This window comes from Ruditapes philippinarum, unplaced genomic scaffold, assembly GCF_026571515.1.
Source record: "Ruditapes philippinarum isolate M1 unplaced genomic scaffold, ASM2657151v2 ctg2160_1_1_1_1, whole genome shotgun sequence".
In the NCBI taxonomy this organism is placed as follows: domain Eukaryota; kingdom Metazoa; phylum Mollusca; class Bivalvia; order Venerida; family Veneridae; genus Ruditapes; species Ruditapes philippinarum.
Window position 1 is genome coordinate 1 of NW_026864959.1, and position 133,240 is coordinate 133,240.

General features: G+C 31.8%; 2 protein-coding genes across 17 annotated transcripts; one reads left to right on the forward strand and one right to left on the reverse strand.

Annotated features, from left to right (window-relative positions):
• Positions 1-2,159: 2,159 nt before the first annotated feature.
• Positions 2,160-2,894, reverse strand: LOC132727412 (beta-microseminoprotein-like; the record flags this gene model as incomplete). The annotated part of the gene is given in 2 exon segments (XM_060712885.1): positions 2,160-2,283; positions 2,739-2,894. Coding segments are annotated over 2 exon segments (215 nt in total), but the record flags the coding sequence as incomplete, so codon positions are not given.
• An 18,394-nt stretch (positions 2,895-21,288) lies between these two features.
• Positions 21,289-82,786, forward strand: LOC132727413 (trithorax group protein osa-like). Of its 16 annotated transcripts, none has more exons than XM_060712887.1 (11): positions 21,289-21,833; positions 32,691-32,839; positions 33,720-35,280; positions 37,656-37,792; positions 38,919-39,167; positions 39,549-39,608; positions 40,613-40,926; positions 41,769-41,963; positions 42,332-42,463; positions 52,610-52,759; positions 80,671-82,786. In XM_060712887.1, the coding sequence occupies exons 1-11, from the start codon at positions 21,735-21,737 to the stop codon at positions 80,805-80,807; spliced, it is 3,183 nt and encodes a 1,060-aa protein (XP_060568870.1). In that variant the 5' UTR covers positions 21,289-21,734; the 3' UTR covers positions 80,808-82,786. The 16 variants fall into 16 exon arrangements, with proteins under 16 accessions (XP_060568870.1, XP_060568869.1, XP_060568872.1 ...); XM_060712886.1 differs by lacking the exon at positions 80,671-82,786 and adding an exon at positions 53,638-54,015 and having other exon boundaries at positions 21,290-21,833; XM_060712890.1 differs by lacking the exon at positions 80,671-82,786 and adding an exon at positions 53,638-54,015 and having other exon boundaries at positions 21,292-21,833; positions 40,613-40,686.
• The last annotated feature ends 50,454 nt before the right edge of the window (positions 82,787-133,240 follow it).

The window sequence follows — 133,240 nt, forward strand, 5'->3', positions numbered from 1 at the left end:
CGACGTCTGAGGTAACGGTGTATTATCTGCTACGGAGCGTAATGTTATTAAAGATACACTATGTTTTAACTATCTACCTTTAAAGAGCAATAGACTGCCAAGAAAAAGGTCACACATTATGTATTGCATAATAAGAGCATTATAATTATATATAAATATAATGTATATTGAAATAACCAAGAAGTATTTGATGATATAGTGCCAAAAAACACCTATTTGTATTTAATTCAACAAATTGTGTTAAAACAGTTGCTTATTATTCTAAGGAAAGCAAACGTTATTGAAATGCCAAATAGAGCAAGTTTTACTACATATACATTCATGTTTAAACAGAATTTAGAGGACATATAAAACAATAAGGAAATGAAATATCACTTCTGGCTTTGTTAACGGATGTTAACAGAGTTTACAAAAGATTTTAATCAATGCATTTTTATCTACGTTAAAAAATGAGACGTTACTGATACGAGTACCATCATCTTGGCGTGCATGAATTAGTTTATTCATTTATTAATTAGTGTTGATTATACGTTTGTAACATGTGTAACATTTGTAACTTGTTTTTAATGTTTGTGTTGAATTTCACGTTTTAAAATTGTATAATGGTTAGACACAGAGATACCTCGTAATTTCATTGTTTTTACGCTTTATTTTCAGTAATCAATTATATGGTCACCTACTAATGTAACAGCATTGTTGACATTTTGGTGAATGTTTGAAGACCATAACGGTTTTTGTTTTGTTTTGTTTTTTCAAAATGTTATTTCGATCACTCTCATCTGAGCTAGTAAGTATTTTTCTGAACATAGGCCGCCTACTTTGGTTTTGATTTGTTTTGATTTGGAAATTATATGATTAGAACCAGCAGACTTTAAAATGTGGATGTAGTTCATCCTGGTAACATTTATTTATTTTCTTATTCGTTTCGTTTTTAACAAACAATAATAATCATGTTATCATGCAAATATACTTAAGGACAATGAAAATGCACGGTCGGAATAATTGCATTTTAACAAGGAAAATATATTTCTTTTAAGTATTTTTTCACAGTTTCATAAAACCGAATGCATTCCGGTCATATAGATACCAAAGTTATGAAAAATGATTGCATTTTAATGAAGTTATTGCATGATAAAGACAGTACCCGAAAAATCAAAAGTAACACTTTTGGCTAATTGTGAGAAGTTCACAACAGAAAACAGATTTAATCAATTCATGGTTACTTTATGAAATGAAATGATTTATTTTTTAAACTGTTAATTATCAACTTGTTTTTCACACCTTTCTAGAAATGTTAGACACAAATGAGCAATTAAATTTTTTATAAAAATGAATATTAAACTATGCCAATGGTCAGTTTTACAAATCTTAAAAGCTCATAAAAATACACACTTTTCCTCTATATAAGGTGCTTAATTTCAAACACTACTGAAGACTTGCAAGCAAATTGTATGCAATGATTCTACAAAGTATTAACCGCTAGGTAGATTTAGGACAGATTCAGACTGGTCTATCTTACAAATTTTGTATTATCAAAGCGCCAACCGTTTTGGTGTCCATCGGTCTACAATTTCTCGGCTTCACTAGCGTTTTTGCACTACACTACAGGCTGAATGGCGTCAGATTCCACAGGCATCTATCCGCACCGTCAGGTCTATGAGGCGACGATATCAACTGTAAGGGACGCTGATGGAGGATATTGTCAATTCTAAAGATCCTGACGGTGACATTACGAATAGACATTTATTATGAGTGACTTTGTTTTGGATTTTCATTTTGGTTTTTGCCTTTGTTAAGTTTGCATTACTGTGATGAAAAAGTGTGATTTTGGGATTTTCACCTAAGGTTCTTCGATTTACTGGTGTACATTTGATTTTAAACATTTTGAATTATTTTCAGTTGTTAAGTTTGCGTTTTGTATTAAAGTTATGATATATATCTAATGGAGTCGTTAGTGTTTTGTTTTCATGTAATAAAATGCATATAGTGCGGGCGTGCGTTTTCATTGTCCTTAAGTATACAATACATGTACAAATCTATATAGCTTGTACTTTCTTGTTTCGCGTGTTTAACATTAATTCCATTGTACATGGGCGTTTCGTTTTAAGGTATAGTAGCTAAATATTCCGTAACAATATGTAAAAACATATTTCACTCACGTTGCACAGGACAAGCCAGTCTTTTTACACGTACATCTCGAACATGTATCATAATCTATGAAAGAAGATTTTGGTAGCATTCGGAGACCCTTATAAACACAGAACTTGACTGTTTTACCATAAACTGTAAAAATAATGAAAGTTTTATACATGAGATATATTCACCAATATATAGTTAAGCTACATTGAAAGGATATTTGGCAAATGTTTCGCTGTTTAATTATGAAAATCCTTTCCAAATGATAAGCATATATTTGAAAATATAAAAATATTAATACTTTTTAGAAATAAATTACCTCTTAACTTCTATATCTTATAAGTTAGATACTAATGGGTATGCGAGTCAAAATTACCAAATAACTTAATACCAGTAATTCTCGATTACTATCAAGTGTTCAACTTAATTTAATAATAAAATAGACAAAGACTAAATGAACGGAACCCACGCTATCACTTGACAGATAAAATGGTAATGCTTAAATCGCTTAAAACGACAAGAAATGTTTGCAATGTTGCAGGCTTGATTTGACATAGAATGTTCTATTAATTATATAAAATATTTTTTTAAAAATTGCTAACCTTTCTCTGTCTGTATTTCACCGAATGATGTTGCTCCATAGGTAACATAGACGGACACAATCACAAGAAACAAACAAAGTAAAATCTTCATGATGCTAGCTGATTTTACTGTCTGACCTTTTCAGAATGAATGAGAATATTGCCAGCTTTGTTACTTTTATAGTGTCTTTGTATTAACGGAGAGGCCCGTAATTTGTTCTGTGGCGGTAAATATTATTACCAGATTAATATCTAAAACTGGTATGTGTTATACGTAAAGTAAAGATTTAGTTTGTTCATATACATTGGATTCAATAATGTTAGTATCTATGTAAATTAGTCTCATTCGTCCTTATGTGACCGGGCGTTGTACTTTGTAATATGCATTTTTCCTATATTGTACATAACACAATGTCGCTGTAATTAAATGTACTTACTAGCTTGCGTATATCGATAAAAACAACAATAGAAGTGTATTTTTATACTCTTATAAAACATTTTTGAATAATGAAATCAACTCAGTTTAAACATGAAATTGTATTGTTTTATAAAGAAACACAACGTTTTGACTCAAAGGTCTTCATTGGGAAGTGATTTAGTTTAAACATTTATATGATGTAGCAGTTTATTATCTATAAAGATATATATCGGACCATGTATCTCACGCCCACAAGCAACATCCATATATAGTTCGAATTCGTCCTTGGTTTGTTGTCATGTATGGTGCAAAAAGTCATTAAAAGTTATTATTTATGGCCTTAGAGACCTTACATTACAGACCAATTCACTTTATTCATGGAATATTATTAGAAATGTATACAAACTTACCGGATATATCCTTATCACAAGCAATTTTACCAATTGAAACATCTTATTTAAGCCTTTAGAGTGCTATCTTTATTAACGCTTATCACAAGAGGCAACTGCGGTCAGAAATGTTTCTTAGTGTCCAGTTTTATTTGACATCCAATGAAAACGCTCTATTTCTTAAAAATTGTACGTGTTAATTTTAATAGGAGAACAAAAGTCGATACTATTTCGAATTCCATGAATTCCGTTCATAGTCGCCTTCTATTTTTCATAGTACTTCACAGAGCCGCGTAGTGACGTAATTAAGTGAAAAATAATGAGGCCAAATAAAGCTTGACACTAAGTATGTTAGTATTCATCCGTGCTGTTCTACAGAAATTAGAAAAAATCTCCTGTCGCTATCGCTCCCGTCGAAGTTTCTAATTTTTGTAGAACAGCACGGATGAACACTAACATATACATAGTATTGGCAATTTACTTTTAAAATCATTTTATCAAACGAGATGGATGACTAAACTTAAATTTCTTCACGTAAATAAAGCAAGTAAATAAATCTGAGCCTGTCTTAGGCACTCACCGCTTGCAGTAACGATAAATGTCGGCAAATACATTTTTTATTAATATAATATTGAAATGAGGTCATCAATGACGTCACACACCCTCGTAGCCTTTGTATTAAAGGTGCCTTCATTAATTTACAAGACGAACTTTTCAATACATCTGGTGAAGAAAATCTTTATATAATTATATACTCGTATATTTCCTCAATTTTCGACGAATAAAGATTTGAATCAATATAAATTTAGACATTAATATCATGGCGTTATTTCTACGGTACAACTTCCTTGGCCTCGTCTCTTTCAAACTTATCTTTATGCAAGCTGTTCACATCTTAAAGGAAAAAAAACGACCCTGTATTAATATATAATTAACCTATTGATAAAGAATTATCCACTTACATATAGCATTTACAAGCAGCTTTACGTAATCCCATTGCACTTAGATGCTTTTAAACGCTACTGGTTCCAACCAGTTCACACATAAAATCTAGGTAACTTTTCTTACTTTCATTTTTTGTATATTTAAAATCTGAAGAAAAAATTTGATAGTTTAAAGAGAAAAATAATATGCATATAAAATCTAGTTTGATATTTTTATTTACGTGTATATTTAATTATAACTGCATCAACTCATATGATGTGAGAGAAAAAAGCACAACATTGTCAGCTAGATGGGCATGTAGAACATAATGGAGGAGAGTTAATTTGCATATTATCATGAACAGTTATGTCGTATTTAACATGTAAAGACATGTATATGACCTCTCAATAACCATGAGTTCAGTTAATGCCCTCAAAATGTGCTACATGTAATCAGTAATGGCCCTTATATTGTTAAATCAGACATAGAAAAAGGTAATCGTGTTTAATCTTGCATAGATAAGCTTAAATAATTCTTAGGTAAATGTGTGCATACGAGTATAATATCATTTCAACTTTGATTATCGTTGTTAAACCATGAAGGCTTTCGGAGTATTAGCAATTTCTTTAATTTTCATTCAATTGGCATCTGGTGCGGCATTTTTCGATGCCATAAAGGAGGAAATTGGTAAAATTTATATCCTTAAATAATTTATTTTTAAATTAATGGCATAAAATGGATATTATTCAGGTTTATTATCCCTCACTTTTTTGTAATGTTAATTTTCCGTAAGCCAATGAGTGGTATTCTTACTGTTAAATCAAGTGAACCATGATACTAAAAACTTTGTACTATTTTTCACAGTAAAAATCTGAAAAATAAAAACCTAAAGGAAGAGTATCCCTAGAAGTATTTTTCGGGGTAATAAAATAAATAATACATATGTTTACTATCGCCTCTTGGTTCGAGATGCTATTTTACTGTTACTCGCAATCCTATGTGTTATTTATATATTTTAGTAGCACTCATGAAAAAACCTTGTCTTGAATAACTTTTCTTCATATTTGACTACAAATTTATAATATGTTTATTTAAACGATTTCGTTTCGTTTGATCAACAACTAACATATGCAGTCTTATTTCCAAAAGTTCGTATCAAAGCAAGACAATAAATAACTAACAATACTTATATTGACTGATTATTGTTTACGGGGGACCTTAGATTATGTTGGTAGAACTTTTTGTTCGATCCTTTTGTATGTAAATATCAATGTTAGGATATTACGTCATCGCACACCTGCAAAATGCTCCCAATGAGACTTTTTTATAAACATCCCGTCGACTCGATGGTAAAATATTCTAAGAAATATATAAATATATATATAAAACAAAAAAAAACAATTTCTTAAAATAAAAACATATTTAGACTTCCAGTCGACAAAAAGGAATTGTCTGATCGGGAGCATTTTGCAGGTGCGCGATGACGAGGTATATTGCCATTGAATATGCTCCTTATAATGATGATAATTTGTGTATTTGTGTTTGAATATCATGTACATATATATATTTTAAGTTATTATAAAACAAGAAAATAAATGAATAAATAAATAAATAGATAAATAAATAAATTTATAAAAATAAATAAATAAAAAAGATTATTATTGTTATTATTATTATGATGATGAAAATTGTAACCCCTTCATAAATTTTATGATATGTTTTGTTATTGCTCCGCGCGGAGCTATTTGTGTTTACTATTTTTTTGTCCATGGGCCCGGATTTGAGCAATAAATCCTTTCGATTAACAGCTAAAAGTAAATCCGCATTCAAGAACTCCTTTAGATTTCTAAATTGGTTTCCCCGTCGGTGATTCGCAACATGTCATATTAATGAATGAGAACCGGAAAGCAGTTCTGCTGTTACATAAATTCAAAAGCTATAAATAGCTAAAATGTTTTGATTTTTGACACTTAGGTTATAAATTTGTTATTTCCCTTTTTAGTAGTACATGAAATTATAATTTGTTACATTTTGAAATACATTTACACACAGCATATCAAGTATACTATTAGTGATTGAATTTGTCAATATAAAAAAGATTTCAGGCAAAAGATTTTAACAATTTTGCTTTTGATAATTATTTTTAATTTATATTTATGAAATTAAATGTTTAATAATAACATGTTGATATATTGGTTGTTTTGAAATAATTAAACTTAAGTATATAATATTATATTTCATTAATGGTACGACTGGTGGCATTTTGTAGCCTTACGAGCGGATCGACCCTCATTAAGGTGATCCGCTTTGTCAGCCAAGTTTGTTTTCACAAAGTCTGTGCAAAGTGAGCCAAAAGTCAAATAACAACAAAGCTCACATTGTTATATGATGAGCCATTTGCAAGTATACTTCCATATCTATGTTTTAAAGACTATTTTAAACAAAAATAAAAATGATAACAATAAGAAATTTACCTTGAATGGGCTACATTTCTGAAGACCAAAAACATTCTGTTGCAAAGTTTAATGCACATTTCATGAATGGCAAAATCCTTTTAAAAGTCTGTTTTAGTGCCAACAAAAGCTATTTTTTTGCAGTAAATACAAAAATCTTTCAAAACTTAACTCCAAATAAATCAGTATCTCATGTCCTTCTAAGCACATGGCCACCATTATTTTTTGTAAATAATTATTTTTGTTTATAATTGTCCTTAAAATATAAACCTGGAAGTGTATTTTCAAATGGTTCATCATTTTACAATAAGAGCTTTGTTGTTATATGAATTTTGGCCTACTTTCACTTTGGACAGACTTTAGTTAAAACAAACATGGCTGACAAAGCGGAATCACCTTAAGCATAGGCTATAGATAGATATCATGACAACAACAGAAACTTTGATCTGCAGTTTGAACATGAAGTGTAATGTTTTTTATGAATGGTTTTAAAGCAATTCAACAAAAATATATATATTGATATCCCTAAAAATTAATTAACAATAGTTTTTTTATATATATTACCAATGTCAAATAGCTTTCATATCTTTATCTCGCACGAATATGATATTAGTGAATTTCCTCATACCTACCTAAAATTTAGGTAACAGTCTTCTATTATATTGATAAATACTGTTTCACCATGTAACGCGTGTATAACAATCAAACAAAATCCTGAATTTGGTCTTTTGGAAATTCATCCCATTTTTCATTCCAGAGTGTGTTCTACTTCAGTATTGAAAGAAACCATTTTTTTTAATTTGACATGAAAAATATGCATGTAATATTACTATATTATAATATTAGTCCCTTTTGTTACTATTTGTATATTTGTTACAATTATAACAGACTTTGATATTTCTATCATCTATCTTCTGTTACTGAAACAGAACACAGTACAGTCATGTCACATAACATTTACAACTCTTGTAAGTCTTGTTTGTATTCAATGGAATTACTTTCCTTAATAGGTAGGCATCAGTGAAAGCATTTTTATATTAAATATTTTCCCCCTCTTTTTAATTATGGACAGTGCATAAGATAAGTATAATTGTGCAAAAAATGGTTTACAAAACATTCGGAAAAAATCTACAATAGTACTTAATCTGAATGTAACATGACCTGTGCGTAGGAATAATTTGGTAAGGTATCTGTAATGAGCACATTTTTTTGCGCGGAGCTTCTCAATTGCTGCATTGCAGCAACATTTGTACTTGTATCTTTATTATTTCAGTTTTTGGAAAGACCGTGAAGTACTGCGAGTATAAAGGTCTGAGGCTTCTCCCACGGTCGACCATTAAAGACTATGACACTTGTGCCATGTGCACGTGCAAGAAAGATGGTCTTGCTTGCTTTACGTAAGTAGTATGTCATTTCCTTAGAACAGGTCTTATGGCATAAATTTAAGTACATGTAATGCACCTTCTATTCTGAAAAGCGTTTAAGTTATATCTTAGTTGTCACTGACATTGGCGGAATAATTGCTTAAATAACAATAAAATCATAAAAATTACTTATTAAAATTACATATTTGATAAATTGAAAGAAGAATGTTTGTAACTTTCCGGGAATTTAGGCAGCTAAAACACGGATTAACCGTTGAATTAAATTACAATAGTTTTGAAATACTTTACTTTGAGATTGTAATATTCTGTTTTTAAATATCAAATATTCTCATATTCAACTCGTGTGTTGACATATTTCTCTACCATAAATTACTGTTGACCAACTTAATCGTACATGTCACATTTTGAACCTCCCTTTTGGATCAAAACAAAAACAAAATAGTTCAAAGAACTTGATAAAAATAAAATTCTAATATTTATCCAAATGTGACAGAGTCATCGACTAGGTGCTCTTAGTCAGTCTGGTTAAGTTATTTGTTATTTTATGCACGCTGCACATGTAAAGGCAACGTTTATCATAGTTTGGGGAAGTTTCTGTTGAAAATGTTTCAGAGATAATTCGTAAACTTACTTATACATGCACAGTGCGTTAACTAGAGTGCAGGTATAAGTTACCCGCACTCCAGAGCATGGCCATTGATTGGCTCATTTTTGCTAGCGGCAGAGAAAGGGAAAGCGATAGAAATATCATACTAAGTTGCTCGTTCATTGGTTACTTTTTTCTGGAGTTTCATATTGTGACAACAGGGAATGTGTTTTTATGTGTGACTATGATACAATAGAGACACTCGGCAATCTGATTAATAATTTGGGTCTACGCCCCCTCGTACAAATCAGATAGCCTCGTGTTTCGATGCTCTTTCTACAAAGAGTTCACCTCTGAAGAATAACACAGGCTTGCAAATACATGCTTAATGTTAATTTGTTGTTCTTTTCAAAAGGCTTTTTTATATTTTGAGCTATTCCAACTACGTATGCATTTTATAATTATTAAAAGTATTTATTTCAGAATGTATGGACTAATTGCAGAACCAACGGATTCCCCCTGCACTTACATTATAGTAAACTGTAAAGTGAAATGGGTGCTTAGGAGCGACAAAAACAAACGGTGTCCAAGAAAATTGATCCCAGGAAATTCGCAGGCATAAGTTCCAAGAAATACGGCATTGAACAGAACAGAACATATCGTTTATTAGTTTTGAGATTTAAACATTTAAGCATTGCATTGAATAAAGATCATGCCAAATAAATAATAGAATTAATATGAATATAAGTATAAATATCATTCACCTAACTGAGGATATATGTTGAAAAACACATTAAAACATTAAACAATCGACAAATACATATAGAGTGTATGATTAGTCATTTTTAAAATTTGTCGTAGCATATTTTCTCGAATTTTAATAGCACATTTGATAAACACACCAAATTTGGCATTGTTTTTTTATTCACAGATCTTGGCAGTTGAATAAGCTCGACGTATAATATTCACTTATATACCGTTTTCTAATTGCTCTTATTTAAACACGACATTTAGCATCAAACTTAATTGAGTATATCACAATCACTATTATAACGGTCGAATTTACGTCATCAAACAAATTATAAGAAGGACAATTTTTCAGAAAAAATGTTACCATATCAAAAAAGTAATTGTCTTTTAAGGTGCAAAATGATATTTTATTTATTTACAAAATACTCTATTTAAATCGAGTAAGATTAGAATGGAATTAAAATTCAATAAAATTATATACATGCATACCTTTGAATACGCATTATCAGTGAATATTCATTATTGTTATATTGATATTTCAAGTTGTACACAGATAATTACTCTGGTTTGCTTGCGTATTCTTAGTTGTTTTAGAGTTGTCTCCCTTTTTTATCATGATCACAAACATCGACTTGCATACATATTCAGTATCATTCAGATAATTACTGAATTCAAAATTTCTGGCTAATAGCATTTAAGGACATAAATGGTGACATGACCAGGGTCCGTACTCTCAGTGCCTGAAAGGGCGTATGGACACTCATTAAGCCTAGAATACATATACATACATAGCTATCGCTTTAACTTAACATTTGTAATTATCATACAGTGTATAGACACTTTATATCTCATTTCAGATAAAGTAATTGAGAATAATCCAACTTGTAACAACACATTTGTAAATTGATCTTAGTCTAAGTTGATAAACTATTGAATGAATTATTACAACAAGCGGCCTATTGTTATGCTTGTTACAATGTAACACTACAGTAATAGGAAATAAACACTTTGATTGCTATTATACTGGTTATGTGAGTACGATTTGTAAAAAAGACGTTCAATTTAATAAATAACGAATAGTTATATAATAGATAATGAGACATTTTTCACATCTAAACAGAAAGTTAAGTTAAACGACATAAAAGAAAGGTAACATTGCCAGTCCTATTGAACTGTTGAACATTCAACATTACAAAGTGGCTACTTCAAATGTCAACTGTTCGAAAACCGTACACAAATTATAACCACGTATTGACGTAAAGATAACTCTAACCATCGTGTTTTCACGGTAAAGATAACTCATAAAAATGAAAGCAAACGGGATAACTAACGTGACCTTATTGTCATATACTGTCAGGGGAACTAATCTAATGGTTTTTGGGGGTTGTATTACGCATTATTGGGGGAAGAAATTTTAAAAACAAAGGGAGGCAAAATTTTCGTAATCAAAAAACCCCCTTTTCTTGGGGGAGTGCTTCTGTATTAATTTTTTTTCCCGGGAAAAAAGCTAAAACCCCACCTTTATTTTTTTGACGGGAAAATTTTTTTTTACGGGGGGGAACGTAAATATTTTTATGGGTAAATTTTTTCCCTTAAACATATGTACAATAGATAAAAATTTAGCCTTTTTGAAGGGGGGGGCCCAAATTTATTATTTAAAACCCGCAAACTTTCCCAGCCCGGCATCCCCATTGTTTGCTCTTTTTTTTCGGGTTTTACTTATTTTGACGACAGAGAAAGGGAAAGTGATAGAAATAATATAATATCCAGATGCTCGTTCATTGGTTACTTTTTTTCTGAGGTTTCATTTTGTGACAACAGGGAACGTGTTTTTTTGTCTATGATACAAAAACGAGAAGGAAAAAAACATCAATACACGCGGCAAACTGATTTATACTCGGGCGCCACGCCCCTACCCCCTCGTACAAATCAGATAGTCTCGTGTTTCGATGCTTTTTCTATTACTTGTTAGTCGTGTTGCCCTCCGGTTTTTTACCCTTGTCCATTACAAGGGCTTATCTAATTTAAGTCATGCCTCAGTGGTACAGATACCTGTTATGTCAATATTGGGGTTTATTATTAAGCAGCATTGAACCGGAGGGTATATGATTAGAAGCCTGACCAATGATGTTGCGGCGGATATTTGATTATAATCCTAGTGATTTATCGGCAGGTACTGAAGCAGAAAAAATAAGTAGTTTGATAATTAGCATCAACAAGGTTGTGTTACAAAGACAAGTCACTCGGCAGATCTATCAAACATCTATAAAAATTATATTTAACAACACCGAATTTTTAAATTTAATACTACCTTCATAATTAAAACACATTAATTGTTTTGCTATTATTTATTTTAGTAACCAAGAATTTAAGAAACACAAAACTCATCCGAAAGTAGATACGTTTTCGTGTACGTAAATCTAGCTGATCATTAATGCATAGTGTATGTGTGTAAGTAGTTTTTAATATGGTTTATCCGTTCCCTTCACTAAAAACAAAACGATATTTGATTTTTTTTCCTACCGGTAATATACATTTTTTTAAAGGAAACCTGACCTTCCTCGCGTTAAGTTATGAGAGAATTTGAAAAACAATAACTATAAATAAAGACAATAACTAACAATATAATTATGTTGATGAATATATAAATTGAAAATGCGTGTCTGTAGAAAATTGGAAATGTGAATTATTTGCAATAAATGGATTCATTTCATCAAAGATATCGAAATTATAATACAAAATTAAATCGGGAGTTAATTCTTTATAAACATCCAGACAAACAATGATATTACTTTGAAAATCATATCATTTCTTACAGTAGAATATCGTTTTAAAAGATGCCGCCACATGTCGCTGTATTATTTAGATACGAATTGTTTATATTATCCGAACACGTCAAGTATTTTTGTAAAACTTTTTAAAGTTTATCCGCTCGTCGACCCCGGGACCACTTCAGAAGATAATAGCGGCACGCATCATCACGGCGAGTAATATCCTAATACAAATCTGAAATCTTCCAAATCCTCCACACAATATAAACTTATTTAAACTAAATTTGTATGACAATTTTAAAACGATAAATGCGTGTAAAATGATGGTAATTTTACGCTTTCGAGTTTTAGTTAACGCGGCAACGTTTTTAAAGAATGCGGATACACATATATGACCTAAATGGTCAATTTAAACTGTGTAAGGATTAAATTTCACAACATTAAGTGCAATTTTTGTCTTCTTCTTGAGAAAACATTGAAACGTGCATAACGATAAACAGAGGAACGTTAACTGTGAGAAAATAGGGGAGTTATAAACGTCGGACGCAGCAAATGTGGACATTACTACAGTATAGGAAGTTATAAACATGTATATCGAACTAATAGGCACGCCCAAGGTGAGCACGTGTTTTTATTTAATTATTTACAATAAGCGGTAGAAAAGAAATATTTTTTTATGTAACTATATTTATAAAAATAAATAACATATTATCATCATCTTCATCATCATCAACATGAACATCAATATACATGTAACAACAACATTTTTCTTCAGACTTTGACTTTAAACTATTATAAAAAAAAGATACAAACCCATTGTCGTTTAATTGATTTTCTTTAAAATTATTCAAAGAATTTCTTTTAATTTTAATCATTGTTTTTCGATAAAAAGCGGGTTACATTTTTGTGTTTTTATGTTCCTTATGGAGTTTTAGCGGTAGTTATCTAAGATTTAGCACGATTTACAGGCGTAATCATCACATCAACTTCAGTTTTTGACATTTAGTTTGATTAGGTTACGCTATATCATGACTCAGTTGACATTGACCTAACTGAAATACACAGTTCAATTACACTAAATGGCGTGCCCGTTAGAAACGTTTGAAGGATTTTCTTCACCACCTTGTACCATCGTAACTCATGCATAGGTTCCAATGCCTTTAATGTTAAATAACTTAGACGTTATGAGTATCAGCTGATATTTTACGGTCATAATCGTTTGATTTAGTGTCAAGTTTAAAAAGGCATCATAAATGTTTTACTAAATTACAAAATATTGTTTTGAACTTCTGGTGTGAATACGATATAGAAACAATGATGTAGTATCTATTCTACAGCGTGATATACAGTCTTTGCGTTTATTACAGATTACTTATTTTTTATAATCTTTAATTATATCTACAATAGCAAATAGATTTTGTTTTCTGTACAGAAATTCCAACCCCTCTTAAACACGTCTCTATATTAAAGTTAGAATGCACATTAAAATATTATATTTCAACAATAAACGAATTGTTAAATTCAGAATAAATTAGTCCATATACGTGCAACCTCGATTTAAATCAAAATTAATTGAGACTGTACTATACAATTTAATTATAGTGACAGCTTTTTGTCATTTATGATCTTATCTAAAATTAATAAACATATTTATTATTAAATTAATTCACTTGAAGTTAGAATGTTCAATCGACCTTCAATTCAAATCAAATACAAAGGTTGTTACATAAATAAATACTTTTTTACATTGAACTGAAGAGAGACAGTGTCTAAAATAATACTAATAATAAACCCCAACAAAAACAGTTGGCTGAAAGCTACTATCAATAAAATTAATATATATTTTTTTTATCTTTACTAAGAATGTCATGGCTATTTATTTGTTATCCATTGTAACATATTTAAACACTATATATACCACATACATGTTCACCATGCAGCAGCGTTTAAGGTCACTAGATATGCATAGTTACATACCAGACACTATCCCCATATGGCTGACGTGTTGAAGCCATCGTATATCCCTGCGTGATCGTAAGAAGCGACTAAATAGATTCAAATAACTAGAGTCTATGCATCTCTAAGCTCCAGCGGATGAGGTGGTTTTGACACCTGTGTTGCTTAAAGTTTCTTACACCTGAGGTAAGCCAAATCATCTTTATGACATAAGTTGTGTTGCTGCGGCGTAAAAACAAAAAACACAAAACTAAACAATACTAAACTACACTATACTATAACGTTCACGGCCACTAGTTTGGTTTAAAACATACCAATATACTATGACGTTCAGGGCCACTAGTTGGTTACATACCTTGACACTATTCTATAACGTTTAAGGCCACAAGTTGGTTACATACATAGATACTGTACTATAACGTTTAAGGCCACTAGTTGGTTACATACATAGAGACTATACTGTTACGTTTAAGGCCATAAGTTGGTTACATACATAAACACTATACTTCAGCGTTCAAGGCCACAAGTTGGTTACATACATAAACACTGTACTATAACGTTTAAGGTAGCTCGCTACTTTCCGACTGAAATTTGACAACATCTCAGATCTTGATGATTTTTTGTATGCAAACATATAGATATGTGAGCTTTACTTCTGCAGTATTATTTTATAAATAAACAGCGTTACTATGACGTCAAAGCGCCCTCTATCGGTGGCGGCGAAATTGCGTCTTTTTCTCAGTAAACCAATCTGTCCTTATCAATTTTCATCCGATTTCCTTCGTTTTAATTTTATAGTGTTCAGTAAATGTATGTCTTTGTAATGATATCTTTCTTTAACATTTGCTTAATAGTCTGCGATTCTACGTCATTTTTCTCTACATTCTGACGTCCATATCTGATGCAAATACCGCGCGATATCGCAATAAAGATTGTGAAACAAAAAAAAATCAACACGGTGAACTTTGCTATAATTTTTCGAGCGTGTAGTGAGAAAATGAAGGAAAATATTTATGCAATAAAAATATAGGGTCAACGCGTAAGATATTTTGCTATTACTGTTTTAAAATAAAATAAAGGGAACGTAACGTAATGGTTTTGGTGGCGTTAATAAACGTTGGAGTTCAAAGAATAATACCAAATCACAGTTTTCTTACGTCAAACATTACGATTGTAAGTATAAACAACACATGAACTTGATGAAATGTATATTTTTTAAATTGTTGATTATTTTCTCATTGAAAGCATGCGCTAGATCAGCAAATTTACAATGTTTAATCTTAAATACGTTTCTAATTTGCAGGACGCAGTCTCATACATCTTTTAATTTTAATTTTATATTTTGATGTTTGTAATGAAAGAATGAAAAGTGTTATATTATTATATGAATTAACTAGTTTCAGCGCAAAAAAATAAGATTCACATATTGCTGTATGAATGAAGTAAGAATATTAGGTCGCTTAGCTTATACCCGTTAGAATATTTATTTTACGTTACATTCAGCTTTTAATCACTTTCATAAAATCAAATACAGGCAGACGAGCCTCGGTGTCAAAACACAACGTAAAAATGCAATTAAAATAGATATGCATACAAATGTGAAATAAGTGATAAAATAAATTCAGAAATAATATTCAAATATGTTAAGAATATTTAAAAACAAACTGTACAAGAAACAAAAACATTTATTTTTGCTTACCAATTTTAAGTATGTGCAATACATAGATTATATAATTATAATCTAATTAAAATGTCATAATTAGAAAATGACAAACTATAAAACTTTTTGGAACTCGGATTTACGTATACCTACTTACCGCTTTTTCATTACAGTATAACAAAGCGGCCCTCAAAATATTATTTATTTCTAAAGGGCTCCACTACATTTTACCTCTTTAAAGCAACCGCTCTAGGCAACAAAGGGCATTCTACTGTATATTTTAATTAAATACAAAATATAATTATTAAATACCTTGTGCAACTTTTGTTACCACTGAATACGAATAATGTATTATGTTGACGTTATCGTGTTCATTTTTAATACAATACAGTTTGCTTTAAAACAAAAATAGAAAAATAAAAACAAAACAAAACAAAACGAAAACACACACCAAAAACACGTGTTTATGATGTAAACAATAAAGTGGACTTCTGCCTTATTAAGGGAGATCATAATCAGGTTTTTAACTTTGAATATTCTGTAATCGGTAAAGTGGTCTTACGCTGAATTCGGAGGGCATGAATTCGAGACACGATTGCGTATTGTACTAATAGATAATCCTTTAGAATTGTTTACTGTGTATGAAATGTTTCAAGGTCCACCTCGGACTCCTGTCATTTATTTCCGTAGAGAAGTTGATACTGTGAGAAACACTGGTTTCGTTAAATTCCCTCAGCTATAATTGAAATACTGTTGAAAGCGGCGTTAAACCCAATATTAAAAAATAAGAAGATATAAAACATAAAATGCATAGTTCATTATTTTCATAGGCTCTACATAGCACTGTATTATGTGTAGACGAAAACGAGCTTCTCCGAAAACCATATTCACACAAATTGAGCATCCTACATGATCGTCTTCAATACAAGGGAATCTGTATTAATTTTAATATGCAAAATTATCCGCTTATGAACATACAAAATAATCAACGGATCTTTCGCCTCGAATCGAGAAATGATCGCGGCTTCAGGTCGCCTCAAAGATGCGCTAGTAAACGCATACCGCGAGTCAGCGAGTTTTAAATAAATAAGAATATCTGTAATTAAGTGAAATGCGTGAGAAATTCAAGCCATAGCATGAGAATGTGATTCCTCCTTTAAATCTGAGTCTCACGCTTAGTGCAGGGACATTATTTACTAGTATTTAGCTGCGAGAGAAAATAGAATACTGATGGCTGTTAATAAATGAGCCGTGTCACGACAAAACCAACATAATGGGTTTGCGACCAGCATGGATCCAGACCAGCCTGCGCATCCGCGCCGTCTGATCAGGATCCATACTGTTCGCTTTTAAACATTTTAACAAGTAGAGAACAGAATGGATCCTGATCAGACTGCGCGGATGCGCAGGCTGGTCTCGATCCATGCTGGTCGCAAACGCACTATGTTGGTTTTGTCGTGACGCGGCTCAAATAAATTTTTATACGAGTAGAAAAGTTTTAAAATAAATGTCTGCTAGATTTATATAATTAAGACTACCAGTGAATCATGACTTACGTACAAATCGTTGTTACTTAATTCGAGTTGATCTTACATTTTTAAAACGTAAATTTGATTCATTTCCTATACTAACTGATATATACAATTCGAAATTGTTACATACGTATGATAACATGGAAGTTTATGTAGTACAGAGATACACATAACACGATGACACCGCGACTGCACCTGCCTTTTCATTCTTTTTTTTTTGACATTCTTTGCAAAATTTATGTTTGTATTATTTCCACTTAGGTGGCCTTTTAATTATATCTTTCAATATTCTTAATTGTCTTTCAGTCCTCGAGGTATTTATAACCATTCGTTGTAGTTTTTTAGAGATTGATACAAACTTTTGCAGACAGTCATACCCTGATTTGTTGTACATGTATATAATTGAAGTTGTTCATCGAAATACAGGCACCTGACATGACTTTTAAAAGAACATTTTACGGAACATGTCTAAATACAATTGTTGTTGATGGTTTTCACACATTTTAATTCCAGTCAGTATACTATTCATCGGAAAAGTCGTGACAATTTCCTTGAGAAAAATATTTTACGTCACCAAAATCATTACGTTTTACTCATCCTTTATCTTATATTAAAATAGTAATAGCAAAATATCTTACGCGTTGACCCTATATTTTTATTGCATAAATATTTTCCTTCATGACTTCACTACATGTTAAAAAAATTATAGCAAAATTCACCGTGTTGATTTTTTGTTATTTTACAATCTTTATTGCGATATCGCGCGATATTTGTATCATAAATGAACGTCAGAACGTGGTTTAAATAACGTAGAATCGCAGAGTATTAAGCAAATGTTAAAGAAAGACATTGTTTCAAAGACATACATTTACTGAACATTATAAAATTAAAACGAAGGAAATCGGATGAAAATTAATAAGAACAGACCGGTTTATTGATAAAAAGACGCAATTTCGCCACCTCCGATAGAGGGCGCTTTGACGTCATAGTAACGCTGTTTATTTGTAAAATAATGCTGCAGAAGTAAAGCTTACATATCTACATGTCTGTATACCAAAAATCATCAAGATCTGAGATATTGTCAAATTTCGGTCGGAAAGTAGCGAGCTACCTTAAGGCCACTGGTTGGTTACATACATAGACACTATACTACAGCGTTCAAGACTACTAGTTGATAACATACGTAAACACTATTCTATAGCGTTAAATACCAGTTGTTGGTTACATACATAAACACTATACTGTAAAGTTTAAGGCCATAAGTTGGTTACATACAAAGACACTATACTACAGCGTTCAAGGCCACAAGTTGCTTACATACATAAACGCTGTACTATAACGTTTAAGGCCACTAGTTGGTTACATACATAGACACTATACTATAACGTTGAAGGCAACTAGTTGATTACATACATAGACACTATACTATAACGTTTAAGGCCACTAGTTGGTTACATACATAGACACCGTACTATAACGTTTAAGGCCAATAGTCGGTTACATACATAGACACTGTACTATAACGTTTAAGGCCACTAGTTGGTTACATACATAAACACTGTACTATAACGTTTAAGGCCACTAGTTGGTAACATACATAGACACCGTACTATAACGTTTAAGGCCACTAGTTGGCTACTTACATAAACACTGTACTATAACGTTTAAGGCCACTAGTTGGTTACATACATAGACACCGTACTATAACGTTTAAGGCCACTAGTTGGTAACATACATATACACCGTACTATAACGTTTAAGGCCACTTGTCGGTTACATACATAAACACTGTACTATAACGTTTAAGGCCACAAGTTGGTTACATACATAGACACCGTACTATAACGTTTAAGGCCACTAGTTGGTAACATACATAGACACTATACTATAACGTTTAAGGCCACTAGTTGGCTACTTACATAAACACTGTACTATAACGTTTAAGGCCACTAGTTGGTTACATACATAGACACTATAATGTAACGTTTAAGACCACGAGTAACACTGTTCTATAGCGTTGAAGGCCACTTGTTGGTTACATACATTAACACTGTTCTTAAGCGTTCGAGGCCACTAGTTTGGTGTTAAACATAGACACTATACTTTAACGTTCAGGGCCACTACTTGGTAACATACATAAATAGTATTCTTTAACAGTAAAGGCCAGTAGTTGGTTACATACAAAAATACTATACTTTTACATTTAAGGCTCATACATATACACTCTTGTTTAACATTTAAGGCTACAAGTCGTTTATATAAAACTATACCAAACCCTTCAATATACCAATTAACATTAATCACTATTGTGCACATTTATACAATACTTTCAAATGCCACTATTAGATCATGCACTTTAATACTGTTTTGCTTAATTTATCGTGAACAAAACAGTTAATTATAAAATACAACCCAAACTTTGGTTTAAACACGGCTTTGTTGTTTTTGTTGTATTTTATTCCCATCAATTTAATAGTGTTTTATCTGTACTTTTCGAAGAATAATCGCCGTTTCCAGACTTGCCGTTTAGGTAACACAATGCTTTGATCTGAGTTTAATTTATACTTTTACTGACTGATAGCCAGATAAATGCTGGTTAAGGTTCTATCCAACTACCACTAAAATACTTACTTGAAATTAAATACCACCATATCTTCAGTGTCGTTATTGTAAGTCTACTAAAAAACCCATAAGATTTATTCCAACATGAAATTCTTATGGAAAATCATGGTTAAGATTTTCATTTTAAATTGCCTATACATATTCTTTGAAACTTTGCAAACATGTCAGTGTTATTACGAACTGCGGGTAATTAAATCATTTTTACTGCATGACATCAATTAGTTAACTAAGAAAGTGTCTGGTTATGGTATATCGTGTTAGAGTTAACCTACAAAGTCATTAAAGGTAATCACACTTATATTATCTCACTGACCTTCTTGCATTTACTTTTTTCAGAGTTACTTCCCTTTATCTGAACTTTCTGTTTTCACAATGGTCGAGTGTGTAGCTTCTGTACCATGTCTTGTTAAATTCATGTGGCAGTCTTGGGGAACATGACATTAGATTGAAATCCATCTGCATTACAAATGCATAGATCATGTCATTTAGAATGTATGATTTACAGTATTTATTCACACATCAAAGCATCATTGAATTATTTAAAGAAACCAGTTCCTGATAAATGTGATGATTATTCTAAAACAATTTAGACCAATTAAATATGTCTTATTGTGTTTTGTACTTCAGTCTTAATTTATATGTCACATACGCCAGACACGGCAATTATCATATGTACAAAATAGACTATTTCAATATTGAATTACATTTTAGGCGCAGTGAAGAAAAGTACAACGTTTGAGTGCGTTATTACACAAAATATTATTCAAGTGTCACAATTGTTTTCTAGGAATGTAATAATAAGTTAATCCCTTGCATAATGATGCAATTTGTCAAAAATGGATAATTTCTTGTAAATTTGCTTGTGACTCCACATTTTCCGAGTAGGTGGGATATATGCACTTACTTCTTTATAATTATATTTGATATCAAGAATCATGGTCTAAATAATACTCTTTCCCACTGCAGTTTAATATCACTTATTTAAAGATGTTACGTTTGTAAAGTTCATTACACTTAATACAGGAAATTACTAAAATTCTTTGCTACTGAACTTTCCGCTTTTCCCGTCACGAAATCACTTGTATAAAATAAATAAAGAAAACTTTGTGGTAGCGTTACAACAATCAGATAAAGCTAGAAGTGTTACGAACAAATCCGTGATATGTCTGAGCTATTTGCGATGAATTTCTGTCTTAACATTTACTGATTCTGCTGGAAGTATTCTGACAGGTTCCGCGCGCTGCAGAAGTCATTCTCACCTCCATTTTTACCTGGATACCTGTTCTACCTGGAATCTTATTATCAGCAACATTTGGATTACTCTGAACTTACCGTTTATATTTTACCTAAGTGGAATCGTCCATTCAGAAGCACGAGCCAAGATCTCTATGGGAATGCAGACGGCATGTTCATTGCTTGTTGCTATAGTTACTATCCGGCCTAAAATAAGATTTGGCAGATAGTACTTCATTTATCATCGTGTGGAAAGTTTGGGAGTTTACCTATATAGAACATACCTTGTTTCTTTTTGTTTTAAGTCTCCGGTCCCGTTTGAAGGGTATCAGGTGACCATGGAGACGATATGGCTACAGCGACCCAGTGGGGATATACCCTGGGGATTTCGGTTACAAGGGGGCCGGGAATTCGCCGAACCACTTTCTGTTCAAAGGGTATGTACCGTTTCTTCTTAATTGCTATGCGATATTGTTTTTCTATTACGGAGTATGTAAAAGTTTATACGAGTATCATATACATATAACAATACTTTACATTCAATTATTAAATTGTTAAAATTGGCATGTAAGAAAGAAAGTCATGGTGATTTATAGTCAAACTTTATCTATGGTCATGAATCCTTTTATAATAAAAGCAAAATTTAAAAAAAAAACGGGCAAGTAGTTAACGTGAGCAATAAACTACTCTAAAGAAGTTGAAATAATTCAGAAGTGATAAAAATAAAGTTTTTGTCTCGGATCATGTAATTAGAAGTAATTAATCGTTCTTATTCTCTCATTCTAGAGATGTCTATGACGTCATTACATATACCACCTACACATATATTCTCCCATTAAACTGCCTATCATAATAAAAGTTTTTCTCATTTAATTATCAATAGGTTTTTAGTTCTTGGTAGACATAAATATGTTAAGAATTTCAAGATCTTAAATATTTTCAAGAGCAACTCTGTATATAAACATGTATTAAAAGTTTTACTTTTGTTTGATGCCTTTAGTTTTCTTTCCTTAATTATGCATTACGTAATCAATGAATATATGTGTAACATGTGGAAAATGGATGCTAATCTGTACAAATAATAACCAATTAAAGTAAAAAAGTTAGATCACAATGGGTTTTCGCTATATGTCACTGTATATGTACATGTTTCTAACCTGGGTATGTTTAACGTCAGAAAATGATTTAACAATTCTCAAATGTCAGACTGGTTAAGGAGCAATGCTTTTAAAGGGTGGTAAAATACAAACAAGCAGGGTGGTAAAAAAAAACGAACAAACCAAACGATTCTTAACGTCGTTTTTAAATTGACGTCAAAAGACGCTTTCGTTGACGTTATAAATACAAAATCTGATTATCCATCGGGGTGTTGAAGATAAGTATAAATAGGTTAGCTGATTTCATAGCCTTTTTATTAGGTCAAGAGCTTAAAATTTAAAAACCTAAGTAAAAAAGTAAATAGGTCAATTCAATAAAAGAATAAATGACGTTAATGGTTGTTTTCTCATGCTGGATAAATTAATGGAGAAGAAAAAATGTACATAATTTCTTTTGTTATGCAAATTATTCTGTCATGATTTGATGACGTAATTAAGAAGAGAACTTAACGAAAAGCGACAAAAATCAGTAAAATGATTTTAAAGAATTTGTCTGACTTTCAGCTAAGATCAAATTATACTATATACTATTAGAAATATTGCACCTGGTGTTTTGACCTGATAAATCTCATATGTAAAACAAACAAAATTAATACTGTTGATATTGACTCACAACTTCCATTGGAACTGTGATAATTTTGTATTTTGATTTCCACATGCTGCTTTGATAAAGTAATAAATACTTACTGATAAGAGAAACAAAAACTAATTCTAAGTATTGAACACATATTTCAAATTTGAATATGCTAGTTTTCCATGCAATTTGTAGATTTTTTGTCTCATTTAGAAACTATGAAAATTGTTTATAGAATGTAGAGGTTAGAAATAAGTGGGCGTTAAAACTTATAAACACCAGCAAATACTCTTGATTATTGTTATAACATTTTCGCTAAAGGTACTTTTCCTCTAGGAATTATGTAGACAGTATAAGCGGTGCGAATCGAACATCTTGGAATATAATTACCGAAAATAATAAAACGTATTATCTGTATGTAAATAACAGAATATACCTGTACATGATGATATCCGAGTGTTTCCGTATACGTTATATATTAAGATGAAATGATAGCAGCCGACGATATCTATCTATTACACCATATGTTGTCATGATAACTTATGATTTTTTGTACATTTTACATAACGCTAGATTCTTCTGTAAAGTGTTAGATTCGAAAGAATATTATCGTATGTATCAGTTAATATGTACATGTTCAGTTTATATGTACATGTAATAAAGCGTTGATAAGGTGACTCATCGCATAATATTATATTGAAAGTTGTTCAGAGATTAATGATTTATTAGCTCATACTAGTTGGCCACTTATTTTTTCTCATAGTTTTTGAAGCTCATTCTGTTTGGCCACTTACTTTTCTCATAGATTTATAAGCTCATTCTGTTTGACCACTTACTTTTCTCATAGATTTATAAGCTAATTTTGTTTGACCACTTATTTTTTACATAGATTTATAAGCTCATTCTTTTGGCCACTTACTTTTCTCATAGATTTATAAGCTCATACTATTTCTCCGCGTTCTTTTCTCAGTTCATTTTATTTGGCACTTTCTTTTCTCAATGATTTCTAAGTTTATTCTATACAGCCACTTACATTTCTCATAGTTTCTAAGGCTCATTCTACTTGTCTCATGTGATGTTGATAACAAAAAATAGCAAAAAATTTAAGCATTGTCTGAAAGTAAAGAAAGCTGTTCAAATTACATACTTATCAATTATTACTTCGATTTTAAAAGTTGAAAATTTCTTATAAAGTGACGGAGGCAAAAACATTGTAACGAGAGGTATTTTTATTCAGTATTATAATATTATTTCTAATCATATGGGTACATTCTCACGAACCTAAAGGCATGTGTGCTTTTATGCCGATGTTGTTGTTGTTTGTACTGCTTCTCGTCTGCCACTTGCAGACGACAAAGTGCGGTTAAACTAGGAAACAGTTTTATATTATTAGTTTATCAGACGATCGGTGGGTTTTCAAGATGAGCGTTACCTGCATCTGCATTTACATGATAAGCCTTGTGATACAACGCGAAATATACGTGCACTAAAAATGACTCATATCGTAGGATTTTGTAAAAGATGTGAAATTTATCTGATTGAGGTATACAGTATTACTTCTAAAAGAAGATCACAGTAAGAAAGATTATATTTTTGCATAACTCCACTTATCTTTCGTACATAGTGAATTACAGCGGTGTGTTTTGAAACTACACGGAATATAAAACATATGTGTAATGGCCTGACCATAATCAACAAAAATATGTAGATAATTATTTACCAACGGAAGACGGACAAAACCCCACCAGTTAAAACCCCACCACTCAAAATTTTATAGAGTGGACAAAACCCCACCACTAAATTTTATAGAGTGGACAAAACCCCACCACTAAATTTTACAGAGTGGACAAAACCCCACCACTTACCAATTATTGGGCAAGATTTGATGAATTAAAATATATATAATATACAGTACACATTTTCACATTTTATTTTTTAATTTCAATATAACATTTGTGTAATATAAGAGATCATACAAATAATTTACAAACTGTTAAATCAACATCAAAGAGTAGTCATTTATTTGAGACTGTGCCACATTTATGACCTTGAATTATCCATTATTTTTAGTTTCTTCAAATTCATTTCTTCAATTAATTTATATAAAAAATAAACTACTTACTATTAATCAAGAATGTAGCACATTTTCATCAATTAATGATTAAAAAATAGCACATTTTTATAGCACATTTCTAGTTTATTCAGTTCAGTCAATTTTCCTTCATTGTACTTCATTGTACTTAGTTTAAGTGGATACTGTGGCTGATAGCCTGAAGAAACTCGGGTACAGTCTTCTCCTTATTGATGAGTTGTTCACACATTCTTTTGAGTTCCTACTGATGCACAATTGTTTGTTTTTTAACATGTTTACAAGAAAGTTTTGTCCACTCTATAAAACTGAAGTGGTGGGGTTTTGTCCACTCTGTAAAATTAAGTGGTGGGGTTTTGTCCACTCTATAAAATTTAGTGGTGGGGTTTTGTCCACTCTATAAAATTTTGAGTGGTGGGGTTTTAACTGGTGGGGTTTTGTCCTACATTCATTTACCAACATTAGTATTATTGGTCTACAGTTCATTTAAGAATAAAAATATACAAAATGACTATTCTTCAGCAATGTTATAATATACAATACTTGTCAGTCAAATGCCATTTTTTTCCAGACGGTTTTAAACACAGACGTTGTAGTGGTTCTCACGTTATCAATTGCCACTTACAGCCGAATTTTTGAGATAACAGCCATATCAATTCCCTATTTTCTATAAATACACTAAATTATTACAAGGAGGCATTAAAGTATGCATCATATAAACCGTTAGGCGTAATGAGGTGGAAAAACATCATCGAAGAAGTCTGGCCGTCTGTTTTCTTTCATAATTTAATGATCCCCTAAGGCCAGAAACCAGAAACCCTGCTAGAGTTCTGTGTATTTGTTAAGGTGTCATTTGTTGGTTAGGTTCATTCATTGACGCGTCAAAAGAATTGAAGATGACATGTCTAAAGATATTTGTATGTGTACATGCAGTGGCCATTTAACTAAACTTTATTTTAAATAGCGCAAAGTCAAGCACTGAAAAGGACTATCTAGATTCTTACTCGTTTAGTGTTTTATTCTCATAAATAAATATAAGAATGGTAATGAATCTTAAACTCATACGTTTGAAGTTATATTATCTTCAGATAGATAAAACTGCTACCGTAAAACTACACGCATTTCAGCATACGAGACACTTGTATCACCTTGTGTATATTAATTATCGAGCATATATTAATGTTCTAATTATATTGTATATGTATCCATCCGCCGAAATTTGTTTCGTCTGGTGACCTTAGTGACCGAGTCGTTAGTTTATACCACAAGCCAAAACACATCATGTTTGTTTATATAATTAGTAGGTAATCGCACACAGCACGTGCTAATTTCTCGTCTGATACTAAATCATAACCATCATGTACCATAATAAAAATAAGCATAACCATTTACCTATTGAGGGGTTTCCAAACTGTACTCAGTAGAACTTCATCAAACTAGTGTCTAAGAAAGAAAGACGACGTTATATGTCCTAAATGATTGGAAAACGCACAATAACTATTTTATATTACCGCGAAAAGGTTTATAAAAACTTTAAAGTAATAATATAGATGCAGTTCAAGACATGAATAAAATAATCAAGCAATGAAGTTTGCCAACGTCCATGTTTTCTAGGGTTAGCGACCTGAAGTATAATGTCCCACAATGCAACATAGTACTGGTATCATTTAAGTTGGTGTTCTTGTCAGAAGACGTTAGTTCAGAAGTCTTTGATAGTAAACAACTTATTTACTGTCACACATCAAGTTTTACAGATTTTCGAGTAACAAACATTAATAAATGAAGTTTCACTGATTTTCGAGTAACAAACATTAATAAATCAAGTTTTACTGATTTAAGAGTAACAAACATTAATATATCAAGTTTTACTGATTGTCGGCAACAAACATATCACTGATTGTCGGGAAAAAAAACATTCATACACCAAGTTTCACCGGTCGTAGAGCAAATCATGTATCACAGGTTGTCGGGATACAAGCATTCTTAAATCAAATTTAACTGATTTTCGGATAACAAACATTCTTAAAACAATAGCAACAGCACTTTGGTGCTTTCTTTTTAGTTATTATTGGCTTTATATATAAGTGCTTCGGAAATTGCATTTCAAAGGCCTTAACACCTTTATTAGGACGTGCTGCTTAGTTCATATTCATCTTAAAATAAATAAAACTGTTGTTAAAGAATTGATAATTAAATGGTTATCACTGATGCTAAGCTGAAGGTCGTGTGTCATGTATCAAATATATCAGATATCATGTATACAATACAGGTTTTTATGTTACAATAAGGAACCGATATTACAATTATTTCTACCCCCGGTACGTACTTACTGCAGGATCGAGTTATGAACAGAGCTCACTGAGTGCATGTTTATCTAGATGTATGTAAGAGTTATGACTTTCTTAATTGGAACAATAAGCGCGTGTGATCTTCATTGTCTAATTAATAATCGCGCAAAGGTTAAAGGGTTGTTCATAACGTTGCTCGTATCAGGCAAATGAGTTTTTAAATCTTTTCTTGTTCTTTTTCTTTCAGAATCTTTTCTTTCAGAATCTAAATCCAAAATCTTATGTTGTTATACTAAAAAAATACATCTTGATAATGCATGCATGCATGTAAGTACAATTCATTTTCTATGATGATATGAACTTTTGTATGTGTGTTTTTTTTTCTAACAAAACGTAGGAGTGGTATAATAACTGATAATATGCATTGACTTAGCGTGTTGCAAACTGAACAATAAAATAATGTTGGTTTTTGTTATTGAAATGATGTTTATCATAAACTTGGTTGAGTTTCCCCACTGCTACATTTTGTTGAGAGATAGACAGTCAAAACTGCTAGTCAATATGTTTATTATATTAATATGTGCGAACAGATTTTTGAAAATTTTTCAGTAAGTTTATACTTTTTCATCTTTTTACGATGAGAGATTCTTGATCGTGTACCTTTATCTCAAAGTTAGAAGAAATACAAACTTGCTGAATTAAACTGGTATCTACATCAAGCCAGTAGTTCTAACTTATTATAAAGAAATAACCGACTCTTATCTTATTTTAGATGTTAAACATAGTTAAACAATACAGACTTTGATAGGTGCTATATTTTATGATGTAAACTATATAAAACTGCCACCTGTCAAACAGTTTTGAACTTTATTCTTTCTTTGAATATATAGAATGATCAAACGATTCGTTATCATTTCCACAGAGATAAACATATCGTTAGCGCTCATTTTACGTCACAATTTACTGAAAAGCAATATACATCTGTGGAGGATGTATCAAAATAATTGGCAGTCTTAAAGTTTTAACGCAAGAAGAATTTGATCTGGTAGCATCGTCAGGCAAAAGATATTCAAAATATTCAATGCTTATAAAGCTTTATAAAGATTATGTAATAGAATAATGTTCTATGAAACGTTATAATGATTTTAATGATCAAAATCAATATGATAAACATCTGTGTTTATAAATATATTTTAAGTTGATCTTGTTTCAGTATCTACATTATAATTACATCAATATTTGTCGACTAGCCGCATTATTTAGTGTAATCAAAATATTAGACAATAACAATCAATGTATGCCATATAATAATGAGTTTACTTTTTTTATATGCTTAACTCAAGACTTCAGCGAGGTTTCATTGAGAGGGCTTTTTTTGTTTTAATTTTTCAAGTAAAATTACGAGACGGTCGTCAATTTGCACATTAATTTGTTTTCATCTATTTGAGTTTATTTATCTCTATATTTCTACGAAACGAATGTAACATATATCAGTTAAGTTAATTAACTCCTATCTTAAGACATACTAACATATCAACACAGATAAACATAGATACATGATGTTCCACACACTCTGCTCTACATGTAACAAATTCCCTTTTCACCACGAGATCCACCGCGTGAAAAACGTGCTCAGTTTTTTTTTTTTTTTTTTTTTTTTTTGCATTCGTATCATTGCAGAAGTCAGAATATATATACCTGATAATAATCAATGTCAATAGGAAAATGAAAAGAAACGTCTAACCAAGATTTGAATCTTGCCAGTGTTTCAGATAAAACGGTAAAATGTGAGTAAGGGATTATCAGACCGTAATGCGAAGGTTATCTATAATTATCTCCCTTTATCTATGTCATCGCTTTCCAGCTGCACCACCAACGGAGCGCATCTGTTAGTTCTTTTTACTTTTCTGAAAGGTCATACGGGCGGTATAAGAAAAGAAATACCGCTTTTATATTTAGGAAAAAAATGTAATCTTATAATTTATTTTATTGAAAATACTGTGAATTACCTACGTTTAATTTTGAGTGTTTACGAGTGTTTACCTTGTGAAAATGTTTATGGTTTCACAGCACGTTTAATGTGCATCTTAATCAAATGCCCACCCATTTATACATTTATATAATAATCACCAAATAATTTTTTAGCGGAAAAAATACAATCAGATTTTGGATTTTAATTAAATGATGGTATTATGTTATATAAAATGACCAGTAACTTTAATTAGTATTGAATATTTAGCAAGTAAAAATGAATGCATGAGAAGGAACGTAAGAGTTGCAATATGTTACGTCAACAGATCAGGATATTGTTCCTTAATAAATATGCTACATCATAACACAACATATGTTATTTTTACCTTGAAAAATTAAAATATCAGAAACGTATAATAAATAACTTATTTATAAATATTTTAATACACCTACATATTTTTTATCTTTACCGATCATACGAGGTTTCCATTTTACCTTGGTAATTAAACGCGTTCCTACAGGTAAACCACTTTCAGTGTTGAGAATTGGTAGATGCAAACATATGAAATTCGAAACAAAGTGCTTCATAACAGAAGTTTAAAAACTCCTCTCAAAACAAAATAATTACCTAACACTGTTCTGTGAAAATTAAATTGTTATCAGATTTGAAGAAATTACTTTCCCAGATTCCAAGATGCGATCAGAAACTTCGTGAATTTGAAAACAGACTTGAAATTGTTCCAGTAGCTATAAATAGAACATAACATATTTTGAGAAGTAGATTTTAGTGATATGGATGTTTCTTTTTCCGGAATTATCTGTATCGTTTTCATGTACCGGTAGAAATTTATATGTTTGTTTAATGCTATCTGTAATAGAAAGATATAATTCTAAGAGAAAACCTGCCGAGATTGCTCACAGATTCTGTATTTTCAGTCACTAAATATCTTCTGCTAAAGAACTACAAATGCTACCTAAAACAGAAAACATGTATTAAAAATTATGGATGACCCACCCTGCCAAAGGTCAAATTCGTGGTTTTTCAATTCTTGTTAAATAGTCAAAACAGTAACATAAAAAGAACATAACTTAAGTCAAGAATTAAGGAACTATAAAAAATAATTATTAATCACTTATTAATAATAATTTTAATAATCTATATAGAATTATATGAGTTTTTGCCCAGCAAAACTTTAATACAAATCATTATTTCAATCACATTTCATAGTAATTAAGGTTCGGATAGGTGATAAAGCTTTTATAATAAAACTGTAGTAAAGGAAGGTGTATATGGACTTGTATAATGACAAATACACATCATCTATCTATGCATCTTACTCAGACCGATACGCATAAGAAATATATCAACCATAAGCCTGCCGAATTTCTGTAATGAATTTGCCCTGTTTCTAAAAAAACAAAAAAAACAACAACAACAACAACTAACCAACAGTACAGAGTCTGGTCAAATTGCGCGGAGGTCAGGCTCTATTTTGGTTGCAAGTTGTCGGTTAGATCAGGGGAAAAGTTATCATTGGGATTGTTAGATAAATATTTCTTATGATACTTGTATCAATTCAATAGAAGCACCGTAGGTAGGTATGTAAGTACACATATTGTATGAGTCATAGGGTAATATAGAAAGTTATCTGGCGACAGCTGCAACAATAACATTGTTAACATTCTTGTTTTGTATGATATTGGCTGCTTGTACCATTGTATATTATTTTGCGTTTAAATCCCAATAAATTATGGTGTTTTATTAACATGTAACAGATTATGCTTAATCTGCCGATTTATAACAAATCCGAGACAACATCAACTAAATAAAAACAACAATAAACAACAACAAGTATAGGACCATATCACAAGCAATTGTGTCACGCTATATATATTTGACGGAAAGTTTACTTTAATGAAAAAAATAATAATAGAAAAAATAAACGAAAATAAACAAAAATCAACACAATGAACATAAAAAGGTGATAACTTTTTACGTTTTTTTTTTTCTTTTCTAAAAATCAATATTGTTATTTTGCTTAACATTTTAAGAAAGTATTCATAAAGTTATCAGGGTCATTATAAGTTCAGTTACAACACTAGTGTATTGTTAGCCCCCTTAAGCCTCCCACATCCGATAACAAAGTACATTTATAATAAAAAAAGGATACTCAGTATTGGTCATTCTTAACAATTACTAATCACGATAAGCAACATTTTTTTACTATAACTTAACCTAAATATTTTATCAATGAGAAAATTCTTTTGACAGATTAAACAAGTTAAGCGTCAACTATTTAAACAAGATAAAAGGAGTAAAATATTTCACTCTGTTGACTTCAGTACACCGTAATTTGATACCGCTTCATCTCGCGTGCACCTACTTGACACGCTCAATGGCCGAAAATGTACTACCCGAAAAAACACCTTTGTAATGACCGTGGATAGGAAACCGTCGTATACGTAAACAATAAACCCATTTTCGTTCAGTTTTTCAATTCACTGAAACAAATTGCATGTACAAATCAAATCGTAAGTGTATCAGTTACCGTCTAATTTATAAAGTAAATTTTATACGTCAGTTACATTAGAGGCGAGTCATTGTTCAATTCATCTGACAGCCTGAGTCATTATATACTGATAAATAAAGCACACTTTTCATGAAAATTAAATAAAATCTCATTAAAACCAGATAAGAAATGGTTTTCTGACAATGGAAAGTAGAATGTCACTTCAGCTGGTAGGCTTACATTCATTTTTATTGTAATTTGTTATTATAAATGTATATATTATTTACTTTCTATACATGGAAGAAAATTGTCAATATCGCGTGCGTAGTCCGATTGAAAACAGTGTAATCAATGGAATGTAGATAGATATGTTCACAGATGCTATAATACATGGAAGAAAAATGTGTAAAATTGTTATAGCTTATAACGGTAAATATGGGATTTAATAAGGAGAAACCCTGATAATTGTTGTATTTTGTGTATAATAATGGAATATTTTATCATAACGGTTGTTTTGTATAATCTATAATAGTACACTGTATTGATATATTGATATTTGATTTCGTTTTCCTGCTATAAAAGAAACATGTGAGTATATTCATTTTATTAGGATCCGTATTCACTGCCTCTGGCAGAATGCTTCATGCACACTTATAACAAATGTTTTAAATATAAGTTATTTAAATCAAAGTATTTTTGTTTCAGGTAACTCCCGGAACAGTCGCAGCCGGTAATTTATCACCGGGGGATCTCATTCTAAAAATAGGCAACGTGAACGCTACAAATATTACCCATAACGAGGCTCAAGAAGTTATTACTGGCGCAACTAATATTTTACAGCTTACGATTAAAAAGTAAGAACTCTTTTATTACGTAATAATAACATTTTATGTTTGTTATTAGTCCAAGTCTGAAGAATTTTACCTGGAATGTAATATTCATTACATGAGATCAAATAGTATTGGACTTAAAATATTTTGAAGTCTTAAATCACCACGAGTACAATGCCAGATATATTCTTTCATAAGAACATACTTTATCTTGAAATTTTGAAGTTATGCTTTTTATAGTATAGATTACCTGTCTTTTATATTATGCTAATGAGAAAAAAATCTGTTTTTTTTTCGTACACGATAACTATGCACGTCTGTATATTATATTTATTTGTTTTTTTGGTAAGCGAAAATAAATACAGCTTCCTTAAAATCTCACCATTAAATATCCAAAAGAATTGCCCTCAGTATATGTGTAATGTGTTTCCGTCTTGACAGATGAAATGGGAGGACAGTGACGGTGAATTCAATACATCCCTCCGCGTTTTAAATTAACATATTTAATACCCGGTATCCTTTTCTGACAATATCACTTTTTATTGGACATTTAGAAATAGATACTAACATGCTGTTTTAAAAATGTAGTTGACATTTTATATCTGGGTGGTTCAAAGCTTTTTTTGTAGCATAAAAATTTAACGAGTGTTTGGTTTATGTGTACAGCGAATTTTTGTTGTATTGCTGATTTTTTTTTAAATATAGTGTATATATTTTAAATATTACAATGGATTTTGATGAACTTGTCAGTTTTATTAATTATTTGGATAAACATACCGCTATCATAGATGTATACAGGTAATTAATGTTAGAATTATGTTTGCACATGTCTTATATCGTAACAAGACATTGAATTGTTTGTAATAAAAGAATAGATATAATATCATATCGTTTTATGTTTCAGGAGCGGGCTCACTAGTGCCCCCTTGTCGCCAACATCGGCTGCTCCACAATACTCTAGTCCACAGCAAATTCAAAATCAGTACTCGTCTCCTCAAGATCAATCCCCATTTCCGGATTATAGAGTAGGAAGTGGTTATCAAGGATACAATGTGAACAATTCTGACGGATATAATTACGCGCAAGAAAATAGTGCCAGGGATCCTTACGATATGCGCCAGTTTGAGCAAACGCCACCTATCAGTGGCTATAGCACACTACCTGCTAGGGGTGGTAACAGACAAAATAGTGAAAGTTTTAGACCTGTTCAGCAACAAAATCAAAATAAATATCCATATAAATCTACCACTGGTATTCAGTTGCAAATCAATCCACAGTCACATAATGAACCACGTGACGATTATCAGCGTTCGTATAATGACAGTGCTAATTATAGCCAGAGTCAACCTATGTCACCCGTCAACTATATGAATGGGGATTCTAATTATCAAAGACAAACGTCGGTAGGTACAAACAGATCTGATACTAACAATGGTTATCCATCAAGTTACTTTAAAAAGCCTACCCCTTTCTCTTCATCATATAACAATCAAAACGGAAGTTCGACTCCACCGCCACGGCTTCAGCGTCAAACTAGTCACGGAAGCGTGCACGATTCAACTATATCACAAGGATTTAGACCACCAACTATCGATGACGCTCCGCCACCGCCGCCTCCACCGACGAATTACCAACCGGAGCAATACCGACGTGCTTCATATGACCAGGACGTTGGCAGACCACAATATCAAAGACAGACTTCAAACCCAAGCTACAACTCTAGTCCTTATGACCAACGGTCAAATGATTACAACCAGTACCAGAACCAGTCTCAACAGTATGAACATCAAGGGTCAAGGCCGTTTGAGCATGATTCGACTCCTCCTCATTACCAGCGACAGACTAGCAATCCACAGTACTATGGTGAAAGAAACGAGCCGTCTTTTCAAAGGCAGGCCTCTTACGGCTCCCAGCAACAACAACAACCACCACCACCACCACAAGGTTATGGCTCACCATACACACCGCCACAATCCTACGGAGGTCAACAGGCACCACAGCAGTTTAATCGCCAGTCATCACGTGATCAGCAACAACAAGCGTACAACAGACAGAATTCACGTGATCAACATATAGATCAGCTTCAATATCCTACATCACCACCTGGAAGCACAATAAACAGTTTTGACGACATTTTGTCGCCTTTCGAGAACTTTCAAAACTCAAACTATTGTGACAAACTTTTTGCACGAGATAATCGTGGTGATGGAGATAGTGGCGTTGTATCTGATTTAAATTCGGACACGCCACGTTCGAATATGTCATCTAACTACTCAAGCTACAGTCCACCACAACAATATCCGGGCGGGTACAATAGCAGAGGGGAGGTACAACAACCACAGACACTCCTACGCCCTGCTCCTCAAGCCCCGCCTCCACCTCCCGTGACTCCTCCTCCTCCACCTCCTCCACCACCTCCCAGTGATTGGGCGCCTACTCCTAAAAGAAAAGTACCGGCATTGCAGGTAAACAATGTATGTTAATGTATAAGTATTTGGAGTAGTTTCATACATATGCTTTCATTTCATCTTTTTGATAATTTTCATTTCACTTCAAAGACTTTCGAAAATTACTTATTTTTTATGGTACATGTACATTGTATCCATGTTCGTAAAATTGACTTTTTTCAAACACATATAAGGTGATATCTTTATTGCCTTTTTTTCTTTTCTTTTGCTCAATTGCCTGATTTTATAACATTTTTATTTCAACATAACCAGACCTACTTAGTAAAAATGCATTCTATGCATTTAGTTATACTGCAGTAAAGAATTGTAAGTAAAATAAGTCTTCTGTCTTGCAAGTTATGTTTTACAATGTTTAAAATATGAATTAAACATTCCAGAAAATTAAAAAAATATATATAAGCCGCGTCACGACCAATCCAACATAGTGAGTTTGCGACCAGCATGGATCCAGACCAGCCTGCGCATCCGCGCAGTCTTATCAGGATCCATGCTGTTCGCCTACCAACTCTATTACAAGTGGAGAAACTGACAGCGAACAGCATGGATCTTGATCAGACTGCGCGGATACGCAAGCTGGTCTGGATCCATGCTGGTCGCAAACCCACTATATGTTGGTTTTGTCGTGACGCGGCTCAAATATATTGAATGAAGCCATAACATTCCTCTCAATGTTCTGATTCATTTATTCCTTATATTCAAATCAGTTTCGTTTTATCATTAATATGTCCTTTGTATTTTGTTAAAATATGACATCCTTGGTCCATACCTACTTATTATTTGTATTTAGTGCTTCCAATTTTCATCCTCTACAAATATTTCTACTTGGATCCTCTCTTGGACAAAAAATTTTGCTACAAGTTAAAAAGACGAACAACTCATAAAAATAGGCTATATTGGTGCAAAATGATTCTTGATTCCTAATTATTTTGTAGATAAACTATAACTCTATTTGTAATTAAATGTGTGTGGTAATTGAATTACAATATATCTTCTATATGCCTGAAGCTTATTGATAGATTTTTAACCATGTAATTTTCTGAATTTTAACAAAATATTAAGTATATAACGTGATGTCGTCTTTAATATTGATATAAATATATAACCATCTTTAAATTTGTTATCAGATATTTCTAAATGATGTTAGAATAATTTTTTGGACGTATCATTGAACATTACAATTCCTTATATATGTCATGATTGTTTTAATTACTTAGTATCATATCGTGTTATTTAAGTAGATTCTAATGCCTCGATTTACTTCATTAATTCAAAATTTTATTAGTTTTTTCTATTATACAGTATCTCTTTAAGTTCCAAAGCACGGGTTTTATGTTAAGCGTCTAATTATCAATTTTTAAATAAGGTATGAATTATTAGATGGGCGTGTTCACATTTGTATAGGTATTTAACTTCATGTTAGCTCACTTGTTAACTCTCTGACTACTTTAAAATACCAAATGCTATCAGTACAGAGTAATGCCGATACTCCGGACCCTAATGTGTCAGCTGCTTTATTTTCGAATGTTGATTTTTTTTAAAAATGGCCTTGATATCGCAGGATAAAGGTTCATTGACATCTGGGACATAAATGTCACTTGAAATACAAAACTTACACTGTTCTGCCAAACATGTTGGCCGGTAGGTGGACGCATATTCGTAAAATATACGATTAAATTTCCAATTGAAACATTTCTTGTGTCAAATATATGTCAGATATATGTGTAACATTATCGGCATCATTATCATTTAAAAATAGATCACAGAGCTATCAGTATATCGTGTTTTATTGGTTGTCACATTAAAGTGCGTTTTAATGTCGGACATTTATTTAAAGCATAAAATACGTTATGAGCAAAGCGTTTTGTATGAAAGTATATTGTAACATTTATATGGCCCTCAAAATGTCGTAAACGCTTTGTGCAACTGCTGCAAAATGTGGGTATGCAACTTTATATTTATTTTATGGCCATCGATTAACTTTAAATGTCGTCTGCCTTGACTTGTTAGGTTCATACGGTTAACAACGTTTCCAATATAAATACTGAAATCGATATTTTGTTATTGATGTGTATTATGTAAGAGGAATGGATCTTGTTTAAAAAGTACTAATTGTAAATATACTAATATATCTTATACATTAGTATTATGAAAAAATTAGACGGAAACCGCTCTTTTCAGTATTACGGGTAATAATTAAAAAAATATGATAAAACAACATTAAGTGATATTTAAAGGACTTTGCTAGCTCTATTTACTTAATATATAAATTGTAGGTGAGGACAACTTTACAAGAAATAATCAGATTTCTGTATGGCTTTTAGTATCCGTCGCAATGTTATTATATATTATGTTTTTTATGTATTACATTTAAGGATCAACAAGGTGGTGGAGAGGCTCAAATGCCAGACAAAGTTCTAAACACAATGCTTAAGAACAAAGGAACACAGAAACCTTTCGCTTACGTTCCGACGGGAACAGATTTAAAGGAATTCAAGGAAAGAGCTAGAGCGTGAGTAACATTTTCTTGTCAAAATGCTATAAGTGTGTACTATTCTATAGTATAAGAATGTTACACCGGCTGCCGGTACAGACCGGAATATCTAGCTCGAGGGTAACTGTTTACGGCGGAAACGAGGCTCTGTCGAGCTTCCGCTAAACAGTTACTCGAGAGCTAGATATTCCCGTCTGTGACGACAGCCGGTGTTTGATTCTTTTCTTTGCATATTACAAATTAATGATATTACAAACTAATATTTTTCTTATATTAGCGTCTGAATTTACAACTTCATTCATAACAGCACAATGACGTCATCCTAAGAACGCAATTCATTCTTGAAAGGCGCGTGGGAATGAAATCATTTAAAACACGCGACTTGTCTTACATTGGGGGGTGTAAGACAGGTTTTAAAAAGTTAAAATAACAAACCTATGCTTAAGTTATGTAATTTAATCATACCTCTACCGGTCTCACACTATCATCAGGAGGATTATGAAAATATTAATATGGAAATGACGACAATGAAGTCAAAGGGAATAAATACAAAGGACGCCACTCTTAGTGACGTCAAAACAGTTATGACGTCACTTAGATTGGCGTCCCATGTATTTATCAATCTTCACGCAGTGATCTCCCCTTAATTCTTTACAATTCTGTCAAGGGAGTTAATCACTGTGAGGAGTTTGTGTATTTATATGATTTAACATTAACGTTGTTTCCATATCAAGATTTTCATTATCCTCCTAATAATATTGTGAAACTAGTAGCGGTATAATTTAATTACATAAATTTAGCATAGGTTTGTCATTCTAACTTTTACTGTTTTATTTTCTTTCCCGAAGTGTGTGACATTTGTCCGCACATTTATTTATGTTACTTATATTTAAAATAAAGGGTAATAAATGTAATCCTAAATAGTATAAATAGATAAATATATGTCTTTGTGACACGTTTGTCTCCCATAGTTCAGAGTTCATTTTAGAAAGTTTAACGTAAAATAATGTGTTAACGGTAAGGAAACAACTTGCTTTTTGAAGGAGACAGGTACAGACCCATCAGAACGTCGAAGAATACGTGTGTATAATAGATAGACAATGGTACGGCAGTGTTTTATTATATGCTTTTTGTTTTATTCCAGACGCCGGCAACCTCGGCCAGTCATGCCTCGGGGTTATGTTGGACCTGCATTAGATGACGATTCTGCAGCTGAGCCACAGCAGCCGCAAACGTCTAAATCTAAACCGGGAGCAATGCCAAATCCGGACAGCGGTGTGTATAAACATGCGCAGTACAACTCTCCACTTAGAATGTACTCTTCTGATAGTGCCAAAGAGCAGTTCAACATCCAGAGCGGAGGCAACGTAGATGTAACTGGTGTTAACCAAAGGTAACATAGGCTTACCTCCGTCAATACTATAGCTGTTAAATGAAAAACGTTTTTCTTCAGTACCAATTCATCAAAGATGCTGAAAGAAAAACTAGCCATTTATTTATTCGTCATTTCCCGTGTAGATTTAAACTTTATGTTAGATCAGTTTACACGTATTTTGAAAGGATTGGAGATAAGTAAGACCCGTTGATGGTTAGATTTATTTTACATTAAGTAATATGCTCAACAGTTATTAGAAATAACATCTGATTTTTAATGAATAAACTATCTACATATATTAACACTGTTTGAAATATCACTTAAAATTGTTTTGTTTTTTCAAGCATACTAGAGAAGTTTATTGTCTTGTTAAAAAGGCTCAACATAAATTGTTTTCAGTAATAACTATCAGCCCAAAATACCTCCGCACTTTATAATGGTGCCACAGAAGACCGTTCGGTAAAAAATGATATTATTATTGCAAGCCGTTTGCGGAAATATGGCATAAATATACACTATAAACAAACTGTATGACATACGTAGTTATCCCTAGACAAAATATACGTATATTTGTAAGGTGTATGATAAACAATAGAGGAAATATGGCACTGACATGATTACATATATCACTTGAAATAAACACAAGAGATTGTAATAGAAGAATGAAATAGCTATAATATGATATATGAAATAAGCAAAGTGACTATAACAATGGAATGAAAATAGATTTAATACTACGTGGGATGACTTGTAGGAAATAAAAGCAAAGATTGAGCATGTCCAAATACTTGCTATATATAAGGAGAATGAACTAGAATTACAGGAGTCTAAAGTGCACCAGTAAATATACAGTGCTTTTGCAAAATAAAGCTTCTTAGTGAAAGGTCATATGGTGCATGCCGCTCATCCCTGAAAGCTAAATATAGTATAGTTATATCTTATATAAAAGTATGTTGTAATTATTAGAAAGAGCACATAGTAGTAAATGTGGAAGCATGAACACGAACAACTAATATTCGATTTACAAAATTAAAATAAAACGTAGTTAGAAGCATATCCGTATCTGAAAAAAACAACAACAAAAAACAAAAACAAAACAAAAACAACAAAAGACGCTTTGACACACATATAAGTAAATATAACATGCATGTTTAAATACTAGTCACAATTTCATTAAAATTGCACAGTACAGAGTACTAGTAATAATTATCTTTGTTTCAATACTTACAGATCTGTTGCATGTACTATTGTTGAGTAAAATCTTATTTTAGTTCATTTTCTTTTTAAAATGATATTTATTTAAAAGAGTTTTAGAACATTCTTGAATAATAAAAAACAATTACGTGATTTTAACGAAATTTGATAAGCTGGAAACTATTTACGTAAATGTACGCGATTTAAGAACAAATATATCGTATATGTATATTTTTCAATACATGTTATGTTTCTTTTTAACAAAACAGTACACCAGAGAAACCACCATCTGATATTAAAGAATCCGAGGTCTACAAAATGTGTCAAGCAGCGGACGCTAAAGGTAAGGAAACTAACGTGTCTGACTTCACTCAAAGTGAGGCCGAAGTGTCACGTGACCCTGTCTCATGTGATCCTGTATCACGTGTTGACAGAGTAAGTGTCCCGCTTGATCAACGACGTGAATCACAAGAAAGAGTATTTTCGCCGCCACCAGGAGCACCTAGAGGTCAAGGGTTATCATTCCGCGTGTTACAATGGTTAACTGATACAGCCGACGATGACCAAATCGAAGGTCAAGAAAGTAGGTCAAAGCACAAAATTAATCTGGAGAGATGTAACCACTCCTGGAACTCATTTCTTAACACAACTATAACCTGTTTCCTAATGTATTTTCTATTTCCTACTTATATCTATAACGCTTGGGGAAAGTGCTTCTTTCACCGATTCAATTTTCACTATTGACTTTCATTCAATAAAACCTTTCATAGAATTACTTTCGATATTGACCTTTACATAATTCTATTAAGCTGATCTAACGAAGTCCTTTCAAATCTTCTACAAATAATTCATTATGCTTCACACAAATACTTATCCTCCTTTCACCTTATGTATGACGTCATATCACAGTTGTCTTGCACAATGTATTTTGCTAACATTTTTGCTTGTTGGTGACGGTTCTTGTTCTTACCTTTTTTCTATGGATTGCTTCAATGTGAGATAAAACATGGTGATGGATTTTGCTTTTAGAAATAATGGTAATCTATAGAATAAAGGTGCTGTACTACATGCATACTTTCTGAACTCCGCGGAGATTGGATTTTTCCCCTTTTCCCGTCTTCCTTCATTTTCGTACTGTTGATTACGATTTTGCATTTTTGATAAAACATTTTATATTAATATATGCATAAAAAGATTTAATTTCGATTCAACAGTTTAAATATAGTTTGTTTAAATCTAAGTAGATAAATGTAAATTTCATTACTGTTTAATGGTATAATTAAATGTCATGTTTCTGAATGGAGTGTTTTAACTGAATTGTCGAGTTGATGTTAATTTTTATAAGCATTTTAATGAGTCTGACTTGTGGTTGTTTTGCGCATGATGAATTACTGTTAACGTGAGCTCTCATTTCCCTCATTAAAGGCTACAAACCAAAGAAACCACGTGATCCATTATTACGTCATAACTCAGAAGATGACGAAATGAGGTTTTCAGGCCTTCATACAAAAGCCGATTTACCATCAAAAGCTTTTCACAGGCTTAATAAAATGGTTGGTTCAGACAATCTGAATACCGGTTCAAACCAGACAAACAATCGAGGAAACGACGAGAATAATGGTAAGAACTCATCGGATGAAGTATATATCATATATAAACGTATATCAAATATAATTATATCAAATGATAATCTTCTATATCTTACGATAATCTATCTTTGGATTCTTTGTCGAAGTCGTGTAGTTGATAAGGTAAGTGTTGCAAAACTTTTGTGGCAATGCAGTGCTTTTTTCTTCTGTGATGCTTGAGATCTGAAGTTTTTTCCCTCTTTGTTGCTTTTTTGTAAATTTATCCTTACTGCACACTGCTGATCCTAAATAATACTAAAAGTCAGCCGTGAACCTCATTCCAAATGAATGTGATAGTAAAATGTGTGGTGAGTATTTCATCACAACAACATCATTATCATTATAAAAAACCTATTACAGAGGAGCCTGAAAGAATAGGAAATTATAATGAAGCGTCTATAAGATACAGAGGTAATCATATTCCATCACCATCTTTCCGACTACTCCAGACGCTTGCAAAGGAAGACGATTTGAGGAAGCAGTCGGGTTCTCGTAAGTATAATGTTATCCTATTTGCTTAAGCCAAGTTCATAACTCTGTTCAATTTATCGTTTTTAGTTATATATCCAATCCTTTTTGAATTGTTGGCATTTCTTATGTTATTGTAATCAGCATGGGCTTAAATGGTATTCATGTGATACATTGTCATAAATATGAAGCAGGAATATATGTTTTATGTTAAAGATACGCCTCTTCTTTTACGAATGCATATTCTTCTCCACAGTCTATTGCATCTATATTTATCATTTAAAATAAACTTTATAATCTCTTTTAGAATGCAAATCAATAAAAACGGCAATTGCAAAATCTTATGTGGCATCTGTTTGGAGTCTTAGATTTTATTCGACTTTGTTGTTATTTACGATTTGTTTATTTTTGTGAAAATGTTTATAACTTGAGTAAACAAATCAAAGAAGGTTGCATACATTTTCATTTATAAACAATGCAAATGACCAGACTGTTTTTTTAATATGGACATGTTTTAATCATAAACGGCCAAATTAACTGAAATATCTAGCTTATAGCTAAAATTCTTGAAATTCTAGAATATCATTAATTTTGAGGTCAAGGACCTTATTAACGTATCTTATTTCATTACATTTTTAGCAAGTTTGCTTTATTCTATACTTGTTATGGATGGAACGCCGGTTGTTAGAATACATACAGACATATGAAGCTGTATTGACAATCATATAAATTGCATCATACTTTTAAAAGAATTAGAGTGATATGGTTTATAACCATTGGCTAGTATATCAAAGCGAGCGGTCTTGTGTAAAATTAGATGTTTTACAGTGTGTGGGTGTCCATTAGTTATCCGTTTTAAATGATCACGCACTGCAGAATGAGAATTGTTCTTGAGTCTTTAGGGACTAATTTCTGTGACAGGAAAATTACATTGACTGTCAAGCTGTCCAGTTCTATTGTAATACATTCATGGTATTATTTAACATCGAATGTATTCAGACTGATGTCTAATTTGACAATATAGCAATTAATATCGACCTCTACTTTGTGGAGACAAAAACATTACTAGTGTATTTCAGTTTAATGTGTTTTATTGCATATTTTTAATCTCATAGAAGAGCTATTTGGTGACATGCTCATATTCATTTTAAAAAACTTATTATTGTTCCGTTTACTTTAAAAGAAATGCTTATAGATGTGTTACCTACCTGGCAGAAATATAGCAAAGCATTATGTATATTTGTACTCATTTCAAAGAGTAATTTATGTAACAATACGTTTGAATCAAATATTGTATAAACAAAAATTAGTGCGGTGAAATAATACTGTTAGCATTCTTAGCATTAAATTTTCATACAAAGTTTTTTGAACAAACCAGTTTGTAAAAAAAAATTTCTATAATTTGAGTTATATGTTTATTTGTTAAACATCAGAAATTCTAAATTTTTAATACTTTTTTTTCTTAATATCATTATCATAACTTTTTTGACTTGTATGTGCTACTTTTATGTTTGTTTTTTTTAAACCCCTGATTTTAAATTTTTTACCCCCTACCTGAAGCTTCAATCGTAAAATTAGTGTGACAAGATGGGTATCCCCTGATGACTTAACGGGGAAAGACGGGTTGAAAAAAGGGTACACTGGTGCTCATATACCATCCAAGTCTTTCAAGGCACTCCAAATGTACATGGATGACGATAAAACTGGTATGTCTTGACCAACTTGTCTGATTTTCATAATTGTGATTTAGAAATAAATCAAGACTTCCGAGATCAAAATGTATTGATATAGATTCGCAAATTGTTCTATTCTTTTATCTTTTTGTGTTTCGATGCTTTATGCTTTGCTGCAATGTTATAGGAAGTATTTGTGTGTAAGATAATGAAATTATATTAATTTTTAGTATATGGTTAGTTTTTCGTGGACAAATGACCTCAAGTATTGGTGAAATGGAATGTATTTTTGAAAATGTATTATTAGTATAACTCAGTCATTTTTTTTTGGGGGGGGGGGGGGGGGGTATTCATTGTTTCATGAAATCATTAATTCGGCAAATCATAAAATCTTTGTCACAACTACATCATTTTATTTCGATATTTATTTGATAACATATTTCCATATGAATAATTAAGAACAATCAACATGACAGCAAGAACTCGACAGAATAAATATTACAACTGCACAAAAGGTTGCATAGTTTTAATAATAATAATATTAATTATCATGCTTCTATGAGAGAGGGAGTACAAAATATGAAAAAATGGGAGATAAGAACAAACTTTTTTCCAATTGACAAAATGTTCTTAGCTAAAGGTCTTTGATCTTTACAATTCATCAATTGTCAAATTTATTAGATGATAATTATAGTATTAATTTAACAATTTAGTTCTAATCTCTTAATATGAGTATGTACCACATTCAAGTATTTTTGTTGTACTATAGATCTTTTCAGATCTGCATTGGATGCAGAATTTGCAATAAAGTTAGATGTTTTACTATATGACCATTTTTATAGTAAATGGAAAAGAACTGTTCCACCGTCTCATAATAATAAATAGAATCATCCTCAAGAGACTGGACCTTTGCACTTGTCAATGTGATATAATTATGAACGTAATATTAAAGAATATTGTATATATTTACATTATATATTTTATATATTTAGGAAGCGAAGGGGATACAGGCGGCCCGAAAATAAAAGTAATCAGCCGAGCCAAGTCACCTAAGGTTGCTCCAAAGCCCGACAGACCAGTTAACAGTCCAGTTCCTCAGCCAAAAGAAGCCCCGAGCACTGACTTCTAAATTCACTTGCGAAAAAACATATAAATATATAGCTATATGAATAAAGCGAGTAAAATAATGACAAACAAATGCATATATGCGACATATTAACCACTTGAGAATGATAAATTCTTACAGGAAGGTGTCAAAAAGAAATCTTTGCTTTATAAAGTAGACAAACTGGTGATCAACAACTATTATAATATTTTGGATACTAAGATAATTAGATTTTTGCCGTGCAGTGTATGCCGTGGATAAAACAGTCATATGAACAACGACTTTATAAGTATTGTCGGATACTAATAATTGTATGAGATAAATGATATTGTATTAATGAAACGTATATTTTTCAAATAATGAATTTGAATTTTACGATGTTTTTAATGTTACAGTTAAATTTGATGAATGCAATTTTTCATGTTTATCTCTGGTCAGAATGATTGCACATCATCACTTAAATAAAAGTATGTATATATGTTGTTACGATATAATTTCAACGAACTCTAAAGTTATTTAAACTTTAGAAAATAGATGGTTTGAATGGTCAGAACATCTCATAGTATTAATTAAAGTCTTAGGTGTAATGTGTACTAAACTTGTATGTTTTCAACTTCAGATTTCTAGGCATATCTATTTCTGTCCATGCAAACATGTGTACATAAACAGTAGTTTATCACATAGACCATACCTGTATATCTAATAAACCTCCCAAGTGTGACGTTTTCATCATTTTTGTATTATAAATATTTTCCAAGAGATAGATTTAAATTTCAGTAATAATGTAATATTTTATGCCGTGTATTGAATGTCTATAGAACGAAAAAAGAATCGAAAGTGGTGTGTTTGATATCATTGTACAAGTTGATATAGTTTTTCTATAAACCTTGTTAATCGTACATTAAGAATGTTGGTATGAGAGCAAATATGATTAGATTTAGTTGAGTTCAGCTTACATTGTAGGTAAATATGTTCTGCGCATGTGTTTTAGAAAAAAGATTTGTGAAATGAATGATTAGAAAGGTCTAAGTTGGACTTAATTGAATGTCAAGAAGGAAAATTTCTTTTGTCATTGATACTTATTTTGAATGTATAATTTGCAATATTTATTATTAATATATATATATACTATAAATGTAAATAGATAATCATATTTGCTTACACACATATATATGTACATTAGCAGTGCTACGAAATGTTGAATATTATAAACATTTATTGAATTTGATTTAGACATATAGGCTTTCTTTCCATAAATAAATCTTCAGTTGACCTTTGGCACTAATTAACGACAAAGAAGAATTGATTTTCAGATAGTTTGGCATAGCCTTTCTTATACTAAGGATGCCAAGAAAACCTAGCAATACTATACAGACCCAAAATGTCGCTATCAGTAATGCCATAATATTTTCAAGCATTGACTTCAGTTTCATTTCTTTTACCTTCGTAAAGTTAATTTTTATCTTAACTATTTAACCTGTTGTTAATAGAAATTTCACTGTTTCATTTCTTTTTTCTTTTTTAAACTTTGTCAGATATTTGTAGACTTTATGATTTTACGTAAATCTAGAGCGACCTCTTCTTGATAACTTATAAAACTTAACAACATATTGATCCCCATGACTGATAATGTTGATTTTTGTCATTTAAACACATTTGATTAGCGTGGTGATGTGTTCTACTAACGTTGCCATTTTTTGACATTAGATATGAACAAAGATACAATTTTACATAGTTATAAACTTTTTTTATAATTTTTGGATGATATTATGTTATCACTGCATATTCAACTATTATATTTAAGACTCAATATTTAAATGAATGTAATCGATTAACGAAAAGCTAGCTTTAAATAATATTACCATTATATTTATATATATCTTTATCAAGAAATAGTTTAAATATATCTGTATTTGAAATGATAGTATCAGAGTAAGAACGTTTGCTTTCACTGTTTATTTAGATAGATAATGTTAAATCTTAAAACATTTATTTATTTCTACCTTGTGTAATTATACTGACATTGGGATGTTAACAATGTCACGCAGTTGAAGTGTTATTAAATCGTCTTTCTGTGATTTGTGTTGTCTTTTCTATATACTCTACCATTGGAGAATATAAAAACAAGTTTTCTTTGCAATTTTAACAACAACAGCATCATTAAAACAACAGCGATAGGACCAACACAGTCGTAGATTTAATGGATAAAATCATCTCATCATCAGTTAATGACATTTATCTTTCCCCAGGAGCACAGGTGGTGTTGTTTGCATAACAACGCATTGCACGGAGACTAATATTGCTGTCTCCATTTGCTTTCAATAGCGATTACAAAATTCTTGATATTCTTATTGCTTGAGAATCAAACAATTTTATTCGTCTTTAAAAAGCAAAGCTGGATAAAATTTTGCTTTGACATTATCCTGGACCATTTATGATTCGTGTTTATAATCTAAATAATCATAAATAGGCATTCCGGCATGTGTTAATAAAACGAATAGCTACAAGTATAAATATATGTGACAGTGACATACAGTTCCAACTCTAAATATTTTGAAATACTTTTAACATTATCATTTGGATATGATTTGATTTTACGTTATCTCAAATGCTTTATATATTTAGATAAGCTAAAGTGACATAATTGCTAGTTACATTCGACAAGATAAATGGAAATATTACCTAGAGAAAACTATTGAACGTGATAGAAATATAAAACCGCAATAAATGCCATAGCAGCATTGGTCATTTTATAATTTTGTTTACAGCTTGAGAAATCAATCATTTTACTGGTCGAAACGATATCACGCTTTAAATTCTACATATACTGTCATTGGTACCTTTTTTAATGCGTTTAAGGTCGCCGCCGGAAAGCCCATATGGGCGACCATACACTCAAGTCGGGCCATCCTAGAGGGTCCGCCGAGATTTTTTCGCCGATTTTTTTCCCAGCTCTTATTGGTGGAGGAAGACCCCAGGTGCCCCTCCGGGCATTATTTTAGGCACGAGCGGGCACCTGGGTAGAACCACCGACCTTCCGTAAGCCAGCTGGATGGCTTCCTCACATGAAAGGTTTCGACCCGAGTGAGGATCGAACCTACAGCGGTGAGGGACCTGTGTCATTGGTACTGTTGCTATGTTATACAATATAATGCTGAAGAACAAAAGGGTAGACATATCAGGGTTTTGGGTTTTTGCTTATACACTTATATTGTTTCAGACATATGATATATACGGTAAAAATTAATTTCAGCCGATCAATATAGACTGCACAAAATCGCATCGTAAGGTATTATAAATATATTGACTATATGTATGAAATGAAATCTTTAATATAGTATACTACTAACACACAAGAAACCGCATATTATAGATGTTAATTATTATCATTTACAAAGTAAAGCTTCTCAGTGAAAGGTCATATGGTGCATGCTCATCCCGAAAAGCTAAATATAGTATAGTAATGTCTGTCGTATATTAAAGTATGACGTAATTATTAGAAAGAGCATATAATAGTAAATGTGGAAGCTGGAACACGAACAACTTATATTCGATTCACAAAATTAAAAGAAAACGTAGTTAGAAGCATATCCGTAAAAGAAAAGAAAAGAAAAAAAAACGCTGTTAGATTAACACACATAAGTAAATATAACATGCATGTTTAAATACCGGTCAAATTTTCATTAAAATTGCAAAGTACAGACTAATATTAGCTTTGTTTCAATACTTACATAATTATCTGCTGCATGTACTATTGTTGTGTAAAAACTTATTTTAGTTCATTATCTTATTATTAATAAATGATATTTACTTAAAAGAGTTATAGATCAATCTTGAATAATACAATTAATTACGTGATTTCTTTATCGAGAATTGATTAGTAGGTAGCTATTTACGTAATAAGTAAGCGATTTAAGAACAAATCCATCGTATATGTATATGTTTCAATGAATGTTATGTTTTTTAAAAACAGTACACCAGAGAAACCACCGTCTGATATCAAAGAATCCGAGGTTTACAAAATGTGTCAAGCAGCGGACGCTAAAGGTAAGGAAACTAACGTGTCTGACTTCACTCAAAGTGAGGCCGAAGTGTCACGTGACCCTGTTCTATGTGATCCTGTATCACGTGGTGACAGAGTAAGTGTCCCGCTTGACCAACGACGTGAATCACAAGAAAGAGTATTTTCGCCGCCACCAGGAGCACCTAGAGGTCAAGGGTTATCATTCCGCGTGTTACAATGGTTAACTGATACAGCCGACGATGACCAAATCGAAGGTCAAGAAAGTAGGTCAAAGCACAAAATTAATCTGGAGAAATGTAACCACTCCTGGAACTCATTTCTTAACACAACTATAACCTGTTTCCTAATGTATTTTCTATTTCCTACTTATATCTATACAGTAACGCTTGGGGAAAGTGCTTCTTTCACCGATTCAATTTTCACTATTGACTTTCATTCAATAAAACCTTTCATAGAATTACTTACGATATTGACCTTTACATAATTCTATTGAGCTGATCTAACGAAGTCCTTTCAAATCTACAAATAATTCATTATTCTTCACACAAATACTTATCCTCCTTTCACCATTATGTATGACCTTATATCACAGTTGTCTTGCACAATGTATTTTGCTAACATTTTTGCTTGTTGGTGACGGTTCTTGTTCTTACCTTTTTTCTATGGATTGCTTCAATGTGACATAAAACATGGTGATGGATTTTGCTTTTAGAAATAATGGTAATCTATAGAATAAAGGTGCTGTACTACATGCATACTTTCTGAACTCCGCGGAGATTGGATTTTTCCCCTTTTCCCGTCTTCCTTCATTTTCGTACTGTTGATTACGATTTTGCATTTTTGATAAAACATTTTATATTAATATATGCATAAAAAGATTTAATTTCGATTCAACAGTTTAAATATAGTTTGTTTAAATCTAAGTAGGTAAATGAAAATTTCATTACTGTTTAATGGTATAATTAAATGTCATGTTTCTGAATGAAGTGTTTTAACTGAATTGTCGAGTTGATGTTAATTTTTATAAGCAATTTAATGAGTCTGACTTGTGGTTGTTTTGCGCATGATCAATTACTGTTAACGTGAGCTCTCATTTCCCTCATTAAAGGCTACAAACCAAAGAAACCACGTGATCCATTATTACGTCATAACTCAGAAGATGACGAAATGAGGTTTTCAGGCCTTCATACAAAAGCCGATTTACCATCAAAAGCTTTTCACAGGCTAAATAAAATGGTTGGTTCAGACAATCTGAATACCGGTTCAAACCAGACAAACAATCGAGGAAACGACGAGAATAATGGTAAGAACTCATGGGATGAAGTATATATCATATATAAACGTATATCAAATATAATTATATCAAATGATAATCTTCTATATCTTACGATAATCTATCTTTGGATTCTTTGTCGAAGTCGTGTAGTTGCTAAGGTAAGTGTTGCAAACCTTTGTGGCAATGCAGTGCTTTTTTCTTCTGTGATGCTTGAGATCTGAAGTTTTTTCCCTCTTTGTTGCTTTTTTGTAAATTTATCCTTACTGCACACTGCTGATCCTAAATAATACTAAAAGTCAGCCGTGAACCTCATTCCAAATGAATGTGATAGTAAAATGTGTGGTGAGTATTTCATCACAACAACATCATTATCATTATAAAAACATATTACAGAGGAGCCCGAAAGAATAGGAAATTATAATGAAGCGTCTATAAGATACAGAGGTAATCATATTCCATCACCATCTTTCCGACTACTCCAGACGCTTGCAAAGGAAGACGATTTGAGGAAGCAGTCTGGTTCTCGTAAGTATAATGTTATCCATTTTGCTTAAGCCAAGTTCATAACTCTGTTCAATTTATCGTTTTTAGTTAAATACCCAATCCTTTTTGAATTGTTGGCATTTCTTATGTTATTGTAATCAGCATGGGCTTAAATGGTATTCATGTGATACATTGTCATAAATATGAAGCAGGAATATATGTTTTATGTTAAAGATACGCCTCTTCTTTTACGAATGCATATTCTTCTCCACAGTCTATTGCATCTATATTTATCAAATTATATATAAACTTTATGATCTCTTTTAGAATGCAAATCAATAAAAACGGCAATTGCAAAATCTTATGTGGCATCTGTTTGGAGTCTTAGATTTTATTCGACTTTGTTGTTATTTACGATTTGTTTATTTTTGTGAAAATGTTTATAACTTGAAGAAGGTTGCATACATTTTCATTTATAAACAACGCAAATGACCAAAATGTTTTTTTTAATATAGACATGTTTTTAATCATAAATGCAATTCACGAAATTCCAACGGCCAAATTAACTGAAATATCTAGCGAATAGCTAAAATTCTTGAAATTCTAGAATATCATTAATTTTGAGGTCAAGGACCTTATTAACTTATCTTATTTCATTACATTTTTAGCAAGTTTGTTTTATCCTATACTCGTTATGGATGGAACGCCTGTTGTGAGAATACAGACATATGAAGCAGTATTGACAATCATATAAATTACATAATACTTCTAAAAGAATTAGAGTGATATGGTTTATAACCATTGGCTAGTATATCAAAGCGAGCGGTCTTGTGTAAAATTCGATGTTTTACAGTGTGTGGGTGTCCATTAGTTATCCGTTTTAAATGATCACGCACTGCAGAATAAGTATTGTTCTCGAGTCTTTAGGGACTAATTTCTGTGACAGGAAAATTACATCGACTGCCAAGCTGTCCAGTTCTATTGTAATACATTCATGGTATTATTTAACATCGAACGTATTCAGATTGATGTATAATTTGACAATATAGCAATTAATATCAACCTCTATTTTGTGGAGACAAAAAGATTACTGCTGTAATTTATTGATTTCTTTCAGTTAAGTATGTTTTATTGCATATTTTTAATCTCATAGAAGAGCTATTTGGTGACATGCTTATATTCACTACAAAAAACTTATGATTGTTCCGTTTACTTTAAAAAAAATGTTTATAGATGAATTACCTATAACTGGCAGAAATATAGCAAAGCATTATGCACATTTGTACTCATTTAAAAGAGTAATTTATGTAACAATAAGTTTGAATCAAATATTGTATTAACAAAAATACTGTGGTGAATTAATACTGTTAGCATTCTTAGCATTAAATTTTCATACAGAGTATTTGAACAAACTCAGTTTGTATTAAAAAAACTTCTGATAATTTAGAGTTATATGCTTATTTGTGTAACTATCAGTAATTCTAAAGTTCTTATACGTTTCTTTTCTTATATATCATTATCATACACATTTGTTGACATTGTGATGTCGCCACGTTTATGTGTTGTATATTTTAACCTGATGTTGAATGTTTACCCCCTACCTGTATAGCTTCAAGTCGTACAATTAGTGATGACGAAGATGACGGTATGCCTGATAGACTTAACGAGGAAGACATGGTTGATAAAAGGTACACTGGTGCTCATATACCATCCAAGTCTTTCAAGGCACTCCAAATGTACATGGATGACGATAAAACTGGTATGTCTTGACCAACTTGTCTGATTTTCATAATTGTGATTTAGGAATAAATGAAGACTTCCGAGATCAAAATGTATTGATATAGATTCGCAAATTGTTTTATTTTTTTTTATCTTTTTGTGTTTCGATATCTTATGCTTTGCTGCAATGTTATATGAAGTATTTGTGTGTAAGATAATGAAATTATATTAATTTTTAGTATATGGTTAGTTTTTCGTGGACAAATGACCTCAAGTATTGGTGAAATGGAATGTATTTTTGAAAATGTATTTTAGTATATTAACTGAACCATTTTATGTTTCTTGGGGAAATTTTCTTTGCTACATGAAAGCATTATTTCGGCAAATCATAAAAACCTTTGCCACAACTCCATCAAAAACTGATCATTATTTCATTTCGATATTTATTTGATAACATATTTCCATATGAATAATTATGAAAAATCAACCAATATGAAAGAATGGGAGATGAGAACAAACCTTTTTTTCAATTGACAAAATGTTCTTAGCAAAAGGTATTTGATCTTTATAATTCATCAATTCGTCAAATTTATCAGGTGATAATTATAGTATTTCTTTAACAATGTAGTTTTAATCTCTTAATTTGAGTATGTACCACATTCAAGTATTTTATTTTTGTTGTACTATAGATCTTTTCAGATATTATATTAGCATTGGATGCAGAATTTGCAATAAACTTAGATGTTTTACTCTATGACCATTTTTATAGTAAATGGAAAAAACTTTTCCACCGTCTGATAGTAATAAATAGAATCATCCTCAAGAGACTGGACCGTTGCACTTGTCAATGCGATATAATTATGAACGTAATATTAAAGAATATTCTATATATTTGAATAATATTTTTTATATATAAAGGAAGTGAAGGGGATACAGGCGGTCCGAAGATAAAAGTAATCAGCCGAGCCAAGTCACCTAAGATTGCTCCAAAGCCCGACAGACCAGTAAACAGTCCAGTTCCTCAGCCAAAAGAAGCACCGAGCACAGACTTCTAAATTCTCTTGCTAAAATACATATAAATGAATATAAATTCAGCTATATGAATATAGCAAGTGAAATAATAACACTTTTTTCATATGTGCGGCATGAAAACCATTTGAGAATAATAGATTCTTACTGGAAGGTGTCAAAAAAGAAATTTTTATTCTATGAAGTTCAAAAACTGGCGATCAACAACATAAAAGTCGTTTTGATACTAACATAATTATTTGTCTTCTTTCGTGCAGTGCATGCCGTAAATAATAAGAGGATATTTTTTCGTTTGAGTGAAATATGGAATATATTTTCACGAAACATGATAAAATGCCACATATTTTCACGAGCCGGGACGGCGAGTGAAAATATGCGGCATTTTATCAAGTTGAGTGAAAATATATACCATAATTCACGAAAAACGAAAAAATAACCTTTTTATTTAATTTCCTTATCAAAGAAAATGGTTACGAACCCCATTGCTTGCTACGCAACTGCAACTGTACAGCGCGCAGTAATATATTATTGCGTTTTGTTTTACACGCGATATTTGGCGCTACATTGTGACGTCACGTAAACAACTCTTTAAACGTCTGTAAAGCGTTTATAACTGAATTAAAGATATTGGTGTTCGGATTTATTTTCTTAGTTAGACCATTTTCTATCATTCTAGATAGTTTTCAAAACAAAATTCAACAAAAAGTTGTTTTGTATTTCTCAGATTTTCAAACAAAATGGCGAAAGAAGTCCCTTAAAATAAATATGAGTTTCGACTCCGCCCACTTTCATATTTATATTTCATATTTATTTTTAAGAAATATGAAATATATATGACGGATATAGCACCATATTTCATGGGTAAAATTAAATAAAACAGTCATATGAACAACGATTTTATAAGTATTGTCAGATAGTAATAATTGTTTGAGATAAATGATAATTTTTTAATGAAACGTATATTTTGTATATTTTTCAAATAATTAGTTTGAAATTTACCATGTTTTTAATGTTACAGTTAAATTTGATGAATGCCACATTTCACGTTTTTATATCTGATCAGAATGAATGCACATCATCAATGAAAAGTACAAGTGTGTATATATGTTGTTACGATATAATTTCAACAAACTCTAAAGTTACTTAAACTTTAGAAAATAAATGGTTTTAATGGTCAGCCCATCTCATAGTATTGATCAAATTTTTAAATGTAATATGTACTTAACTTGTATGTTTTCAGCTTCAGATTTCTAGGCATATATATTTCTGTCCATGCAAACATGTGTATATAAACATTTGTATATCACATAGACTATACCTTAATATCTAATTAACCTCCCAAGTGTGACGTTTTCATCATTTTTTGTATTATAAAATATTTTCCAACAGATAGGTTTAAATTTGAGTAATAATGTAATATTTTATGCGTGTATTGAACGAAAAAAGAATCGAAAGTGGTGTGTTTGATATCATTGTACAAGTTGATATAGTTGTTTAAATTATTTCTATAAACCTTGTTAATCGTACATATGAGAGAATATATGATTAGATTTAGTTGAGTTCAGCTTACATTTTAGGTAAATATGTTCTGCGCATGTGTTTTAGAAAAAGGATTTGTGAAATGAATGATTAGAAAGGTCTAAGTTTGACTTAATTGAATGTCAAGAAGGAAAGAATTTCTTTTGTCATTGATACTTATTTTGAATGTATAATGTGCAATATTTATTATTAATATATATATATACTATAAATGTAAATAGATAATCATATTTGCTTACACACATATATATGTACATTAGCAGTGCTACGAAATGTTGAATATTATAAACGTTTATTGAATTTGATTTAGACTTATAGGCTTTCTTTCCATTAATGAATCAATAGTTGACCTTTTTTCAAACAAACAACAATTGATTTTCAGAGAAAATGGACATAGCCTTTATAATAAGGATACCAATAAAAAACCTTGCAATACTATAAAGCACCAAAATTTCGCTATCAGTAATGCCATAATATTTTCAAGCATTTACTTCAGTTTCATTTCTTTTACCTTCGTAAAGTTAATTTTTATCTTAACAATTTAACCGGTTGTTAATAGAAATTTCACTGTTTCATCTCTTTTTTTTAAAACTTTGTCAAATATTTGTAGACTTTATGATTTTACATAAATCTAGAGCGACCTCTTCTTGATAACTTATAAAACTAAACAACATATTGATCCCCATGACTTATAATGTTGATTTTTGTCATTTAATTAAACACATTTGATTACCGTGGTGATGTGTTCTACTTACGTTGCCATTTCTTGACATTAGATATGAACAAAGATACAATTTTACATAGCTATAAACTTTTGTTATAATTTTTGGATGATATTATGTTATCACTGCATATTCAATTATTATATTTAAGACTCAATATTTAAATGAATGTAATCGATTAACGAAAAGCTAGCTTTAAGTAATATCACTATTATATTTATATATATCTTTATCAAGAAATAGTTTAAATGTATCTGTATTTGAAATGATAGTATCAGAGTAAGAACGTTTGCTTTCACTGTTTATTTAGATAGATAATGTTAAATCTTAAACATTTATTTATTTCTACCTTGTGTAATTATATTGACATTGGGATGTTAACAATGTCACGCAGTTGAAGTGTTATTAAATCGTCTTTCTGTGATATGTGTTGTCTTTTCTATATACTCTACTATTGGAGAATATAAAAACAAGTTTTCTTTGCAATTTTAACAACAACAGCATCATTAAAACAACAGCGATAGGACCAACACAATCGTAGATTTAATGGATAAAATCATCTCATCATCAGTTAATGACATTTATCTTTCCCCAGGAGCACAGGTGGTGTTGTTTGCATAACAACGCATTGCACGGAGACTAATATTGCTGTCCCCATTTGCTTTCAAATAGCGATTACAAAATTCTTGATATTCTTATTGCTTGAAAATCAAACAATTTTATTCGTCTTTAAAAAGCAAAGCTGGATAAAATTTGGCTTTGACATATCCTGGACCATTTATGATTCGTGTTTATAATCTAAATAATCATTAATAGGCATTCCGGCATGTGTTAATAAAACGAATAGCTACAAGTATAAATATATGTGACAGTGACATACAGTTCCAACTCTAAATATTTTGAAATACTTTAAACATTATCATTTGGATATGATTTGATTTTACGTTATCTCAAATGCTTTATATATTTAGATAAGCTAAAGTGACATAATTGCTAGTTACATTCGGCAAGATAAATGGAAATATTACCTAGAGAAAACTATTGAATGTGATAGAAATATAAAACCGCAATAAATGCCATAGCAGCATTGGTGATTTTATAATTTTGTTTACAGCTTAAGAAATCAATCATTTTACTGGTCGAAACGATATCACGCCTTAAATTCTACATAATTATACTGTCATTGGTACTGTTGCTATGTTATACAATATAATGTTGAAGAACAAAAGAGAAGACATATCAGGGTTTTGGGGTTTTGCTTATACTCTTATATTGTTTCAGAAATATGATATATACTGGTAAAAAATTGATTCAGCCGATCAATATAGATTGCAAAAAAGCGCATCGTAAGGAATTATAGATAATTATATTGACTATATGTATGGGATGAAATATTTAATACTACTAACACACAAGAACCCGCATATTATTAATTATTTAATTATTATCATTTATCGTAAATTTGAATCTACATGCATCCTTTAAGTGACTAACAGTATCAGTATGGATACTGATATTACCATTAATTGTTAAAGGATTTTTGTTCAAAGATAAGGAATTCCAGGATGTACTTTATAGTACTGAAAAATGATAATTCATTCATATGACAGAATGAAAGAGGACGACAGGACTGATGCGTTTTTAACCATGCACATGAAATATTGAGCACACAGAAATAAAAGCAATGAATAGGTGAAAAACAGGCATGTTTTGATTGAGTCTGTCGTTTTTTTTCTGAGATACAAAATGTATAATGTTAAATCCAATGACCCAAGCACGGATTAAATCAGTATTCAATCCTGAACACTTAACGAGTATTTATAAGATCTAGAAGAATCAGACAAATATAATCACACTTATGTTCAAATTTAGAGCAATTATTAATAGTTTTGTTTTCATATTGTAAAAATACATGTACATAGATGCCAATACCTTTACTATTTTTTATTTAAGATAGATGTTTTGATTATTGGTTCGATATAAAATTATTCATGTCAACAATAGCTTTCTTACAATTAAATTGAATAATTGCCTTTATATTTGTATCCAATATTCAAAACCAGTATTTCATTTCACGGACTACATATTTAGCAAACGAAAGTTATAACGAGTTATCTTTCGTTGATCTATGGTGGCTGATTTGTGCCATTCGTGTTTTCGCCCCGCGACCCCGCCAAGCGAAAAGTCGAAAATTAACAAGTTAAAATGGCGGGGGCGCGCAGCGAAAACAGTTTTATTTATTAAACTTCGCCCCGCGACCCCGCAAATTAGCGTGTTTTCGTCCCGCGACCCCGCCGTTTTATTTCTTTAATCTCGTTCCGCGGCCCTGCGGGGCGTAGTTTTATTTATTTAACTTCGGCCCGCTAATTAGCGTGTTTTCGCTGCGCGCCCCCGCCATTTTAACTTGTTAATTTTCGACTTTTCGCATGGCGGGGTCGCGGGGCGAAAACACGAATGGCACAAATCAGCCACCATATGAAATAGATATTTAAAGAATGTCAAAATTTTCTAAAACAGAATTCAGGCAACTTGAAAATCGTATCTTGTATGACTATTTTAGACACAGTGAGTTTGCATTTAAAATATCAGCTTTATATTATTGACTTTATATAAATGACTGTATATAAATGACTTTTAATTAATAGAATTGATTTTATGTTATTGACTTTAAGATGCGATCATTGAACGCCGCCCTTCCTTGTAGATCTTGTTTTTAATATTTTATATCATTTACTTCATATTACTGACTGTATATACGTAACAATGCAATTGACTTGAATGTATATTACTGACTTTATATATCATTGACTTTATATAATTGATTTTATATAAATTTATAGTTTTTACATCTTTGTCAATATATCATTGATATTATGTTATTGACTTTATATCTTTAACATTGTATTATTGACTTTATATTATTGATATTATCTCAATATATACATCACTTAAATGAGCGAAATAAATTCAGCCAAATATATGTACATAACTACAAAAAAAACATTTTGATACAGCTCAACAGTTTTATAAAAGGGATACATTGAAGCCATTATAGATCGATTCTTGTGAAACAATTAAAGAAATATGATTCCAAGAGAGCCTGATTCTACAAACTAAACAGACCATAATGGCATAAATTAGATGTAAATTTACGAAACGGGAACTCTGAAAACTATTAACACTTTATAAATAAGTTTGTAAATATTTCAAAATGGACAGAGCCAAGTATTGTTGTTAAATCTTAGGGGACACATTCCTGTGGACAGAAGAAATTTACATTTAATTGTCCAAAGCGTCTATATGATTTGTTTAAATGGTAGAAATCCAGACCATTGTATTGTATCTATATATTGATATTATTGTCAGAAATGACAAGTTAATAACAAAAATCACAGCATGCAAGTCAACATATAGATGACATATCTGAATTAAGCTATATTACCCTGAGACTCGCCAAGAATTAAAGTGCAACGATTCATTTCACCTAGCAAAATAGGGCAAAATGTATAATATTACAAACCAGTTTTCATTTTATATTTCAAAGGCCCATTAAGTCTACGAAAGTCTATCATTCTTATTTCTCAAAAACTTCTATCTTTTGGATTCGTAGCTTTTCAATGGCAATATGCCTAAGGATAAACTATCTTTTGCTCGTTGACAATTGTTATAACTATAGTGATTGTAAATAAGTATTTTGCAAGGAAGTCAAACTACTTCTTTGATTTTATGATGCAGCTGCTATGGTACCTGCCAGATAACACTTGCCTGATAATTATTTTTGATATCAGGTCAGTAACCTGATATCAAAAATAAGCCCCGCCCATTTTAACGGACTTTTTTTTTTTTAACTACTTATATTCTCATTTTTATCAGCATGTGAACAATTTTATCTCATATCCTTACATGTATTGAATCTATTTATTTATTATTTCTATTTCGATTTCAATTACGAATAAATTAGATACAGTAGCGAAAAGTTAAGCACCAACTTAATGAAGTGACGTCATAATTTATATTACAAATGACATCATCGATGTCCACGTCATTTTATTATACATGTTAACAAAACAAACAGGCTGGACGATTTTCTTTGAGAACTTGTAATATAATGTTTACTTTATTTCGCCGGATTATCTTTTAATAAGTGAACAAATTGTTTCGTTCAAAACATAAGCCGCATGTTTGTGTAGCTTGTGTTTGATTACCGATTTTACTTTTCTTTGATTGAAACAATCGTGAACTTTTGAATTTGACAATTCAAGGAAAAAAGTGCAGTACTGTAAAGGTTTATGTGATTCTTAGGGATTTTTTTAAAGATCGATGTTTAGAGGTAAGAATCTTATCGTGTTACATTATGTTGTATCTTTTATCACAGGAAATAATCTCGAGTCGAAAGAAAAAATGGCCGGAATTTACAAATTCTAAGTTTCAGGGGCGGAGGAATTTGTTTTCAAGAATTATTTCTTTGAGCAAAAATGCCGTTTCTACGAAATTTGCTATTTAATAGTAGATTATTTTGTAATTTTGACAATTTTTATGTGTTACATGATAAATAGAAAAACATGCTACTGTCTTTTGATATCAATTTTATCAGGCGAGGCTGATATGGGCAGATATAGCTTTCTAGCCCATATCACGGTGCATATCCATATCGGTACCCTCTTTGCGAAATCTGCTGAAACGGTACCCTCTCTGAACATGCACAGGTCATTCTCTGCTAAAAACAAACCAGCGATGGATACCAATCCAGTAAAATTTCATTGTAATAAGGAAAGGAGGTATGTCACGTAGAAAAGATGTATACCACGGAACACTAGGATGTTTTATTTATGTACTGATTTGTCATGTGCCCGATTTTCATGATCTGCAACTTCACAATAAGCTACAAAAAATCGACATGTCTTGCTTCGCCCATCACCTCGACATATTTTTTCGGCTGAAATGAACCTGTGGCTTGATTATATATGCATCATACATATTTAATATGTTCATATACATATCATCTTCGGACAAATGGCAGTATATTGTCAAAAATAAATGTAAAATTTATAAAAACACCCTACTTTCGGTTTTGCAGCGGCACGGGCTACCTCTCTTCATTTGAATTTTTATATCACAGGTACCCTCTCATTATTGAACACATAGGTACCCTGAAAGCACGACATATGCTTTTATTTGCGTTAATCGTTAAGTGTGTATGTAATACTTTTTACTTTTATGTAAATATTACATACTTAACGATTAACGCAAATAAAAGCATATGTCGTGCTTTGAGGGTACCTATGTGTTTAAAATGAGAGGGTACCTGTGATATAAAAATTCAAATGAAGAGAGGTAGCCCGTGCCGCTGCAAAACCGAAAGTAGGGTGTTTTTATGAATTTTAGATTTATTTTTGACAATATACTGCCATTTGTCCGAAGATATGTATATGAACATATTAAATATGTATGATGCATATATAATCAAGCCACAGGTTCATTTCAGCCCGAAAAATATATCGAGGTGATGGGCGAAGCAAGACATGTCGATTTTTTGTAGCTTATTGTGAAGTTGCAGTAAATGAAAATCGGGCACATGACAAATCAGTACATAAATAAAACATCCTAGTGTTCCGTAGTATACATCTTTTCTACGTGACATACCTCCTTTCCTTATTACAATGAAATTTTACTGGATTGGTATCCATCGCTGGTTTGTTTTTAGCAGAGAACAGTACCTGTGCATGTTCAGAGAGGGTACCGTTTCAGCAGATTTCGCAAAGAGGGTACCGATATGGATATGCACCGTGCATATCATCCCCGCCTGATAAATTGATATCAAAAGACACTAGCATTCTCTATACATCTTTCCCTCTTTACGATAATTTTTGTACGTTCAGTGCTACTTTCTTTATTTGTTTAACATGGTAAGAAATTACATAGCTTTATATAATGGGAGTAAAAAGGATCTGAATATGACAAATTATTTATAAGAAATATGTTGTCAGACCAAGATGATTATTATGGTTAAAACTGCATAAAAGCAACAAAACGCATTATTTATCATAAAGAATATTTGCTCAGCAGTTATTTGTAAGAAAGGATATAAAAACTTCTAAAATATACAATTATTCTTTGAAAGTTATTTGTTTGATACAATAATACTGATCGTTTTCTTAAGGCCTTATTCCATCTGACATTGCACAATCGATCCATGATAAATGTTTTGTTCAATTCTTACCGAATACAATAAATACAGTATATATACGTAATTTTGTTGTTTTTGTTTGTATGTTAATTTTGATATTGAGATATGGAAAAAAAACACATTTTACTGCATTCACTTCATAAATGTAATAGCGAGCTCGACGAGCTGGCCCGAAGGGCCTGCTCGCAAAGCGAGCTTTACGGTAACGCGAGTACCTGCTAAGTGATGGTTTTGAAAACTTTCGTCCAAAGTACCGAATTGGACACATCGCAACCTTTCGAATTTAAAGATAACGATAAAAACTGAGGAATTCTGACTGAAAACGGATGTGTAGACTGGTCACCCGCGCACGTCTATGGGAACCATAATTGGACTGGGAACCAGAATAACGGAAGCTGTGTATAAAATATCGAATGAAAGGAAAATCGAAGGCGCCATTTTGTTTGAAATCTGATAAATAAAAACAATTTTTTTGACGAATTTTGTTGTGAAAACTATCTAGAATGAAAGAAAATGGTCTAACTAAGAAAATTAATCCGAACACCAATATCTTTTATTCAGTCGTTAACGCTGTACAGACGTTTAAAGTATTGTTTACGTGACGTAACAATGTAGCGCCAAACAGCACGTGCAAAACAAACAAATCAAGTACGCTATTTTAATGTCGCAAACGTTTTAAGTTTTACATTTATTTCACTTTAAATAATCTTTATTTCGCTTGAAAAAATATAGAGTTAAATAAAATAAACAAAGTTTTATCAATGTTTTCAAAACTCGTTATTCATTTCACGACAGGGGCGGAGCCATATTTAACACAGTACGTGTGACGTCACACGCACTCGTTACTGCATTTGAAAAAAAAATGAGCGATCATTTCATACATACTATTTAGTACATCGAGCTCGCTTTGAGGCTTTGCCTTTTTCATATTAGTAAATAAGAAGTGTAAATGCAGGGTTAAAGTGAAGATATAATTCAAATTCTAACACTATCGGAAATTTTCCTATATAGACAATGAAGGCCGGAAGCGTGCACTATTCTACAACAATGCACTCGCCGTTCTTATTATCTTCCTGTGTATTTTCACATTGAGGGCGCCATTTTGTTTAAAAAATCTGATAAAATAAAAACAATTTTTGTCGAATTTTGTTGTGAAAACTATCTAGAATGAAAGAAAATGGTCTATCTAAGAAAATTAATCCGAACACCAATATCTTTAATTCAGTCGTTAACGTTGTACGGGCGTTTAAACTGTTGTTTACGTGACGTCACAATGTAGCGCCAAACAGCACGTGCAAAATAATCAAATCAAGTACGCTATTTTAATGTCGCAAACGAGTTAAGTTTTACATTTATTTCACTTTTAATAATTTTTATTTCGCTTGAAAAATTATAGAGTGAAATAAAAAAAACAAACAAAGTTTTATCAACGTTTTCAAAATTCGTTATTCTCAAAATGTTTCTACACACGGTAGATTTAACGACAGTTTTTTCAACCCACTGGAACATCCTTTAAAGAACGTTTCTATTGGAAACTCTGAGACGAAAACAAATTAAACCACCAAACATAAAGTCCAACTTTAAAATAATAATTCTATTTTTTCTTGACGTGTTAAATGGAAATAGATATTAATTCTTCGTGCATTATTGTATAATAATGCACGGTTTTCGTTCAAATGCTTTGTAATTAATCACTCAGGCCTATCGGCCTTCGTGATTATATTACTACGCATTTGAACTCAAACCGTGCATTATTCTACAACAATGCACTCAGAATAGATATCTATTTCCTAAATAGCACCCTTATATTATCTGTCCACATTACAATAATTTGTAAACAAATCTATATTGGCTCCGATTTCAGTCAAACTGCTGTAATTACATTTTACCAAGAAAGATATATATTTGAAAGCCTTTTATAATTTTCGGTTCCGTAATCTCAAAACACATTTGATTACGTTAATAAATACAAGGGACGCCACTCTAAGTGACGTCAAAACAGTTATAACGTCACATAGAGTGGCGTCCCTTGTATCTATTGGATAAAACGTTGACGTCATTGACGTCGTTTCCATATCAAGATTTTCCTTATCCTCCTGATAATATTGTGAAACTGGTAGAGGTATAAATAAATTACATAAATTAAGCAAAGGTTTGTTATTTCAACTTTTATTGTTTTATTTTCTTTCCCGTCTATATGTGGGACATTTGTCCGCACATTTATTTAAGTTACTTACATTTAAAATAAAGAGTAATACATGTAATCCTAAATAGTATAAATAGATACATATATATTTTTATGATATGTTTGTCTCCTATAGTTTAGAGTACATTTTTAGAAAGTTTAACATAAAATAATGTGTCTTCTTGAAGGAGACGGGTCCGAACCCCATAGATCGTCGATGGATATGTGTGTATAATAGATAGACAAACACTCAATATCTGGTACGACAGTGTTTTATCATATACTCTTTGTTTTATTCAAGACGCCGGCAACCTCGGCCAGTCATGCCTCGAGGTTATGCTAGACCTGCATTAGATGACGATTCTGCAGCTGGACCCCAGCAGCCGCAAACGTTTAAAAATAAACCGGGAGCAATGCCAAATCTGGACAGCGGTGTGTATAAACATGCGCAGTACAACTCTCCAATTAGACTGTACTCTTCTGAGTGTGCGAAAGAGCAGTTCATCATCCAGAGCGGAGGCAAAGTAGATGTAACTGGTGTTAACCAAAGGTAATACCGGTATAGGCTTTCCTCTGTCAATACTACAGCTGGTTAATAAAAAAAGCTTTTCTTCAGTACAATTTCATAAGAGGTTTGAGAAAAAAAAAACTTTGCCATTTATTTACCCTTCATTTTCCGTGTAGATTTACACTTAGAATTCTATATTAGGTATGTTAAATCAATTTACAAGAATTTTGAAAGGATTGGATATTAGTAAGGCCCTTGGATAGTTAAGATTTATTTAATGTTAAGTAATATTCTCTGCATATTATACTTCATCTTATTGTACATCAGCAGTTGTTTGAAATAACATTTGATTGTTAAGGAATAAACTACCTATATACATTAACACTCTTTGAATTATCACTTAAAATTGTTTTGGTTTTTCAAGCCAACTAGAAAAGTTTATTGCCTTGTTAAAAAGGCTCAATAAAAATTGTTTGCAGTAATAACTATCATCCCAAAATACCTCCGCACTTTGTAAACAGAAGACCGTTCGGTAATTGCAAGGCGTTTGCGGAAATATGGCATAAATATATACACTGTAAACAAACTGTATGAAGGTCGTAATTATCCCTAGACAAAATATACGTATATTTGTAAGGTGTATGATAAACAATAGAGGAAATATGGCACTGACATGATTACATATATCACTTGAAATAAACAAAAGAAATTGAAATAGAAGAATGAAATAGCTAAAATATGATATATATGAAATGAGCAACAAGAATATAATTACAGTTTAATGAAAATAGATTTAATACCACGTCATGGGGTGACTTGTAGGAATAAAAAAGAAAAGATTGAGCATGTCCAAATACTTGCTATATATAAAGAGAATGACACTAGAATTAGACCAGTCAAAATGCACCAATGAATATGTAGTGCATTTGCAAAGTAAAGCTTCTCAGTGAAAGGTCAAATGGTGCATGCTCATCTATAGAATAGTAATGTCGTATATTAAAGTATGACATAATTATTAGAAAGAGCACATAATAGTAAATGTGGAAGCATGAACACGAACAACTAATATTCGATTCACAAAATTAAAAGAAAACGTAGTTAGAAGCATATCCGTATCTGAAAAAACAAATAACCTGTTAGACATCATCATCATCATCATCTCAAGTGATTGCATCACTCCGCAAGGAGTATACTCGCAATTGTAGATTAACACACATAAAAGTAAATATAACATGCATGTTAAAATACCGGTCAAAATTTCATTAAAATATAATAATATTGTTGAGTAAAAACTTATTTTAGTTTATTATTTTTAAAATGATATTTAGTTAAAGGGTTATAATCTTGAATAGTAAAAATAGTTACGTGATTTCTTTCACAAAACTTGATAAGTAGGAAATTATTTACGGAATATGTAAGCGATTTAAGAACAAATACATCGTATATGTATATTTTAACAAATGTTATGTTTCTTTTTAACAAAACAGTACACCAGAGAATATCAAAGAATCCGAGGTCTACAAAATGTGTCAAGCAGCGGACGCTAAAGGTAAAGTATAGGTGTGTTTCATTAAATGCAGATGCCAGAGCATATACTAGTGTTTATTTTGAGATTTCTTCCATTAGAATCTTTACTTGTCAGTGTTTCACTAACATGTAATAGACTCCACAACCTCATATAAAATTTTTGCCTTTTATGTGAAATTTTCTTTTCCATTTAAAGCATCAACAATATTTCCAACATGCTCGTGGGCTTAAACTATTTTTAATTCCAGAAATATTCATCCTGTTCAACATTTATACTTTACAGTTGGTTTTAGTTAGCTCAGTCACTGTACATCAACATATTAGTTAGATATAATTATTTCAAACAGTCCATATAGTGTAATAATAGAATTAAGCGCGTCTTTAGACTGTGATTACTTAACGTAAATTGCGTCACGTCAAATTATATGCACGGCTGTGCAATACCATTTTTACGGAGTCGCAAAATCGGCATGGGTACGTTAAGTCAATAATTTTGCGCTATATATATAAACATAGCGTTCAAGAGCGCTAATGTTAGCGTTACACTATAGGAGCGACAATGAATAATTACTCTTATTAACAGTTTTCTTATTTTGTTTATGTGAGAAATAGAATATTATATTCATGTAGATTCAATACAAAATTTCTTAAACTCGTTCGTTTATAATTTCTCTCACCAGTGTGAATTCGAACTTTCAGATTACTATAACGAGGAAAGAACTTATCACATATATCACACCTATAGATTTTTCTCACCAGTGTGAATTTTCATGTGTAGTGTAAGTTGACTTACGAAAGAAAATACTTTATAGCATATTTCATATCTATATTTCCCTCCTTCGTAATGACTAGTCATTTTGCACTGATACTGCCTCCCGGAGAAAAGCAACCTTTTAATCCAAGTATTCCCTCAACTTCTTTGTTGCTCTGCTTCTTTACACATGTGGGGCATTAACCTGATTTCAAATATAGAATATATTGATTAATTTTATTAATTTTAGGATATTGATTTCCACTTACAATTTAATGGAATGGAACTAGACTGTAATTAACATATTATTTTTATCATTTATCTTCTTACATATAAACCCAATTTCATTTGTTCTATTATGTACAACAGTTACATAATTACTAAAGTTTAACATGTTTTCCTTTGTCATATATTTTTATCCTTAGTTAAGGTAATCTTACTGTAATGTTTTCCCGCCAAAAATTCTAACATCGGCCAATATCGAAGCAAATCGGTTATTTCCGAAACGTTATTTTTTCAAAATCTTGGGCATAACATTAATTACAATCACTCATTCTTTATCGCCATTCGGAACTGCCTCTGCTATTATCTATACTAACCTCGGAAACAATACGGATTGAAAGTACTAGTAGTTCTACCATGTGGTTTACAGATGTAAACAGAAACAGAGATAATGTAAAACGAATGTATATATTTGACATCTAATGTCTGTTCCGGTACTCTTCTGCTTGAAAATATGTCTGACAACAATTTGTAATTTAAATATGCCCACTGAGGTTCAATTTTAAACAAATCCGACTAAACATCAACAGGTTGGTTTTTTGTACTTTCGGTTTCTACAGCCATATTAGTAAATATATAAATAATGTATTGTTTGCTTTTGTACCTATGAATTCACGTAATGTTCGTGAAGTTGACAGCCTAGCAGCCTAGCAGCCTGAAGTTGGCAGCCTAGCAGCCTAGCAGCCTGAAGTTGGCAGCCTAGCAGCCTAGCAGCCTAACAGCCTGGCAGCCTAACAGCCTAAAGAAAACTAAGAATAGTACATACATGAAAACCGTCTGAAATACATTAGTAGCACTTCTTTAGATCATTCCACGCCTTTTTCAATATCGTGATCTTTATTTTTTAAGATGTTGAACTTTATCGTAACATATTTTTTTCATTCTGACGCTTCGAAATTTGAAGTTAGCAGCCTAGCAGCCTGGCAGCCTAGCAACCTAGCAGCCTAACAGCCTAAAGAAAAGTACGGATAATTCAAACATGAAAACCGACGGAAATGAGTCGGTAGCACATACTTAGACTATTCCACGTCTTTTTTCAGTATCGCCAACTTATCTTTTTTAAATATTGAACTTTGCTTTTTTTCTTTACTCTTCGACATTTGTGAAGCTATCAGCCTAACAACCTGGCAGCCTAGCAGCCTGGCAGCCTAGCAGCCTGGCAGCCTAGCAGCCTAGTAGCCTGGCAGCCTAGCAGCCTGGCAGCCTAAAGAAAACTACGGATAATACAAACATGAAAACCGACGGAAATGAGTCGGTAGCACATACTTAGACTATTCCACGTCTTTTTTCAGTATCGCCAACTTAATTTTTTTAAATATTGAACTTTGCTTTTTTTTTTTATTTTACTCTTCGAAATTTGAGCAGCCTAGCAGCCTAGCAGCCTGGCAGCCTAAATAAAACTAAGAATAGTACAAACATGAAAACCGTCGGAAATACATTAGCAGCACTTCTTTAGATCATTCCACGCCTTTTCAATATCGTGATCTTTATTTTTTAAGATGTTGAACTTTATCGTAACATATTTTTTTCATTCTGACGCTTCGAAATTTGAAGTTAGCAGCCTAGCAGCCTAGCAGCCTGGCAGCCTAGCAGCCTGGCAGCCTAACAGCCTAAAGAAAAGTACGGATAATTCAAACATGAAAACCGACGGAAATGAGTCGGTAGCACATACTTAGACTATTCCACGTCTTTTTTCAGTATCGCGAACTTAATTTTTTTAAATATTGAACTTTGCTTTTTTTTTTTTTTTTTCCTCTTCGAAATTTGAGCAGCCTAGCAGCCTAGGCTGCCTGGCAGCCTAAATAAAACTAAGAATAGTACAAACATGAAAACCGTCGGAAATACATTAGCAGCACTTCTTTAGATCATTCCACGCCTTTTCAATATCGTGATCTTTATTTTTTAAGATGTTGAACTTTATCGTAACATATTTTTTTCATTCTGACGCTTCGAAATTTGAAGTTAGCAGCCTAGCAGCCTGGCAGCCTAGCAGCCTAGCAGCCTAGCAGCCTGGCAGCCTAACAGCCTAAAGAAAAGTACGGATAATTCAAACATGAAAACCGACGGAAATGAGTCTGCCAGGCTGCCAGGCTGCTAGGCTGCTCAAATTTCGAAGAGTAAATAAAAAAAAAAGCAAAGTTCAATATTTAAAAAAATTAAGTTGGAGATACTGAAAAAAGACGTGGAATAGTCTAAGTATGTGCTACCGACTCATTTCCGTCGGTTTTCATATTTGTATTATCCGTAGTTTTCTTTAGGCTGTTAGGCTGCCAGGCTGCCAGGCTGCTAGGCTGCTAACTTCAAATTTCGAAGCGTCAGAATGAAAAAAATATGTTACGACGAAGTTCAACATCTTAAAAAATAAAGATCACGATATTGAAAAAGGCGTGGAATGATCTAAAGAAGTGCTATTAATGTATTTCCGACGGTTTTCATGTTTGTACTATTCTTAGTTTTATTTAGGCTGCCAGGCTGCTAGGCTGTAGGCTGCTCAAATTTCGAAGAGTAAATAAAAAAAAAGCAAAGTTCAATATTTAAAAAATTAAGTTGGCGATACTGAAAAAAGACGTGGAATAGTCTAAGTATGTGCTACCGACTCATTTCCGTCGGTTTTCATGTTTGTATTATCCGTAGTTTTCTTTAGGCTGCCAGGCTGCTAGGCTGCTAGGCTGCCAGGCTGCTAGGCTGCTAGGCTGCCAGGCTGCTAGGCTGCCAGGCTGTTAGGCTGATAGCTTCACAAATTTCGAAGAGTAAAGAAAAAAAGCAAAGTTCAATATTTAAAAAAATTAAGTTGGCGATACTGAAAAAAGACGTGGAATAGTCTAAGTATGTGCTACCGACTCATTTCCGTCGGTTTTCATGTTTGAATTATCCGTACTTTTCTTTAGGCTGTTAGGCTGCCAGGCTGCTAGGCTGCCAGGCTGCTAGGCTGCTAACTTCAAATTTCGAAGCGTCAGAATGAAAAAAATATGTTACGATAAAGTTCAACATCTTAAAAAATAAAGATCACGATATTGAAAAGGCGTGGAATGATCTAAAGAAGTGCTGCTAATGTATTTCCGACGGTTTTCATGTTTGTACTATTCTTAGTTTTATTTAGGCTGCCAGGCTGCTTGGCTGCTCAAATTTCGAAGAGTAAAATAAAAAAAAAGCAAAGTTCAATATTTAAAAAAATTAAGTTGGCGATACTGAAAAAAGACGTGGAATAGTCTAAGTATGTGCTACCGACTCATTTCCGTCGGTTTTCATGTTTGTATTATCCGTAGTTTTCTTTAGACTGCCAGGCTGCTAGGCTGCCAGGCTGCTAGGCTGCTAGGCTGCCAGGCTGCTAGGCTGCCAGGCTGCTAGGCTGCCAGGTTGTTAGGCTGATAGCTTCACAAATTTCGAAGAGTAAAGAAAAAAAGCAAAGTTCAATATTTAAAAAAGATAAGTTGGCGATACTGAAAAAAGACGTGGAATAGTCTAAGTATGAGCTACCGACTCATTTCCGTCGGTTTTCATGTTTGAATTATCCGTACTTTTCTTTAGGCTGTTAGGCTGCCAGGCTGCTAGGCTGCCAGGCTGCTAGGCTGCTAACTTCAAATTTCGAAGCGTCAGAATGAAAAAAATATGTTACGATAAAGTTCAACATCTTAAAAAATATATATCACGATATTGAAAAAGGCGTGGAATGATCTAAAGAAGTGCTGCTAATGTATTTCCGACGGTTTTCATGTTTGTCCTATTCTTAGTTTTATTTAGGCTGCCAGGCAGCCTAGGCTGCTAGGCTGCTCAAATTTCGAAGAGGAAAAAAAAAAAAAAGCAAAGTTCAATATTTAAAAAAATTAAGTTCGCGATACTGAAAAAAGACGTGGAATAGTCTAAGTATGTGCTACCGACTCATTTCCGTCGGTTTTTCATGTTTGTATTATCCGTAGTTTTCTTTAGGCTGTTAGGCTGCCAGGCTGCTAGGCTGCTAGGCTGCTAACTTCAAATTTCGAAGCGTCACAATGATAAAAATATGTTACGATAAAGTTCAACATCTTAAAAAATAAAGATCACGATATTGAAAAAGGCTTGGAATGATCTAAAGAAGTGCTACTAATGTATTTCCGACGGTTTTCATGTTTGTACTATTCTTAGTTTTCTTAAGGCTGCTAGGCTGCTAGGCTGCCAGGCTGCTAGGCTGCTAGGCTGCCAGGCTGCTAGGCTGCCAGGCTGTTAGGCTGATAGCTTCACAAATTTCGAAGAGTAAAGAAAAAAAGCAAAGTTCAATATTTAAAAAAAATAAGTTGGCGATACTGAAAAAAGACGTGGAATAGTCTAAGTATGTGCTACCGACTCATTTCCGTCGGTTTTCATGTTTGAATTATCCGTACTTTTCTTTAGGCTGTTAGGCTGCCAGGCTGCTAGGCTGCTAGGCTGCCAGGCTGCTAGGCTGCTAGGCTGCTAACTTCAAATTTCGAAGCGTCAGAATGAAAAAAATATGTTACGATAAAGTTCAACATCTTAAAAAATAAAGATCACGATATTGAAAAGGCGTGGAATGATCTAAAGAAGTGCTGCTAATGTATTTCCGACGGTTTTCATGTTTGTACTATTCTTAGTTTTATTTAGGCTGCCAGGCTGCTAGGCTGCTAGGCTGCTCAAATTTCGAAGAGTAAAATAAAAAAAAAGCAAAGTTCAATATTTAAAAAAATTAAGTTGGCGATACTGAAAAAAGACGTGGAATAGTCTAAGTATGTGCTACCGACTCATTTCCGTCGGTTTTCATGTTTGTATTATCCGTAGTTTTCTTTAGGCTGCTAGGCTGCCAGGCTGCTAGGCTGCCAGGTTGTTAGGCTGATAGCTTCACAAATTTCGAAGAGTAAAGAAAAAAAGCAAAGTTCAATATTTAAAAAAGATAAGTTGGCGATACTAAAAAAGACGTGGAATAGTCTAAGTATGTGCTACCGACTCATTTCCGTCGGTTTTCATGTTTGAATTATCCGTACTTTTCTTTAGGCTGTTAGGCTGCCAGGCTGCTAGGCTGCTAGGCTGCCAGGCTGCTAGGCTGCTAACTTCAAATTTCGAAGCGTCAGAATGAAAAAAATATGTTACGATAAAGTTCAACATCTTAAAAAATAAAGATCACGATATTGAAAAAGGCGTGGAATGATCTAAAGAAGTGCTGCTAATGTATTTCCGACGGTTTTCATGTTTGTACTATTCTTAGTTTTATTTAGGCTGCCAGGCAGCCTAGGCTGCTAGGCTGCTCAAATTTCGAAGAGGAAATTAAAAAAAAAGCAAAGTTCAATATTTAAAAAAATAAAGTTCGTGATACTGAAAAAAGACGTGGAATAGTCTAAGTATGTGCTACCGACTCATTTCCGTCGGTTTTCATGTTTGTATTATCCGTAGTTTTCTTTAGGCTGTTAGGCTGCCAGGCTGTTAGGCTGCCAGGCTGCTAGGCTGCTAGGCTGCTAACTTCAAATTTCGAAGCGTCAGAATGAAAAAAATATGTTACGATAAAGTTCAACATCTTAAAAAATAAAGATCACGATATTGAAAAAGGCGTGGAATGATCTAAAGAAGTGCTTCTAATGTATTTCAGACGGTTTTCATGTATGTACTATTCTTAGTTTTCTTTAGGCTGCTAGGCTGCCAGGCTGCTAGGCTGCCAACTTCAGGCTGCCAGGCTGCTAGGCTGCCAACTTCAGGCTGCTAGGCTGCTAGGCTGCCAACTTCACGAACATTTATTTTAGGTGGACTTCAACTACATGTATTGGAAATAAACTTGTCAACAACTCCCAGCATTAAATAACTATTTGTTTACATGTTTAGTTTCTTAGCGTAGGTTAGACCGGAATACCGCATCCGTTCTGTGTATTCATACTATTGTGTTCGCGGTCCTTATCCGAAGACTGACGGAAAGGGCCGAGTAGTTGTGATTGTCTTTATCGCTATGTACTAAATTCCGGTTATAAACGACTAAAAATTATTGAATACCGAAGATTGTGAAAAATAACGTTCCGGAAATGACCGATTTATTACGATATTGACCGATGTTAGAAATGTTTTGGCGTAAAGGAAATACAGGAAGACAACCTTAAGAATGCCAATTGCCGGAATTTACCAAAATTAATAATGAATTTTGTATAATTCTCATAAATAATTAAATACAGCAATAATAGCTGCATTTATTTTGTCAAATTGTTTACAAAAAGATTAAAGGCCGTTATGGCTCAGAAATGCTTATTTATATTTCTCGAAAGCTTTTATTGTATACTTTAATAGGCTCCAAAAAGTTACTGATTGGCTAATTACCTGAACCATTTTTTCATCTGCAGCACTTTTGCAGAAAACTGTTGGTACCGTTCAAGTGATTTAGTATTTTGTATGGAAGTCAAAATACTACTTTGTTCATATTTTTCTACCTTTGTGACACATTATTTTGCATTTGTCGCTTGTTTCTTAAGGTTACAAGCATCTTACTTGCTCAAAAATCATTTTTTAAATGTTAAACATATCAAATTTATATATACATGTATCCAGTTGCATTTATGTTGATTTTCTTTAAAGGTACATTGTGCCTCAGAACTGTTTCCGGTTTAAATTTTTACTTCTTAAGAAAGAGCAAACATGAATTTTATAACATTTAAATAATGATTTCTGAGCAAGTAATATGCTTGTTACCTAAAGAAATAAGCGACAAATGCAAAATAATGTGTCAGAAAAGTAGTAAAATGTAAACAAAGTAATATTTTAACTTCCATACAAAATACCTAATCACTATAACTAAACAAACTGCAAAAAAGCAGGAGATGAAAAAAAAATGATTTAGGTAATTAGCCAATGGACAACTGTTTGGAGCCTATAAAAGTATACCAAAAATTAAAAAGCTTTTGAGAAATATAAATAAGAACATTTCTGAGCCGTAATGGGCCTTTTATCTTTTGCAACTTATTTGGCAAAATAAATGTTGTATTTAATTAGTCCCCTACCGGTTTACCGGAGGGGACTTTAGGTTTACCCTCCGTCCGTCTGTCCTTCTGTCCGTCCGTCTGTCTGTCTGTCCGTCCGTCTGTCTGTCAGTCCGTCAGTTCGTCCGTCCACAAAACTGGATCCCGCGATAACTTGAAAAGTACTGAAAATATGTTTATGAAACTTGGTATATAGATAGATGGCAGTATGGAGATTATGCACGTTTTTTTCTTTTCTTCCTATGTTGAAAGTTCTGGTTGCTATGGCAACAAATAGGCTGAAAATATGGCAAATTTTACACATAAACTGGATCCAGTGATAACGCAAAAAGTACTGGAAATATTTTTATGAAACTTGACATATGGGTAGATGGCAGTCTTGGGATTATGCACGTCTTTTTCTTTTCTTCCTATGTTGAAAATTCTGGTTGCTATGGCAACAAATAGGCTGAAAATATGGCAAATTTTACACATAAACTGGATCCAGTGATAAAGCAAAAAGTACTGGAAATATTTTTATGAAACTTGACATATGGGTAGATGGCAGTCTTGAGATTATGCACGTCTTTTTCTTTTCTTCCTATGTTGAAAATTCTGGTTGCTATGGCAACAAATAGGCTGAAAATATGGCAAATTTTACACATAAAATGGATCCAGTGATAAAGCAAAAAGTACTGGAAATATTTTTATGAAACTTGACATATGGGTAGATGGCAGTCTTGGGATTATGCACGTCTTTTTCTTTTCTTCCTATGTTGAAAATTCTGGTTGCTATGGCAACAAATAGGCTGAAAATATGGCAAATTTTACACATAAACTGGATCCAGTGATAAAGCAAAAAGTACTGGAAATATTTTTATGAAACTTGACATATGGGTAGATAGCAGTCTTGAGATTATGCATGTCTTATCTGTTCTTCCTATTTTGAAAAAATATCAGTTGCCTTGGCAACAAATAGGCTTAAAACATGGCAAATATAACAATATTTGTGATTAGTCAAAAAGAGCTGAAAATTTTTATGAAATTGCATCTTTAATTCAAGAGTTATCTCCTCTTTAAGAATTTTGCTTTTAAAATGTTATATTTTGGTAACAGGGATGTTTCAAATATTAACTTTAGAGTGTCCTTCAGTCCGTCTGTCTGTCTGTTCATAAAAACTGTTTCCTGTGATCACTTTTAAAGAACTTTTCCAACAAGTTTACTTAAAATAGAGAAAATTGAAACATTAGTGAATGGCCAATGGCCCTTCAGAATGTTGATGGGGTTCTTACCGGTAGGGGACTTATGGATTGCTTGCAATACTATGATAATTGCTTGTTATTTATGAAAATAATACAAAATTCATAATTAAGTTTGCTACATTTTCCGGCTATTACCATTCTTATAATGCTTTCTCGCCAAAACTTTTCTAATATCGGCCAATAGCGTAACAAATCGGTAATTTCCGGAGCGTTATTTTTCATTATCTTCGGTATTCAATAATTTTAAGCCGTTTATAACGGTATTTACTACATAGCGATAAAGGATGAGTGATTTTAAATAATCCCATGGCCAAGATTTTGAAAAAATAACGTTCCGGAAATAACCGGTTTACGATATTGGCCGATGTTAGAATTTTTTGGCGGGAAATCATTACAGACTTAGGATAAATATATATCCCCGTACTGCCACTTTCCGATCAGCTAACAGATTTTTTCTACAATAACTGACAGTTAAAATATAAAAAAAATCTCTTACAATTCTGCAAATATTTCAGGTAGTAAATGCAACAACTTTTTTAAATTTCACCTGAATTATTATTATGTATCGAAGACAAACCATTACTGACCCATTTTCCTCTATTTCAAATTTTCACTGCCATTTTTTAATCAGTTAACAAAATATATACTGTATCACAAAAAATGTCATACAATGTTATAATATAAATAATATATAATTAATATCGATTTCTGCAGGCTGACAAAAAAAAACTGAGTCTGTAAACCAAATATTTTTAGAAAATTATTGCGATTTGTAACTGGATAAGTGGAAAATGTTTATTTTACATATTTTGAACTGAAATACTGGTATTTTGTTTTTTATCGCCATAATTGACATTGTTGCTGATAAATGTAGTCAAGGTAAACAGAAGATGTGCTTACAGTCCGGTCACAAGACAAATAAGATCAAAAGCAAAGAATTTCTAGAGGTGATTGAAAAAGTAGTTGTGATTGAAAACTGGTAGTATGTGGATATGACAAAGGAAGTCATGTTAAACATTAGTAATTATGTAATTGTTGTACAGAAGAGAACAATCGAAATAGAGTTTATATGTAAGAAGTTAAAATTATGTATGACCTCATAAGTTGCCTTGCACATTGTATTTTGCTAACATTTTTGCTTGTTGGTGACGGTTCTTGCTCTAACCTTTTTCTATGGATTGCTACACATGGTGACGGCTTTTTGCTTTTAGAAATGATGGTAATCCATAAAATTAAGGTGCTGTACTACATGCATACTTTCTGAATTCATCAGGGATTGGATTTTCCCCTTTTCCCGTCTTCCTTCATTTGTGTAAATTTTCCGTACTGTTGATTACGATTTTGCATTTTTGATAAAACATTTTATATAAGTATATGTATAAAAAGATTTAATTTCGATTAAACAGTTTAAATATAGTTTGTTTAAATCTAAGTAGATAAATATAAATTTCATTACTGTTTACTGGTATAATTAAATGTCATGTTTCTGAATGAAGTGTTTTAACTGAATTGTCGAGTTGAAGTTGATTTTCTTAAGCATTTTAATGAGTCTGACTTGTGGGTGCTTTGCGCATGATGAATTACTGTTAACGTGAGCTCTCATTTCCCTCATTAAAGGCTACAAACCAAAGAAACCACGTGATCCATTATTACGTCATAACTCAGAAGATGACGAAATGAGATTTTCAGGCCTTCGTACAAAAGCCGATTTACCATCAAAAGCTTTTCACAGGCTTAATAAAATGGTTTGTTCAGACAATCTGAATACCGGTTCAAACCAGACAATCAATCGAGGAAGCGACGAGAATAATGGTAAGAACTCAACGGATGATTTTAAAGTATATATCACATATAAACGTATATCAAATATAGTTATATCAAATTATAGTCTTCTATATCTTACGATTATATATCTATCTTTGGATTCTTTGTCGAAGTCGTGTAGTTTATAAGGTAAGTGTTGCAAATCTTTGTGGCAATGCAGTGCTTTTTTATTCTGTGATGCTTGATATTTGAATTTTTTCCCTCTTTGTTGCTTTTTTGTAAATTTATCCTTACTGCACACTGCTGATCCTATATAATACTAAAAGTCAGTCGAATACCTCATTCCAAATGAATGTGATAGTATAATAGGTGGTGAGTATGTCATCACAGCAATATCATTATCATTATAAAAAAACCTATTACAGAGGAGCCCGAAATAATAGGAAATTATAATGAATCAGAATGGTCTATAAGATTCAGATGTTATCATATTCCATCACCATCTTTCCCACTTCTCCAGACGCTTGCAAAGGAAGACGATTTGAGGAAGCAGTCGGGTTCTCGTAAGTATAATGTTATCCTATTTGCTTAAGCCAAGTTCATAACTCTGTTCAATTTATCGTTTTTAGTTATATATCCAATCCTTTTTGAATTGTTGGCATTTCTTATGTTATTGTAATCAGCATGGCCTTAGATGGTACATGTATTCATGTGATACATTGTTATAAATATGAAGCTTGAAGATACATTTTATGATAAAGATGCGCCTCTTCTTTTACGAATGCATATTCTTTTCCACAGTCTATTGTATCTATATTTATCATTTAAAATAAACTTAATGATCTCTTTTAGAATGCAAATCAATAAAAAACGGCAATTGCAAGAGCTTATAATTATGGCATCTGTTTGAATTGACTGTCTTAGATTTCATTCGATGTTGATGTTATTTACGATTAAGTTTATTTCTATAAAAATGTATATTACTTGAGTAAAATCAAAGAGATTTGTACACATTTTCATTTATAGACAACAATAATGTCCAAGTAAAGTCTCGTTTTCTTTTAATATGGACACGTTTTTTAATCATAAATCATGATAAATGCAATTTATGTGATGCCAACGGCGAAATCATTGATAAAATGTTAACTGAAATATCTAGTTAACAGATAAAACTCTTGAAATTTTAGACGTATGAAATTCCTGTGATTCTTACGGCCAAATCTTTAATAAAAAGTTAACTAGTGAACCGCTAAAATTCTTGAAATTTTAGAATATCATTTCAGGTCAAGAACCTATTCCATTACATTTTTTAGCAAGTTTGTTTTATTCTATACTCGTTATGGATGGAACGCCTGTTGATAGAATACAGACATATGAAGCAGCATTGACAATCATATAAATTACATCATACTTCTAAAAGAATTAGAGTGATATGGTTTATAACCATTGGCTAGTATATCAAAGCGAGGGGTCTTGTGTAAAATTAGATGTTTTACAGTGTGTGGGTGTCCATTAGTTATCCGTTTTAAATGATCACGCACTGCAGAATAAGTATTGTTCTCGAGTCTTTAGGGACTAATTTCTGTGACAGGAAAATTACATTGACTGTCAAGCTGTCCAGTTCTATTGTATTACATTCATGGTATTATTTAACATCGAATGTATTCAGATTGATGTCTGATTTGACAATATAGCAATTAGAGATTGATATCTGATTTGACAATATAGCAATTAATATCAACCTCTATTTTGTGTCCTTATTACTCTAGTGTATTATATTGATTCTTTTCAGTACAATGTGTTTTACTGCTTATTTTTAATCTCATAAAAGAGCTATATTCATTTAAAAAAACAACTTATCATTGTTTCGTTTACTTTAAAAGTAATGTTTATAGATGAATTACCTATAACTGGCATTATGCATATTTGTACTCATTTAAAAGAGTAATTTATGTAACAATACGTTTGAATCAAATATTGTATTAACAAAAATTACTGTGATGAAATAATATTATTAGCATTCTTAGCATTAAATTTTCATACAGAGTATTTGAATAAACTCAGTTTATATTTAATAAAGCTTCTGATAATTGAGACTTGTAATTATCAGTTATTCTAAAATTCTTATACGTTTCTTTTCTAATATATCATTATCATACACATTTGTTGACTTTGTGATGTCGCCACGTTTATGTGTTGTATATTTTAACCTGATGTTGAATGTTTACCCCCTACCTGTATAGCTTCAAGTCGTACAATTAGTGATGACGAAGATGACGGTATGCCTGATAGACTTAACGAGGAAGACATGGTTGATAAAAGGTATACTGGTGCTCATATACCATCCAAGTCTTTCAAGGCACTCCAAATGTACAAGGATGATGATAAAACTGGTATGTCTTGACCCAGAGTTTGTCTGATTTTCATATTTAAGGATTAAATGATGACTTTCTAGATCAAAATGTATAAAGATTCGCAAATTGCTTTTGAAAATCTTTTTGTGTTTCAATGTTTTATGCTTTGTTGCAATGTTATAAGAAGTATTTGTGTGTAAGATAATGAAATTATATTTATTTTCTAGTTGATAATAGTTATTATTTCCTGGTAAGTTGACCTGAAACGGCATTAATGTAAGGAATGTAATTTTGAAAATGTATTTGAAATATTCTTTGCTACATGAAATCATTATTCGACAAATAATAAAAACCTTTGCCACAACTCCATCAAAAACTGATCATTTCATTTCGTTATTTATTTGAAAACATATTTTCATATGAATATGATTTATCAACGTGACAGCAAGAGACAAATATATATTATAAGATACATATTACAACTGCACAAAAGGTTGCATAATTTCAATATTTATCAATTATCATGCTTTCGTGAGAGCAAAGAATGGGAAATAAGAACAAACCAAATTTAACAACAGACAAAATATGCTTAGCAAAACTTATTTTATTGATTACAATTCACCAGTTCCTCGAATTTGTGTGTAGATATTGATATATTATTTCTCTATCATTTTAGTTTTAATCTCTTACAAATATCCCATTCAAGCATTTTTGTTACACTATAGACCTTTTAAGATACAGTATTAAATAAACATGGGATGCAATATATATTTTTACAATGAAATCATTAATCATAATGTGAGGACAACTGTTCCACCGACGCATATTTTCCACAAAATACTGAACCTTTGCACTAGTCATTTCGATATAATGCTGGACGTACTAGTAACAATATTTTACACATTTATATTATACAAATAGGAAGCGAAGGGGATACAGGCGGTCCGAAGATAAAAGTAATCAGCCCAACCAAGTCACCAAAGGTTTCTCCAAAGCCCGACAGACCAGTTAACAGTCCAGTTCCTCAGCCAAAAGAAGCCCCATACACTGACTTCTAAATTCACTTGCTTGTTAAAATAATATGAATTTTGCTATATGAATATAGCAAGTGAAATAATGACAAATATTTTCATATGTGCAACGTGAAAACCACTTGAAAACCACTTACAGGAAGGTGTCAAAAAGAAATCTTTGCTTTATAATGTAGACAAACTGGTGATCAACAACTATTGTACTAAGATAATGAGATTTTTTTTCGTGCAGTGCATGCCGTGAATAAAACAGTTATATGAACAACGATTTAACAAGTATTGTCAGAAACTAATAATTTTTTGAGATAATGATAATGTTTTAATGAAATTTACATTTTGTATATTCTTTTTTAAATAATGAATTTGAAATTTACAATGTTTTAAATGTTACAATTAAATTTGTCGAATGTCATTTTTCATGTTTATATCTGGTCAGAATGATTGCACATCATCAATTAAGATAAAAGTATGTATATATGTTGTTATGATATATTTTCAACGAACTCTAAAGTTATTTAAACTTTAGAAAATAAATGGTTTGAATGGTCAGAACATCTCATAGTATTGAAGTATTGATTAAATTGTACTAAACTTGTATGATTTGGATTTCAGATTTCTAGGTTTATCTATTTCTGTCCATGCAAACATGTGTACTTTAACAGTAGTTTATCATATAGACCGTACCTGTATATCTAATTAACCTCCCAAGTGTGACATTTTCATCGTTTTTGTATTATGAATATTTTCCAAAACATAGGTTTAAATTTGAGTAATTATGTAATATTTTATGCGTGTATTGTGAACAGAGAATCGAAAGAGGTGTGTTTGATATCATTGTACAAGTTTATATAGTTGTTTTAATTAATTATATAAACCTTGTTAATCGTACATTAAGAATGTTGGTATGAGAGAAAATATGATTAAATTTAGTTGAGTGCAGCTTACTTTTCAGGTAAATATGTTCTGCGCATGTATTTAAGAAAAAGCGATTTGTGAAATGAATGATTAGAAAGGTCTAAGTTGGACTTAATTGAATGAAATATGTCAAATAGGAAAGGATTTCTTTTGTCATTGATACTTATTTTGAATGTATAATGTGCAATATTTATTACTAATATATAAATATACTATAAATGTAAATAGATAATCATATTTGCTTACACACATATATATGTACATTAGCACTGCTACGAAATGTTGAATATTATAAACATTTATTGAATTCGTTTTAAAGAGCTAATTTTCAAACAAACAAGAATTGATTTTCAGAGAAAATTGGCATATCCTTTCTTGGAATAAGGATACAAAGAAAACCTAGCAATACCTAGCAATATTATAACGAACCACAATGTCGCTATCAGTAATGCCATAATTGTTTTCAAACATTTACTTTTCACATTGGTACTTAACTAGTTAACCTGTTGTGAATAGAAATTTCACTGTTTCTTTTCTTCTTCTTTTTAAACTTTGTCAGATATTTGCATACTTCATGATCTTACGTAATCTAGAACGACCTCTTCTTGAAAACTTACATTATGAAATAAAACAACATATCCCTACTGTGATTCCCATGACGATCATGTTGATTTTTATCATTTAAACATGTTTGATTAGCTTGTGCCATTTCTTGACATTGAATATGAACAAAGATACAATTTTTACATAGCTACATGTATAATGTTTACTATTATTTTTGGATGATTTTATGTTATCACTGCATATTCAATTATTTATTTAAGACTCAATATTTAAATGAATGTATTCGATTAACGAAAAGCTAGCTTTAAATAATATTACCATTATATATATCTTTATCAAGAAATAGTTTAAATGTATCTGTATTTGAAATGATAGTATCAGAGTAAGAACGTTTGCTTTCACTGTTTATTTAGATAGATAATGTTAAATCTTAAAACATTTATTTATTTCTACCTTGTTTATTATACTGACATTGGTATGTTAACAATGTCACGCAGTGGAAGTGTTATTAAATCGTCTTTCTGTGATATGTGTTCTTTTTTATTGTTTTTTCATTGGATAATAAAAAAAATACGTTTTCTTTACAACTTTAACCAGAAACAACAGACAACAACGAAAGGAACAACACAATCGACGTACATGTAGCTATGTTCGGATTTCCATATCATTTCATTTCCTGTTAATGACATTAATCTTTTCCAATGAGGATATATTGTGTTGTTTGATTTACAACACATTTCTAAACTTAAATTAGTCTTAAATTACTGTCTCCATTTGTTTTCGATAACGAAATCCCTGATTTACTTATTTCTTGAAAATCAAACATTTACTCTCCTTTATGAAAATGTATTTTCTTTAAAAGCATAGCTGGATAATACTTGACTGTGACAATAATCTGGAGCAATTATGTTAAAACTATGTGTTAATAATCTAAACGGGTTTTTAGTAGGTTTTCTGGCATATGCTGAAAATTTCACAACAATTATAAGTATATGTAACAGTTACAATACAAACAGTTCCAACTCTTAATGTTGTAAAATATTTTCAACTTGATCGTTTGGACATATTTGTTTTACATAATCTCAAATACTGTGTATTAGATAAGCTTAAATGACATCTTTACTAGTTACATTCGACAAGATAAATGGAAGTATTACCTTTGAAATAATGAGTTTGATAGAAATATAAAACCGCAATAAATGCCATAACAGCATGCGTGATTTAATAATTTTGTGAACAGCTTGAGTTGTCAATCATTGTACTGGTCAAAACGTTCTACAGCCTTTAATAGTACATAAACCGTCATTGGTACTGATGCAATGTTATACAATAACATTTATACATTTCACTGGAATGACTGAAGAACAAAAGGGTAGACAATGTTTTTGATTATACTCATTGAGACATATGATATACACTGGTTTAACTTTAATTTCAGTCGGCCATATAGATTGCACAAACGCGCATCTTAAGCTACAATGCATGTGAATATATTAACTATATGTATGGGATGAAATCCTTAATACTACTTACACACAAGAAAAAACATATCATGGCAGTTAGATATTTTGCATTTAAATTTAGTTATTGCCAAAATATTGTGATCCAATAATTTTCATTTCACGGACAACATATTTAACAAATGAAAGTTATACCGAGTTATCTTTCGTTGATCTACTAAACTGATCAGTGTATTTGGTTTTCAGCAACGTTTCAATTTTCCAGACTACAGCTAATCGAACGACAAGTATATATTTGTATGTTGCACAATTCGTGCTAACAATGTATAATCAATATGTTATTGTTGAAATCTACAACCATCAATGTCAGTAGAGAACAGAAAGCATTGTATTAACACGCAAATTTCCTGTACAAGTTGTTTTGTCTAGAGAATATCATTGCTTTGTTTTGAGTTTTAACCTTCGTGAAATAAGATGGCTTAAATGAATTGGTGTTTTACTCTCTGCATTAGCAATTATCGAAAGAAAAACTGTTTGCCTAATAATATGTTGTCACATATTGTATAATGTCTAGAATATTCCTAGTATAATCATGTAAGTCTATTTAAATTGTAGTTATCTTGTGTATAACAGCAACTAATGAAGTCCTATGTTTTACAAGAATTTAGTAAATTAAATTGAAGTGTAATCATTAAAATACTTTATTACTGATAAACAAACACCACGTTCAAATCAGTACATTAATGTTGATCAGGCACTTTAAAACGACAAGACAAACGACCTTTTGACAAGGATAAGATAAACATGTTTTTATCTATTCACAGCAAAACTTGTTCTCAAAGGCTTCGGAAAATTTTTCCCATAGTTTTAATATTTAAAAAAAATTATGTTGTTACATGAATAATTGAAATAGATATAATCATTGCCTTTATGCGAGTTTAGAATGTCAAAATTATGTAAAACAGAATTCAGGCAACTTAAAAATCGTATCTTGTATGACTATTTTAGACATAGATAGTTTGCATTAAAAATATCAGCTCTCTATATTATTGACTTTATATAAATGACTGTATACAAATGACTTTATATTAATAGTATATCATTGATTTTATGTAACTGACTTTAAGTTACGTTCATTGAACGCCGCCCTTCCATGTAGATCTTGTTTTTCATATTTTATATCATTGACTTAATATTACTGACTTTATATACAATGTAATTGACTTTATATCATTGACTTTATATGATTGATTTTATATAAATTTATAGTTTTTACATCTTTGCCAATATATCATTGATTTTATGTTATTGGCTTTATATCATAAACATTATATTATTGACTTTATATCATTGATATTATCTCAATATATACATCACTTAAATGAGCGAAATAAATTCAGCCAAATATATGTACATAACTACAAAAAAACATTTTGATACAGCTCAACAGTTTTATAAAAGGGATACATTGAAGCCATTATAGATCGATTCTTGTGAAACAATTAAAGAAATATGATTCCAAGAGAGCTGATTCTACAAACTAACAGACATATGCATAAATAGATGTAAATTACGACGGAACTCTGAAAACTATTAACACTTATAAATAAGTTGTAAATATATCAAATGACAGAGCCAGTATTGTTGTTAAATCTTAGGGGACACATTCCTGTGACAGAGAAATTACATTTATTGTCAAGCTGTCTATATGATTCGTTAAATGGTAGAAATCCAGACCATTGTATTGTATCTATATATTGATATTATTGTCAGAAATGACAAGTTAATAACAAAAATCACAGCATGCAAGTCGGCATATAGATGACATATCTGAATTAAGCCATATTAACCACAGAATGACCAAAGGATTGAAGTTATGTGATCGGACATACGTCTGTGCAACGATTCATTTCACCTAGCAAATTAAGACAAAATGTATAATATTCCAAACCAGTTTCCATTACATTTGTACCATTTAATACTTTGGAATACAATAAGTACAATATGCATAAGTAATTGTTCCCAAGATAGTTGATATGTTTATGTTTGATATAGAGATATAAAAAACACCTTTTACTGTATTCAAATCATAAATGTTATATGTTATTTTGGTTTTGGAGTGATATATTTGGATATATTACCTGTCAAGATTGTATATCACCCGAGCCGTTAGGCGAGGGTGATATTTTATCTTGGCAGGTAATATATCCACATATATATCACACCAAAACCAAAATAATAATTGTATCACCCTTCCCGTGCAGAGTTAAGACGATTTTAAAATAAATCATTGCTACTTTAAATGAAACGTCGAAATAAGATTCCCTGTAGAATACCCCTTTACCATAACATGACGTCACATAAATACATGACGTATATTCTTTCGAACATAACGGATGTAAACAAGAGAAAAGGAGTAGTCTGTTGAACGCACTTTTTTGGAATTAATATCAAGCTTTCACAAGGTCATATTTGTTTCCTATACTGACGAGAATATGTATCATTACTCTGTTTTGGTAAATATTTATCATTTGACAGTTTAAAAGTGCTTGTAAATCGGAATTTATATCGCATAAAATCAAACCGTACGCGCATCGCACGGCGCATGTTGTTTACAACGTGGGGTACCCATCGGGGAAATTTAATGTGTATATTACCCGTCTGGCTCGGTAATATCAATTTCTTTCGGGTGATCAATATCCAATCAAAAAGGCGGAAAATATCTGGAAGGGTAATAAAATAATATATGATATGTTAATACAGGGTGTTAGTTTAGATATGATATTATACATAAAACACACTATTAATCCATTTCACAACAGCTGGTCACAATTATAATTTGTAAACAAATCTCATCTCTATTGGATCCAGTTTCAGTTTCAAACCTTTGTAATACCGTTTTATTTCAAGCAGCATAAATATTGAAAGCTTTAATAACTTCTGGTTCCATACTTGTATAAAACTGTTCTCAAAACATGTTTGATTATTTAGCAAAGGCACATCTGACCAAATGACAGTGTTTATTTTATTAGAACGTTGACTGTCTCGTCCAAAAATAAAAAAGAGAAACAAGATATATTTTAAACAAACATTTAAACGAGATAAATACAAATGTCATGTAAGTAATGATTAAAGGAAACTCCTCTGAGGTCTACTAGCCGTGAAATATTCAATTTGATTTGATCAGCTAGGGTACTTAAAACACAAAGATGTGCAAAAGATAATTAAACATACACTCAGAAAAAATAAATTGATAATTGTATGTTTGTGCTATTCTTAGCCCGATTTAAGTGAAAAGCGTTGCAAGTTTGTATTTACGTATTTCCATAAAATTGATATTTCTTACTTGAAATTGCGTGAAATACGATTACATTTTAAGCATGTGCACCTTCTCATAATTATTATGAATGTGATTCTCAAAATGTTAAAATAATGACTATAACTACAGAAAATTTGAGTTTGAGAAAAGTTTGGTTGAAATAAAAAGATTATTAAGAGAAGTGCCATATTTCATGACCGACAATTTTAGACAATTCCTTGATATACAAAGATAATAATTCATTTATCAGTGCTGACTTTCAAAATAATTATAATAAAAAGAAATATCCGGTTTGCGTTTCGTGCAACCAATTTTAACATTATCGGCTTAAAACAAAAGAAAATCTTTATACTTAAGAACTCGAACATATCAATTTTATATAGATCAAAAACAAAGCAGCCTTTATGGCCTGTTTTCTTTGGAAAAAATACTTAAGAAATTAAAGAATTATTTCATTATTCGTAAGGAAAATCTGGTTTTCATGTTTTTTTTTTATTTTAAGGATAAAACAAACTTTACAATTAAATGATCCACGTAAATTAGCTCAACACTGTTTGTCATGTGTCTGATATCGACTCCCTGAAGACCTTACCTAATGAAATCTGACGATAAAATCGTCGTTTGTACACATTAATAAGGATTCTCTGCGACTCTCTCTCTCCCTGAAAACACAAATACGCGCGAGTGATTAAACTTCTTCTTTTACAACCATAACATGCGTGGTGACAAAATCTAACTTTTAATTTATATCTCGCCGAGTTAATATGCATTTTAGAAACAAGAGTTGTAAGAAATAAAAAAAATGTGATTAAAAATATTATAAATTGTTAAATGTATATTCGTAACGACTGCATGGTGGATACACATATAATTATACAAAACAATGACCAAGTATCCATTCACATGGCATCGTTTTCATATTTTAAAATACAAAGCTATGCAGCTAGCGTGGCTCTATTCAGTGGTCCGCATGCACAGAGTCCAACCCGAGGTGAGCATGAAAATTGAAACATGAACTTTAAACTTGAAGTTAACACAAATGTTGAGCTCGTTATAAACGTTACTGAAAGTACTTTTTAAGCTAGAAGAGTTGTAACCAGCTTTTCTATTTACATTATATCAATTAATATCAATTAGAATATTCAATCATTTTCTTTGTTTGATAAAAAAGAAACACATTTATTTTCATGGTCATTTGAATGTTCGATTTTCTATATAAGATAGCATCATATTACGATAGTTCAATTCATTCTAGTAAATGAATACTTTTGTTTGATCTGGTTTTATGTAAGATAGCCAATGAACCACAAGTTACTGAAACATTATTGATTTGTTCGTTTAAGGCATCCAATAAGTCTCAAATTTCAATATTTAAGTAATAATCATAAATTAAAATATTCTATGCTGATCCTTGAGTAGACTATCTGAATCACAGAAATTTATTAACATCAATGAAATTCTTCCCGTCGAATTTAAATAAAAGAACGAATTTTACTATGTATGGGAAGCTGTGTTCCATATTACGGGTTAATCTAAGTAAGTATTTTCTTAAAACATTGCCAGCTCTTTTTAATGACACTATAATAGTCATATTGTGACCACCAATAGTGTGTAGAGGTTTAAATATAACATATCTACTTTGTGTGAAGTCAAAACATGTTTATTTTATATTTATAAAGAGACTGTGTTGCAATTATCAATATTGTCTAACACCAAATTTGAGCATAGTATATCTTATTGCAAATTTATTAAAGGCTAATTAGACCATATATTCTCAAATACATTTTATATTTGGTGTACATTTATAGTTTCCAAAATGCTACTCATTTGCCAATGACCTTAATCATCATTCGACTGCTGCTTTTGGCAATAAGTACAAATATAGTGATGAAGTATTTGGAATGGAGTTCAAATTACTCTTTTTTTACATTTTTCTTCATGTAAAATAGACTACATTTACACCGTGTATATCCAGTAACGCAGGAATTTGCAAAAAAAACGCAGGAATTGTGCAAAAGTAACGCAGAATTGTGCAATTCAGTGGTTTAAACGAGCACCGCGATAAGTAAATGGTCCAATATTTTTCTTTGTACACCAACTTGGGAAAAATGAGTGAGCGCATACGGTTGCTGAGACATTATACTTTAATACCTCATCAAAAACATATCCATGAAAATGTTTATTTTTCAAGATAATTCGTGAAAATGACGACCTGACTAGCGTATTGATTGAGATTTTGAGTTTCGTTTATATCTTTAAATACAATAACGTACGTATTACTTTATGATTTTTTATATTCGGTGTACTTGAGACATTTTTCAACCCACTGTGTCATATTACACTTAATTTAGCTGATAAAACCTCATTGAGACCATTTTTACGAGGTAATGCCGAATTCGTGAATAAAGCACCGAAGCAACGGCGGTTATTTTATTAAAAGTAGCTAAATCCTATTTTACCAGCTTCCTTCATATTGTTATACGACACTTGTAGTTGACAAATGTCTTAGGTATACAGAATATGAAAAAATATAGTTTAAAATGTGTTAAATGTACATATCTATTTGACGAAACACAAAAGTCACCTTCAAAACGGTATCAAATTTAATATAAGAAAGGAAACCAGAAACAGTCGGTGTATTTTTATTTTGTTTTTCTAATTGCTATTTTATTGTTGTTTGTAAAGTGATTACCTTTAAATCATCGGTCAAAGTTATTAATTTAGCGATACCACTCCAGATTCAATTATCATGATATAACAATATTTATGTGAAAAAGTATGTTTATGAAACTTTTCAAATACTCGTAGTCATTTAAAGTTAACTTAAATGTATTTTTGTTTATTAAAATTATATGTTCACATCATCGTTTTATTCACATATTTAATATTGCAATATGAAGAGCCGTAGTCTAAGTTAATTATCAGGCATGTCTAAACCGGTACTCGTATTGTTGTGTAATCGTTAGGATCTTATTCTTTGACAGTGATATTGCTCTGGTCCTGTCAACATTTGTGCCAAGTTTGATTAGTGTTGAAGCAGTTTTTATAGTATTATAGCAATTTGAACTTGTAACGGGAGACTTTTCAATGAAAACAGCCATTTTTCACAAAATGCTCATGAAGTAATGGGTTAATAAAAAAAATAAAAAAATCTACAAAACAACAATTTTTCTTCAAATTTATATGACAGGCCATGTTTAAACATGGAAAAACGCAATTTAGGGTAATTTCAAGTATTTTCATCATTTTCTGTTAACCCATTACTTCATATACACGCCTTTTAACGCCCTTTTCACCCCCCTTTTTGTTGTCTCAAATGGTGAAAAAAATGCCTTATTTAGGCCCCAACACTTGTTTTTGTTTGAGAAGTGTTGTTTAAAAAAGGGACCACTTTTTCGGCGCCGCCCTCTATCCATAAGATACATTAGGGGGTTGCCAGAAGGGGATGTGCCCCCTTCTGTTAGGGGGGTTTGAAGGCCCTCGGATCCCCCTCATCGCCAAGAAAATTTTGGACTTGTGAGAGGCTATAAATGACCTCAGATTGATCATAAGGTAACGTGTAACCAACGCTGAAAAGCATTTGACTCTATCTCAATCCATTGAGAAGTTGCAGCACTTTGAAATCAATTATGATGGAAAAAATCAACGCAAAATAGTGATTTTTGGCAATTTTGAGATGTCCCCTCGTTGCCATGGTAACAGGAAATTTAAGCCTGAGCATGTTGTTGCAAGGGCAATGGTCCAGTCAACATTTGTGCCAAGTTTGATTAGTGTTGAAGCAGTTTTTATAGTATTATAGCAATTTGAACTTGTAACGGGAGACTTTTCAATGAAAACAGCCATTTTTCACAAAATGCTCATGAAGTAATGGGTTAATAAAAAAAATAAAAAAATCTACAAAACAACAATTTTTCTTCAAATTTATATGACAGGCCATGTTTAAACATGGAAAAACGCAATTTAGGATAATTTCAAGTATTTTCATCATTTTCTGTTAACCCATTACTTCATATACACGCCTTTTAACGCCTTTTTCACCCCCCCCCCCTTTTTGTTGTCTCAAATGGTGAAAAAATGCCTTATTTAGGCCCCCAACACTTGTTTTTGTTTGAGAAATGTTGTTAAAAAAGTGACCACTTTTTCGGCGCGGCCCCCCAACCAAAAGATACATCAGGGGGTTGCCAGAAGGGGGATGTGCACCCTTCTGTTTGGGGGTTTGAAGGGGGCGGAGTCCCCCTCATCGCCAAGAAAATTTTGGACTTGTGAGAGGCTATAAATGACCCCAGATTGATCATAAGGTAACGTGTAACCAACGCTGAAAAGCATTTGACTCTATCTCAATCCATTGAGAAGTTGCAGCACTTTGAAATCAATTATGATGGAAAAAATCAACGCAAAATAGTGATTTTTGGCAATTTTGAGATGTCCCCTCGTTGCCATGGTAACAGGAAATTTAAGCCTGAGCATGTTGTTGCAAGGGCAATGGTCCAGTCAACATTTGTGCCAAGTTTGATTAGTGTTGAAGCAGTTTTTATAGTATTATAGCAATTTGAACTTGTAACGGGAGACTTTTCAATGAAAACAGCCATTTTTCACAAAATGCTCATGAAGTAATGGGTTAAACAGTGTAATGGACACTTTATTTAGATTTAAACATTTTCATTCACAAACAACATATTTTGCAAACGAAATTTATACCGAGTTATCTTTCGTTGATCTCATTTACTGATCAGTCAGTTTGGTTTTCGGCAACGTTTCAATTTTCCAGACTACATCTAATCTAACGACAAGTATATATTTGTATGTTGCACAATTCGTGCTAACAATGTATAATCAATATGTTATTGTTGAAATCTACAACCATCAATGTCAGCAGAGAACAGAAAGCATTGTATTAACACGCAAATTTCCTGTACAAGTTGTTTTGTCTAGAGAATATTATTGCTTTGTTTGAGTTTTAACCTATGTGGAATAAGATGGCTTAAATGAATTGATGTGTTACTCTCTGCATTTGAAATTATCGAAAGAAAAACTGTTTGCCTAATAATATAATGTCACATATAATATTATATATGTATAATTTCTAGAATATTCCTTTTATAATCATGTAAGTTTATATAAATTGCAAGTAGCTTGTTTCCTAAATCTTTTGATAACATTTTATGGACTCCCATGTTTAATTCAAAATAAAGTTATTTAACTGGAAGTGTTATTATTCATTACTGATAACAAAAGCCATGTTGAAAAAGTACAAACATCTGATCAGGTACTTATAAACAAGAAGCATACAAACGGCAATTTGATAAGGATAAGATAAACATGTTTTAATCCTTTTACAACAAAATGTGTTCTCAAAGGCATCATGAAAGTAATTTCCATAGTTCTAGTATTCAAAAGAGAATTACGTTGCTTTGATTTAACCCTTTCCCCCATGAGCATATTGTGAAAAATGGCCATTTTCACTGAAAAGCCTCCTCTTACAAGTTCAAACTGCTATGAAACTATGAAAAATGTTTCAATCAAACTTGGCACAAATGTTGACTGGACCATTGCCTTTGTAACGACATGCTCAGTCTTAAATTTCCTGTTAGCATGGCAACGAGGGGACATCTCAAAATTGCCAAAAATCACTATTTTGCCTCGATTTTTTCCATCAAAATTTATTTCAAAGTGCTGCAACTTCTCAAGGGATTGAGATAGAGTCAAAGGCTTTTCAGGGTTGGTTACCTTATGATCGACCTGGGGTCATTTTAAGCCTCTCACAAGTCCAAAATTTTCTTGGCGATGAGGGGGACTCCCCCCCTCTTCAAACCCCTCCAAACAGAAGGGGGCACATCCCCCTCCGGAAACACTCTGATGTATATTTGGATGGGGGCGGCGCCGATAAAGTGCTCACTTTTTTAGCAACATTTCTCAAACGAAAACATGTGTTGGGGGCCCAAATAGGACATTTTTTCACTATTTCAGGCCTAAAAAGGGGTCGGGGGTCGAAAGTGCGTTGTTTCGCGTATATATGAGGTAAAGGGTTAAATAAATAAGATCATTGACTTGATGCCAGTTTTTTGAATGCCAAAGTTAACTCAAACGGAATTCTGGCAACCGAAAGAAAACGAATTGTATGACTTTTTTCAGACACAATGAGTTTGCATTCAAAATATTTATATTAATCAGCTCTTTAAATCATAACTTTATATATTTGTCTTTTTAAAAATAACATAATGTTATTCTTTATTTTCTGTATAGCTTTTACATCATATAATTGTCTTTATATAATTATCTTTATATAATTGACACTATACTATTTTCTTTATGTATTTAACATTATAGTTTCAACTTATCATTGATATTATATCAATATTTAAAACACTTGAATAAGCTAAATCCAGGCAACTATATAACTACAAAAAACATTTCGATACATCTCAACAATTTTATAAAAGGGATACATTGAAGCCAATATCGATTCTCGTGAAACAATTAACGAAATATGATTCCAAGAGAGCTGATTCTACAAACTAACAGACGTATGCATAATAAGATATAAAGTACGATGGAACTCTGAAGACTAAAACAATTATCAGTTGTTAAAATCATGAACGGCAGAGCCAGTATTGACGTTAAATCTAAAGGGACAAATTCGTGTGACAAAGAAATTACATTTATTGCCAAGTTGTCTATATGATTCGTTAAATGTAAGAAATCCACACCAATGAATTGAATTCAAATATTGATATTATTGTCAGATATGACAAGTTAATAACAAAAATCACAGCATGCAAGTCGGCATATAGATGACATATCTGAATTAAGCTATATTACCCACAGAATTGGCAAAGGATTAAAGTTATGTGACCTGACATACGTCTGTGCAACAATTCATTTCACAAAATGGGGTGTCCGTGGCCGAGTGGTTAAGGTCGTTGACTTCAAACCACTTGCCCCTCGCCGCTGTGTGAATCCCGACAGGGACTTTGGATTCTTTCATGTAAGGAAGCTATCCAGCTAGCATACGGAACATCGGTGGTTCTACTCAGGTACCCGTTCGTGCCTGAAATAATGCACGAAATGGCACCTGAGGTATTCCTCCACCAGAAAAAAGCTGGAACGTCGCTTTATGACCTATACTGTGTCGGTGTGAGGTAAAACACAATCGAAACAAACAGAAACAAAATTTCATTAAAAAAGGCAAAAAGTATAACATTACTAGATACTTTACCAAAATATTTATATTACATATGTAAACCTGTTTAATCGCGAAGGCCAACTTATCCTCCGAAAGTCTATCATTTTTATTTCTCAAAAAAACACCTGTTTTTTTAATCTCGTTACAGTTTTCAAAAAGTTATTCATTGTCAATAAGATGAAATATCTTTTGCTCTTTGGCAATTGATTTTAAATTTATATAGTATTTTGTATGAGAGTAAAAAAACTCCTTTGTTTTACACGTTTTTACCTTTGCGATACATCTCTGGACGTTCAGTGCTACTTTCTGTAGTTGTTTAACATGTTTAAAAATTACATACGTGCGTAATGTCGAAAATTTTATTAATAATGATAGGATAAAAATATAATTATTACAAAAGATAGAATAAAGAAGTGAATTTTATCCACATACGCCTTCACAAAATGCGCCCAACTAAGCTGTATAAAATGGGAGTAAAAAGGATCTGAATATGACCAATTATTTATAACAGATATATTGTGAGACCAAGATAATTATTATGGTTCAAACTGCATAAAAGCAACAAAAAGCATCATTTATCATAAGAAATATTTGCTTAGCAATCATTTATTTAAGTACAGATAATTCTAAGACATATAATCATTCTTTGAAAGTTACTTGTTTCATATAATAATGCTGATCATTTTCTCTAGGAAATCTGGCATTTGTTACACCATAATTGCACACTTACTTGCCTTACTCCAACTAACAATGCACAATCGATACATGATTGGTTCAATTTAACCATTTTTGGAATACTATAAGTACAGTATGCATTAGTAATTGTTTGTTTTTGTTCCCAAGACAGGTGGCAAGTTTATGTTTGATATTGAGATATAAGGAAACATACTTTATTGTTTTTACTTCATAGATGTAATATTTCATAAGAAAAGTTTATACATGGTTTTAGTGCGGATAAAATTCATAAAATCACCTTTAATCCATTTCAAAACAGCTGGCCACAATAATAATTTGTAAACAAATCTCATCTCTATGGGTTCCAGTTTCAGTTTCAATCTTTTGCAAATATTAAAGCTTTAATAACTTCTGGTTCCATACTTGTATAAAACTGTTCTCAAAACATATTTCATTATCTCGGAAATGCACATCTGACAATGTTTATTTTGTTAGAACGTTGACTATCTCGTCCAAAAATATAAATAAAGAAAAAAACTACATTTTAAACAAAAGTTTAAACGAGATAAATACAAACTCATATAAGTAATGATTTAATGAAACTCCACTGATGTTCACCAGCCTTGAAATATCAAATTTGTTTTTTTTTCATAGATCAGCTAGGATACTTAAAACACAAAAATGTGCACAATTTGCTCATAAAGAAATTGATAATCGTATTTATTGCGCTATTCTTAGCCCGATTTAAGTGAAATGTGTTGCAAGTTTGTAGGATGTGTGAGCTTTACGTGTTTCCATGAAATTGATATTTCTTACTTTAAATAACGTGACATACTATTTCATTTTAAGCAACGTATACTCTCTCGTATAATGAATGTGTTTGTCAAAAATTGGAAAATAAAGACTATACCTACAGAACTTGCGACTTTGAGAAAAGTTTAATTACAATAAAAGGGGTGTATTATGAAAAGTGCAATATTTCAATTTTCAATTTTAGAAAATTCGTTGATAGGCAAACAAAGTAATTCAAATATCAGTGTTGACTTCAAAAAAAAAATTAAATAAAAAGAAAAAGTCGGTTTGTGTTTCGTTTAACCAATTTTAACATTATCGGATTGCAAAACAAAGAAAATCTATATACTTAAGAAAACACGAACATGCCAATTTTACATAAATCAAGAATAAAGTAAATTGTATAACACATTGTTTATAATTTAGAAAATACTGTTTCCAATGACAAAATCAGCTTATTGCATTCGAATGTGCTTATTATTGATAAAGATCATTTTCATATGCTTATAACCTGTTTTGTTTAAAACTTACTGTTACAAATTAAAAAAATATTCGTAAGGAAAACCTAGCATCATTTTTTTATTTGACGGATAAAACTTTTCAATTAAAGGAATTTCGTAAATTAGCTTAACACTGTTCGTCATATGTCTGATATCGACTCCCTGAAGACCTTACCTAATGAAATTTGATGATAACATCGTCGTTTGTACACATTAATAAGGATTCTCTGCGACTCTCTCTCCCTGAAACCACATAAATGCGCGAGTGATTAAACTTCTTCTTTTACAGGTGGCAAAATCTAACTTTTAATTTATATCTCGCCGAGTTAATATGCATTTAAGAAACAAGAGTTGTAAGAAATAAGGAAATTGTGAGTAAAAATATTATAAATTGTTAAATGTATATTCGTAACGAATTCATGGTGGATTATACACATATAATTATACAAAACAATAACCTAAAAATCTGACGATGCTTTTACAACACATATACAAATGCAAAATAATGATGAAAACTCTATGTTAAATGAATTATACTTTTTGAAGTTTTACAAGAATAAAAATTTCCGACCAAGTATCCATTCACACGGCATCATTTTCATATTTTAAAATACAAAGATATGCAGCTAGCGTAGCTCTATTCAGTGATCCGCATGCACCGAGTCCTACCCGAGGTGAGCCATGAACTTTAAAATTGAAGTTAACACAAACCAAACATGTTGAGCTCGTTATAAACGTTACTGAAAGTACTATCTAAGCTAGAAGAGTTGTAATCAACTTTTATATTTACATTATATCAATTAATATCAATTAGAATATTCAATAATTTTCTTTGTTTGATAAAAAAGAAACACATTTATTTTCATGGTCATTTGAATGTTCGAATTTCTATATAAGATATCATCATAATGCAATAGTTCAATTCATTCCAGTAAATGAATATTTTTGTTTGATCTGGTTTTATGTTAGATAGCCAATGAAAAACAAGTTAGTGAACAATTATTGATTTGATCGTTTAAGGTATCCAATAAGTCTCAAATGTCAATATTTAAGTAAAAACCATAATTAAAAATATTCTATGCTGATCCTTGAGTAGACCATCTGAATCACAGAAATTTATTAAAATCTATGAAATTCTTCCCGTCGAATTTAAATAAAAGAATGAATTTAACTTTGTATGGGAAGCTGTGTTCCCAATTACGGGTTAATTAAAGTTGGTATTTTCTTAAAACATTGCCAGCTCTTTTAAATGACACTATATATTGTGACCGCCAATAGTGTGTAGAGGTTCAAAAATAACCTATCTACTTTGTGTGAAGTCAAAACATGTTTATTTTATATTTATAAAGAGACTGTGTTGCAATTATCAATATTGTCTAACGCCAAGTTTGAGCATAGTATAGCTTATTGCAAATTACGTTATATTTCGTTTATTAAAAGGCCAATTAGACCAGATATTCTCAAATGCATTTTATATTTGGGGTTCATTTATAGTTTCCAAAATGCTACTCATTTGCCAATGACCTTAATCATCATTCGACTGCTGCTTTTTGGCAATTAGTACAAATATAGTGATTAAGTATTTGGAATGGAATTCAAATTACTCTTTTTTTACAATTTTCTTCTTGTAAAATAGACTACATTTACACCGTGTATATCCAGTAACGCAGGAATGTGCAAAAACGCAGGAATTATGCAAAAGTAACGCAGAATTGTGCAATTCAGTGGCTTAAACGAGCACCGCGATAAGTAAATGGTCCAATATTTTTCATTGTACACAAACTTGGAATAAATGAGTGAGCGCATACGGTTGCTGAGACATTATACTTTAAACCTCATCAAAAATATATCCATGAAAATGTTTATTTTTCAAGATCATTCGTGAAAATGACGACCTGACTAGCGTATTGATGTAGATTTTTAGTTCCGTTCATATCATTGAATACAATAACGTACATATTACTTTATGATTTTTTTATATTCGGTGTACTTGAGACATTTTCCAACCCACTGTGTCATATTACACTTAATTTAGCTGATAAAACCTCATTGAGACCATTTTTACGAGGTAATGCCGAATTCGTGAATAAAGCACCGAAGCAACGGCGGCTATTTTATTAAAAGTAGCTAAATCCTATTTTACTAGCTTTCTTCATATTGTTATACGACACTTGTAGTTTGACAAATGTCTTAGGTATACAGAATATGAAAAAATATAGTTTGAAATGTGTTAAATGTAAATCTATTTGACGAAACACAAAAGTCACCCTCAAAACTGTATCAAATTTAATATAAGAAAGGAAACCAAAAACGGTCGGTGTATTTTTATTTTGTTTTTCTAATTGCTATTTTATTGTTGTTTGTAAAGTGATTACTTTTAAATCATCGGTCAAAGTTATTAATTTAGCGATACCACTCCAGATTCATTTATCATGATATAACAATATTTATGTGAAAAAAGAATGTTGATGAAACTTTTCAAATACTCGTAGTCATTTAAAGTTAACTTAAATGTATTTTTGTTTATTAAAATTATATGTTCACATCATCGTTTTATTCACATATTTAATATTGCAATATGAAGAGCCGTAGTCTAAGTTAATTAGCAGGCATGTCTAAACCGGTACTCGTATTGTTGTGTAATCGTTAGGATCTTATTCTTTGACAGTGATAATGCTCTCTGATTAATTCATTAAAAGCAGTTACGATTGTTGAAATCCAACGTAACACAATATTGTTGTTGTTATTGCAACATATTAAACATGCAATGTCATCGGTTCTCTTAATCTTCCATTTAAAACAGTGTAATGAACACTTTATTAGATTTAATGCCTAACATTTCTTTTCACAAACAACATATTTAGAAAACGAAATCTATTCCGAGTTATCTTTTTTGATTTCATTTACTGATCAGTGTATTTTTGGTTTTCGGCAACGTTTCAATTTTCCAGACTATATCTAATCTAACGACAAGTGTATATTTGTATGTTGCACAATTCGTGCTAACAATGTATAATCAATATGTTATTGTTGAAATCTACAACCATCAATGTCAGCAGAGAACAGAAAGCATTGTATTAACACGCAAATTTCCTGTACAAGTTGTTTTGTCTAGAGAATATAATTGCTTTGTTTGAGTTTTAACCTTCGTGGAATAAGATGGCTTAAATGAATTGATGTGTTACTCTCTGCATTAGAAATTATCGAAAGAAAAACTGTTTGACTGATAATTTAATGTCACATATAATATTATATATGTATAATTTCTAGAATATTCCTTTTATAATCATGTAAGTCTATATAAATTGCAAGTAGCTTGTTTCCTAAATCTTTTGATAACATTTTATGGACTCCCATGTTTTATTCAAAGTAAAGTTATTTAACTGGAAGTGTAATAATCTAAATTATTCATTACTGATAACAAAAGCCATGTTGAAAAAGTACAAACATCTGATCAGGTACTTATAAACAAGAATACAAACGGCAATTTGATAAGGATAAGATTAACATGTTTTAATCCTTTTACAGCAAAATGTGTTCTCAAAGGCATCATGAAAGTAATTCCCATAGTTCTAGTATTCAAAAGAGAATTATGTTGTTTTGATTTATATAAATAAGATCATTGACTTTATGCCAATTTTTAGAATGCCATAATTAACTCAAACGGAATTCAGGCAACCGAAAGAAAACGAATTGTATGACTTTTTTCAGACACAATGAGTTTGCATTCAAAATATTTGTATTAATCAGCGCTTTGTATCATTAACTTTATATAATTGTCTTCTTAAAATTTACATAATGTTATTTTTTATTTTCTTTACATCTTTTACATCATATAATTGTCTTTATATAATTAACTTTATATAATTGACACTATACTATTTTCTTTATGTATTTAACAGTATAGTTTCAACAGATCATTGATATTATATCAATTTTTAGAACACTTGAATGAGCTAAATCCAGGCAACATTATAACTACAAAAAACATTTCGATACATCTCAACAGTTTTATAAAAGGGATACATTGAAGCCAATATCAAGTGTCGTGAAACAATTAACGAAATATGATTCCAAGAGAGCTGATTCTACAAACTAACAGACGTATGCATAATAAGATGTAAATTACGACGGAACTCTGAAGACTAAAACACTTATCAGTTGTAAAATATCTTGAATGACAGAGCCAGTATTGACGTTAAATCTAAAGGGACAAATTCCTGTGACAGAGAAATTACATTTATTGTCAAGCTGTCTATATGATTCGTTAAATGGAAGAAATCCACACCAATGAATTGTATTCAAATATTGATATTATTGTCAGATATGACAAGTTAATAATAAAAATCACAGCATGCAAGTCGGCATATAGATGACATATCTGAATTAAGCTATATTACCCACAGAATTGGCAAAGGATTAAAGTTATGTGACCTGACATACGTCTATGCAACAATTCATTTCACAAAATGGGGTGTCCGTGGCCGAGTGGTTAAGGTCGTTGACTTCAAAACCACTTGCCCCTCACCGCTGTGTGAATCCCGACAGGCACTTTGGATTCTTTTATGTAAGGAAGCTATCCAGCTAGCTTACGGAACAGCGGTGGTTCTACTCAGGTGCCCGTTCGTGCCTGAAATAATGCACGAAAGGGCACCTGAGGTCTTCCTCCACCAGAAAAGCTGGAACGTCGCTTTATGACCTATACTGTGTCGATGTGAGGTAAAACACAATGAAAACAAACAGAAACAAAATTTCACAAAAAAAGGCAAAAAGGATAACATTACTAGATACTTTACCAAAATATTTATATTACATATACCTGTTTAATCGCGAAGGCCAACTAATCCTCCAAAAGTCTATCATTTTTATTTATCAAAAAAACACCTGCTTTTTTAATCTCGTTACAGTTTTCAAAAAGTTATTCATTGGCAATAAAGATGAACTATCTTTTGCTCTTTGGCAATTGATTTTAAATTTATATAGTATTTTGTATGAGAGTCAAAAAACTCCTTTGTTTACATGTTTTTACCTTTGCGATAATCTCTGGACGTTCGGTGCTACTTTCTGTAGTTGTTTAACATGTTTAAAAATTACATTCGTGCGTAATGTCGAAAATTTAAATAATAATGATAGGATAAAAATATAATTATTACAAAAGATAGAATAAAGTGAATTTTATCCACTTACGCCTTCAGAAAATGCGCACAACTAAGTCTATATAATGGGAGTAAAAAGGATTTGAATATGACCAATTATTTATAACAGTAATATTGTGAGACCAAGGTGATTGTTATGGTTCAAATTGCATAAAAGCAACAAAAAGCAGCATTGATCATAAGGAATATTTGCTGAGCAATAATTTATTTAAGTACAGATAATTCTAAGATATATAATCATTCTTTGAAAGTTACTTGTTTGATATAATAACGCCAATCATTTTCTCAATGAAATCTGACATTTGTTACACCAAAATTGCACACTTACTGGTCTTTCCAAATGTCTATAGATATACAATCGATACAAGATTGGTTCAATTTTTACTATTTAATACATTGGAATACAATAAGTACAGTATGCATAAGTATTTGTTTTTGTTCCCAAGACAGTTAGTATGTTTATGTTTGATATTAAGATATAAGGAGACATACTTTATTTTTTTTACTTCATAAATGTAATATTTGATAAGATAAGTTAATACATGTACGTAGTTTTAGCGCGGATAAAATTCATAAAAGCATTCCCAATCAATTTCATAACAGCCTGCCACAATTATAATTTGTAAACAAATCTCATCTTTTAAGGATCCAGTTTCAGTTTCAATATTTTGTTGATATTAAAGCTTTAATAACTTCTGGTTCCATACTTGTATAAAACTGTTCTCAAAACATATTTGATTATCTAGGAAATGCACATCTGACAGTGTTTATTTTGTTAGAACGTTGACTTTCTCGTCCAAAAATATAAATATAGAAAGAAACAAGAGCTCTCACCCAAGTGACGAATGCCCCCAAAAAGGTTTCTTTAGCATGAAGGTATTATGAAAAGAAAAGAGAATGAAAGTAACTAATTGTTGAATATTGTTCTTGATAGCATGAACCTTCAATATATAAGTGTGACCTTGACCTTTGAAGAAGGGACGTGGTTCGCGAAAAATTGTTGTTATAAGATAGACAGGTGTGCAAAATTATTTCAAAATCCCTCAATGCATGACAAAGTTACAGTCTGGACATGATTGTTGTGTAAGTGGGGACACAAGAACAGACGGACGTGAGCCTTAGCCGCGACACATTGTCTTGATGTGGTTGACATTTGTGCCAAGTTATTTTAAAATCCTTCTAAGCACGACAAAGTTACAGTCCGGACATGGATGTGTATCTTCAAACTCTTCTCGAGAGAATGAGTACCTTCAAACTATAAGTGTGACCTTGACCTTGAAGGTAGGGACATGGGTCTTTGTCGCGACACATCGTCTTGATATGGTCGACATTTATGCCTTGTTATTTTAAAATCACTCAATGCATGACAAAGTTACAGTCCGGACACGAATAAAGTTTGGACGCACAGACGAACGGACAGACGGACGAGGTAGGGACGTAATACTTGGACGCGACACATTGTCTTGATATTATAGACATTTGTGCCAAGTTATTTCAAAATTCCTCCATGTATGACAAAGTTAAAGTCCGGACATGAATTAAGTGGTGACGAACAGACGGACGGACAGACGGACGAGGTAGGGACGTAATTCTTGGACGCGACACATCGTCTTGATATGGTAGACATTTGTGCCAAGTTATTTCAAAATCCATCATTGTTACGGTCCTGACACGAATTAAGTGGGGACGCACAGACGGACGGACGGAAGGACAGGCGGTGCTATTATATTATGCCTCACTTCGGGGGCATAAAAACTACATTTTAAACAAAAGTTTAAACAAGATATATACAAACTGATATAAAAAATGATTTAAGGAAACTCCACTGATGTTCTACAGCCTTGAACTATTAAATTTGAATTTCTTTTTCATAGATCAGCTAGGGTACTTAAACACAAAAATGTGCAAAAGATAATTAAACATGTAGTCAGAAATTAATTGATAATTTTTGCGCTATTCGTAGCCCGATTTAAGTGAAAAGCGTTGTGAGTTTGTAGAGTGTGTGAGCTTTACGAATTTAAATGAAATTGATATTTCTTACTTGGCATTGCGTGAACTACTATATGTATTTCATTTTAAGCAATGTATACTCTCTCGTATAATGATTGTGTTTGTCAAAGATTGGAAAATAATGACTATACCTACAGAACATGCGACTTTGAGAAAAGTTTAATTACAATTAAAGGGGTATATTAAGAGATGTGCAATATTTCAATTTTACAATTTTAGAAAATTAGTTGATATACAAACAAAGTAATTCAATTATCAGTGTTGACTTTTAAAATAATTTTAAAGAAAAAGAAAAAGTCGGTTTGTGTTACGTTTAACCAATTTGAACATTATCGGATTGCAAAACAAAGAAAATCTGTAAATTTTAGAAAGCACGAACATGCCAATTTTACATAGATCAAAGTAAGTTGTATAACAAATTGTTTATAATGTAGAAAATAAAATACCGTTTTCCAATGACGAATCAGCTTATTGCAATCAAATGTACTTATTGTTGATAAAGATCTTTGTCATATGCTAATAGCCTTTATACGGTTAAAAAATAAATAATTATTTCATTATTTGTAAGAAATATCTAGCATCATTTTTTAATTTAAGGATAAAACTTTTCAATTATAGGATTTTCGTAAATTAACTTAACACTGTTTGTCATGTGTCTGATATCGACTCCCTGAAGACCTTACCTAATGAAATTTGACGATAAAATCGTCGTTTGTACACATTAATAAGGATTCTCTGCGACTCTCTCTCTCCCTGAAACCACAAATATGCGCGAGTGATTAAACTTCTTCTTTTACAACCATAACATGCGTATAAAACTGTTATTGTGATAAAAGCTACCTTAAACTGTTTATATCACGCCGAGTAAATACATTTGTATGCATTTTAGAAACAAGAGTTGTAAGAAATTGTGAATGGAAATATTATAAATTGTCAAAACATAACTTTCTGCTTGGATTTGTAACGAAAGTATGAGTACCCGGTAGATATACATCTAATTATACAAAACTATAACTTAAACAATGACGATGCTTTTAAAACACATACACATATGTAAAAAAATATCATAACAATATTTTGAAAGGCAGATACTCTTAGAAGATAGACCAGAATGAAGAACTCTGACCAAGTATTCGTTCACATGGCATTGTTTTCATATTTTCAGATAATAAGTTATCAAACTTGCGTGGCTGTGATAGAAAAAATGCACCGAGTTCAACCACAGGTGAAGCTGAAAAATTGACAAAATGAACTTTAAACTTGAAGTTAACACCAAACCAAGCAAAGTCAGCTCCTTGTAAATGTTACTGAAAGTTCTATTTTAGCTGGACGAGTTGTGACCAATTTTATATTAACTTCATATCAATTTATATCAATAAGAATGTTCAATACTTTTCCTTTTTTGTTGATAAAGAAACACATTTATTTTCATGGTCATTTGAATGTTCGATTTTCTATATAAGATATCACCATGATACGATAGTTCAAATCATTCTAGTAAATGTGTACTTTTGTTTGACCTGGATTGATGGTAAATAGCAAATGAAACATTATTGATTTGATTGTTAGAGATGCCCAATGTCAATATTTCGGTAATAAACGTAATTAAGCAAATTACTTTATATTTCATTTATTAAAGGCCAATTAGATCAGAAACATAAATTGTTATGTCTCAAAAGCATGTTATATTTAGTATCCATAATGCTACTTATTGATCAATGACCTTTACAATCATGTTCCTCTGCAGCATTTTAGCAATTAGTACAAATATAGTGATTTAGTATTTTGAATGGAAGTCAAAACACTCTTTCGTTTACATTTTGCTACTTTTAAGACAATTTTTTTTACATTTACCGCTACTTTCTTTTTGTAAAGACATGCATACTGTTATGTTTAAAGCATTTAGAACAGAACAATCTTTATAATGTATTCCAAACGATAAAACACTAAACAATATATCAAACACAACCATGCTGAAGTAACCATATATATATATATATATATATATATATATATATATATATATATATATATATATATATATATATATATATATATATATATATATTCTGAGTAGAAGTATTTATTGTGCCTTATTGAATGTCACTTATTCCGCCATTGACACAACGACAAACTATTTTGATTAATATGATCAATTCGTAAAGGTCCGGAGATAACGTTGGCACAAGAATACCGCTTGTTTTGGTTGTACACGCACATTTGCTATTAAGGTGACAGCAATCTTTTCATGGAGATATCAGTGCTTCAGTTGTCATTCCATGAAGAAGTTTTGTTTTAAACATTTGTGATGCTATTGAAAAAATTTGGGCGACAGCATGAATTGAATACCATTCCACAAACTTTCTGTTTATGAAATAAATTGGTTCCAATTTACACATTTACCTAGCGCGCGTATTCGAAATAAAATACGTATATTAAAGGAAATTATCACTTATGTGTCATAAAACAAATATACTGAGTAATTGTTTGTGAATTTGACCTTACTTTCGATTATCTGTAGCATAAAATTCTCCTTTCTCTACAAAACATTTTCCATCCTCTTTTGACTTTCTTACCATGTCAGCAATGTATCTGGTATAGCTATATGATTTCACAAATACGATTTCAAGGAACAGCCATAATAATTTGTGCAATAGACTACAATTATAGCTATTTAGTCACAAATATGTTTTCTTCTTACCCTTTTGCACCGTTTCTGCTCCTTGTAATCAGTTATCTATCGTTCATATATTGTCGCAATAGTCAATATTCCTCTTTCTTTCTGATAAGGAAAGACATAAATTTACTTAAACATGTTTCCTTCTTGATCGAATGGTAAACACATTTGTTTAATAATAATAATAATAACATCAGTAAGACGGTATTTTGAAATTGCTAGATGACAAGCAAGAAATTTAAAGTATATACAAAACACAACAACAACAACAAAAAACAAAAAAAACACATACACACAATAATATTTTTCATGACCTAATTTATTGTGATTAAATTGAGCAAGTAAAATTGTGCACTTTTAGATTCTGACAAAACAGTTTAGTTTTGCGATATGATTTCGAAATATGAGACATATGGCACATTTGAATTAAATATGTTAAAATCAAAAACATTAAATTCAGTTATAGACAGAAAAAGGCTCTATCAATAAAGTTTAATTACAAAAAAAGTTAAAAGGTTTTTTAACTTAAATGATCTGGTTCGTTTATTTGTTTGTTTGGGTTAAACGGCGCATTGACACATAACTGGTCATACCGCGCCGAACAGACATAAGACTATTAAACTTAAAAAAAGATTAGTACAAGGCTATAAAATGAATTAATAAAATCTCAAGAAAACAAGTTTATTTCTTTAAACTGTGCAAGATCATGGCATTCAATTAGGAAATGTTTGACAGTGAAATATTCATTTCAACCTCTACAAACATTAGCTTCCTCGTCTGTTCAGAGATGAGAATATGTTTTTCTAGTATGTCCTTTTATAGTAACAATTTGTGGTATAACACCTTTTAAATATAATGAAAACCGTTACAAAATTAATGTTATTTCTTACAAAATGCCTGGATGTAATCCAGGAGGCTACCAGACCAAAAACGATTGAGAACACAAGGGGCATTATATACTCGCCTTGATTTATATATTTTTAAAGTATCAACATGTTCATAGAACCAGAAAAAACGGGTATATAATGGGAAAATTTTTCTTTTAGTTATTTTGGCAGATTGGGAAAAAACAAAAAGTCGTAGAAAATCCCTTTAAATTTCAGAAATTTGTAGTAGGGGGAATGTTAAAAAAATTAAAAAAAATTTCCCATCCCAGAATTTAACTGGGGAAAAAAAAAGTATAAAAAATATGTAAAAAACGTATCACTTTTTACAAAAAAATAAACCCTTTTAAATATACACAAGGGAAAATTTTGAAAGGGTCAAGAATAGGTTTTTAGAGAAAGCGAATCCCGTTACCAGGTTTAGGTTTTAAAATTTAAACAGACACGTGCTTAATGGAAATGTAATTTTAAGGGGTGTTGAAAAAAACTTCCTTTTTCGGGAATATTGTAATTGGTACAACATTTTCAAGAATTTTAAAACGGACATTTTTGCCTTAGATCGAAAAATTTTGAAATTTTTTAAAAGGGGCAAAAATTTAGTTTCAAAAACGCTTAAAAAAATTCTTTAGAGGGACAATACTTGGGTTATTTAAAAAATTTAAAAAGTAGCACTATTGGTGAAATTTTTTTTGTAAACAAACCCAGCATGTTGACTTGCCCAAAAAAATACTATATATTTTTAAACTGGCCCAAAAAAGCCAAAAAGGGAACAAAGGGGCCCAAAAAAAAAAGGAAAATGTTTTAGGTTTTTGTAAAAGAAGAAACCCTTTTTCAAACTGTAAATATACAAAACTTTTTTAAAAAATCTTTTTAAGGGTAATGTTGTACAGATACACCCCCACGAAAAAACAACAAACAAACAAAAAAAACAAAAGAGAGAAACAACAAAAACGAATAAAACGAATGATAATTATCATTAGGTCAGCATTCGCATGAACGAGGAAGCATTATAATGATATAGAAATAAATAAACACCAATACAGTTAGAAAAGTAAGTATCACATACTTATATGTGAGTTGCAACATATCAGATAATTATCTATTATACTATAATTGCAAAAAAAAAAATGAAACGTATAAAAGGTGCACTTCAGTGATACTTGTACAATATATCCAAAAATATTTGTAAAATTTCTTACAAGGTTATATTTCAAACAGTCATTTATGTATGTATGTATAATAAACATATGGAATATTTATATAATAAACATATGTCATTTTACATATCTGTTTTATTTTCATTCGTCTTATGATGCCTTATTGTTTGTATTTTCATAAAGCGACCTTCCGTTTAAATCAAATGGTTATATAAAAACGCTAGCTTATCACTACTCACACTACCTTGACTTTATTTTTGAAAATGACGACGAGGACGATTATGGTGGTGATGGTGAAAAATAAATAGCAAGGTCAATAAAGTTCTCTTTAAAGTTAAAGATTTTAAGTTTAAGATTGCAGTACTAAGTAAAAAATAAATTTTTTTGCTACCTTAAAATGTTTAATTACCGAGAAACTCTAGAAAATATATTTTCAAAATAACCTGATTAATGGTCTTAATACAGGTTTTTCACAACGAATGTTAGCTGATAAATGTCATTATTTCTGAAACATATCTCTTACTCGGTTGATAAAATAAAGCATATCATTGTCTCAAGAAAACCTGTCATTTGTTCCACCATAATTGCACACTTACACCGCCTTAATTTCTACAAACCCGATGCACAATCAAATAATTGTGGTTCATTTTTTTCCGTTTAATTTCCTATGCTTAAGCGGTTTATAACCCAAAATATACACGCAAGTTTTCCCCGGGATTTCAAAACAATTTTTCGAAATTTTCTGTTACTTTCAACCCTGGGAAAAAAAAACGGGTTAAAAAATCCTTTGAACAGATAAAAGGGTTTTTCCCCAAACCCTATTTTAGAAAAGAATTTTTTTTGGATTTTCTTTTTCAAATTTTTTGGGGAAATTAGATAAAAACACCAATTTTTTCCCTTAAATTTTTATTTCCCAAAAAATATGGGAATATTTTATCAAAAAATTTTCATTTACAATTTGTAAATTTAAAGATTAAAATCGATAAAAAGGTTTGGGCCCTTTAAAACAACAAGGTAATATGCCCTTTTTTTGGGGGGGAATTTTTTTTATTTTTTTAAATTTTTTTTTTTTTTTTTTTTTTTGGGGGGGGGTTTTTTTTTTTTGTTTACAAAAATCAAATTTTTTGGGAAAAGGAATTTAAAAAAATCCCCTTTATTGTATAGCCTTTGCCCCAAATACCCTTTTGGGAAATTTTAAAAAAAGTTTAAAAACGGACACTTTTTCTCAAAAAGCGAGTGAAAGTGTCTTTACAAAACCTCAAATCTTCCAAAAGTTTGGTTTCACAACACTCCAGAAGAGACGGTACGGCGATAGTTCTGCATAAACAATCGGCGGCCATAATGGACACCGTCTTGTATGTATATAACATTTGTCTAAACCTTTCACTCCGGCAGATATAAATCAGTAATATCCTTATTCAGTGCTATTATGCCTTCAGGACTAATTAATTTATACCATAGCAATATGGTAATCTTTAAAAAAAATCAGTACATGTATTGAGAATATGCATTTATTCAAAGTGAGCATTATATAAATCGAAGATATTATCTTTTTTTTTATCTGAAACTGTTTATATGTTTTATGTGATTTAATGTGCATTACACTATTTAGGTTATATGGTGCCGAAACAGGAAAAAAGATTTTTTTAACCTATTGTGTTACTTACTTAACCTGTTGGAGCTAACAAATGCATAGACTCATGTTATTTGGACGTTTGAGTAGCTTTCACCGATCACGCAGGGATAAACCCTTAAAGGCAACCCCTTAGCCACCAATTTTATGATTGAATACGACAGCACGTTGCTCTTCTTTGGATAGTTATAGGTTTTGTCATGTGCCCGATATAGTCCCCCCCCCCTAAAGTTACATTTGTCGATATTTAAGCTTTAACCCAATGCACTATTGAATGTAGTTTTGACAATGATTTGTAAAGGCTTTTAATGAATAGTACTTATAGTACGAATGATATAAATTAAATTCGAACATTGCTGCTCCAACATGCACAAATAGATTTTAACTCCTACAAATGCGACCATTTGGATTGTTTCGTTATAAATAAATTACTATATATAGGTGAACCCCACTTTAATTTCAATGTTCATGTGAAATTTGTTCGGTTTTTAAGTATTTTCTATTATGATTAAATCATTTAATTGAAAGATAAAAAACGACATTACACTAGGAAAAAAATCGTTTTTATTTTTTTTTAATTAGGCACATTACGCCTAAGAAACGTAGAAACCTTCACTTCTTTAGAAAGGCAAATATGAGATTTATAAATTTTAAATAATGGTTTAAGAGGATGTCAGACCTACGTTTCCTGGCAAAAGTAGCGCTAATTTTAAAATTATTTGTCATAAAAGTAGCCAAATGTAAACAAGAGGGTCATGATGGCCCTGAGTCGCTCACCAAAAACAACTGCTTTTCAGTGTTGGAAATGATCCATTGTCAATATTTTCTTATATTAAATTTGAGCAAAGAACATATTTAAACGATAATTTGAAGAAATGCCATGACCTGGGGCATTTAAGCTTTAGCTTAAATGGGGGCCAATCAAATTAATATGAGCAATAGCTATGAATTGGCAATAAAGATGAACTATCTTTTGCTCTTTGGCAAATGGTGTAATTAAAGAGATTTTAAATTAGTATTTTGTATGGAAGTCAAAATACTACTTTGTTTACATTTGTCTGAATTTCTTTACGGATCATTTTCTGCCCGTTCAGTTGCCAAACTTTCTTTTTTTTTTTTTTTTTTTAGCTGTTTTGCAGTTAAAAAATTTCATACGTGGTAAATTTTGAAAATTTATCTTACAATGATAAAAACAAATAATTGCTTTTTCAAAGAAAAGATAAAAAAGTGAATTTTAAAAGCCAAGGGCCTTAACAAAACCCCCCCCCTTGCCCCGTTAAAAAAATGGGAGTTTTTTAAAGGATCAGAAATGAAAATCAAAAGTATAAAGATAATTGTGGAAACAAGATAATTAATTAAATTTTTCAAAATGCCCAAAAAACAACAAAAAACAAAAACGTTACAAATTTAAAATTAACTTTAAAATAGTTTTCCCCAAGGGAAAAAATTTCCAAAGGGGCAAAAAAACAAAAAAAATGCTTGGGAAAGGGGTTTCTTGTTTTTGAATCATAATAACGCCAATCATTGTTTTTCCTCAATGAAATCTGACATTTGGTTACACCAAAATTGCACACTTACTGGTCTTTCCAAATGTCTATAGATTTACAATCGATACATGATTGGTTCAGTTTTTACCATCAAATACATTGGAATACAATAAGTACAGTATGTATTAGTAAATTTGTTTCTGTTTTTTTTTACTTGTTTCCAGGCTAGTTGGTATGTTTATGTTTGATGCTTAGATATAAATTATTAAACATACAATATGAAACTATTATATTCTATCAGTACTATTTCTTAGTAAATACACAACACAACCTATATTGATGCAGAATTAAATATGCAAACTTTGAAAGTTTGTAAATATCAAGTAACAGAAATTCCTTGCCTGTCTTTCATTCATTTTTGTCAAGAATATTCAAAAATCATTTTTCAAATTAAACTGATTATCAAAACTTTTACTACTGATTTAAAACGCATAAATTTATATACATTTATTATTTAGTTTAATAAATGAGATATATCAAACATTTTTTAAATCTAATTTGATTTTCAAAAATAGAACAAATTTCTTTGAAATCATGAACTTTTCTATTTAGAGGGTAAAAAGAATGTGCTTGCGTGTTTATTATTGAAAATGAATAATTATTATAAAAAGTGGGAAATGTGCTGACTTTGATACTCACATACAAGTAATAAAATCGAAGGAGACTTGATTTAAAATAACATGTTGATAGCATGTTATTTGTTGCTTTACCTAAATGAAAAACATATGATAAATAGATTTGTTTAACTGAACCTTACCTTAATTCTGTTTAAACTATGCTGATGATATATGTTTACAAATAACTACGTTATGTCGAAAATTTAACTAACAATGGTAGGATGAATAAATAAAATATTTCAACAGATTTGGGGAAAAGAAAAAGTTTAAATATTATCCGCGAACCCTTCACAAAATGCGGCCCCAAATAGCGTATTAAATGGGGGGTGACAAGGGTGCTCCCAAAAAGACCAATTATTAATACAGATATATTTGGAGGGCAAGATAATTATTTTTGGCAAACTTTCAAAATAATTCAAAACCCAAAAAACTCCTTTTAAACATAATGAATATTTTCTGACCCAAACATTAATATAAGGCAATATTTTTTAAGCATTAATCATTCTTTGAAAGTTACTTGTTTCATATGATAATGCGATTTATTTTCTCAAAAAGAAATCTTGTTTTTTGTTACACCATTAAATTTCAAAACTTAAAAAAAATGACCTAAAATCCTACTTTAAAAAGGGACAATCGAACAATTTTTGGCCCCAGTTTTTTACCATTTTAAAACATTTTTGGAAAAACCGGGAAATACAGTATGCATAAGTACTTATTTTTGTTCCCAAGACAGTTGGTATGTTTATGTTTGGTTTTGAGATATAAAAAACAAATTCATTCATATCATAAATGTAATAACATCAAAAATGTCAATACAGGGTTTTAGTTTAGATATGATATAAGACATAAAACACACCATTTATCCATTTCATAACAGCTGGCCACTATGATTATTTATAAACAAATCTCATCAATTTTAGATTCAGTTTCAGTTCCAAACATTTGTAATACCGTGTTTTCAAGAAGCACAAATATTGAAAGCTTAAATAACTTCTGGTTCTTTGCTTGTGAAAAACTGTTCTCTTAATATATTTGATTATTCAGGAAAGGCACATCTGACCCAATGACAGTGTTTATTTTGTTAGAACGTTGACTATCTCATTGAAAAAAAATAATAAAGAAACAAAATATATTTTAAACAAACATTTAAAAGGAGATAAATACAAACGTCATATAAGTAATGATTAAAGAAAACTCCACTGAGGTCACAAGACTTGAAATATTAAATTTGATTTTTTGTCATAGAAAGCTAGGGTACTTTAAACACAAAGATGTGCAAAAGATAATTAAACATTTTTCTCAGAAATAAATTGATATTCGGTTTTCTTTTGCGTTATTCTTATCCCGATTTTAGTGAAATGTTTCAAGTTTGTAGGATGTGTGAGCTTTAAGTTTTTCCATAAAATTGATAGTGCTTACTTGAAATTGCGTTTTCAGCAATGTATCCAATGTTCTTTCTCGTATAATGAATGTGTTTGTCAAAATTCGAAAATAATGACTATACCTACAGAACATGCGACTTTGAGAAAAGTTTAGTTACAATAAAAGGGGTGCAATATCTAAATTTTCAATTTTAGAAAATTCGTTGATATGCAAACAAAATAATTCAAATATCAGTGTAGACTTTAAAAAAATAAATAAATACAAAGAAAAAGTCGGTTTGTGTTTCGTTTAACCAATTTTAACATTATCGGATTGCAAAACAAAGAAAATCTATATACTCAAGAAAACACGAACATGCCAATTTTACATAAATCAAGAATAAAGTAAATTGTATAACACATTGTTTATAAGTTAGAAAACACTGTTTCCAATGACAAATTAGCTTATTGCATTTGAATGTGCTTATTATTGATAAAGATCATTTTCATATGCTTATAACCTGCTTTGTTTGAAAATTACTGTTACAAATTAAAAAATTATTTCATTATTCGTAAGAAAAACCTAGCATCATTTTTTATTTTGAACTTTTCAATTAAAGGAATCGTAAATTAGCTTAACACTGTTTGTCATGTGTCTGATATCGACTCCCTGAAGACCTTACCTAATGAAATTTGACGATAAAATCGTCGTTTGTACACATTAATAAGGATTCTCTGCGACTCTCTCTCCCTGAAACCACAAATATGCACGACTGATTAAACTTCTTGTCTTACAACCATAACATGCGTATCAAACTGTTATTGTGACAAAAAGCTACCTTTAACTGTTTATATCACTCCGAGATAATACGCATTTTAGAAAACAGAGTTGTAAGAAAGAAATTGTGAATGAAAATATTATAAATTGTCAAAAAATATGATAAACAAGATCAACAAGGAAAGGCGGCGTTCAATGAACGCAACCCCCATATGACCCAGCAACAAGAACCAATGGCAAAACATAACTTTCTGCTTTGATTTGTAACGACAGTATGAGTACCCGGTAGATATACATCTAATTATACAAAACAATAACTTAAACAATGACGATGCTTTTACAACACATATACATATGTAAAATAATTATCATAACAATATTTTGAAAGGCAGATACTCTTAAAAGATAGACAAGAATCAAGAACTCTGACCAAGTATCCATTCACATGGCATTTTTTTCATATTTTCAGATAATAAGCTTTCAAGCTAGCGTGCCTGTATTCAGTTGACCGCTCGTGGTAGAAAAAATGCACCGAGTTCAACAACAGATGAAGCTGAAAAATTGACATATGAACTTTAAACTTGAAGTTAACACCAAACCAAGCAAACTCAGCTCCTTGTAAATGTTACTGAAAGTTCTATTTTAGCTAGAAGAGTTGTGACCAATTCTATATTAACATTATATCAATTAATATCAATAAGAATGTTCAATATTTTCCTTTTTTGTTGATAAAGAAACACATTTATTTTCATGGTCATTTGAATGTTCGATTTTCTATATAAGATATTACCATGATACGATAGTTCAATTCATCCCAGTAAATGGGTACTTTTGTTTGACCTTGTTTTATGTTAGATAGCCAATGAACCACCACAAGTTACTGAAACATTATTGATTTGATCGTTAAAGATGCCCTATGTCAATATTTCTGTAATAAACGTAATTAAGCAAATTACTTTATATTTCATTTATAAAAGGTCATTTAGATCCGAAATATGAATTGTTATGTCTCAAAAGCATGTTATATTTGGTATACATACATAAAGTGTCCAAAATGCTACTTATTGACCAATGGCCTTAACAATCATGTTCTTCTGTAGCATTTTAGCAATTAGTACAAATATAGTGATTTAGTATTTTGAATAAAAGTCAAAACACTCTTTCGTTAACATTTTGCTACTTTCAAGACACATTATTTTACCTTTACCGCTACTTTCTTCAGGTAACAAACATCTAACGTGCTTAAAACCATAATTTAAACGTTATAAATTTTACGTATGCCCTTTCTAAAGAAGTAAAAATTGTATTCATTTCTGATGCATAATGTGCATTGAAACAAACACATAATTTTTTAAAATAAAAATCAATTATATGTTCACATCTTTTATTTTTATTTTATAGTAATGCAATATGAAGAGTCATAGTCTAAGGATTTTGGTATCTATGAGAACGTAAACGTGTGATTTTATGGATACAATAACAACAACAACAACAACAACAACAACACACAAAAACAAAACTAGTGCAATGTTTCGTATGGAAATATGTTACAGTGTAACACTGACGAACAATATGTGCAGATAAAGCATAAAATCAATGTTTGAATATGTATGGGCTACCAGTAAAATCCAAAAATGCATTCGAAATGCAAAAGCATATGAGAAATTTTTATTTTTGTTGCTGATGTTTCAAGTTAATCAGACGCGTGCATGACTGAATGCAAATTTAGAAAAGTTACACCACTTAATGCTGGTTAATTATCACGCATGACTGGACTGGTATGGTTTCTGAAATCTAACGTAACACAATTAATTATTGTTGTTATTGCAACATATCAACCATGCAATGCTATCTGTTCCCTTAATCTATCGTGTAAATAATTATTTAGTTAAACACTTATTTAGATTTAATGTTTATACAATATTTAAGCACAATAGGCCTAAAAAATTATTTGTGAAATAGCAGTGCTTGGTCATCCAAAATACTAAGTACATTTTACTTTCCTAAACGAAAAAAGATGTTTCTCACTCATTTTAGAAATAAAATTAGAAAAAAGCATGGACATAATATAAGTTGTCGTTGGTCAATTAGTGTATTATTAATTAACAAATTGATAAAGACAGTGTGTTATGTAGTTAAGTTAGCTTGCGTTGACCAACATAATGCCAAAATCAACATTAATCCCCAGGGTCCTCAAAAAAAAAATAAATAAATAAATAAAAAATTGAAACAAAACACACCAAAACACAACATTTAGTTGTATAACATATAAGTTTCAAGACAATTTTTATAAAATGCTTTTCACATAAAAAATAAAACAAATATCATTCATGAGCAGCACAATATGTAAATATACTGTCTAATACTGTAACAGTAGGTCTTTTTGCCAACTCCTGGTACATCATGGGGAAAACATATTTTTTACATGCAAGTCATCTTTTATGACACTGCATTATTTGATGGTATTATTAGGGTGTAACGGATAGTCTTACCAGTAAAATATGATAAACAAGATCAACAAGGAAAGGCGGCGTTCAATGAACGCAACCCCCATATGACCGAGCAACAAGAACCAATGGCAAGGAGCCCAGGCGGATCCCAAACAAAAACAGGACAAACCATTAGTCTATGAAGGCTGGACATGGAGGGGGACACCAACACTGCACGCCGAACAATCCCTTGAGGATGAAAATATAACAACATTGATTGCATGTACGGGGAGACTTTTTACAGCCGCCACACGGCACAAACAACACGGTTGTGAGCATAAAATATGATAAACAAGATCAACAAGGAAAGGCTGTCAATGAACGCAACCCCCATATGCCCCAGCAACAAGAACCAGTGGCAAGGAGCCCTAGCGGACCCCAAACAAAAACAGGACAAACAATTAGTCTATGAAGGCTGGACATGAAGGAAGACACCAACACTGAACAATCCCTTGAGGATGAAAATATAACAACATTGATTGCATGTACGGGGAGGCTTTTCACAGCCGCCACGCGGCACAAACAACACGGTTGTGAGCATAAAATATGATAAACAAGATCAACAAGAAAAGGCGTAAGTTTGTATAATCATATATTATGTAGTAACAACATATTTAACATGTTTGAATGATGGTTGTTTTATGAGTTATTCTATTTCAGTATAACAGAAAATTAAAAGAAATTTAAATTTTGATATATGTAAAACACACAAAACATAAATAAGCACAATATCACAACATTTTTATGATAACTGATTTCGCAAATTGATTTTCAAATTTTGAAAAAGAGGGCAACAAGAAATCAATCTAACATGTTTTTTTCACATTCTTTTAAGCTATGAGATTCTTTTGGTTCAATTATTATAGCTAATTATGTCCAGATAACATAAAAAGTATATTTAGAAATGAGTCATTTTGAATTAGCGGACTATCTAACAACCTTTTAACTATTTTTCAACGACAATATGCATCTACAAATTAGACTGTAAAGACATGCATACTGTTATGTTTAAAGCATTTAGAACAGAACAATCTTTATAATGTGTTCAAAACGATAAAACAAAACAATATTCAAACACCACCATGCTGAAGTAATCATTGTACATATATATTCTGAGTAAAAGTATTTGTTGCGCCTTATTGAATGTCACTTATTCCGCCATTGCTACAACCACAAACTACTTTGATTAATATGATCAATTCGTTATAGAAGAAAAGTCCGGAGATATCGTTGTCACAAGAATACCGCTTGTTTTGGTTGTACACGCAATTTTGCTATTAAGGTGACAGCAATGTTTCTTTTCATGAAGATATCAGTGCTTCAGCTGTCATTCCATGAAGAAGTTTTGTTTTAGACATTTGATACTGCTACTGAAAAGTATGGGCGACAGCATGAATCGGATATCATTCTACAAACTTTTCTATTTATGAGATAATTTGGTTCCAATTTACACATTTACCTAGCGCGTATTCGAAATAAAATACGCATATTAAAGGAAATGATCACTTATTTGTCTCATAAAACAAATATACTGAGTAATTGTTTTGAATTTGACCTTACTTTCGATTATCTGTAGCATAAAATTCCCCTTTCTCTACAAAACATTTTCCATCCTCTTTTTGACTTTCTTACCATGTCAGCAATGCATCTGGTGTAGCTATATGATTTCACAAATACGATTTCAAGGAACAGCCATAACGATTTGTGCAATAGCCTACAATTATAGCTATTTAGTCACAAATATGTTTTCCTCTTACCCTTTGAAACCGTTTCTTCTCCGTATCATTCATATATCTGTGATAATTATAGTCAATATTCCTCCTTCTTTCTGATAAGGAAAGACATAAATTGTCACGGTTACTTGAACATGTTTCATTCTAGATCGAATGGTAAACATTCACATTTGTTTAATAATAATAACAGTAAGACGGTATCTTGAAAGCACAAGATGACAAGCAAGAAATTAATAATATATACAAAAAACAACAACAACAACAAGAAAAAAAATTCATGAACTAATTTTTTGTGATTAAATTGAGCAAGTAAAAGTGTGCCCTTTTCATACGTTCTGAAAAAAAAAATTTTTTGTTTTGCGATATGATTTCGAAATATGAGATATATGGCACATATGAAGTAAATATGTGTATGAAAATCAAAAACATTGAATTCATATATAGAACAGGAAAAAGCTCTATCGATAAAGTTTAATTCCAAATAGTTAAAATGTTTTTAACTTAAATGATCTGGTTCATTAATTTGTTTGTTTGGGTTAAACGGCACATTGACACATAACTGGCCTTACCACGCCGAAAAGACATAAAAACTTAAACTTAAAAAAGGATTAGTACATGGTTATAAAATAAATTAATAAAATCTTATGAAAACGGGTTTATTCCTTTAAACTGTGCAAGATCATGGCATTCAAGGAGGAAATGTTTGTGAAAGTGAAATATTCATTTCGACCTATACTAACAGGAGCGTCCTCGCCTGTTCAAAGATGAGAATATGTTTTCTAGTATGTCCTATTATAGTAACAATTTGTGGTATAACACCTTTTAAATATAATGAAAACCATTGTAAATGTTATTTCTTACAAAATGTGTTAGGCGCATAATTGTTAGTAAATTTAACAAGGATTTCCTGCTTCCTATGATCGGAATAGACTTGATTAGAAACATTTATCTATCACCAAGGAAAAGCCACTTTCAATGTGGCCATTCCACGTGACTTTTTGGGTACGGAACACGGCGGTTTTTCACCCGATTCAGGTACTATGTTTTTTGTTTATAACTTATTTATTACTTAACCGATTCTGATCAGATAAGGCGCATAGTACCCGTAATTATATCAGCTTTCCACGGTATATCAAAATTCTGAAAACCCCTGAATGGTTTTTGAGAACATTCGAGTACAGTTTTCATTTCATAGCCGGGGACGAGGGGAACGGTACACACTCATTTGTCATAACAAGCGATTTCTAGCAAGTCTTTTGCTTTTTGTCACTATTTCATAGAAAAATACATGTTAAATATAATATATTTACTATGTCCAACGTATTGAGTGAATGCAGTGATATTTTAGCACATTTTCATAAAAGTAATGCTGAAATGGTACGGAACACACTGTTATTTCAAAAGATACGGTACACACCAAATTTCTGTCTGAAATAATTCTTAATAGAATATATGAAAATTTAATTCTAATTTAAATGTGAGTGATTTTTTCCATAGTTTTATATGTTATTGACTTGTTTTGCAATCTATCATCAAGCTTACAGCTTGATGTAAACATCAAGCTTACAGCTTGATGTAAACAGGATTATTAAAAAACAAAAGAACAGTTTGGGAGTACGTCGCGCACAATTCGAATTTAAATGTTGCGCAATTAATATTTGGCTATAACAAGTTAATATTATACAGGTTATTGTCGAAGAAGTCATCATAGCAAGTTATGAAAACAAAAGTAGACATGTTAAATTTTTTGTTTTTCAAGAAATGCGATTTTCATATACACTTTAAATATTAATGTTTACGTGTGCATTATATTTCAAAAGATCATGCTTAACAACAACGGTCATTTAATTGTCACATTTACAATATAGGGTATGTTTAATGCTTCGATCTTCACTGAATCATGCAGTTGCATTTAATAGATAAATACAGAATCCCTAAAGAAAGCCCAACACGGCAAAATTGAAAATGTTGCAGGCTCGGTTTGATTGAGCCTGTTCATGGACAGTACTGGAATGTGCAAGTAACCGTCCACGCCCCCTAGCACCGGCTTAAGCAGAATTCAACATTTAAACATGAAATAGTAAAATTTTGAATTTAGAAACATCCACAGATGTGTTCATACGGCGGTTATCATGGAACCTTCAATGTGACACTTCAGTGCCATTCCATGAAAAGCGGCGTATGGTCCCCAAGTAATAAAAAGCGTGTGCCCTAAACGAGAAAACAATGGGCGGAACTAAATAAAATGGAATTTTGAAAGGGGATCAGAGGTTATGAAGCCTGCGTATCACAGATAAGACGTCAAAAGACAAATTTAAAAAGCAGGCAACATATCCTAAGGGTGATTCAACATTATTCAAGTAGGAATATTGGAACCACCCAACTAGAAAATGCCGAAAAGTTGAAACCAAAAATACCACAAGCACAACAATAATGTCGTGCTGAACGATCTTCAAGGATCGAAAATATAACATCATTGATTAAATGTACGGGGAGACTTTTTACAGCCGCCACACGGCACAAATAACACAGATGTGATCATAAAATAGATAAATACAGAATCCCTAAAGAAAGCCCAACACGGCAAAATTGAAAATGTTGCAGGCTCGGTTTGATTGAGCCTGTTCATGGACGGTACTGGAATGTGCAAGTTACCGTCCACGCCCCCTAGCACCGGCTTAAGCAGAATTCAACATTTAAACATGAAATAGTAAAATTTTGAATTTAGAAACATCCACAGATGTGTTCATACGGCGGTTATCATGGAACCTTCAATGTGACACTTCAGTGCCATTCCATGAAAAGCGGCGTATGGTCCCCAAGTAATAAAAAGCGTGTGCCCTAAACGAGAAAACAATGGGCGGAACTAAATAAAATGGAATTTTGAAAGGGGATCAGAGGTTATGAAGCCTGCGTATCACAGATAAGACGTCAAAAGACAAATTTAAAAAGCAGGCAACATATCCTAAGGGTGATTCAACATTATTCAAGTAGGAATATTGGAACCACCCAACTAGAAAATGCCGAAAAGTTGAAACCAAAAATACCACAAGCACAACAATAATGTCGTGCTGAACGATCTTCAAGGATCGAAAATATAACATCATTGATTAAATGTACGGGGAGACTTTTTACAGCCGCCACACGGCACAAATAACACAGATGTGATCATAAAATAGATAAATACAGAATCCCTAAAGAAAGCCCAACACGGCAAAATTGAAAATGTTGCAGGCTCGGTTTGATTGAGCCTGTTCATGGACAGTACTGGAATGTGCAAGTTACCGTCCACGCCCCCTAGCACCGGCTTAAGCAGAATTCAACATTTAAACATGAAATAGTAAAATTTTGAATTTAGAAACATCCACAGATGTGTTCATACGGCGGTTATCATGGAACCTTCAATGTGACACTTCAGTGCCATTCCATGAAAAGCGGCGTATGGTCCCCAAGTAATAAAAAGCGTGTGCCCTAAACGAGAAAACAATGGGCGGAACTAAATAAAATGGAATTTTGAAAGGGGATCAGAGGTTATGAAGCCTGCGTATCACAGATAAGACGTCAAAAGACAAATTTATAAAGCAGGCAACATATCCTAAGGGTGATTCAACATTATTCAAGTAGGAATATTGGAACCACCCAACTAGAAAATGCCGAAAAGTTGAAACCAAAAATACCACAAGCACAACAATAATGTCGTGCTGAACGATCTTCAAGGATCGAAAATATAACATCATTGATTAAATGTACGGGGAGACTTTTTACAGCCGCCACACGGCACAAATAACACAGATGTGATCATAAAATAGATAAATACAGAATCCCTAAAGAAAGCCCAACACGGCAAAATTGAAAATGTTGCAGGCTCGGTTTGATTGAGCCTGTTCATGGACAGTACTGGAATGTGCAAGTTACCGTCCACGCCCCCTAGCACCGGCTTAAGCAGAATTCAACATTTAAACATGAAATAGTAAAATTTTGAATTTAGAAACATCCACAGATGTGTTCATACGGCGGTTATCATGGAACCTTCAATGTGACACTTCAGTGCCATTCCATGAAAAGCGGCGTATGGTCCCCAAGTAATAAAAAGCGTGTGCCCTAAACGAGAAAACAATGGGCGGAACTAAATAAAATGGAATTTTGAAAGGGGATCAGAGGTTATGAAGCCTGCGTATCACAGATAAGACGTCAAAAGACAAATTTAAAAAGCAGGCAACATATCCTAAGGGTGATTCAACATTATTCAAGTAGGAATATTGGAACCACCCAACTAGAAAATGCCGAAAAGTTGAAACCAAAAATACCACAAGCACAACAATAATGTCGTGCTGAACGATCTTCAAGGATCGAAAATATAACATCATTGATTAAATGTACGGGGAGACTTTTTACAGCCGCCACACGGCACAAATAACACAGATGTGATCATAAAATAGATAAATACAGAATCCCTAAAGAAAGCCCAACACGGCAAAATTGAAAATGTTGCAGGCTCGGTTTGATTGAGCCTGTTCATGGACAGTACTGGAATGTGCAAGTTACCGTCCACGCCCCCTAGCACCGGCTTAAGCAGAATTCAACATTTAAACATGAAATAGTAAAATTTTGAATTTAGAAACATCCACAGATGTGTTCATACGGCGGTTATCATGGAACCTTCAATGTGACACTTCAGTGCCATTCCATGAAAAGCGGCGTATGGTCCCCAAGTAATAAAAAGCGTGTGCCCTAAACGAGAAAACAATGGGCGGAACTAAATAAAATGGAATTTGAAAGGGGATCAGAGGTTATGAAGCCTGCGTATCACAGGGATCTCAGGTTATGAAGCCTGTATATCACAGATAAGACGTCAAAAGACAAATTTAAAAGCAGGCAACATATCCTAAGGGTGATTCAACATTATTCAAGTAGGAATATTGGAACCACCCAACTAGAAAATGCCGAAAAGTTGAAACCAAAAATACCACAAGCACAACAATAATGTCGTGCTGAACGATCTTCAAGGATCGAAAATATAACATCATTGATTAAATGTACGGGGAGACTTTTTACAGCCGCCACACGGCACAAATAACACAGATGTGATCATAAAATAGATAAATACAGAATCCCTAAAGAAAGCCCAACACGGCAAAATTGAAAATGTTGCAGGCTCGGTTTGATTGAGCCTGTTCATGGACAGTACTGGAATGTGCAAGTTACCGTCCACGCCCCCTAGCACCGGCTTAAGCAGAATTCAACATTTAAACATGAAATAGTAAAATTTTGAATTTAGAAACATCCACAGATGTGTTCAAAACGGGGGGTTTAAATCTGGAAACCTTCAATGTGACCCCTTCAGTCCCTTTAAAAATAAAAAGGGGGGATGGTCCCCCCAAGTAAAAAAAAGCGTGTCCCCCTAAACGAGAAAAAAAAAGGGGGCGGAACAAAAAAAAAGGGAAATTTTTAAAAGGGGGATCGGGGGGGGTTAGAAAGCCTCCCTTTTCCCCGTTTTAAAAAAAAGAAATTAAAAACAAGGAAACAAAAAGGGGGCCCTTTTTAAGAGGTTTTTGGAACCCCCAAACAGAAAAAGCCGAAAAAAATTGAAACCAAAAATACCACAAGCACAACAATAATTCGGGGCTGGGGAAAGATCTTCAAGATCGGGGGAAAAATAAAAATTTATTGGAATTTAAAAGGGACGGGGAGACTTTTTACAGCCGCCACACGGCACAAATAACACAGATGTGATCATAAAATAGATAAATACAGAATCCCTAAAGAAAGCCCAACACGGCAAAAATTGAAAATGTTGCAGGCTCGGTTTGATTGAGCCTGTTCATGGACAGTACTGGAATGTGCAAGTTACCGTCCACGCCCCTTAAGCACCGGCTTAAAGCAGAATTCAACATTTAAACATGAAAATAGTAAAATTTTGAATTTAGAAACATCCACAGATGTGTTCATACGGCGGTTATCATGGAACCTTCAATGTGACACTTCAGTGCCATTCCATGAAAAGCGGCGTATGGTCCCCAAGTAATAAAAAGCGTGTGCCCTAAACGAGAGAAAACAATGGGCGGAACTAAAATAAAATGGAATTTTGAAAGGGGATCAGAGGTTATGAAGCCTGCGTATCACAGATAAGACGTCAAAAGACAAATTTTTAAAAGCAGGCAACATATCCTAAGGGTGATTCAACATTATTCAAGTAGGAATATTGGAACCACCCAACTAGAAAATGCCGAAAAGTTGAAACCAAAAATACCACAAGCACAACAATAATGTCGTGCTGAACGATCTTCAAGGATCGAAAATATAACATCATTGATTAAATGTACGGGGAGACTTTTTACAGCCGCCACACGGCACAAATAACACAGATGTGATCATAAAATAGATAAATACAGAATCCCTAAAGAAAGCCCAACACGGCAAAATTGAAAATGTTGCAGGCTCGGTTTGATTGAGCCTGTTCATGGACAGTACTGGAATGTGCAAGTTACCGTCCACGCCCCCTAGCACCGGCTTAAGCAGAATTCAACATTTAAACATGAAATAGTAAAATTTTGAATTTAGAAACATCCACAGATGTGTTCATACGGCGGTTATCATGGAACCTTCAATGTGACACTTCAGTGCCATTCCATGAAAAGCGGCGTATGGTCCCCAAGTAATAAAAAGCGTGTGCCCTAAACGAGAAAAACAATGGGCGGAACTAAATAAAATGGAATTTTGAAAGGGGATCAGAGGTTATGAAGCCTGCGTATCACAGATAAGACGTCAAAAGACAAATTTAAAAAGCAGGCAACATATCCTAAGGGTGATTCAACATTATTCAAGTAGGAATATTGGAACCACCCAACTAGAAAATGCCGAAAAGTTGAAACCAAAAATACCACAAGCACAACAATAATGTCGTGCTGAACGATCTTCAAGGATCGAAAATATAACATCATTGATTAAATGTACGGGGAGACTTTTTACAGCCGCCACACGGCACAAATAACACAGATGTGATCATAAAATAGATAAATACAGAATCCCTAAAGAAAGCCCAACACGGCAAAATTGAAAATGTTGCAGGCTCGGTTTGATTGAGCCTGTTCATGGACAGTACTGGAATGTGCAAGTTACCGTCCACGCCCCCTAGCACCGGCTTAAGCAGAATTCAACATTTAAACATGAAATAGTAAAATTTTGAATTTAGAAACATCCACAGATGTGTTCATACGGCGGTTATCATGGAACCTTCAATGTGACACTTCAGTGCCATTCCATGAAAAGCGGCGTATGGTCCCCAAGTAATAAAAAGCGTGTGCCCTAAACGAGAAAACAATGGGCGGAACTAAATAAAATGGAATTTTGAAAGGGGATCAGAGGTTATGAAGCCTGCGTATCACGTATCACAGATAATAAGACGTCAAAAGACAAATTTAAAAAGCAGGCAACATATCCTAAGGGTGATTCAACATTATTCAAGTAGGAATATTGGAACCACCCAACTAGAAAATGCCGAAAAGTTGAAACCAAAAATACCACAAGCACAACAATAATGTCGTGCTGAACGATCTTCAAGGATCGAAAATATAACATCATTGATTAAATGTACGGGGAGACTTTTTACAGCCGCCACACGGCACAAATAACACAGATGTGATCATAAAATAGATAAATACAGAATCCCTAAAGAAAGCCCAACACGGCAAAATTGAAAATGTTGCAGGCTCGGTTTGATTGAGCCTGTTCATGGACAGTACTGGAATGTGCAAGTTACCGTCCACGCCCCTAGCACCGGCTTAAGCAGAATTCAACATTTAAACATGAAATAGTAAAATTTTGAATTTAGAAACATCCACAGATGTGTTCATACGGCGGTTATCATGGAACCTTCAATGTGACACTTCAGTGCCATTCCATGAAAAGCGGCGTATGGTCCCAAGTAATAAAAAGCGTGTGCCCTAAACGAGAAAACAAAGAACTAAATAAAATGGAATTTGAAAGGGGAAAGCGTTATGAAGCCTGCGTATCACTAAACGTCAAAAGCCAAATTTATAAAAAAGGCAACATATCCTAAGGGTGATTCAACATTATTCAAGTAGGAATATTGGAACCACCCAACTAGAAAATAAAGTTGAAACCAAAATACCACAAGCACAACAATAATGTCGTGCTGAACGATCTTCAAGGATCGAAAATAAACATCATTGATTAAATGTACGGGGAGACTACAGCCGTACACGGCACAAATAACACAGATGTGATCAAAAAATAGATAAATACAGAATCCCTAAAGAAAGCCCAACACGGCAAAATTGAAAATGTTGCAGGCTCGGTTTGATTGAGCCTGTTCATGGACAGTACTGGAATGTGCAAGTTACCGTCCACGCCCCCTAGCACCGGCTTAAGCAGAATTCAACATTTAAACATGAAATAGTAAAATTTTGAATTTAGAAACATCCACAGATGTGTTCATACGGCGGTTATCATGGAACCTTCAATGTGACACTTCAGTGCCATTCCATGAAAAGCGGCGTATGGTCCCCAAGTAATAAAAAGCGTGTGCCCTAAACGAGAAAACAATGGGCGGAACTAAATAAAATGGAATTTTGAAAGGGGATCAGAGGTTATGAAGCCTGCGTATCACAGATAAGACGTCAAAAGACAAATTTAAAAAGCAGGCAACATATCCTAAGGGTGATTCAACATTATTCAAGTAGGAATATTGGAACCACCCAACTAGAAAATGCCGAAAAGTTGAAACCAAAAATACCACAAGCACAACAATAATGTCGTGCTGAACGATCTTCAAGGATCGAAAATATAACATCATTGATTAAATGTACGGGGAGACTTTTTACAGCCGCCACACGGCACAAATAACACGGATGTGATCAATAAAATAGATAAATACAGAATCCCTAAAGAAAGCCCAACACGGCAAAATTGAAAATGTTGCAGGCTCGGTTTGATTGAGCCTGTTCATGGACAGTACTGGAATGTGCAAGTTACCGTCCACGCCCCCTAGCACCGGCTTAAGCAGAATTCAACATTTAAACATGAAATAGTAAAATTTTGAATTTAGAAACATCCGCAGATGTGTATAAAGCAAAGGCATCACTCTTTTTACAAAATTTTATTCTATAGAGATGTGTATTAAACAAAATCATCACTCTTTTTACAAAATTTGATTCTATAGAGATGTGTATTAAACAAAAGCATCACTCTTTTTACAAAAAATGTTTCTATAGAGATGTGTATAAAGCAAAAGCATCACTCTTTTTGCAAAATTTTATTCTATAGAGATGTGTATAAAACAAAAGCATCACTCTTTTTGCAAAATTTTGTTCTATAGAGATGTGTATAAAACAAAAGCATCACTCTTTTTGCAAAAATTTATTCTATAGAGATGTGTATTTAACAAAAGCATCACTCTTTTTACAAAATTTTATTCTATAGAGATGTGTATGAAAAATTGTGAAACATTTAATGTCCACAAATAACAATATAATAAATTATAAGGTTCATAACTTGTTTGAAGGTTATTGCTACAAGAATATGTTGTTTTACCTTCACCTTTTTACATTGTTATGAATGTATGAATGTGACTGGTGTTTTATTATTTGAGTATTTATTGAAATATCAAATCCATATGTTACATATATTGTACACCTACTAAAATGAATATGATATTTTATTAAAATATTCTGTAATAAGCTAAACTCCATTTAGATTAACAATGTATCTCTCATTTTACATCGTGGGAAAGATTTTATGAATGTATTAATGATATATAATATTATAGTGTTCAGTTTAATAAAAAAGTTTGCTTTAAATAACATTTTACGTAAGTTTAATGTTTGATTTATTGGATTAGAATATCAGTTTTTAATAGAAAAATGTATATATTTTCCACAAATATGAAAGAAAGAAAATGTCAAAACAATCGTATGAATGGTTTCCAGATTTTTGAATTAGACCATTCAAGTTTGACATTTGATGAAGGTCAAATCAAACTATTTTGATGTGCAGTGTGGCTTGTTGTAAAGCAGCATGTCTACAGATTCATACTAATTGTCATGAACATTTTGAGAATGAATTAAAAAGTAAAATATTGTCAAGTGAACAAAGGATGTAATTTGCACATTACAATATATTATATAGCAAATGTGCGTTACGTTTTTCAATATATTACATAGTAAATGTGTTTTACCTTTTTTCAGTGTGTTAAATAGCAGATGGGAAAGAGAAATCGCAGCTGATTGGTCAGTTAGAACAGCAAGTGAGAGAAATGAAAGAGAACTGGGAGAAAAAGGAACAGAAACTGTCCCAAGAAAGAGACAAGGCATTGCATGCTGCGAAGTAATAAACTTTTTTCTTTTTAGTTTTATTTGGGCCAAATATGTACGAAATATGAAAAACAAAGATCAAACAAGGAAAGGCGGCGTTCAATGAAACGCAACCCCAATATGACCCAGCAACAAGAACCAATGGCAAGGAGCCCAGGCGGACCCCAAACATAAAAAGGACAGGGCAACGACACGTTAATCATTAAATGATAAATAATTTGTAACTGATTAGGAATTCAAAGAAAATAATAATAGGCCCACAAGTTACCTAATAGGCCCATAGAGTTACCTCTATTAATTTTGTTCTCCCCAATTCAAAATGGTCACTAGAGGTCTGGCAATATTTCTTTGAATGGGACATTTACAAAGCAGAGTATCAATTTAGATAATTTGTTTGAATACCATTTCCGAAAAAGGCAAAGAAAAGAAGAAATTATGTAATGAAGCTACAAGTATTATATTAACGGTTACAGAACTTTACAGTCTTTTAAGTATTTAATTCCAGAAATTTGTTTTAAGAAAAGAAGTTGCAAATTCTTTTTGATTTACCATGACGATTATCCAGGTTAAAGCTACACAGGAAAAATGCCATTAAACACATTGTAATGCCACATGAATCAGTCTTATCGTAATGAGATATTGAATATTAGTCAGAATAAAACTTCAGTGATTATATGTTCAGTTTCGAATCGAGCCAAATATGAATAAAATATCAAGTTTACAAATAAATTGTTGTAAAGCAATAGTTAAGCCTTTGAATAAAATAATTTTAGTTCTCTGTACTTCATTAGTATTCTTTATCTTGTTTCAGTTTAGCAATAGATCGGCTAAAAAGTGCTGATGACTCATTCCGGAAACAGCTAGAAGACAAAGTGCAGGCATACCAGGATAAAATTGCACAGGTTGAACGCGAAAAACAGATAGAAATAGATCAGGCCTACATGAGGCTAAGACATTTATTTTAGATGGTAACATTGGTAATGAACCATCACTGTGAGGTAGCAAACTTTTAACTTGAAAACAATTTTTTTATCAGTAAGAATGTATATACTTTACTTATATTCTAAGTTATATTCTATCTTATCATTTAAGTGACCTGCATTTAATGAAAGGATGATCTTTTGCATTATTAAATACATGTATCTTATTGTAGTTTTTTGTCAACAGTTCAAGAACAAATGTTAATGTAAACAAAATGAGGTTAATTTTTTGCAAATGAATTGTCTTCGTGTTTTGTGTTACTTATTTGTAGCCTTTGTAATTGTAGGAAAAAGTAAGACCATCATAATGCTTCTTTTTAGGGTAGTCACTTTAGTGGCTTTCTTTACGAGATATGGCATCAGTTTCATCAACAATTTTAATGAACAATCTTTTCATTGTTTTTGCAATATTTTGTTTTCATTTGTTATGACAAATATAAAATAATAATATTTAATTGTTCGTGTTCTGATATCAGTTTTGCATATATTCAGGTGGCACGAAGTTGAAGAAGAAATGAGAGAGTTACTCAGTGAGAATCAGTCGTCAAAGAAAGCTATGGAAGATAAAATGAAACGTTTAACACAGGCTATGACAGACCTGCAAACAGACTTATATCAATGAAAAACATTTTCAAAAAGGATATAGCATTGTTATATATTTTTGTCACTTGTATTCTCAAAACTGTGATAATTTAACTTAAAAATTCCTTGTCTGTTTTAAACTTCTGTGCGATAGCATTCATTGAAACGTTTTGTTTCAGTTATGTACAATAAACTCCAAAAAGGTTATGAATATATTTTTGACGAACTTATTACTTACTGTAATTACTTATTCATCACACTTTTGTTATAATCATGTTTAAGTGTCTGTATCGCTTAATATGAACTGATCAGGGATATTGCCATTTCCTTTTTTTAAGCCACCTGAGCGCAACTATTCGGGTGACTTATTGATAACATGTAATCTGTTGTTCATCTTTATCTACAATTTTAACATCATCTCCTCAACTACATGGTAGCTCTCTACAAAAGTCATGTAAATGGTTCCGTTCTGATGCACAAGTAGGTCACAAGAGCAAAGAATTAATTTGGAAAATGAAATAAATGTTTCCAAACTGCAAGCATAGCTATTTGGTATTTAGGATCACATTCAGACCTCTACAAAAGTTGGATATATCATTCACCAATGGTCACAATTTGCCCTTCCTGTGTAACAGAGTTAACATAGCCTTGTGTATGTAAAAGCACATTTGAATCTTATTGTCTGAAACCGCATGCCATAGAGCATAGATTGTTAGCATTATGGTGTTATTCAAAATATATTAAATCCACGCAAGGGTCCCTAAACCCTAAATGACTTCTTGTGCAGTAAGGATTTTATAACATCTTAAAATTATCTCACTTGAGCGATCTAAGACATCGTGGTACTATTGTGGTTTTGGTTTGGTCACAATGATCCTGAAATGAGAATCTTGTTCAGAACTGTAAAGTTTAATATATTTTCTTTTTGTTTGAATATTTAAGAAGACATTATTTATTTGTTTTGTATTCATGTAGGCGAGTATTTTTTGTAAATGTGTGATATTGCTTATGAAACATATTTGTACAATATGACATAAAATAAATTTATTAAATAGAAATATATAGCAATATAAAACCAGTTTAGTTTTCAATTTTGCGATACATTAAGAGATAAGGCTTATGTACTTATTTTTAATAATATTAAATAGACTTAGTGTAACAAGTCTGCAATTGAAAGTTCTAAAATAAAACTTTTTATACACATTTACATTGACGGTTTGTTCAATGGATGGTTGCAAGGAAGTTGTACCTTACCTCTCTTTGTTCGGATCCCGACTGGGACTTTGGATTGGATCATGCGAGGAAACTATCAAGTTAGTTACATAGCTCCGGTGGTTCTACTCTGGTGCCCGTCCCTGTCTGAAATATAACACCAAGGGGCACATGAGGCCCCCACCAATAAAGCTTGAAAGTCGCCATACGACCCTAACTGTGTTGGTGCGACGTAAAACCAACCCAAACGAGTAGGTTCAGCCGTCTTTATAATTGTCCAGAATGGACTACCTAATAATACCTCTATCTTTACTGTTGTGATATGACTGTCATACATTTCTTAGCATAATTATATTACATTTGTAATTTTTTTCTGATTTACTTTCCCTTTCCGATATCCGTTTAAAATGGAAAAGCCGAGAATACATGTATAATGTCATACATTGTATATAATAATATGATTAAGAAACTCCTGTTACGATTTTATTATGTTTTTGTTTGTATACTTCCTGAAATTGATGGATCCCATGTAGGCACACGAGGAACTCGTAAAAATGAATCAAGATTTTATATACATTTCAATAGTAAACAAAACATATATAATTGGAACGGACATCAAATTGTGACAACGCCATTTTCAACAAACTCGCAAACTTGGTGAATCCTATCCCTATCTTGATGCATCACTGTCTCTTCTAAATCAAGCTCTTCTTCGATGTTTTGAGCAAGACGCACCAAAGTGAAGGGGGAGTTTGGAATAAGACATGATGCTTCATTTTGTAAAGCATTTTGTCAAACATTTTCTTCTTGAATGCTATAAGCTTGCACATGTTCCTGAACGTTTTACTTCAGTTCCATCAAAAGCCTTTGTCGATTTCTTAAAAAGAAATAAACTTGTTTTGTTAGATTTTAAGGCACTTTTTGAAATAGATATATTTTTACTTCTTAAGAAAGGGAAAAACATGAATTTTATACTATTTAAATAATGGTTTTAGAGAATATTGGATGCTTGTTACCTTGAAAGTATTGATAAAAGTGAAATAATAATTCATAAAAAGCGAAAAATGTTAACAAAGTACTAGTACTAGTATTTTGTCTTCTATAATTCTATACTAATGTACTTTTTGCCAAAATGCAACAGTCGAAAAAGATGGTTCAGGTAATTAGCCAATTGGTAACGTTTTTAATGCTACAAAACTACACCAAAATAAAAAAGCTTTTGAGAAATAAAAATTAAAGCATTTCTAAGGTATAATGGGCCTTTTAATTACTCTATTTTGATAAATTAATCTTCCTCACATTTAGATCAAAATTTATATGATATGTCACCAGTAATGTGTTTGTGTGTCGTTAAACCCAAACAAACAATTTATTTCTAAATTTGTACCATAACAACAGTGGATGTCAAGCTCTATGTGCAGTTGTAAAATGTAGAGTTCGTTATTGCAAAGACTTACGATGCAATCGATGTCGGATATTGTTGTTAATTTTTTCCCAGTGATTCACATCCGTTTAGGTTTAGAGATTAAATAATTCTATAAAGGCTTGTGGACATCCAGCAATCTTCATTGACTAGTGCATTTCTACGTGAATTATACAATATGTATAAAAGTGTAAGAACGCCTTTTAATGTCATAAACTTATCAATAGATTTTCAGTTATAATTAAAGTGACATATATGTTCATATTTTCATAGTCAAGATGAGTTGAATTGACATTTTATTTCAAAAGATTGACTGTTAAAATTGTGCTTGACCAACAGTTTATGTTGGAAAATGTATAGGATAACATTTAAAATCTGCCTAAAATATAAAAAAGACTGCCCACTCGTTTTTATAAACTGAACGTTACAGGTAAATTCTAATTGAGCTTTACAGAAATTCCGTTTGGATCCAGAGGTTATTT

What these genes read in the sequence shown, in the direction of transcription:
- LOC132727413 (XM_060712887.1), top strand. Translation starts at nt 21,735, where the DNA reads ATGGAGACGATATGGCTACAGCGACCCAGTGGGGATATACCCTGGGGA. An exon ending in AACCACTTTCTGTTCAAAGG is followed by an intron (nt 21,834 to 32,690) that starts GTATGTACCGTT and finishes TTTTTGTTTCAG; the next exon opens with GTAACTCCCGGAACAGTCGC. An exon ending in GTAACTGGTGTTAACCAAAG is followed by an intron (nt 39,168 to 39,548) that starts GTAACATAGGCT and finishes AATTGTTTTCAG; the next exon opens with TAATAACTATCAGCCCAAAA.